Source organism: Schistocerca cancellata, chromosome 4 (genome assembly GCF_023864275.1).
Source record: "Schistocerca cancellata isolate TAMUIC-IGC-003103 chromosome 4, iqSchCanc2.1, whole genome shotgun sequence".
Lineage (NCBI taxonomy): Eukaryota > Metazoa > Arthropoda > Insecta > Orthoptera > Acrididae > Schistocerca > Schistocerca cancellata.
The window spans coordinates 377,607,194-377,751,372 of record NC_064629.1 but is presented as its reverse complement, the minus strand read 5'-3'; the positions used below and the strand labels follow the sequence as shown (position 1 = coordinate 377,751,372).

General features: G+C 40.7%; 1 protein-coding gene across 5 annotated transcripts; it reads left to right on the top strand.

Moving 5' to 3' along the window:
• Nucleotides 1-22,903: 22,903 nt before the first annotated feature.
• LOC126184872 (uncharacterized) lies at nt 22,904-123,560 on the top strand. 5 transcript variants are annotated; one of them, XM_049927490.1, is made up of 18 exons: nt 22,904-22,971; nt 44,916-44,968; nt 45,127-45,177; nt 45,347-45,397; nt 46,094-46,144; nt 52,091-52,141; nt 52,291-52,341; nt 52,465-52,515; nt 52,642-52,674; nt 52,800-52,853; nt 52,979-53,032; nt 53,165-53,215; nt 53,352-53,405; nt 53,545-53,580; nt 71,198-71,248; nt 71,388-71,441; nt 71,564-71,617; nt 122,701-123,560. In XM_049927490.1, exons 2-18 carry the CDS (start codon nt 44,944-44,946, stop codon nt 122,727-122,729), a joined length of 801 nt encoding a protein of 266 aa, XP_049783447.1. In that variant the 5' UTR covers nt 22,904-22,971; nt 44,916-44,943; the 3' UTR covers nt 122,730-123,560. The 5 variants fall into 5 exon arrangements, with proteins under 5 accessions (XP_049783447.1, XP_049783449.1, XP_049783451.1 ...); XM_049927492.1 differs by having other exon boundaries at nt 45,139-45,177; nt 122,701-123,558; XM_049927493.1 differs by lacking the exon at nt 22,904-22,971 and adding an exon at nt 24,610-24,631 and having other exon boundaries at nt 45,139-45,177; nt 122,701-123,559.
• Nucleotides 123,561-144,179: the final 20,619 nt, after the last annotated feature.

The following is a 144,179-nucleotide window of genomic DNA, read 5'->3' as shown; positions in this document are numbered from 1 at the left end:
AAAAAGAACACATTGACACCGGTGTGTCAGACCCACCATACTTGCTCCGGACACTGCGAGAGGGCTGTACAAGCAATGATCACACGCACGGCACAGCGGACACACCAGGAACCGCGGTGTTGGCCGTCGAATGGCGCTAGCTGCGCAGCATTTGTGCACCGCCGCCGTCAGTGTCAGCCAGTTTGCCGTGGCTCTGAGCACTATGGGACTCAACTGCTGTGGTCATAAGTCCCCTAGAACTTAGAACTACTTAAACCTAACTAACCTAAGGACAGCACACAACACCCAGCCATCACGAGGCAGAGAAAATCCCTGACCCCGCCGGGAATCGAACCCGGGAACCCGGGCGTGGGAAGCGAGAACGCTACCGCACGACCACGAGATGCGGGCTTTGCCGTGGCATACGGAGCTCCATCGCAGTCTTTAACACTGGTAGCATGCTGCGACAGCGTGGACGTGAACCGTATGTGCAGTTGACGGACTTTGAGCGAGGGCGTATAGTGGGCATGCGGGAGGCCGGGTGGACGTACCGCCGAATTGCTCAACACGTGGGGCGTGAGGTCTCCACAGTACATCGATGTTGTCGCCAGTGGTCGGCGGAAGGTGCACGTGCCCGTCGACCTGGGACCGGACCGCAGCGACGCACGGATGCACGCCAAGACCGTAGGATCCTACGCAGTGCCGTAGGGGACCGCACCGCCACTTCCCAGCAAATTAGGGACACTGTTGCTCCTGGGGTATCGGCGAGGACCATTCGCAACCGTCTCCATGAAGCTGGGCTATGGTCCCGCACACCGTTAGGCCGTCTTCCGCTCACGCCCCAACATCGTGCAGCCCGCCTCCAGTGGTGTCGCGACAGGCGTGAATGGAGGGACGAATGGAGACGTGTCGTCTTCAGTGATGAGAGTCGCTTCTGCCTTGGTGCCAATGATGGTCTTATGCGTGTTTGGCGCCGTGCAGGTGAGCGCCACAATCAGGACTGCATACGACCGAGGCACACAGGGCCAACACCCGGCATCATGGTGTGGGGAGCGATCTCCTACACTGGCCGTACACCACTGGTGATCGTCGAGGGGACACTGAATAGTGCACGGTACATCCAAACCGTCATCGAACCCATCGTTCTACCATTCCTAGACCGGCAAGGGAACTTGCTGTTCCAACAGGACAATGCACGTCATCATGTATCCCGTGCCACCCAACGTGCTCTAGAAGGTGTAAGTCAACTACCCTGGCCAGCAAGATCTCCGGATCTGTCCCCCATTGAGCATGTTTGGGACTGGATGAAGCGTCGTCTCACGCGGTCTGCACGTCCAGCACGAACGCTGGTCCAACTGAGGCGCCAGGTGGAAATGGCATGGCAAGCCGTTCCACAGGACTACATCCAGCATCTCTACGATCGTCTCCATGGGAGAATAGCAGCCTGCATTGCTGCGAAAGGTGGATATACACTGTACTAGTGCCGACATTGTGCATGCTCTGTTGCCTGTGTATATGTGCCTGTGGTTCTGTCAGTGTGATCATGTGATGTATCTGACCCCAGGAATGTGTCAATAAAGTTTCGCCTTCCTGGGACAATGAATTCACGGTGTTCTTATTTCAATTTCCAGGAGTGTATAAAAATTGTCATTATTGTTGGAGTTTTATTTAGAATCTTTATTCACAATGCTACACTGTTGCAGTAGTATACTGTACGTATCTCCACAATACTTTAGAAAGAGATAGAAAACATCTACGAAAAACCGTTCATACCTGGGTTCTTTCAAGGCTCAGGTATAGAACGTTGAGGGGAGAATATCGCCATTAGTCACAGTGTGTAATGCGCATGACAGTGTGCACGGCAACACTAAAATCGTTATTATTCAGAATGAGCAACTTTAGAGCAGCTAATTCTTGAAAATTTCACTAATAGATAGTTCAACAAACATGTCCCTGTCAATGCCAGCGTTAAAACGTCTCAATTTTTTTTTATATCGAAACAAATGTGTTTCTAAAGAAGCGAAACAATTTGATAATCACGACTACCTTCGGCATAACGTTTCATAAATAACAACAAACATTTTCAAAAATTGAAGTACATAAATTGTTTCTATATACCTTTATCAACATTTTCCATTTTGGAAAATAGGAATCGGACGTGTCGGTGTAAAATTCTGTATGATTTTCTGAAGCACTGTATAACGGCACTGAAGCATCGCGCGTTGTGTTTCTACGAGTGGCAACTTACGACTGTCGCAGGGAAGCAGGTATACAATATATATTGAGAGCTCTGCTTGTACGATCTGAATGCCCCATACCCCCTTCCACAAGAATCCATCGATCGTTCAACCTTCATTTCTCGTCTTTTGGCCAGGGAATCGGCCGTTCTGAACCACTGTGCGTCGGTGTAACTAACTTAAGAGACCTGGAACACGTCCAGAATCGAGAGGGGGTCATCCGCATACAGAGAAGGGGAAACCGACGGCCACCAACAATAAAGAGACACTCAAGACGGAGCCCTGCAGAATGAAAGGGGGTGGGGGGGGTGGGGGGGGGGTGGGGGGGGGGGGAACTATGGGAGCCACCAACTTGTACACGGAAAGTACGGAGTGACAGGAAATTTTGGATAAAAATCTGGAGTGGGCCCCGGAGATCCCACTCATACAATGTGGCAAGGATATGATATTGCCAGGTCATGTCGTATGCTTTACGTAAATAAAAAAATATGGCAACCAGGTGATGGCGTCTGGAAAAGGGTGTTCAGCTGGTAGACCCAAGGGACACAAGATTATCAGTGGTAGAGCGTCCCTGGCGGAAGCCGCCCTGACATGGAGTCAGTAGGCCACGTGACTCCAGGACCCAACCCAAGCGCCGACACATCATAGCCGGCCTGTGTGACCGAGTGGTTCTAGGCACTACAGTCTGGAACCGTGCGACCGCTACGGTCGCAGGTTCGAATCCTGCCTCGGGCATGGATGTGTGTGATGTCCTTAGGTTAGTTCGGTTTAAGTAGTTCTAAGTTCTAGGGGACTGATGACCTCAGAAGTTAAGTCACATAGTGCTCAGAGCCATTTTTGACACACCATACATTACAGCAGCTTACAGAGAACGTTGGTGAGGCTGATGGGCCGATAGCTATCCACGTCAGGCGGATTTTTACCAGGCTTTAGCACAGGAATGATGGTGCTCTCCCACCATTGCGATGGAAAGATGCCATCACACCGCATTTATTTGAAGATTGTAGTCAGACGAGAGTGGCTCAAGCATAGTGCTATGCAAAGTGCTCAGCAATCGCGTTTGCATCGGTAGAGAGCACGCCATTGATGTTAACGCCAGGGACACATGTATATAAAAGACGTCTGATCTTCGTCCAGACTTGGGAAGGTGACGTATGGCACCCATTGGTCGGCATGTACCTCTCCCAACACTCTTATTTCCCTCGTTTTATAAGCAGGCGAACGCAGGCACGGAGCCGCTTAAAGACTATTAGGTTCTCTAGGGAAGGGTGCTGCTTATGTCGCTGTAGAGCTCGCCGAAGCTCTTTAATTGCCTCAGTGACTTCTGGCGACCGCCAAGGGACTGTCTTTCACTGGGGGCACCCTATAAAACGAGGGATCCCGTTTTCCGCCGCAAAAATTATCGTTATAGTGACCTGCTCAATCACAACATCGATGCCACCACGTGGGAGTGATTCAGCGGTGACAGCATAGGTGAAGGCTTCCCCGTCTGCCTTATTTAAAGCGCATCTGGATAGGTATCTGTGGGCATGATGCCAGAGGAGTGACAGGAGGATGGGGAAGTGGTCACGACCACACAGGTCGTCATGTTCTCTCCAGTGGATAGATGGGAGAAATCCTGGACTGCAAATTGATAAATCAATAGTCGAGTAACTAGTATGAGCCACATTGAAATGTGTGCCAGTATTTAAGAGGCAGAGGTCGAGTTGGGACAGTAAATTTTCGACATCTCTACTGCGGCCAGTAAGCATGGTGCAACCCCATGAGGGGTTATGGGCGTTAAAATCTCCCAAAAGTAGGAAAGGCTTAGGGAGTTGATCACTCAGCGCAGCAAATACATTCAGGGGTACCGCACCATCTGGAGGGAGATATATGATGCAGACAGTTTTTTCCTGCATCGTCCATATCCTGACAGACACAGTTTCAAGGGGAGTTTGAAGGGGCACAGGTTCACTACATACCGAGTTCAGAACATAGATGCAAACTCCACCTGACACTCGATTGAATTCGCTAAGGTTCTTGTAATATCGGCTGTAGACATGGAGGGCAGGGGTCCGCATTGCTGGGACCCAGTTTCCTGGAGGGTAATGCAGTAAGCAGGTGTAAAGCTCAACACTTGTCATAGCTCAGCCAGGTGGTGGAAAAAACCGCCGCAGGTCCCTGGAAGATGACGTGATGGTGAGACTGAGAAGGTATGAAACACTCAATGAGGCAGTCTACGCTTCAGGGTCACCTGCTGACAGGCTATATCCATTGTGTCTGAGGGTCTGGCTAGATCTAGGTCCTCAGTGGACGCCAGAATCTTCACCTCATCCTCAGACGCAGAGCTTGTAGGCAGCGGTGGCGTGGGTGCCACCACAATTTCCTTGGTCTTTCGGTCTTCTTTCTGGATTTCTATCGCTGATCCTTGGGTTTCTCTGGCTGGGAGGGCTTTACTGATTCAGTCTCCAGGGATGAGGACGATCGTGATGACCTACAACCAGCTGCTTTTAGGCACTTCAGTCACTGGAAGCTGTCATCTTTCCCACTAGCAGAAACCTGGGAAGGGAGTGACCCAAGGGACCGTTCCTAGCAAGAGGAGCCAAAGAAGACTTACGCTTCTCTGGCTGAGAAATGGGTACTGGTGTCTCCGAGGGTTAGCAGCACAGTGCTTCCAAGGTAGGTGGTGTGGGAGCATCAGAGAGGAGGCATAGGAGGAGGTCATAGCCACAGGATGTAGGCAGTGTCTTAGCCTCAGTGTAGGTCAGTTGGGTCAGGGTCTTGTATTCCATAATTTTCCTTTCTCACTGTGAAATCCTGCAGTCTGGTGAGCAAGGGGAATAATGCTCTCCACAGTTGTCACAGATGGGAAGGGCGGCACATTGAATATTGGGATGGGATGGACGTCCACAATCTCAACGAGTGATGCTGGATGTACAGTGGGAAGACATATGGCCGAACTTGCAGCATCGAAGCACTGCATTGGGGGAGGGGATATATGGCTTGACATCTCAGCGGTAGACCATTACCTTGACCTTCTCGGGTAATGTCACCCTCAAAGGCCAAGATGAAGGCAACCTGATTATCCCTCAGACCCTGATGGGTGCGCCGGATTAAATGAACTCCTTGTCACTCTAAGTTGGCGTGCAGCTCGTCGTCAGACTTCAAAACAAGGTCCCTGTGAAATATAATACCCTGCACAATATTTAAGCTCTTATGAGGCGTGATGGTGATGCAAACATCCCCCAGCTTGTCACAAACAAGAAATGTCTGTGACTTGGCAGAGGATGCCGTTTTTATCAAGACTGACACTGAACGCGTTTTGGACAAGCCCTCCACCTCCCCAAACTTGTCCTCTAAATGCTCCACAAAAAACTGAGGCTTTATTAACATGAAAGATTCTCCATCAATTCCCGTACATACGAGGTACCGGGGCAAATAAGCTTTGCTGCCATCCTTAGTCTGGTGTTCGTCCCATGGTGTGGCTAGGGAGGGGAATGATTTAGGATCTTACTTCCTTGCATTGTACTGAGACTCCGAACATTTAGAGACTGCTGGTGTTTGATCACCAGCAAGTGATGATGTGATACATTTCATCGTGCATTATACGTCCTGATGCCACCCACTCCGACCAGGGGCCCTCCCCATGGACGCCACCCAGGGGCAGCAAAGACCACCTGGCACGATGGCTATTTCCGGGAGTCCTGATGCCCCAGGGTGACGGGCATCTACTCTTGGCATACATGGGGAATTAACGGGGTACATGGCGGTCCCACCACAATGAACTGGATACCATGCTGGATATGAGGTGCAAAGAATTCCATGGTCATCGTCGGCACAGAAAACGACAGTGCGTAGTGGGTTGAGGAAGACGCACCCAGGAAGGTGTCCTCGCCCAAAAGATGGAGGATGAGTGGGACTTCAATGCCACAATGAGAAAGTGGGCTAAAGATCTCAATGTATGATGGACACATTGCAGTGTAAGGCGCTCTTCCCCAATTGGCTCGCTCTTTGGGAAAATTTTGAAAAATGGTGGTCAATCCCTACAAGGGACCATCACATAAAGGTGAAAAGGTGTGAGACTCCAATTAGTCACTTCTAACGACAGGCAGGAATACCTCAGTTCTATTCTAACCCCTGGGCCTGCAGGGGGCGGATCTTAAATGGTGTGATAGCTTCTATGCAACTACTTGTATGGCCATCGTAAGAGAGACAGAAGGAAAGTGTCGTCTGTCATCAACAAAAACCCCCACTCTGCCCTGTCCCAAGTAAAATCGTCCTCCCTTAACTCAGGTGGGTCAGTGACTGAAATGAGATTCTTGCAAGTGGATGTAGAATGGTCTCTCCTGAGAGAGTGCTGTAATTCTTCCAAATGAGAGTAGTACCCATTTAAGTTCAACTTCAATACAGAAGTCCCTGTGGAAGCCATCGATTAACAAGGGTTGCAATTTACCCAAGAGGTCCGGGAAATATAACATGGTGCCAAGCTCTCCGGTCCCTCCATGTGGATATCAGTATCATAGACAGAGCCCCACAACCCTGAGCAGGTGTGATACAACCTGGAGGCAGCAGGTTTCCTGGAGGTTGTCCACTATGTATTCACGCCATCAGTGTGGAGCACCCGTTGAGGTTGAGGGTTTTTTATAGAGGTGAACTGTCCCCACACTCCAGGTGTTGAAGCCAAGGCCCCCGTTATCTAAAAACACACAGTATTCCACCACTACACTTACGGTCCCTGAACTATTCCCAGAATTTACGGGAGAAGAGGTTTGGCGGCACCCGTTCCAAGCCTGGGAAACCCTGGTTCACTGTGCCCATATCCAACCACTACAGGCAGAGCTCCCTAGGAAGAACACAGCCCTCCCTTCGCTAAGTTATGAGACATTCTTTGTTAGGCCCATCTGCTGACACCTGTCGAACTTGGGTCAAACTGCCAGTAGCTATGCTAACACTGGAATAGCGCTCAGTGTCAGAGAGGCACTCAAATCCTCATGGCCAGCAATGAAGGTGCCTATGATAAGCTGGCGTCCCCTAGGAGTGTCATTAGGCAAAGCACCATCAACAGAGATGAACATCCCTACAAATTTACCCATCTGAGCCCAACCATTTCCATTATGTAGCCTACACAACAAGCTGTCAATCTCAACTTTACCTGGGACATAGTGAGTTGCGGGGCACTGTCAATGCGTACAGCTCATTCAGATATTGGCCAAGTCATCATAGGGTCAATAGCTTTGAAGCACCAGGAAAACAGACGCCACTGGGAAGGTGGGAAAAACTGTGCAAAACTGAACAGACTAGCTTTCTAAATTATCAACTATCTTTTGAGAATTGTCAGGGTCTGATATGCTATGAGGAGAGCATTCTTGAACTTCTGAAAAAAAAACTCTTAGTACTTGTAAAATAATGGATATATAAAAACAGTGTGTAATACAGTTGTGAACACAGTACAACAATTTTTTCATTACCGTACAGTACTTTATACATTCCATCATTTCCTTTTTCTGTTTCATTCATGGACCTGCGCCATTTTGAGCTCTTTTCTGAAACTTTATCTCAAATTTTAGAGCTTGATTTTATTACATTTTGGTCTGCAATTGGAATATTGTCTAGGAATGTCTCAACCATCCCTTCACTTGCCCTGTTTTTTATATTGTTGTTCATTTAATGTTGCTGTGTCATTTTCCACACACTAAGCCTTTCACTATACAATTTTATAGGTTTCTTTCATGTGATCATTGGTCCAGCACTTTACCACACTGGAAACAAATAAAACTTGCTGTGACATAAAAACATCATAAAAACTCATTTTCAGAACATGGTCTGATCCATTGCACAAATCTGCATATGCATGCCCAGTTAATGAAGATGGCTCATCTGTTCTGAGAACTGCTATGGACGGACTCACGGTCATGTCCCGAGTAACACAAAGGCAGGACTGCATGTTTTCCAAAATCTGCCCAACACTTCAGCATCCCGTCACTAAAATCCACTCTTGTGCACTCAGCTAACACAGACAGTTCAGCACAAGACACTAAAGCAACCAGTGTAAGCAACTTGCAACTGTTTTTGTTTTCCAGATAACTGTTTTGTGTTACAGTTCATAATAATAATAATAATAATAATAATAATAATACTGCTACTAGTAGGTCTACTACTACTTTGGAAATACAAATCAAACAGCGAAGGTCCTCCCAGTTTTTAAGGATTAGAAAATGTGTGGAAGAGAAACAAGAAGCTGCCATGAAACTGGAAGAGGAAACCTACTCTAGTCTGAAGAAATCCAGATACAGCATGGTATGGCAAAATTTTACACAGGATGCAAATAATCTTATCAATACCTAGCTCATGACGTTGCTAAAAATAGGAGCACAGTACCCCACTGCAAGTGCAAGAGATATTCTTCATCACCCATACACAATCTCTTGCAATGTAACAAAAATAGCACATGAATACCATGTGATTATGGTGCCCCAAGTGCTGCAGGATATGGAAGATGATGGATGCACCTGCTCAGCTGACATGTGGATAGATACTTATGCTAAAAAAAAACATTATTTGACTCTTTCTAGGCATTCAATCTTGCGAGAATTGTAGTGGGAAAAAAATCAGGGACTGCTTGTTGCAGAGGTCCCATCTCATTTGAAGAAAAGTGCTACAAATATATGGAAGGAGATCCGTAAAATTATGATGTTAGGAATATTTATAAGTCACCTACTGAGGGGTTATGTTCATTGCCGATAAGGTGGCGAATTTGAAAAAAAGCACTTTGTCAACTTCCGTGCAATAACAAATGCCTTAACACTGTTCTACACCACCTGCTTAAGGAAAATGATTGCTGAAATACTGATAAAATACCCTCAAGCTTCCATGTGTGTAAAATGGTTTAAAATCCGCACACTCTTTTTGGTTGCTGATACCTTCTTTGTATAGTCTTCTGAGATGTCACTGGTGCTCGCTCCAGCACCACACAGTGTAATAGATTTGTTATGTGCATGACACGTCCACTTCAACCTTCCGGTGGCTGGGTCCCGAGCTATACTGCAGCACATCTTTACTGAAAGTGTTGTCACGGATTTTTATCTTGATCACTTCTTTCATGATGATACCCTAGAAATTATTAGATCAAGTAATAAGAGATGTCTTGTCAAATGTAATATGATGTCCATTTTCTAGAGCATGTTCTGCTACTGTTGATTTATCAGAGAACTGAGGGCAAAAGCACCTCTGTTTCCACACAGCACTGTTAAATTGTACACACCATCTGTCCAGTTAAAAACTGTCTACTCCAACGCAGTATTTTATATACTCTTGGCGTTCTGAGGCCTACATAGTCTTTCACAGGCCTCATGACTTGTCGAATTTTTGATGGAGCCCTGAAGACTGAATAGATTTGATATCTCCTTAGAAGCCCACTATTCTTTCCTGTTACTCGCCACAGAACGTCAAAAATGCAAGGTTCTCCATGTCCTTGAGGTACTCCTGTTTACGTATTTTCGGAAAGATGGCTTGTGAAATCTGGGGGTTGTACCCGTTTTCTTTAATACTATCCAGAAACAGCTAAGCTGCTTCAGCAGCTTTCCATCATCTGAGACAGCTTCCGCTTGATGCACCAAGGTCCTCAGAACAGAATGTTACTTCGACAAATTGTGATAGTCGTTAGTCTGTTTTTGAGCGGGTCTCCGATAAACAGTGTGGCTGCGACACTGATATGCTTTACAGAAGAAAAGAACGTCAAGGAACAGCAAGGCACCATCTGGCGCAGCTCCATCGTGAACTTAATTTTGTCTTGGGGTTAGTGGATTAGGTCCAAAAATTCTCCCAGCTTTTCAAATCTATGAGACCAGACAACTAATGTCTCGCCGACGTAATGATAAAAGTGACTAGGCTTTGCAGGAACTATGTCCAGGGTGATGCCCGCAAAGTACTTCATAAACAGGTTGGCTATAAATGGAGCTACTGGGCTTCCCATCATGATACCGTCGGCCTGGTTAAAATATTCTCCAGCATGCAAAAAATATAAAATCAGAGTATGCTTAAATAAATCTAAAACAATGTCACCAAATAACTGGAAGAGCAGATCTGTAGAACTATCAGTGGGAACAAGCGTGAATAATACCACCACCATAGTGTCTCCTCCTCCATGACACTGGCAATTAATTCGACTGAAGGATCTGTCATCTGTTGATGTGGAACACATAGTGAGCAACGTGCAGAGTTAGGAGGCTGGCCAAATGTTTCGTGAGTGTGTAAGTCGGCAGGCAAATGGTGTTCACGATGGGACATAAAAATGTGTTCTTCTTGTGAACCTCTGGAAGGCCATAATATGTAGGTGGTCGAGGTGCGTGAGAGAAGAGAATTTTAATGCCATTGTTTTCCAATGAAGACCTTTTTCAAAGCTCTAAAGTGTTCCTTATTATTCTAAATGTTGCCCTTTATAATTTTTGATAAGTCTACTTCTCCTCCTTCAACAGAATCTTCACTTCATAACTGTCATGTTCCATAATAATGGTTGCTTTGCACTTGTCAGTTGGCAGGACTAAGAGGAGAGGATCGTTGCAGGGTTTATTAAGACCGTTACACTCAGCTCTTGTCATGTTCAAAGCTGGTGGCTTGGATTTTGAAAGAATGAAGCTCGTTACATGACGAATTTTTTTCTGCAGTTTCACTGGGCATCTTGCGAACTGGTTGTTCCACACCACTTACTACGTCTGTGAAAAGGATACTCTGCAGCAAAGGTGCAAAATTAAGTACCTTCTTAAGTACTGACATAGCACCCATGTTGGTTGATGCTGGAACAGGGGATATATCACAGATTATCAAGAGACCCAACATCCAGAATAATGAGGAAGATGTTAGAGCATCTCAAGAGGTCATCATTCAAAGAGAATGTCACTAAAAATCTCCTAGCTTGGGCACCTCTACCAAATATATTGGGTGGCCTTCCAAAAGTTTACAAGAAGTGCACGCTTCTACCTCCCATCATGAGCAACACTAGCTTGCCGACTTACAGACTTGCTAGCCTCCTTACTCGCACACTGGGCATTGTGCACTACATCAAGAATACCGTTTCAGAAGAATCTGTGTAGCGCACCCACCGTCGTGTAGCGGTTATGACACTGAACTGTTGCATCGAGTGTCGTGAGATCAAAACTTACCTGAACTGTAAAATTTTAATTTCTATATTCAGTTCAAGTGCATTCTAGAAGTACCCACAAACGTCAAGAATCATAGTACGGGAATGTTCTGTAACTGTATATACAGGGTGGTCCATTGATCGTGACCGGGCCAAATATCTCACGAAATAAGCGTCAAACGAAAAACTGTAAAGAACATAACTTGTCTAGCATGAAGGGGGAAACCAGATGGCGCTACGGTTGGCCCGCTAGATGGCGTTGCCATAGGTCAAACGGTTATTAACTGGGTATTTTTAAATAGGAACCACAATTTTTATTACATATTCGTGTAGTACGTAAAGAAATATGAATGTTTTAGTTGGACCACTTTTTTCGCTTTGTGATAGATGGCGCTGTAATAGTCACAAACATATGGCTCACAATTTTAGACGAACAGTTGGTAACAGGTAGGTTTTGAAATTAAAATACAGCACGTAGGTATGTTTGAACATTTTATTTTTGGTTGTTCCAGTGTGATACATGTACCTTTGTGAACTTATCATTTCTGAGAACGCATGCTGTTACAGTGTGATTACCTGTAAATACCACATTAATGCAATAAATGCTCAAAATGATGTCCGTCAACCTCAACGGATTTGGCAATACATGTAACGACATTCCTCTCAACAGCGAGTAGTTTGCGTTTCATAATGTTCGCACATGCATTGACAATGCGCTGACGCATGTTGTCAGGCGTTGTCGGTGGATCACGATAGCAAATATCCTTCAACTTTCCCCACAGAAAGAAATCCGGGGATGTTAGATCCGGTGAACGTGCGGGCCATGGTATGGTGCTCCGACGACAAATCCACCTGTCATCAAATATGCTATTCAATACCGCTTCAACCGCACGCGAGCTATGTGCCGGACATCCATAATGTTGTAAGTACATCACCATTCTGTCATGCAGTGAAGCATCTTGTAGTAACATCGGTAGAACATTACGTAGGAAATCAGGATACATTGCACCATTTAGATTGCCATCTATAAAATGGGGGCCAATTATCCTTCCTCCCATAATGCCGCACCATACATTAACCCGCCAAGGTCGCTAGCCATCGTGGATTTTCCGTTGCCCAATAGTGCATATTGTGCCGGTTTACGTTACCACTGTTGGAGAATGACGCTTCGTCGCTAAATAGAATGCGTGCAAAAAATCTGTCATCGTCCCGTAATTTCTCTCGTGCCCAGTGGCAGAACTGTACACGACGTTCAAAGCCGTCGCCATGCAATTCCTGGTGCATAGAAATATGGTACGGGTGCAATTGATGTTGATGTAGCATTCTCAACACCGACGTATTTGAGATCCCCGATTCTCGCGCAATTTCTCTGCTACTGATGTGCAGATTAGCCACGTTAGCAGCTAAAACACCTACTTGGGCATCATCATTTGTTGCAGGTCGTGGTTGACGTTTCACATGTGGCTGAACACTTCCTGTTTCCTTAAATAACGTAACTATCCTGCGAACGGTCCGGACACTTGGATGATGTCGTATAGGATACCGAGCAGCATACATAGCACACGCCCGTTGGGCATTTTGATCGCAATAGCCATACATTAACACGATATCGGCCTTTTCCGCAATTGGTAAACGGTCCATATTAACACGGGTAATGTATGACGAAGCAAATACAGTCCGCACTGGCGGAATGTTACGTGATACCATTTACTTATACCTTTGTGACTATTACAGCGCCATCTATCACAAAGCGAAAAATGTGGTCCAACTAAAACATTCATATTTCTTTACATACTACACGAATATGTAATAAAAATGGGGGTTCCTATTTTAAAAATCGTAGTTGATATTCGTTTGACGTAAGGCAGCTCCATCTAGCGGGCCAACCATAGCGGCATCTGGTTTCCCCCTTCAAGCTAGACGAGTTTCGTTCTTTGTAGTATTTTCGTTTGATGCTTATTTCGTGAGATATTTGGCCCGGTGACTATCAATGGACCACCCTGTATACCGTATGTGTGCTGGCCGGAGGCAGTTCGCTCCGCGCTCTTGTATGTGCAAGTACTAAATAAACCTTCGTTAAGTGAAGTTAGTGTTCGTACTTCATCTAATTACACCTCCTTCTACGTGACATTATTCTGGTGGAGACGCTAGGTATTGGAACTTGTGATAGCGCACATTATCGACGACACAGTGGCTCCCATCAGGCTACGACAGAGCCGCAGTTTATGTGGCGAGAAACCCGACTTAGAGCCATAGTCAACAGAACATAGTCTATTGCAGACTGAAGAGGAAGAGGACGTTACGATGACAGCAAATCTGTGCCACCACATGAGACATCCTTCTGGGTTCTCTGGTGACGATGGCCAAGATCCAAACAAATGGCTGAAGGTAGACGAGTGTATGGCCAAATTTAACAAATCGGATGACACCGTGTGTTTGGCTAACGTATTTTTCTACTTGGAGGGCACTGCCAAGAAATGGTATGAGAACAACGAGGAGAAGTCCACAAGCTGGGAAGTATTCCAGGCAAAACTGCGCAAGTATTTCGGCGACACACGACAGAAGTGTAAGTCCGAAGATAAATTAAAGTGCAGGGCACAGCGTCCAGGAGAAACTACAGCATCCTACATCAAGACGTCTTGGAGTTGTGTAAAATAGTGGATCCTAGAATGAAGGAGGACGATAAGGTTGCACATCTCATGAAGAGCGTTGCTGAGGACATGTATCAAGCCCTAGTCCTGAAGGAGGTTACGACAGCAGACGACGTCATAAAATGGTGCCAGTATATCGAGACAAAGTATCAAAAAAGAATTACACGCAAGAAGTTTGAATGGCTTGCAAACGTCATATCGATGTCTGTGATGGAGGAAGGAACTGATTTCACAAGTGTTCTTCGTCAGATAGTGAGAGAGGAAGTTCATAAGGCACTTGGATTGCATGGCGAGCAAAAAACCGAGACGCTTCCAGAGGTCATAAGGGAGGAAGTGGAACAGACATTGAACCCAATCTCTCGTCCTTCAGTTCCCTTTAAAACGGTGAAAAAGTCGAGATGCAGGCGAAGTCACGTTCCTACAATGCCACGTGAGGAACCTGTTTGAACACCAAGGAAGACTGATGTCTGGAGGACCCAGGATAACCAACCAGTATGTTTCCACTACAGACGACCGGGACATGTGGTGAGCTATTGTCGAGGAAGGCTATGGATATTTGAAGATGCCCGCACCAGAAGACAGCGGACCGATCTTAGCCAACGCCAACTCTGGGACAACGAAGATGAGCAAGAAGATGTGGGTACAGGACGATGTAGGACATCATCGCCGCAAGCTAGCCACTGTAGAGGATGCTCCCTCACACGCCGATCAAAGTCTCCATACACCGTTGGAAGCTCCAGTCGATGGCCTAGCCACCGCAACCTGGGAAACTGAAGGAGCTACCTTCCTTGGAGGTGAGGCCGCCGAAGAGAAAAATCATACGCCGTCGATCAAAACAAAAATGATAGGAAACTCCGTCGATATACTCATGGATGACCGACCAGCCCAAGCTCTTGTGGACTCTGGAGCATCATATTCAGTCATTTCGGAGAAGTACCATCGCTAGTTGCAGAAAACCGTATTTGTCGATAGCAAAAAATCTCTGCTGAAGGTGGCTACTGGGAAATATGTAAAACCTACAGGAAGATGTGTCATTTGTGTGGGTATAAGTGGCTATACACAGCCCTTAGAATTCATTGTCTTACAAGAGTGTAGTCATGACGTCATTTTCGGATAGGACTTTTTGAAAGCTTCTCAGGCAATAATAGATTGTGGTCGCTCGAAGATTGCGCTAGACAAGATGAGATACTGTGGTCAGGAAGATGGGCATCTGAGTGTGTGGAGACTATGTGTGCTGGATGAAGTGATCATTCCTGCAGTCAGCACTAGAAAGGTAACTTTCATGTGTCATGCAATGCATCAACCCATGGATCTTGTAGTGGAATGTAAGAGAAGCATACCACTGAAGAATAACTTGGTCATCCCAGCCTCTGTCGTCTCGGTTAAGAACGGATTCGTTGAATTGTGGATAGTTAACTGTGGCCGAGAACTGGAGATCCTTCCAAGATGGGTCTGTGTAGCAAACACTGAGCTGTTAATTGCCAAACAGCTGAGCATCATAGAAACCTCCCATGCCCCGAGTCTGTGGGCGAAATTGGCGCTATCACTACGAGACAAGATCTTCTAGCTCGACTATCACCATATCTCACTACGGAACAATAGAAGAAGCTACTTGCCATTCTTCATGAGTTCTCTGAATGCTTCAATCCACAGGTGAAGAGCAAATTAGACAAATCTACAGTGAAGCATCGGATTAGCACTGGAGACCATCAACCAATAAGTCAGAGAACATACCGTGTGTCAGCAATGAAATGTCGAATAATTCACGACGAGGTAGAGAAAATGATGAAGAATGATGTCATTCAGCCTACGCAGAGCCCATGGTCGTCACCAGTGGTTCTCTTCAGGAAGAAGGATGGCAGTTGGCACTTTTGTGTTGATTACAGGAAGCTTAATAGGAAAACTAAAAAGGACTTTTACCCCCTTCCACGAATTGATGATACACTAGATTGTCTGAAGGGGGCTAAATTTTTCTCAACCATGGACATTTATTCGAGATACTGGCAAATTGAAGTAGATAAGACTGATCGTGAGAAAACTGAATTCATAACCCCTGAGGGCCCGCATGACTTTAAGGTAATGCCGTTTGGTTTATGTAATGCACCAGCAACTTTTGAATGGATGATGGATAATCTTCTAAGGCACCTGAAGTGGATGATGTGTCTTTGTTATGTAGATGTCATTATAGTGTTCTCAGAGACATTTTATGAAACATGTAAAAAGACTGAGGGCTGTTCTTAAGTGCCTCCAACAAGGCCGACTGAAATTTATTCCAAGAAAGTGTCTGTTTGGAGTAAAAGAAATCAAAATACTTGGACATCTTGTGTCAAACAAAGGTGTGTGGCCAGACCCAGAAAAGGTGAGATCTATAACGGAATTTCCTATTCCTAAAAGTATTAGAGATGTGAGAGGCTTCCTTGGATTATGTTCTTTTTACCGTCGTTTTATCAAAGACTTTTGTATCGAAGCCAGGCCACTCCAAGAGTTGTTAAAAGCTGATGCTAAATTTATCTGGGGTGGTGCTAAACGAGATTCTTTCGATGTGCTGCGAAAAGCTCTGATGACTGACCCTGTACTTGGTCTGTATGGTGAGAGAGCACCTACAGGACTACACATAGATGCCAGCGGCTATGGGATCAGTGCTGTTCTGGTGCAAATTTCGGATGGAAAAGAGAAGGTTATAGCCTATGCTCCTTGGACAGTTGCAAAAGCCGAGAGAAAGTACTCAACTACAGAAAGATAATGCCTTGCTGTGATCTATGCCATGTGCAGATTACGACAGTAACTTTATGGAAGGCCATTCACAGTTGTTGCAGAGCATCATTCACTTTGTTGGTTGACAGGTCTTAAGGATCCAACTGGACGACTCGCCAGGTGGGCACTACATCTTCAAGAGTATGACATTACCACAGTATACAAAAGTGGAAGAAAACACCAAGATGTCGACTGTCTCTCAAGAAACCCTGTGCAAGACTATCAAGACTTTGATGAAGATAGCGACTGTCTCGCTGCACTCCAGGATCTCTCTGCTGAGCAGAAGAAGGACGCCAAGATATCTCAAATTATGCTTGCTTTAAATCGGTCAGAGGATATGAAAGGACAATTTAAGGTAGTTAATAGATTACTTTGTGAGAAAAACTTTGTTCCGTTAGGAAAGAGGTGGCTAGCAGTGATTCCTAAACACATGCACTTAGATGTTCTACAGAAAGTCCACGACACACCTGAGGTCGGACATTTACGATTTATTAAGACATACGATAAGATCCGCAAGTGATTTTTCCTCCTTGGACGATTTCCAATGTCTGTTAGCGGCAATAGATAGACTATTGTTTGCACTGATTATCTGACACGCTATGCCATTACAAAAGCCGTGAAAACAGCCAAAGCATTCGAGGTAGCCAAATTCATAGTGGAAGACATTGTATTAAAACACAGTGCCCCAAGGTCGTTAATTACGCATGGAGGGAAAGTTTTTCAACCGAATCTTGTGACAAACTGTCGGTGCAACATTACTCATCACATGACGACAGCCTACCATACACAAACTAACGGATTTACTGAATGCCTTAATAAGACCTTGGCCGACATGCTGTCAATGTTTGTCAACGTTGAGCAGAGCAACTGGGATGAGGTGCTACCTTTCGTGATGTGTGCCTACAACACTGCCAAACAAGACACCACAGGATTTACGCCATTTTTCCTGGTGCATAGGCGTGAGGCGACTACGACGATGGACACTGTGTTTCCGTTACATCCTGATGATGTGGACGACGACTACATCGGCCAGGTGTTAACCAGAGCTGAGGAAGCTCGGCAGTTAGCACGACTTCGCATGTCGCAGGCTCAAGAAAACGATTGCCGAAGGTATGACGTGAGCCACCGCCCTGTTGTCTACCAGCCTGGTGACCTTATCTGGATCTTCACTCGTGTTTGGAAGGTTGGTCTGTCTGAGAAGCTCATCAGGCCCTAGTTTGGACCTTACGAGGTTGTAAATCAGTTGTCTGATGTTACTTACGAAATTGAAGATTTAGACCCGGACACAAGGCGACGAAAGATCAGAGATACGGTCCATATCCTTCGAATGAAGACCTATAAGGATTCTGCAACCCAGGGTAAATTCGAAGCTCCAGCGACAGGCAACAAGCAGAAAGGTGATGAAGAGTGTAGCGGCAAAAGAAGTTCTAAGAAGATCACCGCCAGGGCGAACATCAGTCATCGGGAGTCGGAGTATGCAGGGCCGATGACTCATTCCTGGACTAGGACCACGTAACACCAAGACGCTGTTCTCTTAACGAGGGAGCAATATCACAGAAGAAGCTGAGAAGCATAGTCACCGTGGTGTAGTGGTTGCGATACTGGACTGTTACATGGAAGGTCATACTTTCAAAACTCGCTTGAAGTGTAAAATTTTAATTTCTGTATTCGTTTAAAGTACATTCTAGAAGCAACCACAAATGTTAAGAGTCATTGTACTGGAGTGTTCTGTAACTGTATATATACCGTATGTGTTTTCGCTGGAGGCAGTTCGCTCTGCTCTTGTACATGTAAGTGCTGATTAAACCTTCATTTAGTGAAGTTAGTGTTCGTCATTCATCTAATTACACCATCTTCTACGTGACAGTATAACTGACTTCATCAGTCAAACTGAATGCCTGCGTCTTGGAGGAGGAAATATTATGGTCAGCTTTGATGCTGTGAATATTTACGCAGGTTCCCAGCAAAGGTTCTATAAATCTGCTTGCCTACATATTTGACAACATTGTTGTGGATTTAGTTAAGCACACTCTGACGTCACTGTATTTTTTGTATGATGGAGAAAATTTTAACCAGAGGTATGTCATTTTGATGGAGAGCCCATCAGCTCCAGTTAAAGGTTACCTGTTTATGTAGTGCTTTGAGGACATCACCCTGGACACAGCTCCTGCAAAGCGTAGTTGCTTTTATCATTACGTTGACGACATGTTCATTGTCTGGTACCATGGTTGTGAAAAGCTGAGAGAATTTTTGGACCACTTCAACAATATCCATGACATCAAGTTCACACTCGAAGTAGATGGTGCCTTGCTGTTCTTTGACGTCCTCGTCCGTCATAAAGCAAATGCATGTATCGGCCACAGCGGTTACCAGATACCCATCCACAAGGACTGGTATTGGCATGCTAAGAGCTAACACAATCTGTCGCAGAAATGTTCTGTTCTGACGACCCTGGTGCATTGAGCGGTTACCATCTCAGATAATGAAATCTTGCTGAAGGAACTGACCCACTTGTGAAAAGTATTAAAGGCAACCGGCTACAACTACTACCAGATTTCGCGAGCCATCTTTCTGAAAATAGATAAGCAGGAGGACCCCGACGAGTACATGAGGTAGCTTGCACATTTGCCATTCTGTGGCACAGTAACAGGAAAGATTAGCCAGCTCCTAAAGAAGCACAAAATCTGTTCAGTCTTCAGGCTTCCAGCAAAAATTTGACAAGTCATTAGGCTCTGAATAATGATGTAGGCCTCAGAATGCCAGGAGTACATAAAATGCTGCGTGAGTGTGGGCAGTTTGTATCGGGCAGACTGAGCATACTAATAGAAGAGCGCCATATCGAATATGAGAGATGTTTTCCTCTTCGGTACACTGAGAAATCAGTGGTGGCAGGGCATGCTCTAGAGAATGGACATAATGATTCCATTTATCATCATTAAAAATGCTTGGGTTAGGGTGCTATTCAGTTGAATAAAAGTCTGTAGATGTAATGACATGGATCTGTTGTCAGTAAAATTAGAGGGGAAAGCACACCCAGACAAAGAGAAAAAGTTGTATATGAAAGAAACCTTAAGCGCTCGTCGTCAGATGCCAGCAAAAAATACAGGAGGAAAATATTACCATCAAAGGTACGACTCATGCACGCACACGCTCACACACACACGCACACAGAGAGAGAGAGAGACACAGAGAAACACGAGCAAACTAAATAACAATAACATCCACCACTTAATTTTCTGCAGAAGTTGAAATGTTAACTCTCATTTCAAAGGAAACAAAAAATCAAACAGCAATTTCCCAAAAGAATGTGCAGAAGAAACAAACTACTTTTATCAATAAGACACCAGAACTACTGTAATTTAAACTAATTTTGTCATGTACAAGGGGAGGTAGCTTTCTTTTGGGTTCACTCATTTCCAAGACACTTTACAACATATGCATGACCTGTGAAAAAAAAATTAAATTAAAATGTTGTGATTCAAAATTAGAGCTACATCAGTGTCTGCCAACACTGATGTAATATCAGATTTTTTTTTTTTTAAATCACTGGGACCCCTAGTTCAGAATCAGAAGTTGAACAACTTACAGCCTCTAGTGTTTTGTGTTCACCCACTATCAAACCTAAAACCCTAGCAATAACAATACTGTATGTAGCACCGAAGTGACACGTAGGTAGTGAATGTCATGTCATGCTGTCAATTTTTGCAAATGAGTGACAAACTTTTTTTGGGTCCATCAGTGGTGACTGCTTGGAGGATGGGGCTGAGTAGGATTAGAGTAAGTATTGAAATGTGTATCCCGTCTTTCGTAGATGATCAGTACAAAGCACATGTATTGTACCAGCACTGCATAAGGAAAGCTGTGCTTTATTGTATATTCGTATATTAATAGTGAACCCAGAAATGCTTCGCAATCGCTAAATAGGTATGGGAACTGTACATTCTACATTATCTCCGTCGCCTCCTCCCCCCCCCCCCCCAAATCTTTCCCCATCTCCTCTTCACTCCTCTCTCTATCCAACTTTTCCTCTTCCTCTCTCTTCCACTCTTCCCAAAACAGATGGTGAAGGAGAAAACAAAACAGCACACTGCTGTGTACACAATTTTTGTTTAAAATTATAGAGAAGGAGAAAGAATATATGTGGAACACACAAGTTACGGATGGTGTGATGATATTCAGCAGATCTGAAATGCATGATACATCAGTTCTTCGATAGTTATGCAAATCATCAACTTACAGCTACTTAAGTAAAGGAACGGGAATTATTTCCTTCCTTGTAGTTGCCACTTCTTTCCCCACGGCTTTCTCTCAGCTTCTTGTGGCTTGTTACCTCTAAAACGGCAAAGGTAAACCCTCGTTTTTGTTTCTGTGTAAAACCAACGGGAATCTGGAAGAACATAAACTCAATGAATCGAAAATAAACAAATCACAACTTCTGGGGAACCTAAGGTAAAGAAATCACAACAATAGAGCGGCTCTGTAATCAACGACTGCAGTCGGTCGTGACGTGCGTAGGCTGCCACGGAATCGGTCGGTCGGTCAGCAGACAAATTGGTGCGTATATAGCGGCCTTAGTGGTACCTGTTTTTACTCGCAAATTCAAAAAATCAGACTTTTACTGTGCACTCGTTATTTCAGTTACTTTTCGTTCCATACGATGAAGTGTTTCCACTGTCTCTCTCTTCTTGTTGTCACAGTCACTATCTGTAATTTCGCCACACGTTTCGTTACAGGCTAGTTCACACTGACCGTAACGTCACGACCGCAGCGCATTTCGAAAGGCAGCATGCACACTGGCAACTTCAGGGATTATGAAATAAAGGTTTGATGGTTGACGTCATAGTCGGTTGTTGGTCACGTGACCCCCCACCCTCATTTAGTCCCGATAGCCGATACACAGCCTTGGGCTCATCTTCCATACTTCGTTTCGTCATTTTTTTCCTGGTTGATATCAGTTGTTATTCGTCATCTTTGTTATTTATTGTAAACTGTTTGGTTTCGTTATTTCTTAAGTTACGATTTGTAATTTTATAATGAATGACGAAAGGTTACTTGAAACAGTGAGGTAGCAGTGTGAATTGTATTGCATGACCGATTGGAGGTACATCATCTCACATTTGTGTTGTAATCACCGTATGCCGGACATGGATTTACATTTATCGTGTGCCAGACATGGATTTTCAATAGTAATTGTAAATTACATGCCCTGTACAATATTTATAAAGTGGATTTTTATACATATTTATATTTAACATTTTACAGTGAAATGGATTACAATGGGACTGCATATTAATATGTGGGTAAAGTCACATTGATTAGCAAGTCGAACTTATTTGTGTGTTTCCAGCCATTTGTAATGTTTGATAAAGAAATGGACTGAAAACTTAGACATTGTACCAGTGGCAAAATGCTTTTTTTTTGTGAAGTGTGCATAAAGTAACATATTAGGGTTGTTTGTTTGACTGTGTATTTGTTGCAGGCTTTTTTTATTGCTAAGCATCTCTGTGGATTGTGCGTGAAAAAGTTTTGTAAGCATCAGTTGTCTGTATTTATGTGATCTGACGAGCTAACCACAATATAAATAAGGCACCTGCACTATTGAAGGCCAAAAACAAACTGTAAAGAAAACCTGTAACTCTTAAAGGGAAAGGTATTGAGGGAGATACGATTATCACACTGGACTGGCACCTAAACTTAACCTTAAACAAACCAATGTTTAACAGGGTGTGATGGCATCTCGCAACACATATCCTTTTAGTAATTGTGGGTGCAATTTGACGTAATAAATGAATTCCAAAATATCAATAGAATGCAGATTACATTTTCTCGTGCTCCTTGTAATGTGTGTGTGAAATCCCACTTTCTGTATTGGCTCTAAGCACTATGGGATTAACCCACTTTCTGTACTATGTGATGACATTTTTTAGACCAACATTTTTTTGTGTTGTTTCGCACTTCTCTTTTTGTCCTGCAGTATACAAGATATCCTTGCAACCTGCAAACTATGAGTTCGATAAATGTCTTTTTCGTACAAATGTGGACTCCACCATCCACGCACACAAGCTATCGCACTTCGTATATGGACTTCCCGCGTAAAAACAATTGAGAATCTTTTGCGAATACCGCAGTTCCGCGAGAAAACAATCGAGAACAGCTATGCGAATTGAGATCACGTGATCTGAAGCGACCGGCTGTGACAGCGGGTTAACGGGCGTGACGTCTAAATAGTGCTCAGGTGCGATAATTCTCCCCCGAAAACCTCAACAAATGTATCATAATCGTATTTACTTGTGCTAATATGCCTCCAGTAGCTGCGCCTCCGCCGAATCTAGCTGAAAAGTGATTGTCGGAAATAGGCTATATCAAATGTTGATGTTTGCACTAGGTTTGGTATTCTCTTTCATTAACAGTGGGTCGTATGAATAAAACGGTGTTTATTCTCGGAAAGAAAATTCTCAGGTTCGCATGAACAAAGCGAGTCAGAGAATATTCCACAAGCGAAAATGTTTGCAGCTTGTGTAAAAGGGCCCGGGACGTTGCTCAGTGACAACATCATTCGCTGGTTTCGTATGAATTAAGCAAGAGAAGTTGCTTACAAGCAGAGAACATTCTCAGTTTTTTTTTTTTTTTTTTTTCTGAAGCGATCTCTGTAGCAGACTTAAGAGAGTCGAGTGAGCTGTGTTGAGGTTAAGTTTTATCCATTTTTTTTTTCTTAAGTAAAAATAGCAGAATTCATTTTGCTCGGAAGGCAAAACAAGATATACGTAGCCCGAAAAAAGAGGGGGAGAAACTGTGGAAGTTCATGTACGTTGAGCAACTAAAACATTATTCAGCTCGCAAACTTTCTTCCCAGAAATCATGAGAAGCTAGCGCGAGCTTTCGAACGAAGCGAAACGAAAACATTTTTGTGTTATTTAACAGACTCAGGTTTTCAGACTGATGTACTGGAGACAACTTAGGTACACACGAGACAATAGTGCCATTGATATTTTCAGATGTTCATCATCATGTTTGCTCACAGCACGAAACTTATATTTTGTTATGTTAGAAATAAGTAGATGGATCAGAAAAGTAAACAACTGGTTTTTTACAAACCTAGCGCTGTTTCTTGTACCGAAACCGGTCGGGCGACCGCTCAAGTACTTGCGGAGAGAAGTTATGCGTCATATTCAACCAAAATTATATCGCGTTAGAAAATTCTGGAGAGACTTCCGGTTTGGAGTAGATGAAAATGTGATGTGTTCGTAAGATATCGTTCGCATAATGTATTAACCAAATTTCAATAGCAAAAAAGTTTACCGCATGTCGAAAACTCGGTATCATCGACAGTATATGCATTTTCGCGAACTGCCCGTAATCGTCTTAATAATATGTTGCGTAACATAAAAGTAATATCAAATGTAATACAATTCTTTCAGAAGACACTGACGACAGTACCATATTTTTACAATGAAGAGTTTGTGTGTTTGAGCGAGTTAAGTGAAATGTAATATTACGCGTGGGTTCGGACTCGACACACACACACACACACACACACACACACACACACCATAAACCTTCTCAAGAAATTGAGGGGGGGGGGGGGGTAGACAGAAAGAACACCCTCGGCATACAATATGCGTCGAATTTTATATTCATATGAAGCTGAGAACTTTGTCAGAGAATGTTCTTTTGCTCTGAAAATCTTCTCCCGAGAATGTACTTTTTTATTCATACGACACAATGTTTTTTTGACTAGGAATGCTAATTACTCTGAAACTAAATGAGGGCAGAGATTGCTAACGTATTTTCAACATCGTACCATGATTGTTAGTGTACCATTTGATACTCAACACGATGAACTCGTATTCAGTTTGTCCTAACTTCGAGATCGACCGACATTGTATTTTAACAAGGTAAAAAAAAGATTGCATGCTTCTCATGCTGTCGTAACCTACGTCACTACAGATAGCATTTGCTGTTACCTTCGCTAGCACTCTCCCACTGAAAAAGTGTGGTCATGGCTTACAATGCGACTGGCACACCACCACTAGTCAGCCACTACAATTGATCAGCTCTGGTACAGAATTAAAAGACGGAATGTTAATCCACATGCCAATTGAGCTCAATTGAATGGCTTATTTCAATAGTGGTACAAGTCCATTTTTGTTCATTCTGAGATACAGAGTCCTAAAGTTAAATTAGCGCTGAAAAATCTGCAGTTGAGATACCAGAAATATTCAAGTATATATACTTGAATATTTCTGGTATCTCAACTGCAGATTTTTCAGCGCTCATTTAACTTTAGGACTCTGTATCTCGGAATGAACAAAAAAGGACTTGTACCACTACTGAAATAAGCCCTTCAATTCACCTTGATGCCCAACTGGGTTAGAGCCATTTTTTCTGCCAGAGATGGCAGTTCTATGTACTAAGTTTTACATCCTGTACACTCTCAAATCACAAATTCAGTTACTTATTCTTCATTCTGTACTGTGTACACAACATAAGGAAAATTACATCCAATAAGTAAAATTTTATTTGCTGTCCTTCCTGGTGTTGAAGTTACAATGGCCATTAGTGAAAATAACTGGATTCTTTATGAAAATCTTTATCCACAGTAAAATATAATAAATATAAATATAATAAATGTAACCCAACCAGATAAAGATAGTATTTTTCAGGAATTAAACTGTGGAATAGGAATTGTCACACAGAAATACTTCCAATTTGTTTTTAAAACTTTCATAGCTGCCAGTACACTTAATTCCAAAAGCAGTGGGTCAAATTTTTTTATGGTTGGATACTTTGCTGCTTTCTGTGCAAGAGAAAGCTTAAGTTGTGAACAGTTGAGGCCATTTCTGTTCATAGGGTTATGTTCACGAATTTAGGTGGTATTTTCAAATTATGGCTGAATGTTCATAATAAACGTCATAACAGAGTAAATGCATTTTCGGTATTTTGTTAGTAAGCGTAATGTCTTAAACAGATGCCTGCACAAAGTTCAAAGATGGGCAAGATATTATTCTTACAGCATGTTTCTGTGTAATGAATGCTTTGTGTCCATGTATGGAATTGTACCAGAAAATTATTCCATATGATACCAGTGAATGGAAGTGTGCAAAATAAGCTAATTTTCTAACACTTCCATCACCAATATTGACAATTACTTGGGGAGGAAATTTTGCTGAACTCAAACATTTGAGATCATCTACAATGGGCAGTTCTCAATTCATGTTATGATCAGTATACATACCCAGGGATTTTGAGCACTCAGTTTTCTGTGTTTCCTGCACCCAATGCTACATTACTTCTGATGTTATTTCTTGCCTTTTGCAGAACTGAAAGAACTGTGTTTTCTGCAAGTTAAGTGCTACATCAATTACCCAAAATTAATCAGTACCACTAGAAGGTATTTCATTTATTGCTCTTTCTGTTAGTTTGGGTCTGTTAGGCTTGATATAGATGCTTGAATCATAACTGAAGAGTAAGTTAAGTGCTAGATCATTTACCCAAAACTAATCAGTGAATGATGGAAGTTCATTTATATGTAGCAAGAACTGGAGTGGTCCCAGAATTGAATGTTGTGACACACAAGTAGAAATTTCTCCCCACTCAGTAGGAGATTAATCATGATAGCTAAATGTGCTGTGTAACATGGTCGTTTGCTTCCTGTCAGTTAAATGTGAAGTGAATCACTTACTCACTGTACCTAGAAAGCCATAAAATTTCAACTTTCTACTAGAGAATGTTGTGGTTTTCAGTCAGATTCCCTAGGCAGACCATAAAAACTCCCAGTAAGTGCAGTACTGTCATTCAGCTGTTTTAATAGATGGTCAGTGAAATAGAACAAGGCATTTCCAGTGGAGAGGCCCTTCTAGAATCCCTCTTGTGATTATTTCACAATATTAAATTTGAAAATATGCTTGGCCATTCTTAAACTCATTTTCAAAACTTTTGAGAAGAAGTTAATAGTGACACAGGTCAGTAGTTACTAACACCTGCCCTACTACTTTTCTAAAAAAAGGGGAATTTAACAATGGAAAACACACCTAGTGAATGTGATGCATTAAATCTAAGGCGGAGTACAGTAGCTATATCAGAAGACTATGACTTTAATGTTTTGCTTGAAATATTATCAACCCAGTGACAGTTTTTGGTTTGAGAAGTTATTTATTTTCTTGAGTTCCTTGGCAGAAGTTGTTGGGATCTCAAATTGATTGAATGCTTGTGGTACTGATTTCCTTTTACTGATTGTGAACCAAGTTTATCATTTATATTTAGATACTAATTGTTAAATACTAAATAGTAAAATACTGAATAAATAATAAAAATACCAAACACATAATTAATATATTTTTGGTAGTTGAACCATTTGGTCATTATCTTTAATTACTAGATCCATCATGTTTCTTTGTAGACTTTACCATTTTGCATCTATGTTTCATATTGTTTTAATTTTATTTTCAGAATTAATAAACTCTTGAAATGACATGCAAGCTTTTTGATTTTTTTTGTTATTCTTCTCTCTAAGTATTACCATATCATAACCAAAATAAAGTCCAAATCCAAAGGTAGGACCGTCAGTGAAATACAATACATATTACTGGAAGTATGTTCATTATGAACACCAGCGTACAGCCAGAAGAGAAAGGACCTCCTAGACAAAGAGTACAGCTATTTATACAAACACTGAATGTTACAAAATCCTGGTATTTATAGAAACTGTGAATATTGCAGGATATACAGACATAAGATATGTAAAGAATCTTTCAGAGATGATAAATACTAAACAACAAATAACTGCTAGTGATCAGAGTTGAACTGGTGACCCACAGCACACCAAGCAGCAACGCTAACCATTAGACTACACTGCGTGCACCGCAGCATTGCTCCTTCTCGTGGACAAACACTGACCCACTATTTCAGAATTTATCACTGGAACCAACTACATTGCCCCGGATCTAGGTCTTCTCAATACTCCTGTCTATGGTGGTGCTTGTGGATCCTTCTGGTGTTACATCCTCTTAACTATGAGTAGTTTCAAAGGTAGGCCACTCAGTTGAAGGTTCATGATTATAGAGTGGGTCTTCAATTTCCTTGAACCTCCCATTGGCAATCTGCCCCTCTGGACTGCAGTGGGGCTTCAGACAGAAGACATAGCTGAAGTCACTGCACTTTTGACTTGTTTATGAAGCATTTCTGCTATTTCAATGAATGGTGAGAGTTCATGTATATGTAGCAAGAACAGGAGTGGTCCCCAAACTGAATGCTGTGACACATGAGTATTATTTTCAGAATGAATAAACTCTTGATATGACATGCAAGCTTTTTGATTTTTTTTCTAATTCTTCTCTAATTCTTTGCCTCCAAGCGTGATGTCCGACAGAGGATACAGTATGGCCCAGGGTAGTGCTTTAGTAACCCTTTTGATAGTCCATCTTGTAGCATGGTTATAAAAATCCAAACCAAGTCTACTGGGCTGTATTTTACTGATGTTACTGTTGCTCTTTATGTTTCTCCTTGATGTCCAGAGTCCATATTCAAGGCAGTTGCATTGCTTCTTCAATCCTGGTGATGAGATGATTCACGTAATCATCCTGAGTATCGTTCAGTTGACATGGGAACAATATATCCATTGTTGTCTCATTTTCATGGCCATGCAGCAGAAAGAGTGACATGAAGCATATTAGATTTGACTTGATTGGATTCAGTTTTCGTTCCGTGGACCCAAAAATGAGATGATTCTCGTGGGTGTGGAACATGTCAGAAAGTATTAAAAAGAAAAACATAAAACTTTTGTATGTAATACTTACTACCCTGATCATTTATGAGAAGATTGTGAAAATAGGTGAATACATTAGGGTATACTGGAACTGCTAATATTTACTGAATTGTGGTGTCTTGCTTTGGCTTACATGTCATCATCCCAAATTCTGTTTCACAGCATATGTTGAGAACATAACTTCCAATGTCTTATTAAAGCATTCTGTGATCCATCAATGTATGGTAGCTAGTTGTTGTCTGTGGGTGAAATCGCTATGTGAAATTACCTCTATAATAGCATAGACAAAACTTTTCCAGGATCAGAGATCACCACATGGGGTGCACCATGTTTCAGACTATTGTCTTCTACAAGGAACTTCACAATTTCTGAAGCTTCAGCAGTTAACACAGCTTTATTGAACAGCATGGCAGGTGAGGTAGTCAGTGCAAACCATTGTTCATCAATTCCCATTTGTCGACAGCAGGAACCTCCCCGAGAAGTAGATTCCATTTAATTGGAGTGGAGCTGCTGCAGATGGCATTGGTACTAGATCATCCAGAGGTCATTTTGCCATGTACTTCCATCATTGGCATTCTTTACAGTGGCTCACAGAGTGTCTTAACGGATCAGTAGAGGCGTGGCCAGTGATAGCTGCATGTGATTCTGTCCAGATTAATGAATCCAAGGTGACAGATAAGCTGGTATGATGAGCAACCATTTCTGCCCCATCACATCTTATACAATGCTGCATTAAATAATTTGAATTCTCCTTTGGTCAGTTCCTCCTCCTTCAAGGCTTGTATGCTTTAAATAGTGCTGTTCAGCAGCTATATCATGTAATGCAGTGATAACTGCAATGCTGCAGTGCTATCTGCCAAAGGATTCCTTGGAAGGCAGTCTGTCTCCATGTGTTTATGTCATTTTTTGTATACCATTGTGACTTATTCCTGAAGCCTCAGTGGTCATTTTGCCAGATGACCCAACAGATCTGTCAGGCTCATCAGCAAGGATAGGGAATGGTGGTCCATCAAAAGAGTGAGTGGTTTGCCAAATGAATATGGCCAAGTTTGTTGATGACACAGACAGCTTCAAAGCTTTCTTTCTCAGTTGTAGAGTTGTTATCTGCCTTGGAGAGTATTCTGAAAGCATAAGCTATTACCTTTTCAATGCCTTCCATAATTTTCAGTAGAACTGCACCTATCCCATTAATGCTAGTGTCATTGTAAAATTCTGTCTCAGGATTCTTGTCACACAATTTTAGGACTGGAGAGGATGTTAACACTTCATTAAGGACAAAGAAAGACTTATATTTCTTTAGGATTCAGGTGGAGACCTAGACTCTGAATACAATTATATAGGGTTGTGTGATGGCCTTGGTTTTCTTCAACCGTCTTTGAAAAGATTACAGTGTCATCCACATTGCAAAGACACAGTATGCATTTGAGGTGTAGAAGTAAGTTGTCCAACTTATGCTCAGATGTGGCTGGAGGGTTTCATAATCCAAACTGTGTAACTTTGAACATTGATTTGCCAGTAGCCTCTCTGTGTGTCCATAGTTGAGAAATACTTCACACCTTTCAAGCAATCGATAGTGCCATCAATGTACGGCAATGGATGGAAATCTTTCTTCACGATTTTGTCCAGTCATTGGCAGTCGATGCGGAAATGGTATGTACTGTCCGTCATAAGGACCTCCAGAGAAGACGAAGGACTCCCAGAAGGTTCAGTGGTGTCACCTTGCAGCATTTTCTCCACTTCCTGCTGGTGACACACTGGATGATCCCCAGTGTTGATGTATTTTATGACAGGCTGCTTGGTCCAACTTTTCTTCACACCAGATTTGAAAGTATCCAAAAATTGGCACAGAATAGCTATCACATGCTGACTATCCTCTGTCAGGCCAGATTGTATTGGCAGTTTGATAGTAGCTTGCTTCCTTGCACTATCCGTAGTGGTAGCGGAGCACAGTTCTTCTCTGTGACATTGATACCTTTCATGGAGTGGTTTGGCTGTCCCCCTATGTACACACCTTCAGAGATAATGTGCTCTTGATAATTAGTTGCCCAAAGTTCTCCTTGACTACCTACAATCCTTATGATATCTCTGACTTGTAGATTTCTTTTGTGAGCCTGAGCAGATTTTTGCAAGTGACAAAAGCTTCACAATTTAACTGAGCATCTCAACTGACACTACAAACTAATCTTATCGATGATGGTGGGATTGCAAAATCTTAAATTGTGAACAACTGCCCAGAGCAATCTTTATGGGTGTCTATTTGAACAGCTTTGTCAATCTGGAGCACTGACCCTCCACTCTTCATGACTGCTTTTGATGCCTACAAAAAGTCCTATCCAAGACTGACATCACAACGATATTCTGTTAAAACAACAAATGCAAAGGACTGTGTTTTGTCATTGATAGTTATTTTTGCAATGTTACTGTTGTCTGGGTGTATTTCATATATGCAACCTTGAGCACAGTCGCATTAATATCATGGAGAATAGTCTTGTTTACCTGACAATGATAAGCATCTGACAATACAGGAAAGGAAGCCCTTGAGTCTACTTGGACTTGGACTTGATCATTGATGAATTGATGATCATGTAGAAGAGATTTCCTGTTCTCCATGAAGTATTTTCATCTGTGGCAGCCTCACATTCGTAGATGGTCACCTCGTTCAGCTTTTCGAAATTCAGCAGGCAGGTGAGCAGCTGGTACCACTATATGGCAAAGGAGAATGGCTACAGTGTGTTGGGAAGTGACCTCACTGAGGGCATGGTAATGATTTTTGGCACACACATCGACTATAGTTACCTGCAGTTGACTGATGTGAATAGGATTGTTCTGAAATTTGACATCTTGTGGAGTAATAATCGTCAAAAACTCACTTTCTTCCACAAAACTAGTGCACAATGTGCCCAGCTCATTCCATGAACCTAGTCTAGTGTGTAGTTTTTCATCCTTCAAATGTCTGTTCTGTGGCAGGGTGTTGTACTTATTGGGCGAGTTGGTTGTACCTGTATTGGTCAGACCCTGGTTTGCGATTTGATGGTGGCAACATAAGTCTGAGTTGCCACAATCTCTTTTCCAAGGTGCATTCGACTGACAATGGATATGGGTGCCAAAGATTGAGACACTTCCTCTTCAACATTCTCTTCCATCCTGACGTATGGGATTGACATGCGTGGCTGATCTCTCTCTTTCTGTATTCAGTCTGACTGTTATAGCTGTCATAAAATGCTGTATGTCTTCTTACAACCTGGTGAATGAGAAAAGCAAGGTCACAGTCTTCTTCCACAACTTCTATAGGGGCAGAATTTGGGAGACAATCATATGTCTCACATCAGACTTTGCAGAAGGCCAGAACATTCTGTATGTGTGACAGTCATTTTGCCATTACAATGGGTCCTGCTGTTCTGCTAAGTGGACTTGCTATTGATTGTCACCAGCTGTTTTCTTTAGTTCAGCTTGAATTTGTCCCAACTGTTAAGCTTCTCTTCATTGTTTTCGAATCCTGGGCTGTGCCATCTGAGTAAAAGTATGCACTTGCCAGCCACATCACATAATCCCACCTTTTATATTTGGTGACTTGGTCTAGTCCTTTCAGCCATTTTATCTGGTCCTGACCAGTGTCCACAGAAAACACCGAAGGATGCCTCATGTGCAGCTAACTTAATGCGGTACTGCTTGTATTTGGTTCCTGTTCATGTAAGCAGTGGCTTTCATGTTACTGAGTGGAGCCACTGTGATGTAGATGTCTGCAGTGTCCAGCATCTCCACCAAACAATGTCATATCAAAACCATGATAAGTCCAAATCTGAAGACAGGGTCATCAATTAAATACAACAAATTGTACTGGAAGCATGTTTATTATGAATGCAAACATGCAATCAGAAAAGAATTGACCTCCTGGATGTAGAGTGCAGCTGTTTATGCAAACACCAAATATTCTGGAATATACTAACATAAGATATTTAAAGAACATCCCATTACTGCTAAATAGCAAATAACAAATAATTGCTGTTGGTTGGATTTCAGATGGTGAACAGCAACATGCCAGGTAGTGAAAAAACCACTACAATACACGCACAATACATGCACTACAGATCATTGAGAATTATACCACACACAAGACTTGTAGTGCGTATTGATGGCAACTAGTGAAAATCATGTGCTTGAGAAATTTCCGTAAATGTCTCAGCAAATAAAGTGGAACATTGTAAATTTGTCTGATATTAGATTCAGTCAGCAAGATCCATCATTTGAAGAATCTAGAAATATTTCAAGGCATTCAGGTGTCAACTAGCAACTGTTCATTCTAAAATTTATTTTTCTTTTTTTGGGGGTTGAAAGTTTTGTATGTATGTTAGGGATATAATCTTTTAAATGTGTCGACATAAGTGTGGTACATGTGCACTAGATAAGTTTTCTTTGTTGTAGCCTTAAGTATTTACTTCCTCGCCTACTTTTGCTCACTCTTTGCATACACTAAATGTAAAAGTTGTTTGGATACCAACATATTTCAGCCTTTAAACTTGATTAGGAAACAAATCCTTGTGTTAACAAGGATGTTCCTTCCAGATTGTAGATGCTTTCACATATATTTTACAAATGAATAGGAAGCTGTGCATCAAATAAAATAAAATTTTAAGAAGTCATCTGTTTTACAAGCACAATAAATATTTAGACACATAGGATTTTCTTTCTCTGGTTGAAAAACCTCATGCTAACATCAGTTGAATATTTCAGGAAACTTAAAAGAAGTGTTCTGCCACAGAAGGCAAGTTGATGTTGACGGTTGTGTGGGAATGAATTACTGTGACAGTATCAATACACACGAGACTCAAAATTGAAGTTTTGATTTTTATTTACAAAAAGGGACAAACATTTTTTTAAAAAGGCATACGTTGTGCCTTACTAAGTGCAGTCGTAAAGAGAAGTCTTCGATTCTATCAGTATCAGTGTCTCTGCTGCTGATATTTTGCCCATCTTTGTGGAAATGGATCAATTGTTTTGCTTTTATTCACCATGTGATTGCTTGTAGTGGACTATTCTAATGTGTTACATGAATTCTTAGTGTTTGTAAAGCAGAAGACTGAAATGTCTTCAGCTTTTTCGGAGTGTTGTGCAGAAACCACCTTTTAGAATGCAGCACTATTCTCATTATCACTGGCCTGTAGGCAGATAAAATTCTTTTCATCTACATGTATACCCAGCAAGCCATCGAATGGCAGAGCAGGGAGGAGGGTACTTCCACTACTTTCCAATCCAAACCGAGTTCTATTCACATATCATGTATCTTTGCCTTCTGTACAGTAATGTGTGATGTTGCCCTTTATTCCTCAAATGAAATATAAGTTTTTCATGCTCTGCATCTCCAAACAAGCACTGAGCTAATATTTTTGGACTGCACCTAAAAAGGTGCTAGATGCAAAATTAGCGAACCATTAATATGTGAACATTATGATATTAATATTTGAATAAACTGTGTTCATATATTTTATCCTGATGACTGAGCTTTATTCAGTTGAAAGCAAAATTCATTTATTTCTGAATTCCATCTAAACTGGTTTTAGTTCTACTGCATTTAATCTTCAAAATAAACTGTTATTTCTGTGTTAACTTAGAACAGATATTCAAAGCAACCGAAAATGCAGCTGTTGAAAGCCATGTTTTGATAAGTGCAGCTGTTAATTTTGCGCGCATAACATCCTTGTTTGTAACCACAACAGTTGTGGCTAGTCATTTCAGAGGTAAGCTCAGTAACCACACTTGTAGATAAAAGTTCTGACATAATATTGCATTGATATGCATCCAAGTCAAGAGAGGGCAGCAGAGATTAATATTTCTCAATGTATTTTACAAGATTCTCCATATTTTGGAGGTTTTTCTCAAGTCTTTGGAATGAGATAAATTCTCATCCCTAAAAGTAGAAGCTAGGCAGGTAACTTGTATGTTCCCAGAGATTCATGTACAAAATGGGAGTTCATGCTGGCCTTCTGTAATGGGATGACCAGCGCAAGGTATGACAGTGGAAGAGTTCGACCTTTTGTGGAGACCTCCTACCAGGTAATTCATCACCACAGTGGTAGAGCTATTATTTGCTGGAAAGATGAACAGGTTAGCATATGCTTGAAGACTACAAGTTTTTTCTCTCTCTTCCATTGAGAGGTTGGCACTACTGTGAAAGGAGCCTATCAGAATGACTTGATGCAAATTTGAAATCTCTTAAGTTAATCTGAAGGTAGTTGAGAGTGAGTAGGAGAACATAATGGATGGATAGGCCCATAAACTACAAGGGGCAAGGTTCAGTGTTTCCTTTTGGTTAGTTTTGGCACAGAGGGTTGGTAGTGAAAATAGTTTTTGACTGTAGAGAGCAGATGGACAGTAAACCTTTGACGAGGGTATGATGACTGGATTTTTTAATAGTTAAGTTGTTTATTTCATATACTTTTATTCCAATTTTTCATGTCCTAATATTAGTGTCCATATATATCTGTATAAATTTGTAGGCAGTCAAATTAAAGCCCTTTTGTTCTGTATAGTTGTAGATTACTAATAATTTTTATTTTTTTGATTCATACAAGGGTTGAATGAAAAGTAATGCCTCCACCTTCATTAACTGGGTTTGAATGGGAATATTTTAATAAATCAAATGCAGAAATAATCCTTAGAAAATGATCTTTAATTACCAATATTCACTTTTTCACATAATCACCAGCCCAGTGGATACATTTCTGCCAACGATGAACAAGTTTTGTAAAGCTGTCATGGAAGAAGTCAACACTCTGTTTTGGCAACCACAGTATCACAGTTCTCTCATTGTTTTCATCAGAAGCACAGTGATGTCCCCGCAGATCACCTTTCATTATCGGGAACAGATGGAAGTCAGACAGTGCTAAATCTGGACTGTATGGAGGATGCCGTGCGCTTTCATTTCAGGAGTTAGCATCCGGGGTATCCATTGTACGGAGATCTTCTGATAGCCAAGCAAAGGATCTTTGGTGTGACATCACGTGTGCTGCACTGCTGTTGAAATAGCTCGCTAATATTTTATAAATTTTAGACTTCATTTACTTATTTTAAAGTTTATTTGTGTTAATATTGTGCCATAAAAGTAACTTATTAGTGGATTTTCATTAATCTCGGTCTTTCTTCCTGTGTTATTGACTCGAGTGGTCTATTATTTGTGAGTGTGCTTTAGTCGTTCGTCTAAGCCTTGCACCTCAGTAGTGTGTTTACATTTTACGGCGTGATAAGTACTGACAAACTTATTTGTGCTCTGTGGTACAGTTATTAAATTTAATAGATTTCAGCGGTGTTGCGTGCCGTTTATGGCGAAATAATGACTTAATAAACTTTTGTAATCGTTCACTCGCTGTGTTTTTTAGAGTTTTCAGTGTGTTGAAGTCATTTAGTAAATTTCGTGCTTTAGTTTTCAACTGACGATATTATTCTTCCTAGTGAAATATTTCAGTAAAATTTTCATTCAGTGTTTTAACTTCGCTTAGTGTTACAGTGGTCATTTTAACTTTTTGGTTTTAGCTAATAATTTTGTGAAGTTTTGCTGGTATTGGTATTGGCTGTGTCGTAGTAGTATTAATACAAGTAGCTGCTTTCTTAGTAGGTAGAGAATTTTGAGACCATTATTGTTAGTTCTTAAATAGTTCTACTGGTGTAACTGAACCTTGGTAACGTAGACGTATAGTTTTTTTATCAGTAACTGTAAAATTTTACCATGAGTGAAAAGTGTGGGCTCTGTTGTAGGTTTGTGAGTTGTGGATTACAGTGTGGGATTTGTTCAAAGTATTTTCATTGGGGGGGGGGGGGGGGATGCAGTGGGGAAGCCAGTGGTCATTTTAGGGAATCCTCTCCTGGGAATGTAGAATCTATAGTAGAAACAAGTTAATAGAGGAGAAGGAGCGTAAGATTTGTGCCCTTCAGGTGCAGTTACAATGTGCAAAGGAGGAACTAGATAGGTTGAGGAGGGTGAAGGGTGGGGGGAATGGGAACTGGCAGTTGGCAAGAAGGTAGCTAGGAAGAGGAGGTATTAAGACAGTTTTACTTTTCATACATGCAATAGATACGACCAACTGTCAGAGTTCAGTGGAGAGGAGCCTCGTGTAGCTGTAGATGTAGGGAATTTGCAGCAGTCCTCAGCAATTAGGAGGCCTAGGTTAGTTGCAAAGTCTAGCAGAAAGAAGGTTCTGCTGCTAGGTAGTTGCCACAGTAGAGGTGTGGGCCAGCAGTTGCAGGAAGTGTTGAGGAGTGAGTACCAGGTCACCAGCATTTATGAAGCCTAGTGCAGGGTTGGCTCAGGTGACTGAAAGTGTAGGGGAGTTATGTAAGAATTTTACAAAGGAGGATCAGGTAGTGATAGTGGGTGGAGCAGGGAACAGTCTTGATAGGGACAGGGAATATGATGTCAGTGGTGACTTGGTTAAGATAGCTACTCAAACTGGTGGCACTAATGTGCATTTCGTGCAACTGTTTCAGCATCGTGTTTGGCCTCACCTTAATGCGGCTGTTAGGCGCGTTAATGTGGGGATGAGGAGGGCACTGATGATGGAGGGCATGGATCACATCTCAGTGGTGCCAGTTGGGTCTATCGGTAGATGTGGTTTCACTAGGCATGGCCTGCACCTCAATAGGTATGAGAAGGGGAGGCTGGCTAAGCTTATAGGTGATAGTGTAGTGGGTGGTGGTGGTAGTGGTGTCACTCATGGAAAAATTCCTGTAGTAGTTGGTGTTAGAGCTGCACCTTTTTTTAGATTGAAGTCAGCTGATAGTTATACCTGCTTAAAGGAAGTCCCTCTAACTAAGGGCTCACCTTCAGAGGATGTGATGTTTCCAAGTAGAGAAGGAATTAGCATATTTCATCAAAATATAAGAGGTATTAGAGATAAAGTTAGTGAACTGCTAATAGATGTTAACTCTGAAATTATTGGTATATCAGAGCAACACTTAAATGATTAGATAATTCAGAGGCTTCCTTTACCAGGCTACAGATTAGCTGGCTGTTTCTCAAGGAGTTCCATGCGGGGTGGGGGAGTGGCTCTGCACGTAAAAAATAGTATTTCAGTTGAGTCCATAGACGTATCACGAGACTGCACTGAGCAGATATTTGAAAGTTGTGCAGCATTAGTTGAATTTAGTGAAACTAAACTTCTAATTGTTGTTGTTTATAGGCCCCCTAACTCCAACTTCAGAGCATTTTTGCTTAAGCTAGAGAGGGTTCTTGATTCACTTTGTAGGAAGTACCAGAAAGTAATTATATGTGGTGACTTCAATATTAATTTTGTATATGATTGTGCAAGAAAAAGGATGTTGGTAGATCTCCTAAATTCAGATGATCTGATGAAAACTGTGTTTTTTCCAACTAGGGTGCAGGGCAACAGTAGCACAGTCATAGACAATATTTTTATTCATTCTTCATTACTAGATGGGCATTATGTTAGTAAAAGGGTGAATGGTCTTTCAGACCATGATGCACAAATTTTAACACTAAAAGGCTTTTGTACTCAAACCAATGTCATATTTAATTACAAACTATGTAGGAAAGTTAATCCAACAGCAATAGAGAGTTTTTTAAAACTTGTCAAGGAACAAGAGTGGCAAGATGTTTATAGTGCCGATAATATAGATGTTAAATACAATGTGTTCCATAACACATTTCTCATGCTCTTTGAGAGTTGCTTTCCATTAGAACATTCTAAACGGGGTACTAGCAGTAATGGACAGCCCGGTGGGCTGACTAGTGGGATAAGGATATCATGTAGAACAAAGCGGGAATTATATCAAAATGTTAGTAGTCATAATCAAGCTACAGTAGCCCATTACATACAGTATTGTAAGGTGCTTAAAAATGTTATTAGCAAGGCAAAGAGTATGTGGTATGCAAATAGAATAGCCAATTCACAGGATAAAATGAAAGCCATATGGTCAGTTGTGAAGGAAGTGTCTGATCAGCAGCATAAGGTCGATGATATAAAGTCAGTTCGCAGTAATAATATTTATGTTACTGATAAATCAGATATATGTACAGTATTTAACAATCATTTTCTGAGCATTGCTGGTGAATTAAATAAAAATTTAGTTTCTACAGGAAATCATATAAATTTCTTAGCAACTGTCTTTCCGAGATTGATGTCTGAAATACTCCTCTGTGATACAGACAAGAGGGAGATTGAGTCAATAGTTAAATCACTGGAGACTAAAGACTCTCATGGTTATGATGGAGTGTCTAGCAGAATATTAAAGTACTGTGCTGCACATGTTAGCCCTGTATTTAGCCATATTTGTAATTTTTCCTTTAGGAATGGTCAGTAGTAAAGCCACTTTATAAAAAGGGAGAAAGGGATAATGTAGATAATTTTAGACATATTTCTATGCCATCAGTGTTTGCAAAAGTTATCGAAAAGGCTGTGTATGTAAGGTTAATTGATTATTTTATATCGCACGATTTGCTATCAAATGTACAGTTTGGCTTTAGAAGTCGTTTAACAACTGAAAATGCTATATTCTCTTTTCTCTGTGAGGTACTGGATGGGTTAAACAAAAAGTTTCGAATGCTTGGTGTATTTTTTGATTTAACTAGGACATTTTATTGTGTTGATCTCACAATATTGCTCCAGAAGTTGGACCATTACGGAATAAGGGGAGTAGCTCACAATTGGTTCACCTTTTACTTTAGCAACAGACAGCAAAAGGTCATTATTCACAATGTTGATAATGGCTGTGATGTGGGATCTGAGTGGGGTACTGTTGAGTGGAGGGTGCCCCAGGGATCAGTATTGGGGCCGCTCCTGTTCCTTATTTATATAAATGATATGCCCTCTAGTATTATGGGTAATTCTAAAATATTTCTGTTTGCTGATGACGCTAGCTTGGTAGTAAAGGATGTTGTGTGCAACATCGACTTGGTTTCAAATAGTGCAGTACATGACCTCAGTGCATGGCTTGTAGAAAATAAACTAACATTAAATCACAGTAAGACTCAGTTTTTACAGTTTCTAACACACAATTCAACAAAACCTGACATTTTAATCTCACAGAATGGGCATATGATTAGTGAAACTGAACAGTTCAAATTTCTAGGTGTTTAGATAGCTAGTAAGCTGTCATGGAAAACCCACGTTCAGGATCTTGTTCAAAGACTTAATACTGCCATTTTTACTATTCGAACGGTATCAAAAGTGAGTGAAACTTCGACAAGTAAATTAGTCTACGTTGCTTATTTTCATTCACTTATGTCATATGGTATTATGTTTTGGGGTAAATCTTCCCATTTTAGGAGGATATTTTTGGCTCAGAAACGGGCAGTTTGGGCAATAAGTGGTGTGAGTTCATGAACCTCTTTGTCGACCTCTGTTCACGAGTCTGGGTATTTTGACATTGGCCTCTCAATATGTATATTCCTTATTGTTGTTTCTTGTTACCAATATTAGTTTATTCCCAAGAATAAGCAGCTTTCACTCGGTTAATACTCGGCAGAAATCAAACCTCCATTTGGGTTGGACTTCCTTAACTCTTGTGCAAAAAGTTGTGCTGTATACTGCTGCATCCATTTTCAGTAAGCTGTCACCCGAATTAAAAAATCTTAGCAGTAATCCACGCGCTTTCAAATCAAAACTGAAGAGTTTCCTCATGGGTCACTCCTCCTATTCTGTCGAGGAGTTCCTTGAAAAATTAAGCTGATTCTTATTGTATTGCTGATAGTGTTCACTTAAACTCATGGACAGCCTTTTTTTTTCAGGTTCATGAACATTTATTTTTATGTGTTATTACTTTTATGTTGTAAGTTCATGTTCTGACACGTTCCATGGCCTTGGAGATTTGCTCCTCAATTTGGTCCTATGGAACTTGACGAGTAAATAAAAAATAAAAAAAATAATTCAACCTTGTGAAATGCCAATTGTGCTTGCAATTTCTCTCTGGGTGATACGATGATCATTTTGAATCAGTCTGTCAACATTTTGCCTGTGAAACTCTGTGATTGCTGTCACAGGACATCCAACTCTTTGTCTGTCACACAGGTCGGATGTTCCTGCCTCACCATCTTTAAATTTACTCCCCTATTGACACACAGTACTCACATCAACACAATCACCATAAACTGCTTTCATTCCCTGATGAATCTCCTTTGTGGTGACACCTTCTGCTGTCAATTCATTGAGTGAACGATGCTTAAGTAGCATTGACCGGCCATCTGCCCAGGGTTCCCTACTTTACACATTAACAACACAACTGTTCAATGCTACAGCTTCCCACGTACTGGAGCTGTGGTGAAGAGGCTATGGAACAGGCCAGTATTTGCTGCATACCAATGCTGCCAACTGTTGAAGAGTTATGAAGGTGGAGGCATTACTTTTCAGTCAACCCTCGTAACTGGCTATGTTGCGAACTGAAACAGAAGCCTCTATTTTGGCATGACTGAAACAGATTGTTGATTCTTTCATATTGCATAATATATTCTCTGGCATGTTGCTCTCCAAGAAATAGTGGGTTTGGGGTTGTGGGCTCCATTAATCCAAAGATGGATGTCTCAGGTTGCCTGTGTACAGGCTGTGTATTATTGGCTCCCCAGTAGTTTTGGAATTGGAATTGCTTGGTTAGCAACAACATTCTTTATTCAGTAAGATGCTTATAGAGGGTCGATGGTGACTGACTGGTGCACAAAGGCCCAGGCAGCAGCTGTTACCTTAGCATAGCATTTAGTGGTATGCTTGGCCATGGCTGGATGAGGATCTATCATCTCTTACTGCATCTATCTGCTTCTGTAAGTCCATGTTAACTGCTTACATTTGTGTCATCTACTCCAACAAACCCAGAACTGCCTTTTTAGTCATTACCCATATTGTCCTGGTTTGCTCAATGTAAAATATATGTATACACAGTAAGAGAAAAGTAGGAAAAGTGCCACAGGAAAGGTCTTAATACTAATACTGCCATCACACACTACTAAAACTACTCCTAGTTCTTATGCCAGAGTGCTCACCATGCATGTTCCTTACATTCTTTTGCATAATTCCCTGGCCTACTACAAGTGAAATAGGTTAACGTTTGAGACTGAGACATGGAGCTCTGTGCCCCAACAAATTACACTGCCCATACCTAACTGGGTGCAAAGCACTAGCAGTTTCTCTAGTGTTCCCCCTAAAGTCAATCATTTTGCAGACTGAATCTATTTTCACTAGCTGCACTTCAGCCAACCCTCCAATCCAGAGGGTTAATCATTGTTAAGACAATAGCATGGGAAAAAAAATACATTCCTACTCACAATGTTAAGATGAAGACTCTGAATGCTGTCCCACATCATTGCTCATTGTCATTGGCTTTCTCTTGACACCGAGTGTAATGAGTGTGTGGGGTGCAGACACCATTAATGCCAAAATGGTCATTTCAGGATGATGCATGCAGGTAATGGTTTGCAATTACCAGCTCCCCAGTGGCTGTGGAATCAGAAAAGCTCAATTATTAATAACATTCTTTATTCAGCAAGACATTTGTACAGAGGGTGATGGTGGTGATTTGGTGGTCTCTAGCCAGCAGCTGCTACCTTAGCGCAGCGTACAGTGGAATACATGACTGCGGTAGCCTAAGGACTCTGGCCAGGAGAGCTACCTCAATGAAGTGGCAGCAACTGGTGACCTTGCAGATGTGAGACTGACATCAGTATTAGGTTTGCAGTGTGCAGGTGTGCTAGCCAGCTGGTTGCTTTGATGGTTGGGCAGGTGTTTGGCTTGCTGGCACTTGGGCATCAAACCCATGACCTGTTGGAGATGCCCAGTGACTAGACAAAGAAGATGGTCCCCTCCTGGTGGCACTGGCTTGAGCCCCAGAATCATTATGTCTAACAGTGGCCCATAGACCAGCAGGTAGCAGGTAATGCAGCAAGGCATAGATTAAGCCAATTGGCCCACATGGGAGTGACACCTGGTGTGGAGTACATCAAAGACAATACACTGTTAGGGTCTGTGCTTCTGTTAATTGTATTGGCTCGTGATATGAATAAATTTGCGACTTGAATTGATCTTTGCCATTAGTGTGAGCACAATATTGAATGTGATGTGGTCTGGGCCAGTGTGTGCAGTAATATAAAGTTAAATTTATGATTTTTTTAAAAATCATAAACTCTTCAGTTTCCTCTAAAAAAGATATGTCCCTCAATAAATGTAAATTAACAAACTTCTCTCTGCATTTATTTTCACTATGCAATATTTCATCGGCACCATTTGTATGTATCTTGATGTAATTGTCTATATTTTTACTGCCATAAGATTACGTGAATGCAACAGTGTGTTGAAAATGAATCTGTTGCTCAGTAGCAAAGTGTGAGTTACTTGCTTTTGATAGCGTAATCTTGAACTAGTCTGGGACTGCATATGTAACCCTCATTTTATGGCCAACAAACTTTCATTGAACACAAAATTAGCATTATGTTACAAGAGATTACATTAATCATTAGTCCACAAAACCAGACAATAATAGTTCGTAATTGAAGTTAATATAAGTCTAAGCATGATTGCTTCATTGTGCATGTGTATTGTAATTATAATATTGACCCCATTTCCACGCAAATCCTATGCTAGTGGGAACCACATACTCACAAAATAAGAACTCTCTACAGAAATGTTACAGCTGCTCATGGAGTGCATATAATAGGTACATCACTCTAACCACTCAGTAATCAGAAAGCACAGCAATTACTATCCAAACGCAAGTCCAGTTCAGTCCTTTGGTGATGGTCATAGTTTACTTTATAGAGGTGGAGTTGGAGTTGGATAGTAGAAGTTAGTGAAGGAAAAACAGAGTAAACTAGCTACTGGGTGGCCTTATGTTGGTCCCCTATAGATTTTCACGTGACTCGCCTGTGATATTAGTGCCATCTCTGCCGGTGGAAACCTAATCGAACATGGTCAGTGTTTCTCATATCGGCACATCTTTATGTTCCTTCTGCATGTCTTGGGGGATTACTAAATCTGCAGCATGACATTTCCTTTTATTGGCAAGCAAACTACAGTAATGACCCTTCTTTTGAAAATGATAAGCTTATAGTGGTGTAGGGCTTTTAACAAGCTACCCCCCTCATCCCCTATTTTTATTTTGAAAGTGTAGTTGACAGTCTTGCAGTGACACCTTATATGTAACTATAGATGTTCATACTGCAGTTCATTTATATCAATACTTTTTGTATTTGTAAATTGTAAATTTACAATAATGACAACACGAAACATACTTATGTAGCTGAAATAGATTTAATACCAGAGATTAGTGTCATGACAACACACTAATTACCCTTGTCATGAATGCTGTAACATTGGCTGAACATTTTCCTGCCAAATAATTTAATGTAAAATTACCTAAGAACAAACTGTAGCATCTTCTGCTCTAAAACTTCTCTGATGTTGTGATTGCAATTAAAAGTGCCCTTAACTTGTAAAAGTTCAGACTGTGTATCATATCCAGTTGTGTGCATCATCATTTCACTCAGCATTTGCTCTCTGCTGATATCACTGATGGAATTACTGAAATAATACTTTTATGAACACAAATTTTGCACACTTAATGACAGTAAATAGAAATCTCATGGCCACTGTAGACTGGGGTGTTGTGGTTTCTTGACATTGGAAAGCTAAATAATAGTATGAATTAAAAGCAGAAATGCTATGCAGATCAAACCATTCACACAGAAAGGGCTTCACCTGTTGCATTTCTCCAGCATCAAATCAAAAATGCCGTAGGAGCTGTATGTTCAGCTGCAGCCGTGCTATCTAGATGAGTCGTATCACAATAGGGTAATATTGTATGGCATGGCATGGCATTAATTTTATAGCTTCATAAGACACTCTCATCCTCTGGTTTCACACCACTATTGTAGCAGCATGAGCTGTGCGATAAGAAATACCCCTGTATTAAAAGAAATCAACTATCCAGAAATTTTTCATTGTACCCTATTTGAACTTTCTCACATGCTGATATTATTCCACTCAGTGGCGAGAGTCATATTGTACGTTACTTTCAAATAACCATATTATTTGTCAATACAATAAATATTGATCTTGGTGGAACAGTGATCAACATAGAGTGGTGCTGGGATGTTGTGTGCAACACCTGCATTCAATCTTAATTTTTAGGCACTCCAGTTTACACTTTCAACTTGTTGTAATAATCAGTCATCATTATTTTCTGATACTTTACAAAATGCTTACATTTATACATTAAAAGTTTAAAGATTTTACTGTAATTCAAAATGTGACAATTACTAGCGCCACTGACCTTTCAAGAGTGTCCATTTTGCTATTGTAAACAGAAGTTAGTATTTTCTTGAATATAATGAAATTAAGACTGCAATTTTTTTACACATTGAAGATGTTATTTCTCACATTGTGTTGCTCACATCTAACTAATGCAAGATCTTATCTTTAATGCAGATCAAACAGGTGAACCAGCAGAGGGTAGATGGATACCACAACAGGACAAGGAGGTGAGGACTGAATAAATTCGTTACCCTAGCAATTTATAAACTTGTATTTAATGAAAAATAATAAATTTAAAACTGCACTATTTTTATATATTGATAGTGTTATTTATCACGCTGTGTTGTTCACATTCAACTAATGGAAGCTCATATCTTTCTTGCTGAACATATTGAAGAATCTGCAGTGGCTGGTGTGGATGCAATAGCAGTACAACGTGAGGGCTGGATAGTTTTTTGTTACTTCACTATATTAGTGCTTTAGAAACTTGTATTTTGTGAAAAATAATGAATTTAAAACTCCAGTATTTTTATACATTGATAGATGTTATTTCTCACGATGTGTTGCTTACATACAGTTAATGGATGCTGTTATCTTTCTTGTAGAACATCGTCAAGAAACAGCAGTGGCCAGTGCGGATGCACCAACATTACAAGGTGAGAGATAGATAGATTTGTGTCACTGAACTAGCTTAGGCACCTAGAAATTTGTATTTTGTAGAGTATAATGAATTTAAGACCAGTATTTTTACATAGTGATAGATATTATTTTGTATGCTCTACAGCACACATGCAACTAATGGAAGTCCATATCTCTCTTATAAAACAGAGTAAAAACCTCCAAAGGCTTTCTTCAAGATGTTGTAATGATCATGCATTACTATTGTTTGATACTCTGCAAAATGCCTATATTTACACATTATATGTTTAAAGATTTCACTGTAATTCAAAATGTGACAATTACTAGTCCTACTGACCTTTCAAGTTTGTTCAGTCTGCTATTGTAAACCAAAGTTAGTATTTTTCCGAATATAATGAATTTAAGACTGCAGTATTTTTATGCGTTGATAGATGTCATTTCTCTCACTGTGTAACTCACATTCAACTAATGGATGCTCTAATCTTTCTTGTAGAACAACATCAGAAAACAGCAGTGTCTAGTGTGAGTGCACCCACAGTACTAGGGGAGGGCTGGATAGATTTTGTTACTTAACTATATTAGCAATTTTAGAAACTTGTATTTTGTGAAAGGCAATGAATTAAAAAGTGCAACTTTTTTACTCATTGATAGATGTTATTTCTCACACTGATTTGCTCACATTCAACTAATGGAAGCTGTGATCTTTCTTGCAGAACAAAGTGAAGGACGTGCAGAAGGCAGTGCGGATGCCCCAACAGGACAAGGTGAGGGCTGGAGGGATTTGTGTTTCTTAAGTGTCTTACTTATATGTAAACTTGTATTTTGTGAAAAAGAATGAATTTAAAAATACAATATTTTTTAACTTTGATAGACGTTATTTCTCACCCAGTGTTGCTCACATTTAGCTAATGGATGCTCGTGTCTTTCTTGTAGAACATCAACGTAGTCATCTGTCATTTGCTTATTTCTTCCAAATAGTCTTTCTACGTTACTGACAGTACAGTTAGCCTTCTGCCGTCGAGCATTGTGTCAGCAGTGCGCAAGTATCAGCATTACTGCATTTACTAGGCAGTCTTGTATTTTAATAACCATTTAAATTTTGTGTCAAATTGTTTGTGCTCTCTGTAGATTAGTTCAGACGTTCTTTGAACAACGCTATTAGGCATGGATAGGGACTGCGACTGCTGTGTGGGCTGAGTTGGCATCCTTTCGCTCCCAGCTTCAGGCAGTGTTGGCTTCGGTCACACAGCCTGAGGCTGTTGCCAATGGGCATCACTGTTGGGGATGGCCAGCTCATCCCACACATTCCCCGATCATACTACGGCTGTCGCTGCCCGGGCTACTGTCCACATTGAGGCTGACCCCTCACCCCTGGTAGAGTGGGAGGTCGTCTCGAGGTGTGGCTGGGGGCGAAAGACATTCCGAAGGGCTGAACAGAAGGCCTCTCCAGTTTGTCTGACGAACCGGTTTCAGGCTGTCTCTCCGGCTTATACTGATCTTCGGCTGGACATGGCTGCTTGTCCTGTTTCAGAGGTTGCCCCTCAGTCTGCAAGATCTGGGAGGTCACAGAGGATGGGCTTACTGGTAGTTGGGAGCTCCAACCTCAGGCACGTAATGGGGCCCCTTAGGGATATGGCTGCAAGGGAGGGGAAGAAAACCAATGTGCACTCTGTGTGCATACCGGGGGGGGGGGGGGGGGGGTGTCATTCCAGATGTGGAAAGGGTCTTTCCGGATGCCATGAATGGTACAGGGCGCATCCATCTGCAGGTGGTCACTCATGTCGGCACCAATGATGTGTGTCACTGTGGAGCGGAGGAAATCCTCTCTGGCTTCTGGCGGCTACCTGATTTGGTGAAGACTGCCAGTCACGCTAGCGGGATGAAAGCAGAGCTCACCATCTGCAGCATCATTGACAGGACTGACTGCGGACCTTTGGTACAGAGCCGAGTGGAGGGTCCGAATCAGAGGCTGAGACGGATCTGCGACCATGTGGGCTGTAGATTCCTCGACTTGTACCTTAGGGTGGTGGGGTTACGGGTTCCACTGGATAAGTCAGGAGTCCACTACACGCAGCAGGCGGCTCCATGGTTAGCAGGGGTCGTGTGGTGTGGACTGGGCGGTTTTTTAGGTTAGATGGCCTCGGGCAAGTACAGAAAGGGCAACAGCCTCAAAGGGTGCGGGGCAAAGTCAGGACATGCGGAGACCAAGCAGCAATTGGTATTGTAATTGTAAACTGTCAAAGCTGCGTTGGTAAAGTACCGGAACTTCAAGCAGTGATAGAAAGCACCGAAGCTGAAATCATTATAGGTACGGAAAGCTGGCTGGAGCCAGAGATAAATTCTGCCGAAATTTTTACAAAGGCACAGACGGTGTTTAGAAAGGATAGATTGCATGCAACCGGTGGTGGCATGTTTGTCACTGTTAGTAGTAGTTTATCCTGTAGTGAAATAGAAGTGGATAGTTCCTGTGAATTATTATGGGTGGAGGCTATACTCAACAACTGAGCTAGGTTAAAAATTGGCTCCTTTTACCGACCTCCTGTCTCACCAGCATTAGTGGCAGAACAACTGAGAGAAAATCTGGAGTACATTTCACATAAATTTCGTCAGCATGTTATAGTCTTAGGTGGAGATTTCAATTTACCAGATATAGACTCGGACACTCAGATGTTTAGGACGGGTGGTAGGGACAGAGCATTGAGTGACATTATACCGAGTGCACTATCCCAAAATTACCTCGAGCAATCAAACAGAGAACTGACGCATGGAGATAACATCTTTGACCTGCTGATAACAAACAGACCCGAACTTTTTGACTCTGTAAGTGCAGAACAGGGAATCAGTGATCATAAGGCCATTGCAGCATCCCTGAAGATGGAAGTAAATAGGAGTATAAAAAAGGGAGGAAGGTTTATCTGTTTAGCAAGAGTAATAGGAGGCAGTTTTCTGACTACCTAACAGATCAAAACGAAAATTTCTGTTCCGACACTGACAATGTTGAGTGTTTATGGAAAAAGTTCAAGGCAATCATAAAATGCATTTTAGACAGGTACGTGGCGAGAAAACTGTGAGGGACAAGAAAAATCCACCGTGGTTCAACAACAAAGTTGGGAAACTACTGCGAAAGCAAAGAGAACTTCACTGCAAATTTAAACACAGCCAAAACCTCTCAGAGCAACAGAAGCTAAATGATGTCAAAGTTAGCGTAAGGAGGGCTATGCATGAAGCATTCCGTGAATTCGAAAGTAAAATTCTATGTACCGACTTGACAGAAAATCCTAGGAAGTTCTCGTCTTACGTTAAATCAGTAAGTGGCTCGAAACAGCATATCCAGACACTCCAGGATGATGATGGCATTGAAACAGAGAATGACATGCGTAACACTGAAATACTAAACACCTTTTTCCAAAGCTGTTTCATAGAGGAAGACCACACTGCAGTTCCTTCTCTAAATCCTTCTGCAAACGAAAGAATGGCTGACATCGAAATAAGTGTCCAAGGGATAGAAAAGCAACTGAAATCACTCAATAGAGGAAAGTCCACTGGAACTGACGGGATACCAATTCGATTCTACACAGAGTACACGAAAGAACTTGCCCCCCTTCTAACAGCCGTGTACCGCAAGTCTCTAGAGGAATGGAAGGTTCCAAATGATTGGAAAGGAGCACAGGTAGTTCCAGTTTTCATGAAGGGTCGTCGAGTAGATGCGCAAAACTATAGGCCTATATCTCTAATATTGATCTGTTGTAGAATTTTAGAACATGTTTTTGCTCACGTATCCTGTTATTTCTGGAAACCCAGAATCTACTCTGTGGGAATCAACATGGATTCTGGAAACAGCAATCATGTGAGACCCAACTTGCTTTTTTTGTTCATGAGACCAAGAAAATATTAGATACAGGCTCCCATGTAGATGCCATTTTCCTTGACTTCCGGAAGGCGTTCGATACAGTTCCGCACTGTCGCCTGATAAAGTAAGAGCCTACAGAATATCAGACCAGCTGTGTGGCTGGACTGAAAAGTTTTTAGCAAACAGAACACAGCATGTTGTTCTCAATGGAGAGACATCTACAGACGTTAAAGTAACCTCTGGCATGCCACAGGGAGTGTTAAGGGACCATTGCTTTTCACAATATATATAAATGACCTAGTAGATAGTGTCGGAAGATCCATGTGGCTTTTCATGGATGATGCTGTAGTATACAGAGAAGTTGCAGCTTTAGAAAATTGTAGTGAAATGCAGGAAGATCTGCAGCAGATAGGCACTTGGTGCAGGGGGTGGCAACTGACCGTTAACATAGACAAATGTAATGACATAGAAAGAAGGATCCTTTATTGTATGATTATATGATAGCAGAACAAACACTGGTAGTAGTTACTTCTGTAAAATATCTGGTAGTATATGTACGGAACAATTTCAAGTGGAATGATTATATAAAATTAATTGTTGATAAGGCGGGTGCCAAGTTGAGATTCATTGGGAGAGTCTTTAGAAAATGTAGTCCATCAACAAAGGAGGTGGCTTACAAAACACTCGTTCAACCTATACTTGAGTATTGCTCATCAGTGTGGGATCCGTACCAGGTCGGGTTGACAGAGGAGATAGAGAAGATCCAAAGAAGAGCAGCACGTTTCGTCAAGGGGTTATTTGGTAAGCGTGATAGCGTTACAGAGATGTTTAGCAAACTCAAGTGGCAGACTTTGCAAGAGAGGCGCTCTGTATCGCAGTGTAGCTTGCTGTCCAGGTTTCGAGAGGGTGCATTTTTGGATGAGGTATCGAATATATTGCTTCTCCCTACTTATACCTCCCCGGGAGGTCACAAATGTAAAATTAGAGAGATTCGAGCATGCATGGAGGCTTTCTAGCAGTCGTTCTTCCCGCGAACCATACGTGACTGGAACAGGAAAGGGAGGTAGCGACAGTGGCATGTAAAGTGCCCTCTGCCACACGCCGTTGGGTGGCTTGCGAAGTATAAATGTAGATGTAGATGTAGATGTAGATCAAGAAACAGCAGTGGCCAGTGTGAATGTACCAACTGTACAAGGTGAGGACTGGATAGATTTGTGTTACTAAACTTTATTAGCAAGTGAGAAACTTGTATTTTGCAAAATGTAATGAATTATAAATTACACTACTGGATTATTCTAAGTGATGTACCCATTTTCATATTTATTGAAGTACAATCCAAAATAACAAGCTTTGTACTAATGAAAAGAGGTAGTTTCAAAGTTTTTTTCATAAAGTTTGATATCAATTTAATAATTTGTAATTAATTACTTTGTAATAATTATTTAATAATTAGAAATGTGGTAAATATTATACATGTTCAGTGTGGCCACCATTGGCTTCATGACAAACATTGACGTAGTAGCCAAATTCGTCCCACACTCAGAAAGCATATCTACTGTTACTTAGTGCATGGCTTCATAGATACGGTTCTGCACATCATTCAGAGTGGTTGGTAGAGGCAGAATGTAGACAGCTTCCTTCACACAACCCCATAAGAAACAGTTCCAGGGTGTGAGATCAGGAGATCTCGGTGGCCAGAAGTGCAGAGCCAGGTCCTCAAGTCCCCTGCGACTGATCCAACGCTGAGGAAGGAAGTCATTTAAAAAGCCTTATACATCATGGTGCCAATGGGATGGAGCTCCATCCTGTTGGAAAATGGAGTCCTGGGAAACTTCCATAACTTGAGGGAACAGCCATTGATCCAACATGTCCAGGTATGTGATTCCCGTTACAGTTCTTCCTGCAAAGAGAAATGGTTCATAAACCTTTGTACGGATATGGCACAGAACACGTAGATTTTCAATGAGTCTCTTTTTTGTTGCAATGGTGAATGTAGATTTTCCAAACCCCATATGTGAACATTGTGTCTGTTGACTTTTCCACTAAGTTGGAACGTTGCTTCATCTCTAAAAATTACATGCTGTAGAAATGCGTCATCCTCCATCCTTCCTAGCATATAACCACAAAATGCGAGACACTTCCCTTTGTCATTCGGGTTGAGAGCCTGCAAAAGTTGTAACAGGTATGGCTTGTACAGTAAACACCATCTCAGAACTTTTCATACAGTTGGTTGGGGTATTCCAAGTTCTTGATTGGCTCTATTGGTAGACTTATTGGGACTGCACACTAAACTTTCCTGAATCAGTTGGACATCATGCTCTGACACATGTAGTTGGCCTGTGTCTTTTCACTTGCACACAGTCCCAGTCTGTTTAAATTGCTTAAACCAAATGCTAATACTTTTGCGAGTTGGTGACTGAATACCAAATTTGGTACGAAATGCCTGCTGCACAGTAGTTTGCGACTCATTTCTTGCGAACTCATGAATGCAGAAAACCTTGTGCTCCACAGTCACCATCTCACTCACAACTGACAGTGAAATGGAATGACGGCCCAGTTGCCAAGCGAACTCTATTGACCATTTCTGAAACCATCACCCCCCCCCCCCCCCCGCACCCCCTCTCCCGCCCCCCGCTCCCCCCCCCCCCTCCCATCTGCTGCCGCCCATCAGAAACTTTGAAACTTCCTCTTTTCTTTGGTATAAAGCTTGTTCATTTTGGATTTGTAATTGAATACGTACGAATTTTTGAAAATGGGTCCATCATTTAGAATAACCCTGTATTTTTACTTAATGATCGATGTTATTTCTCACAATGTGTTGCTCAAATCTGACTAATGGAATCTCTTATCTTTCTTGCAGAACATATTGAAGAGCCTGCTGAGGCTAGTGCGGATGCAACAACAGAACAAGGTGAGGGCAGGGTAGATTTATGTTACAAACTTGTATTTTGTGAAAAATAATGAATTTAACACTGCAGTATTTTTACACATTGACAGATATTATTTCTCACACTGTGTTACTCACATTCAGTTAATGGGTGCTCTTCATCTTTCTTGTAGAAAAACATCAAGAAACAGCAGTGCCTACTGTGGATGCACCAACTGGACAATGTGAGGGTTGGATAGATTTGTATACTTAACAAGCTTAGGAACCTAGAAATAAGCGTTTTCTGTTTGAAATCTTTTACTTTCCCTTACCTGTGCCAGCACTAAAAGACAATTGCATTTTTTTAGATGCCCAGCGAGTAGAAACTTTTATTAACGAAGTGGCTGCTTTGGACCAAGGTACAGTGTCTCAATTTCATTTAAAGGAGAAAGTTTCATGTTGTAGAAATATTAAAATTTCACATTTTTGATCTTTTTGTTTGGCTTTTCTGTATTAGTTCAAAAAGATTATTTTTCTAATTCTAGCACTTTCCGATCTTCGAGCTTCACAACAGAAAGGTATGGCATTCATTTAGGTTTGTTATATAAGAATTCCTATATTCTAGAAATATCAAAATTCCCCTTGTGCAATCTTGGTTTCAAATGTAATATGTATTAATTCCAAATGATGTTTTTTATTCTAGTTAAAAGGTTGCTAGCAATTTCACAAGCTGGCATTACTGGGCTATTACTACCAGGTAAGATACATTTGGCATTTTGTTTTGAATATAGTTTTGAAATTCAAAAAATATCACACTTCTTTATTTCAATTCTGTGTTTCACCTTACCTGTTGTTTTTCCAAAAATAATTTTCTCATTCCAGTGGCTAACCCACGAGGAGTTGTAGGACGCCACATTGCTGCACTACCACATCGAAGTAAGTTGTGGAGAGAGTTATGATCTCCAACAAGTTGTAGGTTTTGGAAATAGCAGAATTCTCTGGATGGAGTCTTGTTTTTTAATGTTATCTGCACTAATTCCAAATGATGGTTTTTCTGATTGATTGTAGGGTCCCAGCAGTATCGAGTTGTAAAAGCCAAGTTCGATGCACTTAAAGAAGGTATGTACTACTTGCAGCTTTTTCCCCCTCCTTGTATAACTAGTTGCGGATTCTGGAAAGAACACTTTTCTCTGTGTACAAACTTATGTTCTACCTTCAGTGTGATAATTCCTAAAGCTGATTTCTCTGTTTCCAGCATATTACCAACTAAGAGCTGCAGAAGTGAATGGGGTTGCTCTAGCAGAAAAAGGTAGTTTCTTGAGTCATTTATTGAATAGAAAGTTTTGATTTCTACAAATAACACATCTGCTAGTGTGCTATATTATGTTTTATCTTATGCTTGCTAGTTAAAAATGATTTTCTGATTCCAATGTTAAAACAATTTGCAGTTACAGAAGATGGAAGGGCTGTCTATGGAGCATGGGGTATGTTCCACACTTAGTATTATATAAATAGTTTAGAATTTGGAAATAACTCAATATTAATGCGTGAAAAGTTGTGTATCACCATGTCTGTGCTAGTTCAAACAGAGTTTGTATTCAGTCAACTGCCCAAAATGGTCTAATGCTATTTTGTTACTATTCTGGTTGTTTGCTGTTCCAGTCTTTCATATAATACCATGTTAGTTAGTTTTCCTTAAATGTCTTTTGTTGCTTTGTAAAACTTAATATCTTGGCAGCATATCATTGGTATTTACAAGGAGCTGAAAAATGCCAGATGAATTTTTGGAGCAGCAAACTGCTTGAAGAAAGATTCTTCTAAATAATGGAGAAATGTGCACTTTCATTCACAGAAAGATTTTTAACCTACCTCAAATCAAATATGAATCATCAGTTCTTTTTTACATGCTATTTAACATGCGAAAAATTGAAAGAATACTGTCCTAATAAGAATGTCTGTCATTGAATGAAAGATGTTGGTCTATTTTATGTTGTTAATGTCACAGTAGTGCTGTCATGGCTAAAAATATGTTTATATATTAATAGATTAGGGATTAATTCTGCATTATGATGAAGGAATAATACCCCCCTGTGGGTCTGGGAGTTAAAATAGGCCCGAGGTATTCCTGCCTGTTGTAAGAGGCGACTAAAAGGAGTCTGACACATTTCGGCCTTTATGTGATGGTCCCCTGTAGGGTTTGACCTCCATTTTTCAAAATTTTCCTGAAGGCCGAGCCAATTGGTGAAGGGCGCATTAAATTATGCATAGTGTCCATCATGGGCTGAGACCTCTCGCATCCTCCATCAACGTGGAGCTGCACTTCCAGTCATTCTCCAGCCATTGTGCGAGGTCACCCTCCTGGGTGCGTTTTCCTCCATCCTCTGTGCAGTATCGCTTCCTGCACTGTCGACAATAATGGACTTCTTAGCTCATTTGTGTCTGATATCCAGCTCAGTAGCCAGTCTGTTGTGGTGAGGCCGCCATGTACCCTGTTGGTTGTAGCCCCCTGTCCATATAGGGATTGCTCTGCTGGTGCCTGCACCGTTAACTCCCCACATATGCCAATGAGTAGATGCCCATCACTCTGGGGCATCGGGACTCCCGGAAATGGCCATCCTGCCAGGTGGCCTTTGCTGCACCTGGGTAGAGCCCTTGGAGAGGGCCCCTTGTCGGAGTGGGTGACATCAGGGCAGATGACACGCCATGAAGCATAGTACGTCATCTCTTGCTGGTGGTCAAACACCAGCAGTCTCTAAGCTATCAAGGTCTAACTTAAATGCTAAGAAATACAACCCCAAATCATTCCCACCCCCTGGCTACACCATCGGAGGAACACCAGGCTAAGGATGGCAGCAAAGCTTATTCACCTCGGTACCTTGTATGTACGAGAGTTGATGGGGATTCTTTCTTATCAATGAAACCTCACTTTTTTGTGGAGCATTTAGAGGACAAGTTTATGGAGGTGGAGGGCTTGCCCAAAATGCGGTCAGGGTCGGTCTTGATCAGAACACCATCCTCTGCCCAGTCATGGGCACTACTGCCTGTGACAAGCGGGGGGATGTTTCTGTTTCCATCACACCCGATAAGAGCTTAAATATGTTCCAGGGTATCATATTTCACTGGGACCTTTTTTTGCAGTCTGACGATGAGCTGCACGCCAATTTAGAGCAGCAGGTTGTCCATTTCGTTCAGCACATCCACTGTGCTGGTTGCCACTGGTGCTTTCATCTTGACATTTGAGGGTGACACATTACCCGAGAAGAGCAAGGTGATGGTCTACCACTGTGATGTAAAGCCATATATCCCTCCCCAGATGTGGTGCTTTAAGTGCTGGAAGTTCAGCCATATGTCTTCCTGCTGTACTTCCAGCATCACCTCTCAGGATTGTGGACATCCTTCACATCTCAATACTCCCTGTCCCCGTCACCCATCTGTGTCAACTGCAGAGAGCACCATTCGCCTTGCTCGCCAGACTGCAGGATTCTCCAGAAAGAAAGAAAAATAATGGAATACAAGACCCTGGACTGACTGACCTACACTGAGCAAAGAGAAAATATGAGAGGCCACATACTGTGATTATGACGTCAACCTATGCCGCCACAACCTACTTTAGGAGCAGCATTCCCCCAACCATTGGGGACGTCAGACCCCACTTCCCAGCCAGAGAAGTGTAAGTCTTCTTCAGCTCCTCTCGCCAGGAAGGGATCCCTTGGGTCACTCCCTTCCCAGGTTCCTACCAGTGACAAAGCTAACACCCGCCAGTGGCTGAAGCAAATATAGGTAGCTGGTCATGGAGCTTCATCATCCTCCTCAGTCCCTGAGGCTGAATCAATGAAGCCCTCCCAGCCGGACAAACCTAACGAGCAGAAAGAGAAACCTAAAAAGAAAAAGACTCCAAACAAGTAGGGCACTGCGGTGACACCCACACCACCACTGCCTACAAGCTCTGTGTCATAGGATGAGGTGGAGATTCTGGTGTCCACTGAGGACTTAGATCTCGCTGGGCCTTGAGGCACAATGGATGTTGATCGCACAGGTACTCATCTGGTGGCAGCAGGTGACCCTGAGTCGTAGACTGCCTCATTGAGTGTTTCATACCTTCGCAGTCTCATGATCACGTAATCTTCCAGTGGAATTGAGTTGGCTTTCTCCACCACCTGGGTGAGCTACGGCAACTGTAAAGCTTTACACCTACTTTCTGCATTGCCCTGCAGGAAACCTGGTTTCCGGAAATGCAGACCCCTGCCCTCCCCAGCTGTAAGCGATATTACAGGAACCGTAGCGACTGTAATAGAGTGTCAGGTAGATTTTGCGTCTATGTCTTGAACTCAGTATGTAGTGAACCTGTGCCTCTTCAAACCCCTCTTGAAGCTGTGGCTGTCAAGATAAGGACAACACAGGAAATAACTGTCTGCAATGTATATCTTCCTCCAGATGGTGCAGTACCCCTGAATGTATTGGCTGCACTGAGTGGTCAACTCCCTAAACCTTTCCTACTTTTGGGTGATTTTAATGCGCATAACCCCTTGTGGGGTGGCACTATGCTTACTGGCCAAGGTAGGGAGGTCAAATATACTGTCACAACTCGACCTCTGCCTCTTAAATACAGGTGTCCCCACACATTTCAGTGTAGCACATGGCACGTATTCAGCCATCAATCCCTTGGTTTGCAGTCCTGGCCTTCTCCCATCTATCCACTGGAGAGCACATGATGACCTGTGTGGTAGTGACCACTTCCCCATCTTCCTGTCACTCCCCTGGCATCACGCCCATGAGTGCTTACCCAGATGGGCTTTAAACAAGGCAGACTGGGAAGTCTTCACCTCTGCTGTCACCGCTGAATCTCCCCCACATGGTGCCATCAGTGTTGAGCAGGTCACTACAATGATTGTTTGTATGGTGGAAAACTCAATCCCTCGTTCTTTAGGGTGCCTCCAGCAAAAGAAAGTCCCTTGGTGGTCGTCGGAAGTCACTGAGGCAATTAAAGAGCATCAGTGAGCCCTACAGTGACATAAGCAGCACCCTTCCCTCCAGTACTTAATAGCCTTTAAGCAGCTCCGTGCCTGCATTCGCCAGCTTATAAAATGACAGAAATAGGAGTGTTGGGAGAGGTACGTGTTGACCTTTGTGTGCCATACGTCACTTTCTCAAGTCTGGATGAAGATCATACATCATTTTGGGTATGAGACCGTAACAGGTGTCCCTAGCATTAACATAAATGGCGTGTTATCTACTGATGTAGACGCAATTGCCGAGCACTTTTCTGAGCACTATGCTCAAGCCTCTGTGTCGGGGAACTACCCCCCAGCCTTTTGCACCCTCAAATGGTGGATGGAAAGGAAAGTCCTCTCATTCACTGCATGCCACAGTGAACCCTATAACACCCCATTTACAGAGTGGGATCTCCTCAGTGCCCTTGCAAATTGCCCCAATGCAGCTCCTGGGCCACATGAGATCCACAGTCAGATGATTATACAGCTCTTGTCTGATTACAAGCGACATCTCATCGTCATCAATTGGATCTGATGTGATGGCATCTTTCCATCACAGTGGCAAGAGAGCACCATCATTCAGGTACTCAAACCCAGTAAAAACCTTCTTCATGTGGATAGCTACTGGCCCACCAGCCTCACCAACATTCTTTGTAAGCTCCTGGAATGTATGATGTGTCGACAGTTGGTTGGGTCCTGGAGTCACATGGCCTACTGGCTCCATGTCAGGGTGGCTTCCACCAGGGTCGCTCTACCACTGATAACCTTGTGTCCCTCAAGTCTGCCATCCGAACAGCCTTTTCCAGATGCCAACATAGAGTTGCCATCTTTTTTGACTTACGTAAAGCATACGATACGACCTGGCCTCATCATATCCTTGTCATATTGGATGAGTGTGGTCTCCATGCCCTGCATCTGATATTTATCCAAAACTTCCTGTCACTCTGTACTTTCCGTGTCCAAGTCAGTGCCTCCCATAGTTTCTCCCATATTCAGGACAATGGCATTTCACAGGGCTCTGTATTGAGTGTCTCTCTATAAATAAAATAATTCCACCGATGACCTAGCTGTTGGGTCCCCCCCCCCTCCACCCCTCGCCCCCCCCCTCTTTTTAAACCATCCAAAGAACAATAGCACAATCTGATGCACTCCTTTTGCTTGTAACTTCTAAGAAGTATAACTCTTACATTCTACAGAAATGTGCTAAGGAAGCAAGTAGTGTGAAGAAAGCCCCTAATTTAATTTTGTTATAAAAAATATAGTCTGTTATCCAATTCTTGGCTCAGTAAAACTAAACAATATCTCTCTCTCTCTCTCTCTCTCTCTCTCTCTCTCTCTCTCTCTAAAATGGTTCAAATGGCTCTGAGCACTATGGGACTTAACTTCTGAGGTCATCAGTCCCCTAGAACTTGGAACTACTTAAACCTAACTAACCTAAGGACATCACACACATCCATGCCCGAGGCAGGATTCGAACCTGCGACCGTAGCGGTCGCGCGGTTCCAGACTGTAGCGCCTAGAACCGCTCGGCCACCCCGGCCGGCTCTCTCTCTCTCTCTCTCCCTCTCTCTCTCTCTCTCTCTCTCTCTCTCTGTGTGTGTGTGTGTGTGTGTGTGTGTGTGTGTGTGTGTGTGTGTGTGTGTGTGTGTGTTTTCTGTCAAATAAGGCAAGCTGAAAGTATTGAGTTTTCCTGCACTCAGAAAGATAAGAGTTAAAGATAAATGAATTGCATACACTGTTGAAGCATACTAGGTTGCATGAGAATGTTACCACACTAAAAAGTGAATATAATGAAGTCTTGGTCTTCTCTGTTTACATGCTGTGAATTCTCAAAGGAAGTTGACATATTATGTTTGTCTAAGTACAATAGCAGGAATGCAAATGTTAAACATAGAGGACTATAAATTAGTGGACAATTCCTGTAGGTAAAATATTGAGAGCAGAGAAGTTGTTATGTATCACATTTAAACAAAGAAAAACCACTATTTTCTGCTGAGGTCAACTATTGAAAGTGTGTGCTTATGAATTGTTGCAGCTGGTAAACTTACTTATGATTATCACAGTACATAGAACCCCATGGGGAAATTTTCAAATATTCTAGAAGAATGGAGTGTTAATTAGGTCCTCTAGCACAAAAAAGGCAAATGATAATCAGTGAATTTTTTAATATTTCGTGAAAAATTCAAGTAAAAAATGGAAATTTGACTTAATATTTGTAAGTTTTTTGTTGTTTTTCTCACCAAAACTGCACAGACGTACTGAACTCTAATTGACAACATATTTGTAAATGAACACTTAATTGTTATTTAGTCATGAATGGCCTCTCTGATCATGATGCACAACTAGCCATGCTTAGTAGCTTACCTGGCCACAGTAAAATTTATTTTTACTGTATAGCTTTGTTTTATACAAAGACATAATTATATTTACAAAAAAAACATCATAACCATTCACCCACAGCTCCATTATTTATGTACACCATGAATCATTCTTCATTTGTCACAAATATTTACACATAGTGTAGTAGTGTATGGTATATTGTGAAGTGCATATGATAACCCAGTGGTAATGCATGTCAACTCAACTCGTTCTTTGGTTGTAATTGATAAAACAGTTTGGTCTTAGATGCTTTATCTACATCCATTTGAAAGAATTACAGTTCTTGGCTCAGGAGAGACCATTTTGCATCTGCTTACAAGAAATTCATTTAGAAGTCACTGATGAACCTGAATTAAAGGAGTATAATCTTACTTGAGATGAGGGCTAGGGGTGGGCTGCCTGTCTTTGTTGATGATAGATGCCACTCGACTCCTGCCCATCTTACAGTGGCCATACAAGTTGCTGCAGTAGAGGTTACCACATTGGTTAAAATCACAATATGGTTTTTACATCTTCCACCTCATGATTCATTGGATGCAGATCCGCTGACAGAGCTCTTCTGGCCACTCCCACATGCATTCCTCCTCATGGTTAACTTCAGTGCACACAGTGTGGTGCGGGGCTTGGCTACCACTTGCTCCAGGGATCAAATTATCGAGTACTTTATTCATTTTGGGGTTATGTGCCTTTTGAACTTCGGTTATTTGACACACTGTACTACAGCTACAGGGTCATCTACAGCTGCTGACCTTTGTTTTTGCATCCCAGAAATTGCAGACTCATTTTAGAGGGAAGTGGCCACAGATTTGCATTGCAGTGATCACCTTCCAGTGAGGATTCATCTACATCAGTAGTTCTCCATTCCCCAATTTCACAATTTGAGCACAATACTTTCACTTGTTGGAAATTTCCCAGTCATGCCACCATTTTCTCGCTTCTTTCCAGTATATGTCTTTAGATTATAATAGTACATAATCTCTGTAGAATGTACTTTATTTATCTTCATCTGGCTCTCTTTGATGCACACACACACACCTCTGAATTGTATAGCAGTGGTGAACTTCCCTCAGTTTATTGTGTGCGTTTTTGGCAAGTTAGTAGGAAAGTGCAAATATCTAGAGATCGCCTTGAATCTGCTCAGCAACATTGTTTTAGCAAAGATTGGAGTCTCAATAATTTTTCTTCTTGACCAGGTGTCATTTTTAAATGATTTTGGTGTTAGCAAAATGAGGATGCAGAGAGCAAAATGTGCCTCAAATTCATCAGCTGTTACAGGAAACCAACATTCTTTGTTGCTACTTGAATTGGTAGCCGCTGTTTTCAGTACATAAGAGTTTGTTCCTCTTCCAACAAAATTATGACTGTTGTTAGAAATTCCTTTGTTAACAATCCATTAGTGACTTGAATTTCTGTAGAATTTTGTCCTAGATGCCATAGAACCGTTGCTCCCATTTTGGGTGTCACCGAGCAAACACTAATTTTAGATGACTAACTACATTGTCCCAGCCCCAGTGAATTGCTTTTGAAAAGTCCATAGCATGTTTTGTTATCATATTGGCACCCGTTTCTTTTGTCACCCCACTGGTTTCCCAGTTGTCCAAAACGCTACCATTTTTCTCACTGTATGATGTATAGTTTGCAGTGGCGTAATCTGTATCACTGCTTGAATCACTTAAATCACTTCCTTCCAAAAAGCACCAAATTCTCACAGTTTCTGCTTTGTTGGGGTCCAGGATGCTGACATTCAGGTGGCACACAGATCGCAGACTAAATACATGTAGGCTCGAATTAATGCCTCAATTTCAAAAACATACCTCTAGTGACATCTAGCATTGTGGGTGCAGAACTATTACAGAAAACAGCAAGGTACAGATGAGTCAGATGTTGCATCTACAGCATGGTGTAGCTGTCATTGTATTGCAGTACGTGGAACTGCTATGATGCCTGTACCCATCGTAATATGTGAATGAGTTAATGAACAACAGACACCATGTGTCATGCATGTAATGATTTTTTAGGTCAAACATCCCTTCATCCAGTCCAGAGAATAATAGCTAGGAGACTATGAAGTATTAATGTAAGGTTCAAATAAATTTCCCCACAAGTGAAACTATTAAATTACCAATGATCAACTGCTGAAGAATTCACTACAAAGTGCCAAGAGCTTATAACACTTCTAAAAGTAGTGGAGCTCACATAATCATAGGTACATAAAGTTGGCTAAAACCTGAAATTGGTTCTTTTAGTGTAAATGTAAGTGTGTATTGAAGGTTGCACTAAAGGGAAATGGAGGTGGTGTATTTGTTGTAGTAGATAAGAAACTTGAATCCAATTAAAGCTACATGTCAGAGTGTTTGGCCAAAGCTAGTATCAAGCAAGGGCATCAGTGTATACTTGGACCCTTCTATTGACCACCATACTCAACTCTAGGGATAACTTAAAACCTTAGAGAAAAACTCAACTTGCAAGTACATATTTCCCAATTGTACTGTCATTGTGGGAGAGTTCAATCGTGACAGTTGTTTTGTATAATTGCAGTTTTTGGAGTAGGCAGCTCACAGGTCTATGCCATACATCTGTATACCCAACACCCCAGTACAGACGGACCTACTCTCATTACTGAGGACAGCTGAGCACCATTCCACTCTCCACATGACAACATTCTCAGCAGTAATACTACATTCTTTCTCCAGAACTACATACACTACAGGAAAAAAATAAATGCACCCCCTCAATGAAAAGGTCATTTTACTAACAATTGAGGAGATAGGTAGTTCATCATTGTAGAAGTATATGTTAAGAAATTCAGCACATATGAGACACACTTCACAGTAAAGAATGCCCAAACAGTAACATCAATACAGTGTATACCTCTCTGGCAGCAATGCAGGAGTGTAATCTCCCATGCAAACGATCATCCTGCGATAGATTATCCCAAACATCTTGTACTTTTTCTTGCAATTTGGCAATGATTGTTGCAGGCCCTGGAGAATGAGTAAGTTCCCTCTTCATCGTATCCCATACATGTTAAATCAGTGAGAGATCTGGTGATCTTGCTGGCCAGGGTAGTCATATGTGTATGTGCTTTGTCCTGCTGGAAAAGCACATCACCATCCTTTTGAAGAAGTGGCAGTAGCATGGTGATAACAGGCTGCACTTTGTAGTAGGCACTGATTACTTTACCCTTCTGAAACAAAAAATGCGACTGCAACTTGGAACTGATGGTTCCCCACACCATGAAGTCTGTGATGGTACCTGTGTGTCATGGGCAAATGCACTCTGGAATAGGTAACTCACAGGTCTATACCATACATGTGTATGTCTAACACTTCCATACACACAAACCTACTCTCATCACTGAAGCACCATTCCAATTTCCGTTTTAACTCTTTCACCAGAGTAGCCTTGCTTGCCTGGCCAGAGGCACTCGTGATCTTAATCCTGCTGCAAGTGGATGATTTCTAACAGTCCCTGATGATGCAGCATGGGCAACATGTTTTTGGATTTCATCCCTGGATGATGTTCGATTGGCCACCACCGCTTGTGCACTGCATCGATCTTGACGTGTGTCTACACAATGTGGACATTCAGAACCTGATCTGCAGATGTGGGAATTCTCGGCAGACCACTTCTGAAAGCAGAAACACACCACCAATATGCTGTGCCCAACATTTGCAGCCATCTGTTGATACATCTGTCCAGCTTCCCATAGACCCATAATGCAATACTGTTCAGATGGAAAGCTGTTCAGTGAGAATATGTACTTGTTGGTGGGGCATGATTGTACCCTAAATGAATGCTGTAAACTTGGTTCACCCCTAAACTCAGCACAATTTCTGCCTGCAGAGTCATCACAGAGGGTACACAAATTGATCTTCTAATTGCTGATGACTGTGATATGAATCACGAACACTACAACCCGTCAGTATCCACTATTATTCCCTGGTGCCACTGAACACAGTCCTTGAGTGTGTAGCCTATTTTTTCCCTGCAGTGTAGAATTAATTTTTCAGATGTCCACTCATGACAGAAATAGAGTAAATCTAATTGCAGAAAATAGAACTGACTTCTCTGAGGATGTCAGTATGGAAACTGGTATCAGTGACTGTTAGGCAGTTGTAGGAACAGTGAGTGCCAAAATGCAAAGAGCAATGAAAACAAGTAGAAAAATCTACATGTTCTGTAAATTAACAAAGAGGTAGTAGTGTCGTACATAGAGGAGGGACTTGAAACCATTAGTACTGGGTGGGAGCATGTGGAGAAACCATGGCTGCACTTTAGAACAACAGTTGACCAATCACCAGATACTTATGTCCCCAATAGAATAGTAAGTGATAGGATATACCCTCCATGCTGTCAGTCTCTGTAAGGAAATTTCAAGAGAATCTGTTACTATTGCATAACATGTGGAAAATAAAGTGCAGACTTATGGATTGTAGATTGCAAAATTCAACCCATTAGGCTGTCAAAAGGGCAACATCCAAAGGATGGATCAAGGTAGTCAGATAGAAAATAATTTCTTGACTTCTCAAAAGTATTTGACCTACACCACATTAATGCTTATTTAAAAAAGTGTGATCACATGGATTACACTGGGCAACAAGAAAAGATTTTTTTAAAAAAGCCTAGGGTTTTCCCGCTGAATTAGACTAATTTTGATGCCCTGAGTCCGAAAATGACCTTGGTTTTGTTCTATCAGGTCAGGATTTTTTGCTACAGAAATTTTTAAAAATCGATTTTTCATAAAAAAACACATTTCTTTGAATCATCTGCTGAGAAACCCCGGAAGATTTTTTCCGTTTTCCTCAAGAAATAAAAGTCAACGTATGCAAATTCATTAAGTTTTTATTTACTCCATCAAATTAAATAAGCATATTTATCATAATATTAGTATAACAATGAGCGTTACGTGACACAAAAGTTCAGAGTTCACGGCATGAATCGGCGTTTCTTCGATTCCCGTTTGTGAGCAGCTGCTGGGTTGTCTCTCTTCAGCATCCAGCAGTAGTCCGCCATCATGACTGCGTCCCACCTCCCCTGGTACCTATCCTCCATTTGGCGCATGTCCTGATGGAACCTTTCTCCCTGCTCATCGCCCCAAGGTTTTCAGGAAACTTCTCCATGTGTGAGTACAGGAAGTGCATCTTTATACTCATCAAACACCCGAGCTTTTGAAAGGCCTCTATCATGCTGCTGATGAGTCTGGCGTGGTTTGCTGCCTTCGTGTTCCCCAGGAAGTTGTTCACCACCTGCACAAATGATTTCCACGCGGCGCACTCTAACGTGTTCATGGAGTTTTCGAACTCTGTGTCCTTTATGAGCTGCCGTATCTGTGGCCCATCGAAAATGCCGGCCTTCAGCTTCTCAATGGTCAGTCGCGGAAAGGCTCGGCACAGGTAGTGGAAGCACCTCCCATCCTTGTCCAGAGCACGCGTGAACTGTTTCATTAACCCAAGCTTCATGTGTAGCGGTGGGATCAATATCTTCTCCCGGTCAACAAGAGGTTCGTTTATGATGTTTCTCGCACCAGGTACTAACTGCTCTCTTGGCGGCCACACTTTCTTTACATAGTGCTGGGCTCTGTCTCGACTGTCCCACATACATATAAAGCATGGGTATTTCGTGAACCCGGACTGCTGACCAAGTAGAAAGGTCACCATCTTGAAGTCGACGCAGATGATCCATTGGTGCTGCTCATATTGGATTTTGTCGAGCACGTACTTCACTGCTTCATATTTCTCTACGAGAGTTGTGGAGTGAGCAAGAGGGATTGAGGCGAACTCGTTCCCGTTGTGGAGGAGCACACACTTCAAAGAGCGCTTGCAGCTGTCAATAAAGAGTCGCCAATCTCTCGGATCGTATGTAGGAGCCCCGAGTTTAACAAGAAGACCGGCGACATCTCGGCAGTACACTAGGTCTTCCTCCTGGCAGAAGTAGCCCATGTAGTCCTCATGCCTTCTACGAAAGAAAGTGATACGCGCGTCCTCGCCAAGTAGATTTTTCTCTTGGAGTCTGGAGGCCAACAGCTCGGATGAAGTCTTCGACAAGCTGAGATCCCGAACAAGATCATTAAGCTCACATTGTGAAAAGAGCTGCCGACCATCTTGTGCTTCATACTACTCGTCTGCTATATATCCTTACTCGTCTGCAGTGGTGGCCTCGTCGTCGATGTTAGGAAGCTCTGTGAACGCTGGTACAGGAATTTCTTCGCAGTGAGCAACTGGACGGCGGGCAGATGGAAGGTCGGGGTACTGGAGGCTGTGCCGATTCTTCCGGTTGATGCCAGTAGTATTGATGGCGCAGAAGTAACAATCCGATGCATGGTCAAAGGGCTCCCTCCAAACCATCGGAATCCCAAACTTCAGTGAAGTTTTTGTGCCCTTCGTTCACCGCCGGAGGTATTCCACGCACTTCTTGCAGACCGTGTGCGGTGCCCAGGGCTTATCTTGGTCACCCAGCTTGACTTGAAAGTAAGTCTGGTAGGCGTTCTTCACAAATCCTGTGATGTTCTTCCTGTCCACTGAAAGCGGGTATTCTCCACAGATGTAGCAGAAAACGTCTGGATTATTCATGCATGAACGTCGCGCAGAAGCCATATCAATCTGAAATAGTAATAGAAATATCCAGTTGACTGTCAGACAATAAAAATTAGAATAAATTTTATACTATAGTAAGAAAAAAAGGCATCTATTGGAATGATTAACTGTTACAATCTTAAAGGCTTCTTTTGTTTTCATATGTCCTGAATAATCCCCTTAAAACCCCTAATATTAGCATATTGAAGCCTATAAAAAGGCTTACATTTCAGGGAAAAATGGTCATGTAGGCCTATGGCTGTATCTCAAAAAGTTGACCTGATAGAGCAAAATCAATGTGATATTCGGACTCAGAACACCAAAATTAGTCTAAATCAGCTGAGAAACCCATGACGTTTTTTTGGTTGTTGCCCAGTGTTATCAAACAAAATTTGTGAGTGGATTGAGGATTTCTTGGTAGGTAGAATTCAGCATGTTATCTTGGCTGTAGGGTCAACAGATGTAAAGTAACTTTAGGCAAGCATCAAGGAAGTGGTGCTGTTAACCCTTTGACTGCTGTGGTTGAGTTAACTCGTTATGTTTTGCTACTCACTAGATGGTGAGGACATGTTTAAAAGGTGGCCTCCAGGTTTTCCTTAAGCATGATCTATGTATTTATGCATCCTGTTTTGCCAACTTCTAACTGCTGTGGGTGGATTAATTCCATATCTTGGTGGACACAGAAGTTTAGTGTATTTATCATACGACATATGGTCCTGTTTGCAAGTTATAATTTCCAAAAATCCTCGTTTTGATCATTTGAAGCATTTGCGAAATATGGTGATTGTTACGATGGCATGATTTCCGATGTGGAGGGACGGAAATGAGCTTCTCATGCTCAACAGTTCACCAATTAAAATTGCCAATTGCTCGAGAACAAAATTAGATTTTGTTCTGCTCTCAGTTTTAAGTAAAATTTCGAAATCTTACGTACATTTCAAGTACAACGAAGTTCATACAGTGTGTTTTTACCTCCGCAAACTCTTTAAAATTTGAGCAATGTTTTATTGGATTTGATGCGCCCCAATAACTGTGACAAACAATAAAAAGAAATTGAACCCTATATTGAGGGAAGATATCAGACAGTAAGATGTGCAAAAATCAGATTTTTTCACCAAATAGTTTTCTCAAAATTGGATGATAAGTATTTCATGATGGCTGGAACACTGATTCTCAGCACAGGTAGCAGCATTTGACAAGCATATAGCAGCAAAAAAGCACACTCAGCACAGAATGCAGAAGAACACCTATAGCAACAAAAGGGTTAATGTTTTATATTAGTGACCTGGCAGATCTTACATAGTTTGTTGTGAGCAGTCAATTGCAATTTGAAAACAATAACATTCAAAAATATAATACTAGAGGGGCACAATTGGTCTCACATTTTAGGAAAGCTTAGTTTCATTAATCTATTTCTGGTTTCAAATAAGATTTATTGATGGTTGTCATTTGACATTGGCTGTTCCATGCAAGCATGTGTTTGATTTCCTTGCTAATGCAAAAAATTATGATTTTTGGTAAGTGAGCTCATATTGAAAATATGGCATGCACCACCCATATGATGTATCTCCATTTTATGTAAACCTTCAGAAAATTGTCAAGCAGCCATTGTAAAGGAAGAAAATCTTTTCAACGCCTTTGTCTATTAGCTCTTATTACTGTACAACCTGAATTGTATATACAGTTTGACCCTTTATAGGTTTCTGGTCGATTTTTTGACCACATCACATAGGGCACATTTTCTCATTGATTTACGTTGTGATGTAGTCGTTATGGCTCCAGCACATCAGTGAGAACGTTTTGTCGTTGGAAAAGTGGCCACAGTATAGTTAACTAAATTCTCAACAGATGGGAGGGGGACATTGTCATTGTGGTTGAAAAATCAAGCACAGAATGTTGCCAACTGCATCAAAGGCATTTATTACCTTTGTTACTTTGCAGGCAAGTGTATTGTTGTTGTTACATAAATTTTACCCATTTTCTCCTTCTCTGAAGTTTTATCTTTGGAAAAGTGTCAATAGTGTCTTGATATCGAAAGTTAGTAGTCTTGAAATAAATGTTTTGCAATTACACTGTTCAGCAAGCTCTTCATTTCTGCTATTCTGCCAAAATACAGGGCTGTCTGGTTTTGTAAACTGTGACCCAGGAAGGTGTGGTCATCATTCTCATACATGCTTTTTGGTAAGAGAAATGTTGAAAGAACATCACAGAACTTGACATGCAGCCAGTAACTTTGCTGCCGAGATGTTATTTTCAAGTTGTATGCACATTTGGCGCGCTGCAGTACAGAGTGGGACATCCTACATTTTCTTGTGCTTGGTGTTAAGATGATTTGCTTTGAAGTAATTCTTATTTATGAAATATCTATCATAGCTGCTTGTACTATGTACTATATGAGCGTTCAATGTTTTTTATGGTTATTAGTTTCTTTTGTGGTCAATAATGGATACATTAGTGTAATTTCTTTTGTAGTGAAATGGCTAGACAAAGACTGAACGAAGCAGAGATACTGGAAATTCTTGAATATTCATGTTCTGACATTTCTTTGGATGATTCTGAGTATTGGGGTGATACAGATGCAGAATATTCATGGATTCACCCTGAACCCAGGGCCAGCCAGTGCCTCCATGATACAGTTCATCCCATGTAGGGTGGCAGTTCGACAGAGGAATTAGACTTCAGTGACAGTACCTGTGATAAACGTGAAGATCCTGCAGTTATTACTCAGCCTCCACATTATTTGGCAAATTCCAATACTCATTCAGATAGTGACTCAGAGACTTACGGCACAGCAATAACACGGTGGCAACACCATTTCAAAAAAATGTGGAGTTGCACCAAGAAAATTCAATGGAAGAGCAGCTCTCAATCTGAACTTAGAGGAGCTGAAAGCTATTAATGGTATACCAATTATAATGGGATTCCATTCTCTTCTGAGCATTCACCAGTATTGGTCAACTGACCCCAACTTTCAGGTACCAAGAATTGTAAATATAATGTCATTCAAATGATTTCTCAAAATTGTTTGTTATTTGCATCTGAATGACAATGAAAAGATGCCCAGTAAAGGTCCTCCAGGCTATGACAAACTTTATAAAGTAAGACCACTTTTGAATCATGTGAATGAAGTTTTCAGAGCATCATTCAGTCCAAGTAGATTTCTTTCAGTAGATGAAAGTATGATAGCATTCAAAGGCAGGACACCTCTCAAGCAGTACATGCCACTCAAAGCAATAAAGTGTGGCTACAAAGTTTCTGCTATTGCTGCTCTGTAAAAGGATACATGTTGAACCTTCAGATTTATGAAGGAAAGACTGATAAATGTAATATACTCTGGGAGAGAAAGTTGTATTGTCACTTTCATCATCGTTCCAACATTATCGACACTGTTTGTTTTACGATCGTGTTTTCTCCAGCTTCCCTCTCCTATCTAAATTGTTGCAGAAAGGTATTTTTGGATGTGGGATGATTTTATCTTTGAGGAGGTATTTCCCAAAGGGAATTCTTTCAACCAATAAAGAACTCAGTATGGTGGAATCTGACTTCGCTATGTCAGGAGATGTGTCTATAACAAAATGGAAAGACAGGGGTACTAAGTCAGTCATTGTTGCAAGCAGTATGCACAATCCTACAGAGAAAGCATTTGTTACATGTCGTGACAAGAAGGGGAGGAAGAAAATGATCCCTTGCCCTCAAGCCATTGCTAATTACAACTGCTATGTGGGTGGTGTAGATAGATTTGACCAGCATCATACATCCTACAATGTAGCATGGAAGTCTAGGTGTGGCTGGATGAAAATTTTTATTACTTTACAGATGCAGCAATAGTGAATGCCTATGCTCCGTACAAAGAAACTAGCAGTCGCATTTAACCTTCTGGAGCATACTGACAAATGATCTAATTGGTAGTTTTTGTTCCAAATCTAAGACTGCAACTATACCTCACCCAAAAGTCATTATTAGTGAGAATAAATCACACATCATTTCCAAGGTAAGCTTGTCTCCTACTACTGCAGTACACAAGCCTGTGAAAGATACTTCAAGGAGGTGCGCAATGTGCAGTAAATGAGCAAAACCGAAAAGAAGTTCTCTTAATTGTTGTTCCTGCAAGGTAGCACTATGGAAGCAATGCTTTGCACCATTTTCGGTATGGAATGATTGAGTGTTATTGGATGCACTTTGCTTGGTTATCAAAATAATTTTGAAAGATGGATATACTTACACAATTTAGTTAGAAGGTAAAATTTTTATTTTCAACAGAAAAATTGTTTTGAAAATGTGAATTTTGTTCAAAGTTTAAATGTCAAACCCAGGAATAAAATTGTTTACCTCCTTCAAGAGATGACTTTTTATTAATATATGAGTTAAATATATGAGTCTAAAGATTGCGGTTGAAAAATCAACCACAAAATATTGTGGTCAATTTTTTGCCAAGCAAAAAAATTCGTAAAAATTCCATTTTTGTTTGTCAGTGTAAAAAGCCATATTTTCCTGTGTCCATGAGTAAATATAAACTTAGTAATGTTTGTGTCTGCTGCTTGGAAGGAAAAAATTCTCTGTCAAATGTACAATGTGCAGGGCCGGGCTTTGTTAAGGTATTTTTGTGATTATGAGCATGTAAACTGTAGTTACTCTGTATGTGGAGAGAGGGTAGTCTGCAAGTAGAATGACCATGAAAGTGAAAACAAAGTAAGTCTGATGTATCAAGTTCTGACTTATAAATGAAACATGACAACTCATCTAAGTGCAAGTGCAGTAATGTACTATATAGAGAGATTTTCAATGCTGCAGCATTAAGATATAATTGAAATGTTGAAGGTAGTATTTGATGGTTGCAAAATTGTGGATATATGGATGTTAATATATAGGTAGTTGGCATAAAATATGAGTGGCAGGGGGCCATATGCAAATGGTGTAGGTATGGTAGGGAGATAAAGAAAGAAATTGTTGGCGGCTTGATATATTATAAAGTTAGACTATGGGCAGTAGGTTGAAAACTTTGGTAATGTAGAGCAGAATGGATAAAATTAGGCAAGACTGATCTATAATTTTACTCCTGTAAATAGTTTGAGTCTAGAAATAACACATTTCCTTGTGTGCAATTTTTTGTTCCACACTACCTCTGCTAGTTTCAGAAGATGGGTTTCTGATTGTAGGATCCCAGGAAGTAACAGCTGAAGGAGACAGCATGACTTTAGTAAAGAATGGTAAGCAGTACTTAGTTTTTTTTATAACTGGCGTAGTTTCTAGTACTATCATGCATGCAGTCACATATTTTACATTATGTTTACTAGTTTACAAACATAATTTTTCTGTTTTTTTTTTTTTTTTTTTGTCTGTCTGTAGCAATTGAAGGACTATTAGCAGTACTGGCCAATTCAAACGCTCTCGTTCAAGCAGGTATGATCTCAAGAGATTTCTTTCAGAAGTAGTTTGAAGTCTTGAAATAACACATTATCTGAATCAAATTTTAGATGTAACCTTATGCTTCCTAGTTCCAAAATATGATTTTCTGATTCCAGTGGAGCAGTTTGCTGTGCCAGCAGGAGCTTTCCTGTCTAGACTTCGAAGGCAGAGTAAGTTCTGAACAAAATGTTATATGACAAGTTTTTAGATGTTGAGACAATATGCTTTATTGTCTAAAATATTGAGCTAGTTCCAAAATCTCATTTGTCCAAAATGATCTGCAGTTCTTGTGTTGCTCTTCTAACTGTGTACACTCTCATATAAAACTATGCAAAAATTAGTTTTCTTTAAATGTACTTTGGTGCCTTAAAAAGCTTAATGAGTTGGCAATCTCTTATTGACATGACATTGCACTGCCTTTGTTGTTCAGAAGCAAGATACAGTGTTCCTTCGGATATGCATTAATGCTTTCTACTGGGAAGTTTTGAAAAGACTGTGTAGCAGTGTGCTTCAGAAGTGGCCTGACTTGTAGCAGTTGGGTGGCTGGTTTTTCCATCATGACAGTGCCCCTGCTCACACAGCCATGTCTGTATGACAGCTCTTGACCAAAAATGGTATGACGCCTGATCCTAACCCCCCAATACTTATGTGACCTCGCCCCACATGACCTTTTTTTTCCTTCCTAGAATCAAAAGAGACATGAAAGGAAAGCATTTTACTGATGTTGATGTTGCTGAGGTGAGGAAAAAAAATGACGGAGGTGCTGTCAAGCACCACAAAAGATGAATTTAAACAATGTTTTATAGATAGAATAAGAGATTAGCCAAGTATACTAGTCCAACCATGCTTAGGAATGAGGTTGGTGTCATATCAAGTTGCAAATTTAAGGGTGTGTAATTGTAGGCAGTCATTTATCATTAGTACAGATATTGATGTTTTTTATGTCAGAATTAGTCAACAATGGGAACTGGTCAGTTTTTATAATACAATGCTGAATGTAACAGATGATTACCATGAAAAACTGTATAATTGTTAATGCACTGGACTCAAATTATGGAGACAGAGGATACAGATTCCTATCTGGCATCCAGATAAAATTTTTTATACAGTTTATGTAATTCAGTTAAGGTAAATGGCAAAATAGTTCCTTTCAAAGTTTCGTTAGTAATCCCTTGCTTCAACCTTGTCCAGTCTGGATTTGTGGTCTTTCTTTAATAACTTAGTTGTTATAAGGTATTAAACTCTTATTTACTTCTTCATTGTTGGAGTAGAGGAGTATGTCTATAAGATTGTGTTCTTTGAGAGAGATGTCAGGAGTTTCACATGTGTCAGTCCACTTTTAGTGTAGTTGTTATGTTTGTCAGGAAACCGCAAAAAAACAATCACTTAGGTGGCAGTTCTATTAAACAGACAAACAAATTTCATTAAAACCCTAATGAAAACTGCAAATACCAGCTATCAGTTGTTCTCTTAAACTATTGCAAAGGATTTCCATTTTAAACCAAGTACTACCTTGTAAAGCAAACTGAACACCTGGCAAGTATGGCAGCACCAGTTTACATCCAAGAAGCAGGGGGAGGGGGGGAGAGATTAGCACACAATCCTGCATTCTTAAAAATGGACTGCTGTCACTCACTACATGTCTGTACAATCCACAGAATGAGTGCCTATTTAGAACAATATCAAAAACAGGACATACAGGGTGTTTCAAAAATGACCGGTATATTTGAAATGGCAATAAAAACTAAACGAGCAGCGATAGAAATACACCGTTTGTTGCAATATGCTTGGGACAACAGTACATTTTCAGGCAGACAAACTTTCAAAATTACAGTAGTTACAATTTTCAACAACAGATGGCGCTGTGGTCTGGGAAACTCTATAGTATGATATTTTCCACATATCCACCATGCGTAGCAATAATATGGCGTAGTCTCTGAATGAAATTACCCGAAACCTTTGACAACGTGTCTGGCGGAATGGCTTCACATGCAGATGAGATGTACTGCTTCAGCTGTTCAATTGTTTCTGGATTCTGGCGGTACACCTGGTCTTTCAAGTGTCCCCACAGAAAGAAGTCACAGGGGTTCATGTCTGGCAAATAGGGAGGCCAATCCACGCCGCCTCCTGTATGTTTCGGATAGCCCAAAGCAATCACATGATCATTGAAATATTCATTCAGGAAATTAAAGACGTCGGCCGTGCGATGTGGCCGGGCACCATCTTGCATAAACCACGAGGTGTTCGCAGTGTCGTCTAAGGCAGTTTGTACCGCCACAAATTCACGAAGAATGTCCAGATAGCGTGATGCAGTAATCGTTTCGGATCTGAAAAATGGGCCAATGATTCCTTCGCAAGAAATGGCGGCCCAGACCAGTACTTTTTGAGGATTCAGGGACGATGGGACTGCAACATGGGGCTTTTCGGTTCCCCATATGCGCCAGTTCTGTTTATTGACGAAGCTGTCCAGGTAAAAATAAGCTTCGTCAGTAAACCAAATGCTGCCCACATGCATATCGCCGTCATCAATCCTGTGCACTATATCGTTAGCGAATGTCTCTCGTGCAGCAATGGTAGCGGCGCTGAGGGGTTGCCGCGTTTGAATTTTGTATGGATAGAGGTGTAAACTCTGGCGCATGAGACGATATGTGGACGTTGGCGTCATTTGGACCGCAGCTGCAACATGGTGAACGGAAACCCGAGGCCGCTGTTGGATCACCTGCTGCACTAGCTGCGCGTTGCCCTCTGTGGTTGCCGTACGCGGTCGCCCTACCTTTCCAGCACGTTCATCCGTCACACCAGTCCATTGAAATTTTTCAAACAGATCCTTTATTGTATCGCTTTTCATTCTGTTCTAGGCGGTGGAATTCCAACACCAGAAAAATCCTCTGTTCTAAGGAATAAACCATGTTGTCTACAGCACACTTGCACGTTGTGAACAGCACACGCTTACAGCAGAAAGACGACGTACAGAATGGTGCACCCACAGACTGCGTTGTCTTCTATATCTTTCACATCACTTGCAGCGCCATCTGTTGTTGAAAATTGTAACTACTGTAATTTCGAAAGTTTGTCCGCCTGAAAATGTACTGTTGTCCCAAGCATATTGCAACAAACGGTGTATTTCTATCGCTGCTCGTTTAGTTTTTATTGCCGTTTCAAATATACCGGTCATTTTTGAAACACCCTGTACATTGTATCTCACCTTAGGTGCCCAAGATATATACTGGCATTATCCATAAAACTACCATACCTGGCAATGTTGCTATCCTTCTCAGCCGTATCTATTGGTTCACAGCCTGCTTTTGTCATGGACAATAACGCCAACTGTTTGTTCAAATCTTAGCTGATCGATTTTATTATATTTTCAGTTTCCCATATGTCAAAGTCTCTCTTCTCCAGTAATCATCACTCACTTATTTGATGTGATACATGGTCTTTATAGTCTTTTAATGTCACAGTATGAGAAACTAGTGTCACAGCAGCCTAATCAAACTGACCACTTAGTCTAATGATTAGTGTTTTTTGTTTGCAATTAGGAGCTTCGGGTTTATTACTAATGACATAAAATTTTTATCTGATTGAAAGATCTGAGAGGAGTTCCACTCAGTCTTGTGAGGCCAAATGAAAAGCTACTTGAATATAAAAACTAGAAAAATTGGTATGCAGGTCACCAAAGTGGTGTTATATTGAAAAACTTGCACTAGGTTGGATAACAGCAACAGCATCAGCTGTTATTTTTTATTCTTTCTTCCAGGAGTGTTAGTTGCAGGTAACACAGGAAAACTTCTGTGTAGTTTGGAGGTAGGAGATGAGGTACTGGTGGAAGTAGAGCTGTGAGTGTGAGGATGGGTTGTTGGTGGCACACAGTTGTAATCTGCCAATCTGCAGTGAAGTTTCATTTTTTTCTGGTGTGTGTGTGTGTGTGTGTGTGTGTGTGTGTGTGTGTGAGAGAGAGAGAGAGAGAGAGAGAGAGAGAGAGAGAGAGAGAGAGAGACATTACAAGTACAAATCTTATTCTGTGCAAGATCCCAGACTGGTTCTATGAGATTTAGCTCTAGGTGGTAACAGTGTCTGGAGGGGAACAATAACAATTTTCTTCCAGAATATTGATAATGGATTAAACAGGATAAAATTGGTGCTCCTTAATTAAAGCCAAAAGTTTTTCTTGCCTTGTCTGTGTGTATCAGGTGCATCAAAAAGGACTTCACAGCTTTGAAAATTCATGCTGATTTTTTCATTTAACTTACATATGGTTTTTGGTATCATTTTATAACGATATACATTGATTTGTTTTGTAACTAAAGCGATTCAGTGTGCTTCCATTCGTTATGCAGCAATCAGAAGTCAATTTCTTGGCAAACTCGCTGCAGGACATCAGAGACAACTTGTTCAGTTGCGAGATAGATTCTAGCTCGGAGCTCTGGTGGAGAAGCCGGTAAGGGTGGAACAAACATGGTATCCTTGATGAATCCCCAAAAGTTGTCGGTTAGGCCATAAGTGAGAGTGCATCGCGAGTTCTTGCTGCTAATAAGGCGAGTACACTGTTCTTTTATTACATATTTTTACAAGCTTCAAACAGGAGTGACTTCAGTAATGGATAGGAACTGTGATTGCTGTGTACAGATGTGAGTTGAGTTGTTTACCCTTCGCTCACAGCTCCAGGCTGTGTTGCCTTCCGTCACACAGCTTGAGGCTGCTGCCAAGGGGCATCACTGTGGGGGGTCGTCCCACGTGTCCCACGATTGGTCCAGTGCTATGGCCGCCCCGGGTACTGCTGGCACTGAGGTGGATCCCTCACCTGTGGTCAAGTTGGAGATCAGTCCAGAGTCTGGCAGGCAGCAAAAGACTTTCCGAGGGACCGATCGTAGGGCCTTCCCAGTTCATTTGATGAACAGGTTTCTGGCGTTATCTGTGGCTTATGAAGTCTCTGAGCTGGATGCAGTCATCCACCCTGTTCCAGAGGAAGCTTCTTGGTCTGCAGGATCTGAGTATTCACCAAGGGTGGGTTTGCTGCTAGTTGGGAGCTCCAACATTAGACACATAATGGGGCTCCTTAGGAACATGGCTGCCAAGGAGGGGAAGGAAGCCAGTGTGCACTCCATGTGCATACCAGGGGGAATCATTCCGGAGGTGGAAAGGGTGCTTCCAGATGCCATGAAGAGTACAGGCTGCAGCCAACTGTAGGTGGTGGCCCATGTTGGTACCAATGATGTGTGTTGCTTTGGATCAGAGAAGATTCTCTCTGGTTTTGGGCAGTTATTGGAAATGGTAAAGACTGCCAGTCTAGCTTGCAAGATTAAGGCAGAGCTCACCATCTGCAGCATCGTCGACAGAACCAACTGTGGTCATGGGGGCTGTGTGGAATGGACTGGGCGGTTTTTTAGGTTAGAGGGCCTCAGGAAACCACAGAAAGGGTGTCTGTCTAAAAGGGGGCTGGTAAAACACAGTAAGGTAGTTGTAGAAATGATCGGTATTGTAGTTGTAAATTGTCGTTGCTGTGTCGGGAAAGAACCAGAGCTCCAAGCCCTACTAGAAAACACTGAAACTCAAATAGTTATAACTGAGCGAGGTGGCGCAGTGGTTAGCACACTGGACTCGCATTCGGGAGGACGACAGTTCAATCCCATCTCCGGCCATCCTGATTTAGGTTTTCCGTGATTTCCCTAAATCGCTTCAGGCAAATGCCGGGATGGATCCTTTGAAAGGGCACGGCCGATTTCCTTCCCCATCCTTCCCTAACCCGAGCTTGCGCTCCGTCTCTAATGACCTCGTTGTCGAAGGGACGTTAAACACTCAATCTCCTCCTCCTCAAATAGTTATAAGTACAGAAAGCTGGCTAAAACTGGAAATAAGTTCAAATGAAATTTTTTCAAACAACTTAACAGTGTTTAGAAAGGATAGATTAATTGCAGTTGGTGGTGGAGTATTTATTGCTGTTTACTTTGTAGTGAAGCTGAAGTAGATAGTTCCTGTGAAATAGTATGGGTAGAGGTTATACTTGACAAGTGGACTTAACTATTAATTGGATTGTTTTACCAATCCCCTGACTCAGAAGATATAGTTGCTGAACTGTTCAAAGAAAACTTGAGTCTCATTTCACTCATACAATTATAGTCGGTGGTGACTTTAATCTACCATTGATATGCTGGAAAAATTATATGTTTAAAGCTGACGGCAGGCATAAAACATCATCTGAAATTGTACTGGATGATTTCTCAGAAAATTACTTTGAACAATTAGTTTATGAACCCACTCGAAGTGTAAATGGTTGCGAAAGCATACTTGACCTCTTAGCAATAAATAATCCGGGACAAATACGGAATACAATGATGAATACAGGGATCAGTGACCACAAGGCAGTAGCTGCTAGGCTGAATACCGTAACACCTACAATCCTCAAAAAGAAACCCAAAGTACATCAATTTAAAAAAGCTGATAAAGATGCTCTTAATGCCTTTTTAAGAGACAGTCTCCACTCCTTCCGATCTGCTCACGTAAGCATACAAAAGATGTGGAATGATTTCAAAGAGATAGTATTGATGGCAATTGAGAGATATATGCCACATAAATTAATAAATGATGGTACTGATCCCCCCATGGTACACAAAATGGGTCAAATCACTGTTGCATAAGCAGCGAAAGAAGCATGCCAAATTTAAAAGAACGCAAAATCCCCAAGATTGGCAAAATTCTGCAGAAGTTTAAAATATAGTGCATACTTCAATGTGAGATGCTTTTAATTATTTCCACAAGAAAACTCTGTCTCAGAATCTGGCAGAAAACCCAAAGAGATTCTGGTCATACATAAAGCACACCAGTGGCAAGACACAATCAATACCTTCACTGTGCAATAACAATGATGAAGTCAGTGATGACAGTGCCACTAAAGCAGAGTTATGAAACTCGGTTTTCTGAAACTCCTTTGCCAAAGAAGACGAAGTAAATATTCCTGAATTCCAATCAAGAACAACTGTCAAGGATTGTATAACAGTCAGGTTCCTTTCAGAGGCAATTTAGCAATTATATACAACCGCTCACTCACAGAAAGTTCCATATCTAAAGAATGGAAAGTTGCTCAAGTCACACCAAAATCCAAAAGGGAAGTAGGAGTAATCCATGGAATTACAGGCCCATATCACTGATGTCGATTTCCAGTAGGGTTTTCGAACATATACTGTATTCGAACATTATGGAACATATACTGTATTCGAACTTTATGAAGTGCCTCGAAGAAAATGATTTATTGACTCGTAGTCATCACGGATTAAAAAAATATCATTCTTGCAAAACACAACTAGCTCTTTATACTCATGAAGTAATGAGTGTTATCAACAGGGGATGTCAAATTGATTCCATATTTTAGATTTCCAGAAGGCTTTCGACACCATTCCTTACAAGCGTCTTCTAACCAAACTGCATGCCTGTGGAATATTGCCTCAGTTGTGCAACTGGTTTCATGATTCCCTGTCAGAAAGGTCACAGTTTGTAGTAATACATGGAAAGTCATTGAGTGTAACAGAAGTAATGTCTGGCATTCCCCAAGGATGTGTTATAGGACTTCTATTGTTCCTGATCTATATTAACAACATAGGAGACAATCTGAGTAGCCTTATTAGATTGTTTGCAGATGGTGCTGACATTTACTGTCTTGTAAAGTTGTCAGGTGACCAAAACGAATTGCAAAATGATTTAGATAAGATATCTGTATGGTACGAAAAGTGGCAATTGACTTTGAATAAAGAAAAGTGTGAAGTTATTCACATGAGTACTAAAAGAAATCAGCTAAATTTCGGTTATGCGATAAGTCACACAAATCTTAAGGCTGTAAATTCAATTAAATACTTAGCGATTACAATTACAAATAACCTAAATTGGAATGATCACATATATAATGTTGTGGGTAGAGTGAACCAAAGACTGCAATTAATTGGCAGAACACTTAGAAGGTGCGACAGGTCTACTGAAGAGACTGCCATTTATCAAAGTCAGAAACATGATGGTACGCATTTCTCCTCTGTACACGTGGCATCACAACAACGTTTCACCAGGCAACGCCGGTCAACTGCTATTTGTGTATGAGAAATTGGTTGGAAACTTTCCTCATGTCAGCACGTTGTAGGTGTCGCCAACCTTGTGTGAATGCTCTGAAAAGCTAATCATTTGCATATCACAGCATCATCTTCCTGTCGGTTAAATTTCGCATCTGTAACACGTCATCTTTGTGGTGTAGCAATTTTAATGGCCAGTAGTGTATTAATGTGTACTGCATGCAATGGGTTTGGATAATAAAGTGGTGGCTATGACACACATCCATACAAAGGCAAAATTCCTTAAATTGATGTGCAGTAAATGTGGTAGCATTATCAGTCACTACAGACCACAAAGAGCCAAACTTGCTGAAAATTCCCTGTAAATGTTGGATCACTGCTTGATTTGTCACAACCCTGGTGGGTAACAACCAGACAAGTTGAGTAAAGGCACCCACATAAATTAGAATAAATCTGTTCTCTGCCTTCGAACTAGCCACTGGGCCCATAAAATCGGTGTACATTTGCTGAAAGGACCTTTCTACTACTTGGACACCAAATATCTGCTCTTGCTTATTGTCCTGGTCCTGGTTTACTAACAGCTCACACCTCAAAACTTGCTATTTGCTTATGAACCTTGTTATTGATTCATGGCTGAATAAATTGCTGTCTGATTTTCTCATGCATCTTTCACTCTCCTAAATGCCCCCCCCCCCCCCCACAGGAGATTCATGCCTGTATCTAACTAAGGGAACCAATTCCATAGGCACAACTATATTGAACTCTACTTCTGCATGCCTTACAGAAACCACTTTGTCTCTCAGATTGTAGGGTTTTATGCATTTTCATTTCTGTAGCCTCTCCTAAGTTTTAAAAAAGGCATTTTTTTCCTGATCCAGAAACTCACTAATGTCACAAAATCAATAAGTGAGGAATCTGAGTAAGGGTTGAAGTCACCAGGGGCCTCAAACAACCATCTACCAGCAGCTGATTATCTCACTGATTCTTCTCACTCCCCTCAAACATTTGACTCAGCCCATCTGCCACAATATTCAATATATTACTGACTTCAAACTTAAAAGTTAAAATCCTGGTAGCCCACCTGGCAGTGCAATCAGTTTTTCTTGGTCTGGCAAACACCCATCTGAGGGCTTGATTGTTTCCAAGATGAACTAATGGTGTCCACTAGACTATGAAAGCTTCTCTGAGCCAAGCAAACTGCTAGGGCCTCCAGTTCATAGAAAGAATATATTTTCTCCAACTCATTGAACACTCTTTAGGCGTAGGTGACTACCTTCTTATCCCATTCCTGTTGCCACAGCAGAACTGTTCCTACCCCCAGACCCAATGCATTAGTTGGCAAAATGAATTCAATGTTGAAATCCGGTAGAGCCAATACCAGTGCTGGCTTTAATGCTTCTCATAAGACCACAAAGACAGATTCATGGGACGGCCCTACCCCAGAAATTTACTTGCTTTTTTAAGAAGTTTGTTAAGGGGCCTGCTTTCTCTGCAAAGCCACTAATAAATGTCCTAAAAAATTGACAATACCTACAAATTGATTGATGGCTTTCACTCTCCTCGTATCAATACAAATTCCTTCCCCTGAAACTAAATGTCGTAGGAAGTACGTAGAAGAACATACAAAAACAATGTTCTGAGGATTGACTCTTAGTCCTGCCTTCCTTACTCACTCAAACACCTCCCGCAAGTGCTGTATATGTTCATGAATCTTGCTACTATAGATCATCCAAGTATTGGTAAACATGATTAATTTTTATGTCTGAAAACACAACATCCTTGAGCTGGGAAAGAACTGTTGCTAGCCTCAAAGGTACACAACCAAACTCAAGTAATTTCCAATTCTTCATGAACACAGTAATTGGTTTTGAAGCCGCCTCTAAAGGTATTTGATTATAAGCCTGGTTGATATCTAACGTGGTAAATAACCACACTCCCTTAAACCATCTGAAACACAAGTGTAAATTCGGTAGCGGCACTAATCTCTATATCACCATTTTGTTTAATTCATAATAGTCCACTACTGGACGGTACTTGGCATTGGATTTAGGCATCAAGAAGATGCGAGCAGCATATAGGGACTTAAATGGTCAAATTATACCCTGTTCTAGCATCCTTTCCATGTGTTTCCTTAATTCCTCCACCTTTGGTGCTGACAATCTGTAGGGTATTTTCTTCACTGGAATCTGATCTATTAATTCAATCTGATACTGTGACAATCCAGTAACCCCAGTTCATTGGTTAACAAATCTATAAATTCTACAGAATGGCCTTCTACATCTACATCTACACCTACATGACTGCTCTGCAAATCACAGTTAAGGGCCGGGCAGAGGGTTCATCGAACCAACTTCACACTAATTCTCTGTTATTCCACTGTTGACCAGTGCACAAAAAAATGAACACCTATATCTTTCCATGCAAGCTCTGATTTCCCTTATTTTGTTATGATGATTGTTTCTCCCTATGCAGGTCAGCGTCAACAAAATATTTTCACATTCGGAGGAGAAAGTTAGTGATTGAAATTTCATGAGAAGATCCCACTGCAGCAAGAAACACCTTTGTTTTAATTATTTCCAACCCAAATCCTGTAGTGTTTCCATGACACATTCTCATCCATTTCTTGATAGTACAAAACGTGCTGCTCTTCTTTGAACTTTCTTGATGTGCTCCATTAATCCTATCTGGCAAGGACTACACACCATGCAGCAGTACTCCAAAAGAGGATGGACAAGTGTACCATAGGCAGTTTCTTTAGCAGATCTATTGCATCTTCTGTGTGTTCTGCCAATAAATTGTAGTCTTTGGTTCACCTTCCTCACAGCATTTTCTGCATGTTATTTCCTATTTAAGTTGTTTGTAACTGTAATTTCTAGGTATTTCATTGAATTTACAGCCTTTGGATTTGATGGATTTATTGTGTAAATGAAGTTGAATGGGATCCTTTTAGCACCCACGTGATGATCTTTCACTTTTCATTATTTGGGGTCAATTGCCAATTTTCCCACCATACAGATATCTTATTTAAATAATTTTGCAGTTGGTTGTTATCTTCAGATGTCTTTAATAGGTAATAAAGACAACATCATCTGCAAACAGCATAAGACAGCTGTTCAGATTGTCTACTGAATCATTTATATAGGTAAGGAACAGCAGAGGGCCTGTAACACTGCCTTGAGGAACACCGAAAATCATTTCTGTTTTACTTGAAGACTTTTCATTTATTACTGTAAGCTGCGACTTCTCTGACAGGAAATCATGAATCCAGTCATTAACTGAGACAATATTCCATAAGCACGCAATTTGATTACAAGTTTCTTGTGAGGTATGGTGTCAAAAGCCTTCTGGGAATCTAGAAATATGGAATCACTTTGAAATCCCTTTCCAATAGTACTCAGCACTTCACGTGAGTAAAGGACTAGTTGTGTTTCACAAGACTGATGTTTCCTAAATCTGTTTTCACTGTGTGTCAATAGACTGTTCTCTTCAAGGTTATTCATAATGTTCAAACACAACATATGTCACAAAATCCTTCTGCATATCAACATTAAGGACATGGGCCTGTAATTTAGTGAATTGTTCCTATTTCCTTTCTTGAATGTTGGTGTGATATGTGCAATTTTGGTACAGATCTTTCATCAAGCGAGCGGTTGTCTATGATTGTTAAGTAAGTAGCTTTTGCATCAGCATACTCTGAAAGGAACCTAACTGGTATACAACCTGGACTGGGAAATTTGCTTTCATCAAGTGATTTAAGTTGCTTCGATACTCCAAGGATATCTACTTCCAAGTTACTCATGTTGGCAGCTGTTCCTAAATTCTGGAATATTTATTTCATCTTCTATGGTCGAAGAATTTCAGTACATTCTACATCTACATCCATACTCGGCAAGCCACCTGACGGTGTGTGGTGGAGGGTACCTTGAGTACCTCTATCGGTTCTCCCTTCTATTCCAGTCTCGTATTGTTCGTGGAAAGAAGGATTGTTGGTATGCCTCTGTGTGGGCTCTAATCTCTCTGATTTTATTCTCATGGTCTCTTCGCGAGATATACGTAGGAGGGAGTAATATACTGCTTGACTCTTCGGTGAAGGTATGTTCTCGAAACTTTGACAAAAGCCCGTACCGAGCTACTGAGCGTCTCTCCTGCAGAGTCTTCCACTGGAGTTTATCTATCATCCCCGTAACACTTTCGCGATTACTAAATGATCCTGTAACGAAGCGCGCTGCTCTCCGTTGGATCTTCTCTATATCTTCTATCAACCCTATCTGGTACGGATCCCACACTGCTGAGCAGTATTCAAGCAGTGAGCGAACAAGCATACTGTAACCTACTTCCTTTGTTTTCGGATTGCATTTCCTTAGGATTCTTCCAATGAATCTCAGTCTGGCATCTGCTTTACCGACGATCAACATTATATGATCATTCCATTTTAAATCACTCCTAATGTGTACTCCCAGATAATTTATGGTATTAACTGCTTCCAGTTGCTGACCTGCTATTTTGTAGCTAAATGATAAAGGATCTATCTTTCTGTGTATTCGCAGCACATTACACTTGTCTACATTGAGATTCAATTGCCATTCCCTGCACCATGCGTCAATTCGCTGCAGATCCTCCTGCATTTCAGTACAATTTTCCATTGTTACAACCTCTCGATACACCACAGCATCATCTGCAAAAAGCCTCAGTGAACTTCCGATGTCATCCACCAGGTCATTTATGTATATTGTGAATAGCAATGGTTCTATGACACTCCCCTGCGGCACATCTGAAATCACTCTTACTTCGGAGGACTTCTCTCCATTGAGAATGACATGCTGCGTCCTGCTATCTAGGAACTCCTCAATCCAATCACACAATTGGTCTGATAGTCCATATGCTCTTACTTTGTTCATTAAACGACTGTGGGGAACTGTATCGAACGCCTTGCGGAAGTCAAGAAACACGGCATCTACCTGGGAACACGTGTCTATGGCCCTCTTAGTCTCATGGACGAATAGTGCAAGCTGGGTTTCACATGACCGTCTTTTTCGAAACCCATGCTGATTCCTACAGAGTAGATTTCTAGTCTCCAGAAAAGTCATTATACTCGAACACAGTACGTGTTCCAAAATTCTACAACTGATCGACGTTAGAGATATAGGTCTATAGTTCTGCACATCTGTTCGACGTCCCTTCTTGAAAATGGGGATGACCTGCGCCCTTTTCCAATCCTTTGGAATGCTACGCTCTTCTAGAGACCTACGGTACACCGCTGCAAGAAGGGGGGCAAGTTCCTTCACGTACTCTGTGTAAAATTGAACTGGTATCTCATCAGGTCCAGAGGCCTTTCCTCTTTTGAGCGATTTTAATTGTTTCTCTATCCCTCTGTCGTCTATTTCGATATCTACCATTTTGTCATCTGTGCAACAATCTAGAGAAGGAACTACAGTGCAATCTTCCTCTGTGAAACAACTTTGGAAAAAGACATTTAGTATTTCGGCCTTTAGTCCGTCATCCTCTGTTTCAGTACCATTTTGGTCACAGAGTGTCTGGACATTTTGTTTTGATCCACCTACCGCTTTGACATAAGACCAAAATTTCTTAGGATTTTCTGCCAAGTCAGTACATAGAACTTTACTTTCGAATTCATTGAACGCCTCTCGCATAGCTCGGGCGCTGATAACCACGCAGTTGAGCGCCCCACAAACCAAACATCATCATCATCTCGCATAGCCCTCCTCACACTACATTTCGCTTCGCGTAATTTTTGTTTGTCTGCAAGGCTTTGGCTATATTTATGTTTGCTGTGAAGTTCCCTTTGCTTCCGCAGCAGTTTTCTAACTCTATTGTTGTACCACGGTGGCTCTTTTCCATCTCTTACGATCTTGCTTGGCACATACTCATCTAAGGCATTATGTACGACGGTTTTGAACTTTGTCCACTGGTCCTCAACACTATCTATACTTGAGACAAAACTTTTGTGTTGAGCCAACAGGGACTCTGAAATCTGCTTTTTGTCACTTTTTCTAAACAGAAAAATCTTCCTACCCTTTTTAATATTCCTATTTACGGCTGAAATCATCGATGCCGTAACCGCTTTATGATCGCTGATTCCCTGTTCTGCGTTAACTGTTTCAAATAGTTCAGGTCTGTTTGTCACCAGGAGGTCTAATATGTTATCGCCACGAGTCGGTTCTCTGTTTAATGGCTCAAGGTAGTTTTCAGATAAAGCACTTAAAAAAATTTCACTGGATTCTTTGTCCCTGCCACCCGTTATGAACGTCTGAATCTCCCAGTCTATATCCGGCAAATTAAAATCTCCACCCAGAACTATAACATGGTGGGGAAATCTACTCGAAATATTTTCCAAATTATCCTTCAGGTGCTCAGCCACAACAGCTGCTGAGCCAGGAGGCCTATAGAGACATCCAATTACCATGTCTGAGCCTGCTTTAACCGTGACCTTCACCCAAATCATTTCACATTTCGGATCTCCGTCAATTTCCTTCGATACTATTGCACTTCTTATCGCTATAAACACGCCTCCCCCTTCACTGTCCAGCCTGTCTCTGCGGTATACATTCCAATCTGAGTTTAGGATTTCATTACTGTTTACGTCTGGTTTCAGCCAACTTTCTGTCCCTAGTACTATATGGGCGTTGTGACTGTTTATTAATGAGAGCAGTTCTGGGACCTTTCTGTAGACGCTCCTGCAGTTTACTACTAGCACATTAATATTGTTATTCCCTGTTGCATTTTGCCTACTCCTACCTTGCCGCGTCTCAGGAGGCATCTTGTCGGGCCTAGGGAGGGGATTCTCTGACCTAAAAAACCCCCATGTGCACTCCACACGTACTCCGCTACCCTTGTAGCCGCTTCCGGCATGTAGTGCACGCCTGACCTATTCAGGGGGACCCTACATTTCTCCACCCGATAGCGGAGGTCAAGAAATTTGCACCCCAGATCTCCGCAGAATCGTCTGAGCCTCTGGTTTAAGCCTTCCACTCGGCTCCAAACCAGAGGACCGCAATCGGTTCTGGGAACGATACTACAAATAGTTAGCTCTGATTTCACCCCGCGAGCGAGGCTTTCCGCCTTCATCAATTCCGCCAACCACCTGTACGAACTGAGGATGACCTCTGAACCCAGACGGCAGGAGTCATTGGTGCCGACATGAGCAACAATTTGCAGTCGGGTGCACCCAGTGCACATTGTGTTTAGTGACCCTGCTTTAGTAGCACTGTCATTGATAGTATTACCATCGCTATTGCGCAGTGAAGGCATTGATTGTACCTTGCCTGTAGCATACCTTACATACTGCCAGAACCTGTTTTTTGTATAGGTTTCGAGACAGTTTCATTGTGGAAACTGGTATAACCATCTCACATCGAGGTTTGCACTACATTTCAAGCTTCTGTAAAAGGTAGCTAATTGTGGGGATTTTGCATTCATTTAAATTTGGTGTGCTTCTTTTGGTGTTTCTGCAACAGCGTTCTGACCCCTTTTGAATACTACAGGGAATCAGTTCTGTGTTTTGTTAATTTATTTGGTATAAATCTCTCAGTTGCTGTTGATATTATTTTTTTGAATTCAAACCATATCTGGTCTAGACTTACATTGTTAATTTGGAAGGAGTGGAGGTTGTCTCCCAGGAAGGTGTTAAGCGGATGTTTAGCTGCTTTTTTGAATAGATATATTTTTCATTTATTTTTGATGGATTTAGGATATTCAGTCTTGCTATGACAACAGTGTGTTCACTATTCCCTTTGTCCATTTTGATGCTCGTTACTAGCTCAGAATTATTTGTTGCTAAGAGGACAGGTTTGTTTTCACAACCATTTATTATTTGAGTATGTGCATGAACTAATTGCTGGAAATAATTTTCAGGGAATACATTTAGCACAATTTCTGGTTATGTTTTATGTGTACATCCAGGTTTAAATGTGTATTTTTGCCAGCATATTGAGGGTAAATTGAAGTAATCACCAACTGTAATGTATAAGTTGGGTACATGTTTGAAAGTAACTTACGTTTTCTTTGAACCTTTCATAAACTCATCTGAATGCTGGACCTCTAACGAATCTGACTACTCCACACAACTTACCTTGTCACTAAGTACATCAGCTGCCACCATCATCGTCCCTCCTTGCCCATGCCAGCAAAACTAGAAGAACCTTTATGATGTAAACTTGAAATTAAAGTGCAGTCCTGCTGGCCAGTCAGTAAACAGATCCACCTCCACTTTAAAATCAGCCCCCCCCCCCCCCCCAATACAGGCAGTGACTAAATTTTCAGTTACCTTAAACTTCTCAGCAGTCAGATATTGTCCACACTCTGCTACAAACTTTCTCACTTCCACATTCCCTGATGCTGCAAAAACCATTTATAATGGGCTGCTGAGACAATACTGCCTAATTCCAACAGAATGCAGACTGGTTCCTTATTCTATGCTGCACATACTAGTGGCAAGTGTGGAATCCCTTTAATCAGTTTGCTTCCCCCGTGGCATAATTGTCACAATTCTTGTCCTTGGCTTACCTTACCCATGCATTCACTTATATGTCACTGTTTGCCACACTTCCAATGAATTATCTTATGTGAGCCCCTATCTACTGGCCTTTATAAATCATTGCTTCCTTGCTGTGCCTTTCTATTGAAGCCTTGCTCCTTCAGCCTCCCCTCTAACTCAGCACTCTCCCAAGTTCTCCCTTTTACACAGTGGCTGTCTTTAAGGGAATCCACAAATTCTGTGGCCTCCATTTGTCACACTACTTCATGTAATTGAACCAATGTAATGGGGATTTGACAAAATATCGCATGCTGCCTACTCTCAGGTTTCAACCCCCCTAAAATATGACTTTTTACCTGCTCTTTGGTATTTTAGTTCCGAGGTTACCATACTTATTTTAACTCACTCCATATGATTTAGTACTGACTCATGAGTCATCTGTTCATGTCCATAGTGACAATAAATTAAATCTTGCACAGCTCTGGCTGCAATTAACCTGAAAATTCTACTCCTAAACTGTTTCCATGTATTGTTTTCTTCTATGCAAAAAATCATTACGCAAATTATCCTTTGCTTGAACAGCAATGTATCTCAAAGGACCCAAGTCACTCATGTCCATGGTCTGTGCTCTATTCTGAAGCTCCACTGTAAAGTGAATAAAAAATACACAACGTGATCAACTGAATTCAATGAAAAATGGGAACATTCATTTAAAATTTCCTGTAACAAGTTCTGCATTTTCACAAACAGAGTATCGGGGATCATTCACCCTGCCTCACTATTGTGATCCCTCAAATTAACTTCACCATCTATGACCCTTAATCTTCTATTACTGGTCTGGAACCATTCTTGATTAATGTTACTATATGGTACTAAAGTATGTGCCTGTTCCTTGTCCACACCCACCAAATCATTCATTCTATATAGGTAGTGATTAAAACTGGCCTGCATCCTCTGTATTTGATTAGGCACCCAAGTATCTTCACTCAGTAGGACCTTTGTCATTTCCTCAAATCCAGCATTAATTGCAGCAACAGTTGAACATACCTCATGGGGCACTTTAATTTGTCGCACCTCCAGCAAGTGACTATTTGACTTATTTGTTGAAGCAGCTCACAGACAGTGCTGTTAACCTTTAACTTCCATTGTTGTAATTCATAAATTAACTCTTCTCATCTCAGATAAACAGAATCTCTTGCATTACCAGGAATTCTGAAAAATGACAACAATATGAGTAATCAGAAAATACCTTTATGCTACAAATAGTATCCACCCTCATTGAATCAATCAAGCATTCTCTGCTACCAAAATGTAATGTATGGGGTTCAATGGACAGGATAAAATGGTAGAACTGATTGAGTGAGTTAAGGTTGACATTTGGGCACTTATTAATTTATTAATAACTTGAGTCAAGATCAATACAAAAGTGCAGTTTTACTTTAACAGTATGCCTCTTCTAATAACTGAAATCAAACTGAGGACAGCAAAATGTTTTGAACACACTAGCTGAACAAAATTCTACAGCATTTAGTATCGCAATAAATTAAGCATAAACACAATGACCAGTGGAACAAGTACTTCCAATTTTTAGTCACTTTTTAACATCAGTATTAACAACTAATTTACTTTAAAATACAGTAAAATTTCAGTTTAACTGCATTTCAGGGAAAAAGTGCTCATTTTAACAATTTGCAAACAGATTGGTACCAAATCTGAATTTACATAGAACCATGAGCCGACTATACCTTCAGGGGGCTCACCACTCTTTGGTGAGTTCATGCTTGGCTATGATGTCCATGGAGCCCCAGCCTTTGCAGCACCTTTTCTCTTCCATGCTGCATGTCTATGCTCCTGCTATTCTTTTTTCCTCTCCCTTGGGGAACATGTCTGGGATATTTTTTAGAATGTGTTCTGAATTTTCAGTAGCCTGACATCAGAACAGTCCCTCCATTGTTTTCTTATCTTTTTCTTTGTTTTCCTTCTCCTATCCTTCCTCCACTTCAGTGTTTGAGGTTCCTCTTTGCTTCTTCTTCCTCCCTGTGCACTCCTGAAGGCCAGCCCATTTGTACTGCACATAAGAGGTGACTGGGTAACGTGTAGTTCCCAGGCCTACATTGACAGGTAGAGTTTGCATGTACCGCCTGGTACAGGTCAGGCTCAGGGAGGGGTGATTGCCTGAGTTGTTGCCTTCCCAAACTGCCAATTGTTCCCTCTGTCAGGAGTTCAGGAGGTATGACCTGAGGTATGAACAATCACTTTAAGGCAGATGAGGCCCCCCCTTCTCCCTGAGGGGGGCCACCAATTGGAAGGAGCGCGCCATCAGAGGCACTAGCAGTCATGGGGGATTTTCTCGCAATTCTGTAAAGTAGGTCAAATTTATTTTCACTGCAGTGAAAGCTTTTTGGAATGCACCTATTAATAGTGTTCTATAGTTACATTGTGTAGTAACTGTGAATGATTGTCTCAAGTAATATCACACCATTTTGGAGTATGCTTGTCCCAAGTGGGCCTGTACTGCTTCAGGCAAGATACAGAAACTGCAAGGGCTACAGAACACATCATTACAATGGGTATTGCACACGCAGCACTTCAGTAAAGTTGCCGAGTTGCACATGAAGTAGGCATCCCACCCATCCTCTAGTGATAAAAGACATTAACAACCACTTTTTACTTTTTGTATGGTACATCTTTTGGTCAGGCGAATACAGGGTTATAAATACAAAGTCAAATAGGGGTAATGCAGGAGTAGGTTTAATAATGAATAAAAAAAATAGGAATGCGAGTAGGCTACTACAAACAGCATAGTGAACGCATTATTGTGCCCAAGATAGACACGAAGCCCACGCCTACTACAGTAGTATAAGTTTATATGCCAACTAGCTCTGCAGATGACGAAGAAATTGAAGAAATGTATGACGAAATAAAATAAATTATCCAGAAAGTGAAGGGAGATGAAAATTTAATAGTCATGGGTGACTGGAATTCGGTAGTAGGAAAAGGGAGAGAAGGAAACATAGTAGGCGAATATGGATTGGGGGTAAGAAATGAAAGAGGAAACTGCCTGGTAGAATTTTGCACAGAGCACAACTTAATCATAGCTAACACTTGGTTCAAGAATCATAAAAGAAGGTTGTATACATGGAAGAAGCCTGGAGATACTGACAGATTTCAGATAGATTATATAATGATAAGAGAGAGATTTAGGAACCAGGTTTTAAATTGTAAGACATTTCCAGGGGCAGATGTGGACTCTGACCACAATCTATTGGTTATGAACTGTAGATTAAAACTGAAGAAACTGCAAAAAGGTGGGAATTTAAGGAGATGGGATCTGGATAAACTGACTAAACCAGAGGCTGTACAGAGTTTCAGGGAGAGCATAAGGGAACAAATGGTAGGAATGGGGGAAAGAAATACATTAGAAGAAGAATGGGTAGCTTTGAGGGATGAAGTAGTGAAGGCAGCAGAGGATCAAGTAGGTAAAAAGAAGAGGGCTAGTAGAAATCCTTGGGTAACACAAGAAATATTGAATTTAATTGATGAAAGGAGAAAATATAAAAATGCAGTAAATGAAGCAGGCAAAAAGGAATACAAACATCTCAAAAATGAGATCGAGAGGAAGTGCAAAATGGCTAAGCAAGGATGGCTAGAGGATAAATGTAAGGATGTAGAGGCTTATCTCACTAGTGGTAAGGTAAATACTGCCTACAAGAAAATTAAAGAGACCTTTGGAGAAAAGAGAACCACTTGTATGAATATTAAGAACTCAGATGGAAACCCAGTTCTAAGCAAAGAAGGGAAAGCAGAAAGGTGGAAGGAGTATATAGAGGGTCTATACAACGGCGATATACTTGAGGACAATGTTATGGAAATGGAAGAGGATGTAGATGAAGATGAAATGGGAGATATGATACTGCGTGAAGAGTTTGACAGAGCACTGAAAGACCTGAGTTGAAACAAGGCCCCGGGAGTAGACAACATTCCATTAGAACTATGGACGGCCTTGGGAGAGCCAGTCCTGACAAAACTCTACCATCTGGTGAGCAAGATGTATGAGACGGGCGAAATACCCTCAGACTTCAAGGAGAATATAATTCCAATCCCAAAGAAAGCAGGTGTTGACAGATGTGAAAATTACCGAACTATCAGTTTAATAAGTCACAGCTGCAAAATACTAATGTGAATTCTTTACAGATGAATGGAAAAACTAGTAGAAGCCGACCTAGGGGATGATCAGTTTGGATTCCGTAGAAATATTGGAACACGTGAGGCAATACTGACCCTACGACTTATCTTAGAAGCTAGATTAAGGAAAGGCAAACCTACGTTTCTAGCATTTGTAAACTTAGAGAGAGCTTTTGACAATGTTGACTGGAATACTCTCTTTCAAATTCTGAAGGTGGCAGGGGTAAAATATAGGGAGCAAAAGGCTATTTACAATTTGTATAGAAACCAAATGGCAGTTATAAGAGTTGAGGGGCATGAAAGGGAAGCAGTGGTTGGGAAGGGAGTGAGACAGGGTTGTAGCCTCTCCCTGATGTTATTTAATCTGTATATTGAGCAAGCAGTGAAGGAAACAAAAGAAAAATTTGGAGTAGGTATTAAAATCCATGGAGAAGAAATAAAAACTTTGAGGTTTGCCGATGACATTGTAATTCTGTCAGAGACAGCAAAGGACTTGGAGGAGCAGTTGAATGGAATGGATAGTGTCTTGAAAGGAGGATATAAGATGAACATCAACAAAAGCAAAACGAGGATAATGGAATGTAGTCGAATTAAGTCGGGTGATGCTAAGGGAATTAGATTAGGAAATGAGACACTTAAAGAAGTAAAGGAGTTTTGCTATTTGGGGAGCAAAATAACTGATGATGGTCGAAGTAGAGAGGATATAAAATGTAGATGGGCAATGGGAAGGAAAGCGTTTCTGAAGAAGAGAAATTTGTTAACATCGAGTATAGATTTGTGTCAGAAAGTCATTTCTGAAAGTATTTGTATGGAGTGTAGCCATGTATGGAAGTGAAACATGGACGATAAATAGCTTAGACAAGAAGAGAATAGAAGCTTTCGAAATGTGGTGCTACAGAAGAATGCTGAAGATTAGATGGGTAGATCACATAACTAATGAGGAGGTGTTGAAGAGGATTGGGGAGAAGAGAAGTTTGTGGCAAAACTTGACTAGAAGAAGGGATCGGTTGGTAGGACATGTTCTGACGCATCAAGGGATCACCAATTTAGTATTGGAGGGCAGCATGGAGGGTAAAAATCGTAGAGGGAGACCAAGAGATGAATACACCAAGCAGATTCAGAAGGATGTAGGTTGCAGTAGGTACAGGGAGATGAAGAAGCTTGCACAGGATAGAGTAGCATGGAGAGCTGCATCAAACCAATCTCAGGACTGAAGACCACAACAACAACATGGTACATCTTGAAACCAGCACATCTGGAACCTTCGAACATATTGAAGCCTGGAAGCACAGGTGGCCCTTGTGGCTTTTAAGGGATTGAAACCACTCCTTTCCAGATCATTATCATTTCAACATATCATCCAAGCCATCATTATCTTGATCAGCAGTCACTAGTCAATTGCCATCATGCCATATTGATCAATGCCTGGATATTTAACACCATTCCTTGGTGTGCAATATTGAAATAAATACCAATTGGCAATAGTAATTTGAGATTAATAGAAATGTGCGTACCTAGTGACATGAAAACTGGGAGGCTGACTTTTGTTCCCTTGGAACGAAACAATTTCAAGATGGAACTCTCAGTGTAGATATCCTTTCTAATGGGAGCACATACACGTGTAGTAGTTTTGTCACTCAGTTGACCAGCAGCTTCATTTCATTTCTCTACAGTTTATGAGTAATGCTTTGAGTTTGTTGACACGTAAGACTTCCTTCTTTATGAACTACACATTGCTCACAAGTAACAAAATCCTGAATATTCTGGCTACAGGAACGTAAATCTAGTTTTGCATCTTTCACCACATAGATTAGATGGATAGATCATGTAACTAATGAGGAGGTACTGAATAGAATTGGAGAGAAAAGAAATTTATGTCCCAACTTGATTAAGAGAAGTGATTTGTTGATAGGGCACATTCTCAGACATGAAGGGATCACAAGTTTAGTACATGTGGGAAGTCTGGTGGTAAAAATTATAGAGAGAGACCAAGAAAAGAATACAGAAAGCAAGTTCAGAAGGATGCAGGTTGCTGTGGTTATACAGAGATGAAGAGGCTTGCACAGGATAGAGTAGCATAGAGAGCTGTGTCAAACAAGTCTTCGGACTGAATACCACAATAGTAACAGCTACATACTGTATTTAATTTGGCAAGGATGATGTAATTTCTAATATTCTGTGTAATCTTTTACATTTTTTTGTTTATTTTCATTTATGACACAATAATTCATTTTGTTAATGTTGGCAAGATTGCATGATGTATGTGCCTGTAGGAAAAATGCAGCGATTTGCTCAAGAACAGATTCGTATGTTGAAAACACACTGGTGTGCAAAACTTAAGCATGAAAATAGTTTTGGGATGATGTGTCACTGGTAAGTAATATAGCTCAATGAAATTTGGATTGTAGGAAGCACTGCTAGAGGATAATATAGAAGTTAATAAACTTCCTAGCAGATTAAAACTGTGTGCCAGACTGAGACTCGAACTCGGGACCTTTGCCTTTTGTGGGCAAGTGCTCTACCAACTGAGCTACCCAAGCACGACTCACGCCCCGTCCTCACAGCTTTGCTTCTGCCAGTACCTCATCTCCCTTGCTGGCCACAAGGTTTGTAATGAGCTTTTGTGGTGGAGTACTCCATCCCTCCACTAGCACAGTTGACAACTGCTGGATGGTCATTCATGCATGTTGAAGGGCTGTAGTATGTCTCCCCCATGTGTGCCACATGTGCTTTGTGGGGTTTAACTCAAGGGAACAAGCAGGCCAATCCATTTGCCAAATATGCTTTCAAGAGCTCCTCCAATAACAGTGTTCAGTGTGGTCACCCATTGTCATCCATAAAAATGAAGTCAAGGGCAAATGCACCCTTGAAAAGATGCACGTGGGGAAATAGTACAATGTCACAATAACATTGATTGGCGAGTGCAATGTGTTCAAAGATTTGGATGTAAGTACATGCTTGCAACACATTATGCCTCCGCACATGACAACACCTGGACCCCAAAATTGGTCATGATACAGTGCTGGACATACCATCATATGGCAAGAGGTATCAACATTTATACACCCAGAAACATTGTTGACCATGATTGTTTGGCGCTTCAGGTGTTATGGTGTGGAGAAGTGTAATGTTGCATGGGCATACCAACCTCCAAATCTCTGAACATAGTATACTCACCAGTTGGTGTTATTGTGACATTGTAGTACTTCCACATGTACTTCTGCTGAAGAGTGCTTTCAGTCCTGACATAATTTTTATGGATGACAATGCCTGACCAAATCAAACAGTGCAGGCGGAAGAGCTCTTGAAGCAATAGCATATTCGGCAAATGGACTGGCCTGCCTGTTACCTCGACTTAAATCCCATAGAGTACCTGTGGGACGTGTTTTGGTAATGTATTGCAGCATGTCAATATGCACCAATGACCATCCAGCAATTGTTGGCCACACTGGTCGAGATCATAAAAATGTTTGTGTTTTGATGACGTCTACAATTCTCCAGAGTAAATGGAGATATTTTCGTAATATTTTATGATAAGTGCTTAAGCCAACTGATCTAAGTGATATTTTAAATGTAAAAAAAAAATAATAAAGGTGTAGAAAATGGTATCACAGTTTGTTATTAAATGTCAAAACAAAATAGTAGATGTTCCAAAATGAATATTGGGGTTTTAAGGTTTTGTAGCATTTATTACATTCAACTTAGAATTATAAATGATACATCAAATGAAAGAACAATGCAAACAGTTTTTCTTACGAATGTTCAATGTGAGGACCATTCATCACATGGCCAATATTGAGTCAAAAGGACAGTTTTTCCCAACTCTTGATTAGTAAGTCCTACACCCACCTCCACTCATTAGCATCCCCTTGCCTGTCCTGCCATAGAGTTCTTAATTGGCAGTGCTTCATTGTGGCTGCCTCAGCTTGCCCCTTGCACCACTCCTTGCAATAACTGCTTCAGTCCCATTTCTTAAGTCAGATAGTTCAGCTGGTAGCAGAGGCACATACAAATAATTGTTTATGAACCCCAAAGATAAAACTCGCATGATATCAGATCAGCTGAACATGGAGGCTGTGCAAAAGAAGTTCTATTATCTAGCCCCTTGCTGCCAATCCAGTGATTAGGGACATCATTGTTTAACCAATTGCATGCTGCGTACTGACAAGGAACCCATTGAGTGTGAAGTTGCAAAAGGCCAATGATGTTTGAGGTATTTGACACCGCACATATTGTGTACCATGCAACCACAATATTGGCTGCTATTGGCAATAAGAGATGGGACTGGAGGTATCAAATGGTGAGCACAGCATGACATTGCAGAGCGTAGTTGAACTGCTTAGTCAACAAGTAACTGTCAACAGTGCTACAGTGTGGTGTTGATTCAAAGCAGTGCAATGGCAATGATGAACAAAGCAAACATTACATTGTATCTACATCATCAGTTGCCAAAGTTGACATTTCATCAGAAAGGGACCCAAGGAGAAAGAGGTGGCAGATGGAATATTAGCATTTCTGCAAGATGAGTCAGTGGAATGTGTGGTATTGTATATGCTCGACTGTGTGGCCAATGTGCATAAGTATAATGATGATGATACATGCTTAACAAGTGAAAGTGATATTGAAACATGTGTCTAGCCATCTAGTTCATCATCCTTGTTGGACAGGGAGCCACAGACCCTGCCTCCAGTGAAACATATTAAAGAACAATTGTTGTTCAAGGAGCAGGTACTACACATAATTACAGACATGGAAGATCATCTGCAGTCTAGTAATTAAAAAAATTATCAACAGATTTTGAATAAGTACACGGGAATATGACTGTATAGTGCATAAGAGAAACTGCAGATATTCAAGTGAGGGCAAGGCACACATGTTATAAAAAACTAGTGTCTATGTCCACTGGGCAAGTTCAGCCTTTGCCACTCCCTTTGAAGTTCTATCTCCTAAATCTTGTCCTCGTTCTTGAGGATAGTGCAAATAGTGGATGTAGACCGATTGTATATGTGTGCTAAACTAGCAACACTCACACCATGTTTGTGTTTTTGCAATTTACATTTCATTTATAAGGTCATTTTCTTTCTCTTATGGTCGTCTTCTTGCAGCTTTATTTTAGGGACATCTGTACAGAGGTTATTAAAATTTGCATACACAAAAACACTGTGTGAGTACAAGTTCAGAAAATTGTATGATCACAAGCTGCACTAAAATGGTAGCAGAAAGAGTGCTAAGCCCACACTGCAGTATGAACTAAAGACATTGTTCAATGCCACGACCAACAATGAAAGGTGTCCATATTGTTGAATGTTTTGCCCACCACATGCAAACTAAATTGGCTGGTGAAGTCCACTAAATCGGCTGGTGATGTCACACTAAATCGTCGTCACTCGTTATGCAAAACATTGCTCATCAAGCGAATAATTTTTTTACAGTTTGTTTTGCTCATGCAAATTGTACATTATGGGAAGTGCTTGTTAAGTGGGGTTCCACTGTAGTATCGTTAGCAGTCTAGTGCGAATGTTACACCAACTCTTTCATCATGTACCTTTAGGCTCAAGGTGAGCCAATGGCTGGTCAAACTACTTACAGTAATATGAAATCCTCATATGCTTGTGTATAATATGTACAAAATAAAATAACTTTTTTTAAAAACATGATGTTTAGACCTTCCAACCAAGAATTTGTCAGCATTACACCAGTTTGCATGTACCATCCATTAGTGAAAAATTGTGTACTTAGTTTAACAGTGCACTGTGTGTGTGCATTGTGGAACATTTCGTGGTAATTATGCACACTACAATTATAATTGTAAATTTATTTTTATTTTATTTTTGTAAAATTATTATAACAGGTGAGTCTTGTGTAATTAGAAACACTCTAAAGCACCAGCACTTCATCACAGTCTAATACTACAAACTGAAAATAGGTGCATAATGCATTCCACATATTAACATTATTGAGCAACATGTTGTTTATAAAGGATTTTTGTTTATTCCATATTTAGCCACATACAACACCAAAAACTCCTGTTACAACCAGGTCTAGCACGTGCAGTTTTGTATAGGTTACCATTTTTAGATTCTCTTGTGAGCATGACTTACTTTATACATCAACAAACAGTTTTCACTGATTTCTTGCCCACACAAACTAAGCATTGTTCAGTTATTTAAATATTAGTAAAATAACTATAAAATGGTACTATACATCATTACACCAGTAATATTTGTAACTATGGTTTATACTTTACAACATCAGTTAAATGTACTGTATTTTTGGCTGTGATCTTTTTTACATACGTCTAATAATGGGCCTTTAATCACTCTCATGAGTTGCTTATATTTGTTAATAGGAGGCATGTGATTGACACTGTAACATCTGTGTTACTGTTTGTACACATTACCCCCCCCCCCCCCCCTCCCCCCGTAAAACATGTTATTGCGCTATTTGCAGCTACAACTTAAGGAATAACCATTTACAAAATAAGCTCTATGACAATACTTTCTTGCATTTGTTTGCATACCATCATGTTCCATTAGTTCTCCTCACCCTGTTACACCAATGTGTTTCTATATGCATTCATTAAGAATGGATACCTAGCCGAACCTCCTGCATGGTGTGTAACTCACAAGGAGTTCGCCTTCAATGTTGATGGTGCAAACCTTTGTGGTCACTGTGATGTGCCATTTTTCATTCAGTGTTCATAATGTAAGTTAATTGTTTGTTCTGAACATTTCCTGAATGTTGATAATATCAATTTTGTGAATTGTAATACATATATCCTGTAGAAGGTTGAAATCTGCACCTCCCAGACACTCATCTTCTGTTGCCCTCCTGACGCACATGATGAGTCATTAGCAGCTAATATTTTTCCTGTCGTAACTGTTAACACATCACTTTGAAATAAGCCTTAGCAAAGATTCAACTTGTGATCTTGGACTCAAGGGGTTCCTTGTGAATTGTGCCAGTGAGGGGGTACACCATCTTGCTACCAAATAAAGTCATGTGGTTGTTTTCCTTCAGTGAAGAAACAGCCATAGCTCCAGCACATCAAGATAAGAAACACAAGTTACAGTTGCTTTACTGAAAAAGAAAGGCCCATAAACTTTCCACCAGGATATGGCACAAAAAACATTCAATTTAGGGGCCTTTTTTCAACTGTTACATCCTGTGGGGATTTGCTGGCCCCCAGATGTGCACACTGTGAAAAGTTAATAAATAACTAAAGATGACATGATCCAGAAAAACTTTCATGGAACAACTTTTCATTTGCAAAGCTGGCACATAAACTGTAGTCTGTACCCTTTAGAGCTTGCACAAAGGTATAAATACAAAACTCTTTGAGTTACTCTTTCATTTGATGTGTTATTTATAATTGAAAGTTGAATGTAATAAATACAACAAAGGCTTAAAACCATGATATTGATTTTGAAACACCAGGTAAATTGACATTAAACTAAACAAGTTATCAAAGACAGTCTAAAAGAGCTGTTGCATGAATTTTGTCTTATAATTTGCTAACATATTGAACACTTTATCTCTCTCTCTCTCTCTCTCTCTCTCTCTCTCTGTGTGTGTGTGTGTGTGTGTGTGTGTGTGTGTGTGTGTGTACGTACGTACACATTAAGAAGTATATTCATAAGTGCCAGAGTGGTAAGTCTGTTTTCCCTGTTTTATTCCTCAAATACATCTTCAGTCTTCGTAATGCACTTTATCTCCACTCTGGTGTTGTTATCACAGAGATCACTGCAACTATTCTAAGCAGCTCTTGTATGTTGGGAAATATCTCTTTTTCACATCTGTTTAACATTCAGTAATCATTGATTTAGTTACTGGAAATTGCCTCCTTTGTCTTTTCCATAGCAAATATTCACCATGTGCTTCTTCAAAGCTGATGAAGGCACAATTGTCAAGATCATCATCCTCATAAAATTTTACAATGTTTCAAAATCATGTTTCCTGAGACTCATCAAACAGTAAAATTAAGGCAGACTATTTTTCTGGGCTAAAAACCTACTCCTTATTTCTGAAATCATGCCATCCAAAAATTGAAGAAAGAAAGAAATACCATGATACACTTTGGGATCAGCAATATCTGAGTTGCACCAATCGACTTGCCATTTATTTGGCCTTGGAATAATGACTGGCATCTTGTGTTTTTTACACTTTGCTCTTGCTTTATAAAAACGTTCCTCAAAATGATGTACATTTTTTCTAATGTCCAACAACTGCTCTTGAAGCACTTGAGAATGGTTCACTGTGACAGCCAAATTCAAATCATCTTTCTGTAAGTATGTACTTAAATGCTGTTGCTAAAAATGAATTCACTTACAAAAAGGGAAACAAAAAATTTCAGTGTGTGAACAGGGTTGACTAATTCGATGGCACCATTCAACAAGTCATGGTAAGTCCAATGGCTAAAGTCATCCAAACATTTGTGTACGGCCTCCAGAAATTTGACAAAAATCATTATAGAGACATGCCTCTCTACCCATGTTGTTGCACATAGTTTCTTTAAATGCAGTTTTTTTGATTCACTGAAAAAGTCATCAGTTTTCTTTGATGAAATGTCTTCCTCTTTGCTATGTTAAGAAACAAGTGTGTTCTGTCAGTGATTCTGAAACAGTTTCTGATGGCTTGGACTTGGCAAGATTCTGATATTGCAAGATTTAAACAGTGCCACATACAGTGTACAAAATAGCTTGAGGTTGTAATTGAGCAATACATGCTGGTATACACTTCCATTCATATTGTGATTGCCATTATAATCTTACCCTCTAAGCTATTTGAAATCCAGACTCATATTTTTCAAAGTTTTCAAAATTACCTGAGGAGTTTTTGGTGCAGTTGAAGTAATAAGAACAAAATACAAAGAAAAATGTTCAGACATCTTCATATGCTCATCCTTAAAATAGCTAAAATAGAAAGACATTAGACATTTGCTCAATAGACGTGACACCAGTTGTCTCATCAATTAGGACTGAGAGATATTTACCGTATTTACTCGAATCTAAGCCGCACTCAAATCTAAGCCACACCTGAAATATGAAACTCGAAATACGGAGAAAAAAAATTCCTAAATCTAAGCCGCACCTGAAATTTGAGACTCGAAATTCAAGGGGAGAGAAAAGTTTTAGGCCGCACCTCCAAATCGAAACAAAGTTGGTCCATTGTAATATGAGACACAATTTAGGTCGAATGAATGACGATACAGCTACAGTAGTTTGGTTCGAGTCGAAAGCTTAGCAGTTAAGCTTTACCATGTAGCCATTGCTATGCGTCAGGTGCTCCGTCCGTATTTATACGGATACCCTTCCTTTTTCACTTGCTTCGTCTGATTTGAATTGATTGCTTATTTTGCTTTGATCTGATAAGTGCCGTTTTCTATGTTATAGTTGTTTACGTCAGTCACTCTAAGCTGAAAATGCATTACTATACTGTGTCATGCATTGTTTGTCGCATTCTGACAGTGCGTGTTTACGGCCTGTCGCTGCTCGTGGCATGGCTTGCTTTTGTGTGCGCTACCGCCGCCTACAATTAAAAAAAGAGAAGAATCGTCGCATTAGCGAAACAATGGCAAGAGACTGCTATTTGTTGTTACTTACACTGCTGCTTTCTTTGATAATGATCAACAAGAACCAGATAATAGACTGCGTATGATAGAACATGTTCTGAACGAGAGTTTGGCGAAAATTTTTCTCCGTTTGAAAATCTTTGCGGCCACTTCTTTAGTACATCAAATTCTGCACAGAAATTAGTCATCTTAGATTTAAAAATCTAGTCAGTTGCCGTGCTTTATTTCTGACTGTATCACTATTAGGCATAAGAGTAATACGAATATAAACATGACACGATACGTATATTCTTCCACGTTTGCTGTTGTCTCACTCTAGTTTCGTAGTTTATTTGGCAGACAGGATTTAAATGAGATAGAAGCAAACACGAAAGAATACATGGCAAAATTTTTATATTCGTATTATTCTTGTGGTGAAGAGAATACTGCATGTGATTCACATTTCATCAGGTTCCTATTAGCAACCATCTCTTCTCACAGGTAGGAAAAAATTCAGAACGTAGAGTTGGCCATATTGACAAAAATCCCAGTATTACCAGTCGGATTTTCGTAGTACATTGAAATTCGAAGATGAACAATACCCAATTTGTATTTACTTCGTTGGATAATGTATGAAAATGCAGTGGTCGAAACTCGGGCGGAGAAAAATGCTCGTCTTCCAATTTTTTTAAAAAAATTTTATCTACTGACGCAGAGGTTTTGGCGCCAGTATTTATCTTTGTGCCTACAAAGGATGCCTGTGTAGCGCTACATATATTCGACGGCAGAAGTTAGTTGTGGCGGCACGTATCAACATTTTTCAGAACTTCCTCTTGCTTTGCACTCGATTCTAACCCGCAGGCGGTTTTTTGGATTACAAAAACCAGAAAAAAGTGCGGCTTAGATTCGAGTAAATACGGTAGCTTTTTTTTTAATAGTTCTAAAATGTTTGTTCGTAGGAAAAAACCACAGGTTTCAAATATTTCTTTTTGTATCACAGGACTTGTATTGATTGCATTTTTCTCTGGAGTTCATAAAGAGCTTTGAAACTTCCTTCTTTCTTTGAGAGTAAGTTATCCAAACCAATTTGCCCTTGATCCCTATGCCCACATAATGCCAAACGAGGTGCTATCCAAAATTTTTGGAACTGGTGCTGCCATCTCTTAAAAACCTTACCTTTGGACCAATGGTCACCACCACTCTTGAAGTAGTTCCCATCTGCACGTACACACTGGTTCCAGCACTTCTGCCACTGGCCAAACGTTTTCTGGAAGTCCTGTTTTTTGAGGGTGTTTATCACTGCCAGTGATGCTTCTTGAATCCTCTCTAGAGTGTTGAACTGACGGCCTTTCAACTTGAGTTTCAGTTTTGGGAATAGCACGAAGTCGCAAGGTGCCAAATCTGGTGAGTACAGTGGGTGGGGTACAACCACCATGTTGTTTTTTGCCAAAAAGGTCCTGGTGAGCAAGGACATGATGACAAGGTGTGTTGACATGATGCAACAGCCAGTTCTCTTGATGCCAAAATTTGGGCCATCGTCGCCGCACGTTTTCATGGAGCCGTCACAAAATGTCACAGTAGTACGCAGAATTCACTGTTTGGTAGGGTGGGATGAATTCTGTGTGCACAATTCCCTTGGTACCAAAGAAAATGATGATCATGCTGTTCACTTTGCTCTTCACCTGTGTCACTTTTTTGGGTCTTGGAGCGCCCAGGCTCTTCCACTGATGATTGTACGGCTCATGCTCTGTCCACCAAACAGTTGTTCAATCATTGCAAGTCCCGAGATTTGCACAGAATTTGATACACACGCACTGTTCTGTTTGCAGATCCCTCGTAAAATCACCACACACCAAACACAGAGTATTACAGAAATCACTGTGGACACACAACATGTCCTCCCAGCTGAATGCCACTCCGCACACTGATTCATCAGATATGCAGCTCTCGCCACCTAGCGGTGCAAAGATCTACTACTCCTACTTTCGAGATAACAGCACCAGTCCCAAAAATTTCGCATCCACCTCGTATTATTGTTTGTGTTATGGGTTTCAGTTTCTCTTCATTCTCTTTAGGCTTTTTAATTTTATTTTGTTCCAATAAAGTATCCACAGAGTTTTGTTTCTTGTATATTTTAGTGTATGTAAAATGGATTTTTATGATGCTCTAGCACATCATGGTTATTAAAATACTGTAAGGCACAGTTCCATTTGCTGAATCCTTGTTGCACCAAGTAGTCCACAGGCTGTGAAGATGGATGGCCAACGCAATGCATAGCAAACAATACACAGAATTTGAAGTATACTGCATTTTCTACTCTAGAGTATGCCAGCCAGGGAGACTTTCTGAACCATGCACATTGAACATTTCTGGAGAACTTTTCACTTAACACACTACTTGATGGGAAATCGGCTTAGATATAAATTTCAGCAACTCAGAGTAATTTGAACTTGTTGCAAAGATTTTTTTTCAGTAGCACAGTGGCATTTTCACTTATAATTAAATTTTGAGGACACAATGCAGTCCTCACTTTTCTCACTATCATTAGCCACAGGAACTTGAACTAGGTTCATACACTATTACTCATCACAGTAACACAGCTATCTGCTACCAAAAAGGAAGTACTGTGATCACCTCCACAACCACCACCACTATTCTTGAGTGATTCAGTCTCCACCATATTACTATCTTACCTTTTGCCTTGCAAAAAATTAAGCAAAGAAGGTTGCTCTCTTTTTTCCATTTTTTGTTTTTGGAATCTGCAATACTGAAAATGCCGATGTAATTACTCATGTAAACAGTAAATATAAACAGAAAATGAAAAATGTAATGACTGAGGGCACTGCCAACAGTGCCTGCTTTGGATTTTATAATTTTTATAAGATAAATTATGGTTCTACATGTTGAAATAAAAGAATGTTTATTAATAGTAGACTCACAGGTAAGTCAAACAGATTCAATGCTCTTTGACAGTGTTTCCCAAATTGACACAGGAACAGTTACTGTGCACACACAAGTATTTAAAAAGAAATAGAAAAAATACATTTTTTCTAAACTCAAATGAACCTACATTGGTAACGTTCATACACAAGCAAATGAAATACCAAGAAGCATTCAGAACAAAAATAGTCATATATTAACAGTGAAAACATGTGGTGGCGTGCTAAATTCTGGAATATAGCACTACTAAACCCACAAAAAATTGATGATGAAAACAGTAAATACCCCTTGGTGGAATAATGCTGCCTGCAACAAAACAGGTGCCATTTAATGCCACTGACTGTGGTTGCAGACAAGTTGCTTAAAATATACCGGAAATACTGATGTAGAATATTTGTGTACCCAAATTTCATACACTGAGAATGTATTTGAAATAAAAGGGAAACACGGCTAGTCCAAATCTGTATGTGTTCTACTTGCAGACTGCGCTAGTAATAGAATCCTGTAGATGAGACACAAAATATTTGACATATTGGCTGCCACTCACATAGTGAGGGATGTTTCACCACCAGGCTAGACCAGGCCACAGTGTCAGCATGAGGCTCTGCTGTGACTGTTGGCAGGCACATGGCATCAGGATTAAGGCTCTGCTATGACCAGTGCTGACCTCATGGCAGCCAACATGTTAAGCAACAGCCACAAAAGAAAGAATGACCAATTAACTAAATGTTTTAAATACTACAGACTATTTGCCTCACAGTAAGAATCAGAAAGGGACTCTACAGTACGTTAAGTGCTTTAATAAAAGCACAGTGAAGTAAGTCTGTCACCGTTGAGCCGATTTGTAGAGTAGGTAGCTTAGAAACAAGAGAATAGCTGCTGCACTTGACCTGAGATGAGGTGGAGTAATATTTTTACTCATGTGCATTGCTGCCAACTCATGTGCCATGTACTGATTAGGTGCTGTGGTAGAAAACGCACACAAGAATAACAAATTTTTGTGAAAACTCATTATAGATATTGTTATAACCTTTAATTCACTAATAATTTGCATGGATATACAAACGTAGAAACAATAGTGAGTTTCATGCTACCAACTCCGTATCTGTCACTCAACTGCCGTGCCGTGACATGCGGCCGGCGCCGTGCATAGCTAGGTGGCGCTCCAGTGCTCAGCCGAGCTGTGGAGCGCCTCTATCATCGTGTTCACGTACTGACGTAGCGGCACTTTTAAATCTCGTGGCACTGTCACAACACTTTTCCCCCCTTGGGGGGGGGGGGGGGGGGGGGGGGGGGAAACACTCACTGCCTTGGAGACACGGGCAGTGCGGAGACATCCATGGCCTTCATGCAATAGTTTGAGAACATCCTTGCGAAGAGAAGCTGGCACCACGACCCGTGGAGATGCGCCATCCGTGGCCAGAAGAACAACACCCTCACGAACAGACAGACGAAGGCACAAGGCATGGTAGTTGCAAAGGGGATCCGATGCCCGGCCCTTGGTCCTGTCCGGCCAACCCCGTTGAACAAAACCGATCACCTGACACAGGACCGGGTCCTGCGCAGTAGCCGACGCAACCTGCGAACCTGTAAGCGGAAAACCCTCGACCGCACGACGTTCTTCCTCATCAATGTGGAAACAGTAGTTCATCTTGATCGAAAACCGGGTCGGGGCCCATCGGCAAACGCGACAATGCGTCAGCGTTGGTGTGCTGGGCTGTGGGGCGATAGTGAATCTCATAGTGAAAACGAGACAAGTATAAGGCCCAACGTTGCAGGCGGTGAGCTGCCTTATTGAGAAGCGGCGCCGAGGGGCTGAACAGAGAGACCAGCGGCTTGTGGTCGGTGATGAGGTGAAACTTAGAACCATACAAAAAAATGATGAACTTTTTTAGAGCATAAATGATAGCGAGCGCCTCCTTTTTGATTTGAGAGTAACGCTGTTGGGCATCGTTGAGGGTCTTGGAAGCATAGGCGATGGGTCGTTCTGACCCATCCTCATACCGATGGGCGAGAACAGCCCCTAGGCCATACTGTGACGCGTCAGTTGCCAGAACCAAGTGCTGACCCGGACGGAATGTGGCAAGACAAGGCACCGACTGCAAATGAGCCTTCAGGCGGACAAAAACCTGCTCACACTCGTCGGACCAACAGAAAGGAACGTTTTTGCGTAACAGCTGATGCAGAGGATGAGCCACCGCCGCCGCGGATGGAATGAATTTGTGATAATAAGCAATCTTGCCTAGAAACGCTTGAAGTTCCTTGACCGTAGACGGCTGGGGTAGAGCGGTAATGGCTGCAACGTGCTGACGTAGAGGACGTATACCCTCACGGGACAAGTGGAAACCAAGATACACAATGGAGGGTTGGAAGAACTGTGACTTGTCCAGATTGCACTTCAACCCAGCTGAATGCAGAACCCGAAATAATGAACGCAAATTGCGAAGGTGCTCCTCAGTGGAGGCCCCCGTGACAACAATGTCATCCAGGTAGTTGATGCAGCCAGGAACGGAAGCCGTGAGCTGTTCCAAAAACCACTGAAAAATGGCCGGCACGCTAGCGACACCAAATGGTAACCGCTGGTACTGATACAACCCACAAGGAGTGTTGATGATGAGAAATTCCTTGGAAGATGCATCCAACGGCAACTGATGGTACGCCTCCGATAAGTCAAGTTTGGAAAAGAACTGGCCCCCAGCGAGCTTGGTAAATAACTCCTCAGGACGGGGAAGAGGATAAGTGTCAATGAGGCTCTGAGCGTTGACAGTGGCTTTAAAATCGCCACACAATCGCAGACTCCTGTTTGGTTTAGAAACCATTTAACAGACCTCTTCCTATGATTTCCACAGTCTATAAGTAATCCTACTCCTGTGTCCAGATGGTGACTTCAGGCACTACAGGAGATTCAAATTTATAGTCCGAGGTCGTTAACAAGTACGAACAGTTTGGTACTTAACTCATATCGATGGCTGCGTTGTTGTCTTCATGAAGTCTAGAGGTGATTCCACTGCGATGTTCCCACGGTTTTCTTTGTGTTTGGATGAGACTAACTGGTTTGTAGGGCGATGTGGTAGAGAGCAAACATTACATTAGTTTTGCACATCACTATTTAATTTGTTTATTCACATTTGTACAAATGTCTGCTTGTGTCTGTGTATATGCGGATGGATATGTGTGTGTGTGTGCGCGAGTGTATACAAATGTCTGCTTGTGTCTGTGTATATGCGGATGGATATGTGTGTGTGTGCGCGAGTGTATACCTGTCCTTTTTTCCCCCTAAGGTAAGTCTTTCCGCTCCCGGGATTGGAATGACTCCTTACCCTCTCCCTTAAAACCCAAATCCTTTCGTCTTTCCCTCTCCTTCCCTCTTTCCTGATGAGGCAACCATTGGTTGCGAAAGCTTGAATTTTGTGTGTATGTTTGTGTTTGTTTGTGTGTCTATCGACCTGCCAGCGCTTTTGTTTGGTAAGTCTCATCATCTTTCTTTTTAGATATATTTTTCCCACGTGGGATGTTTCCCTCTCTCTCTCTCTCTCTCTCTCTCTCTCTCTCTCTCTCTCTCTCTATATATATATATATATATATATATATATATATATATATATATATAAACAATAAAATATGGCACCTTATATTTAATTGATCATGGTAGCTGCAGAGCCGTGTTAAGATGGGTACATAATTATATACTATATGTATAAACTCAAGTTTACTTCAATACTGACTTAATGCATCTTAGTTAAACTCACTTTTCTGATAGCAGGAAACATTGTCAGTGGTTTCTTTAGAATATATTAAGTGAACTGTGGAACGCAGGCATCTCTCACAATCTTTTAATATAAGTGCTTCAATAAAATATCTTATGGCATGGCTTGTGCCCAAAACAACTATTAAATCTAAAGAAATCATTATTCTAAAATAAACAGGTTCTTTTAACCACACACATAAAATAGACATAGTTCAAAATATTGTAATACTTATATACAATGTTAAATGGTTGTCTCTTAGGGAAAATTCATGTATACGTGATGAATGTAATCACATGGTGAATCCAGTGCAAATTCAATTATGTGTGATCAGCACTGTATTTTCAGAGTCAGATTGGATTACATATTTATGATTGAATGTTTCTTTTATAATGAGGTAGCTGAGACGTTCCATGTATGATTGTGACTATTATTGCAGTATCATCACATTGTACATCTATGTCAGCTTTATAGGTCAAATTATGACAAACTCTACACTTAAATTGTGTAAGATTGTTAGTATTTATACCTTAACTTTACATCATTATTAAGCAGTGTTTCATTTTTGTTTACTCTCCTGTGCTCAAATAGCATATTACCATGAATAGAAATTATTCCAAATTGTGTAACAGGGTATGGGATGAATTCCTATCAGCTCTTCATTCACTTTAACATTGAATTATCTAAACTATTACAAAATATTCTCCCACAACATAAACTTCAAAATTAGTATCACATAACTTTCGATCCATCACAAGGGTTTCAAAAGTAACACACCAACATCTGTTTCCATAATGCTCTAAACCTCAATACATTCTTAATTTGCATAATTAAATTTCATGACTACTCACTATATTTTTAACACACTATAACATACCTGGTCTTTCAAAGCACACTCTCATAATCTGACAAGTACCTCCAGTTTGCTTTATCCATTAAATAATGTTCCATCTGACATAGCTTGAAAATGACAAGGTCTTGTCTTCTTACACACAATCACTATTCATATCTTATTACTTTAAAAGTGCCCACATCATTAACTTTGGTTTCTGTTAAGAGACATTACTATGACACTGTAGAATGGTTCGTAGTCCGACACACTGATCTCATACCAAATTTAAAGAATGGGTATATTAGAGAACAAAGAGAAATTAGTACAGACATAATTCACATTAACACAAAATCTACTTCATACTTTTAGCTGACATAGTCCCACACTTTGACATGAAGGTTTCCTTGAATGATAAAACAATAAAGTGGTATAGTTGGGCCAGTCAACTAGTTCTTTCCGAGCAGCATTTTACTTATTAATGACTATTTTATGGGTCATGTTTGTAGAGTTTTAACTCCGTAACATTGCACAGTCCAAATAACTTCTTGGATTTTGGGTAGATTAGCCTATAGGCATTAGGGTGAGGGTTTTCCTTGATTTCAAAGGGGCCTATATAGATGTCAAAAAATTTCTTTATTTCAGAACTCATCAATTTAGATTTTTCCTGTGTTTTTACTAAAATCAGATCTCCTGTCCTGAACTGTACTCCTTTACTTCTTGCATCATGTCTCTGTTTTCTTACCTCTCCTTGTCTTTTCATAGTGTTCCTAACAGCTGTCTCTCTTTCCTGGGGTGTCATAGTTTGACAAGGTGGGAAATCAACATTCTCAGAAATCAAATTTGCAGGTCGTCTATTAAACATTACTTCATAAGGTGAAAACCCAGTGGATGAATGCTGTAGGCTGTTCATTATATCCTCGAAGTCAGTAATATTTTCAATCCAATTAACATGATTTTTACTACAGTGTGTTCTGCAGAGCCTTCCAGTTTCCCTCATGTACCTTTCTGCTGGGTTACTTGATGGGTGACAAACCGAAATCAAAATATGTTTTATTCCTGTATCTTCAATAAAATTTTTCCATAATTTAGATGTAAACTGTGACCCATTATCAGACATGATGGCCTGGGGTATACCAACATTTGTGAAATAATGCTTCGTCAGCTTGATGATAATTTGTTTACTGGTTGCTCTCTTTAATGTATACAATTTTATAAATTTAGAGAAAACGTCAACTATAACGAAGATGTAACTATACCCTCCCCTCGATCTTGGTAGTGGTCCATATAGATCAATAGCTGTCAATTCAAGGTTTTTATTTGGTAAAATGTTTTGCATCAATCCTTTAGAAGTCTGGTTACTCACTTTTACCCTCTGACAACGATCACAGGTTTCAAGTTTTTTCTTCACTCTCCTGCTGATATTATAGAAGTATACATTTTCCTGTATCTTCTGTATACATTTTGTTGCTCCGCAGTGTCCGAAGCTTTCATGTATGTAACTGATTAACGTGTCAATACATTGCTCAGGCCAGCATAGTTTCCAATTATCTAAGTCAGGTCTAGGTCTCCTAAACAAAATCCCTTTTTGTACTTTATAATACTGATCTACCTTTTCTCCTCCCTTTTTCCCTATATAACTTTTAACCAACTTCCAATTTTCATCATGATTTTGGTTTCTACAAATATCATTACAGATTTTCAGTATTTCAGCTTCATCTTTTACACCCTTTAAGTACATAAGTTTGAACTCTTTCTCCTCTTTACCATAAGTATTTTCAACATCTGCACCTACTGGTAGCCTGGAAAGGGCACCTGCAATGACATTATGTTTACCCTGAATAAATTTGATCTCATAGTCAAACTGTTGAAGGAATAAAACCCACCTTGTTATACGGTCATGATAGAGTCTGCACTCCTGAATGTATGATAGAGCTTTATGGTCAGAGAAAACAATTACCTTGTGCCCTAACAGATAACTTTTAAACTTAATAAATGCCCAGTGGATGGCAAGTAGTTCCTTCTCTGTGACTGTATACGATTTTTCATACTTTTGTAAAACCCGGCTAGCAAAAGCAATAGAATGGTGTTCTGATTTTCCTTCTACTTCTATGTTTTGAAACAAGTGTGCCTCTAAACCTGTCTCACTACTATCTGTCATTATACAGAATGGTAACGACATAACAGGTCTATACAACATCTGACTTTGGGACAGTTGTTGTTTTATTTCCATGAATGCATCCTGACATTCTTGTGTCCAATCCCAAACAGTATGCAGTTTGCATTTAAAGCTTGGGTACTAAGAAATTTTCTATAGAATCCAGTGAGACCAAAAAAGGACTTGAGTTGTTTTTTGTTCTTGGGAGTAGGGAAGTTTACAATGGCCTCAAGTTTATCCTTATCAGGTAAGACTCCCTTTTCTGAAATATTATGCCCCAAAAATTTCAGTTCATTAACTCCAAAACAACATTTTTCCAATTTTACAGTCATTCCCCCTTTCCTCAATTTTGAACAGACTTGTCTCAGAAGGTTTAGATGATCTTCCCAGGTTTTTCCAGTTAGAAGAATATCATCTACATATACTATTAATTTTGAAGACAATTCATCACCTAATACAAAATCCAGTGCTCTGATAAATTCAGCCACAGATACATTCAATCCAAAAGGGACAACACAATATTGGTAACTTTTGCCACCATACAAAAAGGCAGTATACTTCCTAGAATCAAGTTCAAGTGGTATTTGGTGAAAACCAGATGTCAAGTCTAGGCTACTCATATATTTTACATTATCAAATTTGTGCAGGAGTTCATCCATATTGTCAGGATGGTCATTTTCTCTAATCAAAAACTTATTAAGGTGCCTAGAGTCAAGTACAAGTCTAACCCCACCATTTCTCTTAGACACAACTACTAATGGGTTGTAAGCACTTCTACTTCTTTCTATAATCCCCCAAGTTTCCATTTTTTGGATTTCCCTTTCTACATCTTTTTTCCTGGAGAATGGAATGCCATATGGTTTTAGGAAGAAAGGATGATGATCTCTGAGTTGAAGTCTGCTCTGATAGTCTTTTACCTTCCCTGGTCTCTCACTGAATGTATCCTGAAATTCCCATAACACTTCTCCTAACTGATTTTTCTGACTTTCACTTAGATTTACAGCTTCCTTCAATTTGACTTCAACTAATTCTTCAAAATTTTGTTCATTTATAAGGTCAAAGGATGTGTTATCACTTATGGCTTGATTATCTACCTCGCTTACAACAGCTTTGATATGGTTGCAAGAATTACTACAGTTAAGGATGAACATTTCTGTTTTCAGAATACTATTTTTCTCAGGTTCAGTAATCATAACACACTTATCTTCCCAAGAGAAGCTTACACCCACTTTTAAGACCCAATCCATGCCAAAAATGATATTTTCTTCTAACCTTGGGACCACAAGGCAACCCTGCTCAAATTCCACATTTTCAATTTCAAACGTTAACAATACTTGACTCTTAACTACCTTACTTTGCCTACCAGTGGCACCTCTGATTTTTACCCCTACAACTGGCATTTCTACAAAGTTCTTACCATCTCTAATTTTATCTCTAAATTTTTCTGATATTGCACATATGGGGCTTCCTGTATCAATAAGGCAGTGCCCTTCCCATTGATTTACTCTTATTTTAATGTATGGACAGCCTAATTCCTTTTCATCTGCCTTCCCCTCGGGGACTTCACATAATAAATCTTTTTCAATTTCTTTATAATTTCCATCTACTTCCTCCCTTTCAGTCTTCATCAGGTTTACCTGATTTTCAGATTCTAAGTTACTAGTGTCAAGTTTACACTTTGGCTGCACACAAAATATCTCCCTACTGTTTATGTACCTTTGACTCAGACTCTTTCTTTTACTCTCCCACCAGCGTGGGCATAAAACTCTACTAATTATACTCAGATGATACCAAAACACTTTGCTACTACAACTCTCATTATACTGGTTCCACAGGATTTCTAAAAATTGGCTTCCATTACTTTCAATAATACCACGCAAATCTAATTCTTTCACAATATTTTCACTTTTGTTATCACCACTTTGATTAACCATGAAATCATCAGGGCAGACATGTAGCAATTGATTTTCAGTTGTCACTTCATTATTCTTATCATATTCCTTTGCTTCGTCACCACAACTATCATCAAGTTCCAACACCTCATTATTTATTTCAATAAAAACATTGTACTCAGTTTCTGGTTTGCTTACCATACTTTCCACATCATAAATACTAACATCATCACTACTATGGTATACTTTACTGCCAGTTTCATCTATTTCTCTCTGTTTCTCACTTTCTATGGTTGATTCTTTTTCCTGTTGCTTGGGTTTATCATCAGCTGATTCACTATTACCTTCTTGTGTGAACAACCCCCCCAATTCTGAACTAAAACATTTATTACTCTCTTCATTATTAGCTTGCTCTCCCCTTTTTGCCCAGCTGTAAAAATCATTTAACATCTCCTCATCCAGAATTGAGTCAAAACTTTGATCTCTCCTATGTTTATTTTGTGGTGGTCTACTGTGCCACATAGCATCCCAAAATTTTTTATCAAAATTTATATAATTCACTTGGTATTCCTGGTTTTTAACCTGTTTGTTAATTGTACAGTTATTTACACTATTGGGTTTTGTGTGAAAGTTAGTGGTCCTATTATGTTTAAATCTGTTCGCCCCAAAGCTGTCGACCCTCATTGAGGCGGTCCGGAGTTTTCCGGATGTCTACCTCTATTGTCACTCCTCCAATTGGTATTCATTCTGTTGTTACCTTCCCATCTGTTGTTCCTAGTTACACCATTGTTTTCCCAGTTACTCCCTCTCCCATTAGCATTGTACTCTCTTATTCTATCATATTGGCATTCATTCCAAAAATCTCTATTGTCCCTTCTAGGGTTCTCCCCACGGTAATCAGAATTCCACCTCCCACTGTAATGGTTTCCGTTACTAAACTGTTACACATTTCTCTCCATTGCCCTGTCTAATTTGTCTATATATTTTAGAAACTGGTCTAAACAGTCGTCAGGTCCATGCACTAATTCCCACTGTATTCTTTCAGGTAACCTTCTTTTAAGGGCATCAATTTGCGTCATTTCGTCGAAGGGTTTATCTAGATGCAACAATTTCCTAAGTTGATCCCTGCAAAAGTCTTTCATTGAGTGGTTTCTGCCCCTAAAACTAGGCCCATTTAAAAATTCACTTTTTATTCTACCCTGTTCAGTCTCAGACCAAAACTTATTTAAGAAACTTTTCTTAAAATCATCAAATGTTTTCCACTCATCAAAATGTTGGTTTGCTCAAGACAAAGCTTCTCCCTCAAGAAACTTTTTGACAAATTTAATCTTTAGATTATCAGACATGCCAGGAACAAGGTTGTCAGAGCAGTGTTGTAAAAAGTCTACAGGGTGTAAATTATCACAAGGAAAACTTTTTACAGGTGAATTGCTCCACACACTTCCACCATTCATACATAAATTCCTAGACACAAAATTATCTTGCATTTCAGTGAATCTCTTGTCTATTACACTTAAATTACATGTTACAGACTCTTGTATCTTATTTAATTCAGCATCTAAGGAGTTAACTTTTGATTCTGTATCTAGACTTAATTTGTCTACCCTCTCCTCCACAGTTCTTTGAGCTGCAGTTAACCTTTCAATCTCTTTCCCTTGACTTGAGCTAACTGTGGCCAACTTATTTTCTAAGGTCACAAACTTATTTTCTATAGCTTCAATTTTGGAGTTCACGCCCTTCAAACTTTCTCCTAATTGAAGTTTTAAATTTGAGATCTCTTCTTTCAGTACATCACCGTTGCTTTTCATTTTTGCTTCCAGCGATTCACTAGTTAAGTTTAATTTCACTTCTAGTGACTCACTGGATGCATTTATTTTCGATTCTAGGAATTCACTATTTGAATTCATTGCCATTGTTAATTCGGACTGCATTTTTCCCATTCTGGCAAAGAGTAAACTTACCCAGTCCTGTTGTTCCGGTTTTCTTTCGGTTTGTGAGTCATCTGGATCGTCACTTACACCACACACGTTCGAGTCTAACATTTCTCCCACTTCCTTTTTAATTTCTTCTGATAGCGTCATGATGACACCACGTGTTTGGACACAGTTTTGACGAAAAGTTTAAAACAAAGCAGAATTGTACTTATCTTTTCACACCTCGACGTAGATCACAAGTCCACCTCTCCGATAAGCCAACACTTTGTTGGTCCTCACACTACTTTTTCTGGTCCAGGAAACGTGTACAATGTTATTCATGTTTTACAAATTATAAAGTTTATAATGTTCCGCAAATGAAGCACAATTAGTCTCATCGCATTTAACTGTAATGTCCCGGACGAGCCCCAAAGTTTAACAGACCTCTTCCTATGATTTCCACAGTCTATAAGTAGTCCTACTGCTGTGTCCACATGGTGACTTCAGGCACTACAGGAGATTCAAATTTATAGTCCAAGGTTGTTAACAAGTATGAACAGTTTGGTACTTAACTCATATCGATGGCTGCGTTGTTGTCTTCATGAAGTCTAGAGGTGATTCCACTGCGATGTTCCCACGGTTTTCTTTGTGTTTGGATGAGACTAACTGGTTTGTAGGGCGATGTGGTAGAGAGCAAACATTACATTAGTTTTGCACATCACTATTTAATTCGTTTATTCACATTTAACACTTCTACAATAATATGAAATAAGACATTGTTTTACACCACATCTGTATTACCACCTTCTCCAACCCACGCCTCCCATCCAAAGACCCTCAACCACCTCTTCCAAAGATCGACCTCCTTCCCGCATGACCAAAGATAACCGTCTCTTAGTTGTTAAACTCACAGTCAAAGGCTATATTTACATAAAACATTACATGTAAAGAAATTACTGACATACATGATTTTACGTTCTGTTATAACCACCACGATTGGCGATGCCCATTCGCTGGAGGTAACAGGAAGGAGAATCCCTGAAGCTGTTAACCTGTCTATCTCAGCCTTGACAGGTGCACACAACGCCATCGGAATAGGGCGTGCCCGGAGAAACTTAGGGCAAGCTGTAGGTTTAAGAGTAATGTGGGCTTCAAAATCCTTGGCACGACCCAGACCAGCAGAGAACGCGGACGAGTATTCAGAACACAATCCATCCAGCTGTTGATATGGAATATACTCAGATATGAGGTGCACATCATCATCAATGGAGAACCCAAACAACTGGAAAGCATCATAACCGAACAGATTTTCAGTGCCCGCATGATCCACCAAATAAAACATGAGGGGCCGAACAACAGACTTGTAGGCAGTGGAAGCATCAAACTGGCCAACGATAGGAATTTTCTGTTTATTATAAGTTCTCAGATTTCGCGAAACTGGAGACAAGGGAGGGGAGCCCAACTCCAAATACGTGCGAGAATTAATGAGAGTTACTGCAGAGCCAGTGTCCACTTGCATGCGAATGTCTTTATCTAGAACACGAACAGTAACAAACAACTTATTTGGTTGAGAAAGCACACAGTTAACATCCATGTCCGATGCCTCGTCCTCGTCGACAGGAACTTTAGGGGACTGACACACAGAAGCAATGTGGCCTTTTTTCCTACATGAATTACACGTGGCCCAACGTTTTGGACACGGGGCCCTGTCATGCTGTATGAAACAACGTGGACAAGAAGGAAGTGCGGAATGAACCTGCTTCTGTGGCTGCTGTTTTCGCTGCGAGCGTGGCGGCCCAATGTGACGTTGTTGACATGAGTGAACCGCCGCCACATCGTCGGTCCCCTGGGAAACAGGCAAATTGTCCGTGTCGAAAGTGGTCTGTATAGCGCCTACATCACACCACGCGTCTATTTGCGCACCAGCCGCGTGAGACACTTCAAAAGATTGAGCGATGCTTAGAACTTCTGACAACGACGGGTTTGGCAATTGTAAGGCACGTTGCCGAACTTCTTTATCAGGAGCAAGCCGTAGAATAGCATCCCTAACCATGGAATCAGCATAAGACTCATGATGAGTGTCCGTGACAAACTGACATTTCCTACTCAGACCGTGTAGTTCCGCCGCCCAAGCCCGGTAAGATTGATGGGGCTGTTTACGACACCGGTAGAATGCCACGCGGGCGGCAACAATGTGGGTGTTTTTTCGGTAATAGTTAGACAATAAGTCACACATTTCTTGGAAGGACAGAGAGGCAGGTTTCCGCAGAGGGGCTAACTGAGATAGTAGCTGATAGATCCGTGGGGAAATCCAAGATAGAAATAATGACTTACACACAGGAGCATCGACAATGCCAAAAGCCAAGAAGTGTTGCCGCAAACGCTTCTCATAATCCTCCCAGTCTTCAGCGGCTTCGTCGTAAGGAGGGAACGGAGGCGGAGAAGAGGAAGACAGACGATGAGTAAGCGACGTCGACAACGCCTGAATAGCAGCCGTCAGCTGTGTTTGTTGTTCAATGAGTGCTTGCAGAAGCTGTTCCATGTCTGCCCAGACACGAACGCACAATTCCCCAATGCAGGAAAAAAATATCCGACCTCGTCGCCAAAAAGTCTTATAACCTTTAATTCACTAATAATTTGCGTGGATATACAAACGTAGAAACAATAGTGAGTTTCATGCTACCAACTCCGTATCTGTCACTCAGCTGCCGTGCCGTGACATGCGGCCGGCGCCGTTCATAGCTAGGTGGCGCTCCCGCGCTCAGCCGAGCTGCGGAGCGCCTCTATCATCGTGTTTGCGTACTGACATAGCGGCACTTTTAAATCTTGTGGCACTGTCACAACAGATATATTCATTTGCATTTTCATACTATAAATGAAATTAAATTAACATGATGAGCCCAAACCTCTAGGGCACTCACCCATAGCCATAGGTGTCATATCATGAACTATTTATTGTACAATGCTGTAATGTTACAGGTTCATTCAGGAGCATATGTGAATGCTGTGCAAAATTTGCTGCAAATAGAGGTGGTAGTAAAGAATTAATAAATTAAAATGTCTGCCTGCGAGACTTGAGCTCAGACTCAGAAAAGTTAAGCCAGTTGTAGAAAAAAGATATCATGAAGACTAACAACTTTTGCCAGTATATGTTGAGGAGAACTATGGAGCTTAGCAGCAGCTCAATGGGAGCAGACTGTATACTCTGTTTATCCTTAGTTTAATATTTATGTAAACAAATTCATATTCAACGATTGGCCAATGATCCCAGCACATGTCCACCAGGTGTTGTTGCATTACTCAAAATTGGTCCTACTCACCTATTAGGTATTTTTTTTGTGAAGTTACTGTGAATGAAACTTTGAGAAACTAAAGCATTAAAAGTCTTCAAGTTTTTTTGCTAATCAGTTATTAACTTTTATCCATGTAATTTTTATTTCAAATATCACTGTGCAGAGGGGTTCATTGTAAAGTTAGTACAGCCTGCAAAGAGCTTGTAACACTACCGGCCCTTACCCAGTTGGTAATCACTACCCAACTGGCAATTGCTGATAATGTTAACTTTCTGTGAAGGGTTTTAGCCTGACCGTGACTGTACCTAGTGACAAGAAAGTGGACTGTAACTCCATAATTGCGAAGTTTTTGAAACAATGACAACAGCAAAGCAAATGTGTTTTGAACTGAAATCCTACCAATATGAAAGTAAACTGTAATATAAATGCAGCAATACAAACTGTCTCACAATAACACTTGCTATTGGCAAAAAATACTGTGCAGTATAATGAACAAATACAGGAGGACATAAGAACTTACTAACAAAGTACCGAGCGAGGTGGCGCAGTGGTTAGACACTGGACTCGCATTCGGGAGGACGGCGGTTAAATCCCGCGTCCGGCCATCCTGATTTAGGTTTTCTGTGATTTCCCTAAATCGCTCCAGGCAAATGCCGGGATGGTTCCTTTCAAAGGGCACGGCCGACTTCCTTCCCTGTCCTTCCCTAATCCGACATGACTCATGACCTCGCTGTCTGGTCTCCTTCCCCAAAACAACCAACCAACCAACTAACAAAGTCTGCCTGGCAACAGGAAGAACTACTATTATTTTAATTAACTATCACAAAAAATCATGATTTTGCAACAGTACTGATTACTATGGACTTCTGAAATTTGTGCAAGAAGTTACTCTATACAAATGGCCAGTTCAACTATTATTTATGGGAAAAGTTTTGGTGCAGAGTAAATGATTGTACTAGTTGCTGCACTTGCTCAGAAAGAGCCTTTACTTTCATTTATCACATAAGTAGCTTATGGCATCCCTTAAACTGGTATGGTTTGAAGAACCATCATCAGTTGTAAATGATAAAACACAAAATTAAGAAAATGATAGCTACCTTTAGTAACAGCTTTAGAAATAACGAATAATGCGAAATTAGTTCAACAGTTAACAAGTCTCTCATTGGACTCCAAGTGAAACTGGCTTTGTAATTGACTACCCAACTTGAAAACAATTACAAGTTTCAAACATGTTCAAAGTGAAATAATACTGCTGTCTTTTTATCACACTTACTTACAAACAGCTGTAAGCACTTTGTATTTTTGTTATTGATTATTTTAATGCTAGCTTCTTAATTAATGAAAATCTTTCTTTGTGAACACAATTTGGAAAACTTTAATATGGAAAATTATGTGGAGTAATGTTGTGACTCGCCGATTATTCAAAGTGTCGCCGCGCAATTACGCACGTCCTCTACGTGCGGCGCTGTCTGCCAGCCATGCAGCAGCTGTGCCACCTAAGCGGCCGCTAGACTGAGACTCAGTGTTTAATCAAATGCCGACTTGTACACAGGTCAACTTACTCAGTGACTTATGTGTGTTGTTGTGTTGTCCGAAATATATGTGTTAAATTTGAAGATTTAACAAGTAAATCATTTGCTACTGCACAGAAAACTAACCAAACTTCATACTCCACAGAGTTAATGAAACTGCAAAATATTTCATTGCCAAAATAATCAGTTTAATAAAAGCAGGATACTCAGAATTAATTCACTTGGAAAGGACCCTGTGTAGGAATGTGACTGGCACAATCACAGATGTGCACACATCATTTAGAGTTTCCACAAAAAGTTATTATTCAATACATAATACATTGTCCATTGGATGTACATATTTAGATAACAATTCTGCTAAAGGCGGTAGCACTTGTGGGAAATTACAGTGGCTATAAAATTGATAACAAAGCAACCATGGTTCTTGATAGTAGCCATGCCCTGATATAGCTCTTCTTGGCATTGTAAATTTAACCAAACAGAACCAATAATGATACCATGGTTGCAAGGCCACTTTACATTTAATCTGAGGCTAATTTACATGTTTTAAAGCTCTTCTTGCCTCAATTTATGTCAGAATAGCTGACCAAGGCTGCCACTGACCACTCAGTGACACAGTCAAAACTCAAACTATCCACTTGCTACAAAGGAATCAAGAGCCTTGTGCATGAAGTCCATCTTTCCCTGTCCCATCACAATACTTCCATAGTGGCGGGGCCTTACTGCAGATTTTTACATTTAGCTTCCCTACTTGTGGACCAGTAAAATATGCAGAGTTTTCACAAATTATTATGTTCATGGAGGACTCCATATAAGACCAGAGATACAGTTACAACATAATTTCTTAAAATGCCAAAATGATTAACATAATTATTACATCTTTATACAACCAAAGACCTTGACTATGCAGATACACTAGTGTACAATGTCAGCAGGGAACTTATATGAATTATACATTAACCTATTGATTATTGGTGTTACGAGCCCTGGTACACTAGTTTTGATCAGTACATGTCAGTAAAATGTCTGGTCAAGTACCACTTCTGACAACATCAGCAATTGAATGAATAATTATCACCATAGGCTTAATTTAACTTCATTAGCAAATAAACACCACATTTGAACATGAAAGTGGAGGTTTTGAGTGTGTAATATTTACATTTGTATTAAACTTACAATGAACAGGGTTTAGTCAAAAGTATGTCAAGTATGACTAGACTGACTACAAAACTGAGAAAATTCTTGAGACTGTTAAGCCTGAAAGCTATGTTGCAAAGAATCTTTCTTTTTCTTTGAGGAGATTAAGAAGAAACAGCTGTACTTTGGGGTTGTGGGGTGGGAGAGAGATTGCAGCCCCATAACCTCCACTACCTGCACCAACCCCAAAATTCGCCACTGGATTACTTAAGGGTTCAATACTTGACAAGTAACACCACCTCTGCTATATGAGTAGTTTTTATTATTGAATAATTATAACAGTTTCCATTTGGAAATATGCTACAAATGGAAGTTTATATAGTCATCTTAGCTCAGTTCATGCATTGATGAAGAATTTGTTAATGTCTAGGACAGTAAGTTTGGTATCTTTAATTTCTGTCAGTGTCTAGGGAATAAACCTGTATTGCTTCACTTGTTAATGTCTTGGGGATTGTATTCTTGGGGATTGTATTCTTGGGCTACTGTATTTTCTATATAAATATGGCAATAGGAAGTCCTTGGTGGAATATAAATAATGGAAGGAATAAAAGTAACAACTCAACATATAGATGAGGCACTTGAGTGGTCAATAGGCATACAAATGAGACGGAACATTTTTCCTGAGCTTTCAGGAGCTCTAGAATATATAAAACACTCCTGCACCTGCCTGGTTAATTTTCACAACTGACTACATTGTACCAGCTATGAAGTTATGCTGCAAGTGTGGGATTGTATTAGGTAGAGTGGGTGAAGGGAGAAAAGTGGTGGGGAGGAAAAAGGAGGGTTAGAGAGAAGGGAAGTTGAAATCTGAGACAGAGATTCAGCAAGAGCATGGTATAGAAATGTGGCTCTGGTGGGTGAGATGGTGAGCTGTCACTGGATTCCCCCCTTCCTCCAAAACCAGCTTCTCTGAACTATGGAGATGGAAATTGCCCATATAACACATCGATTAGAACTGCAATCCTCCTGGTCTCAATCTTCACTAGCCCCTGTTTCACTGTTACCTCGACCCTTAAGTCTCCCAATTCCTCTGTTCTGTCTCTTCCCACCTGCGCCAGAGGGAGCTCACTCCCACCTCCTTTTTCCTCACATCCTTTCTGCCCTTGTACATTCCAATCAATACAATCTCATATGCCAGGTGAGTTGCAGTCGGCTGGACACTATAGCTATGTAAGTGTATGTGTATTATGTATGAGAAGGATATTATCTGAAAGCTCAGGAAATATCAGAACTATATGTGGCTGGTTGCATCATTCAACAACTATCATTAATGACTGTGGTGTTCACAAGATCCAACATGGATAATATAACATTTTCAATTTTATGTGCCTATCAGCCACTCAGCACCTCAAGTATACAGTGTTTTGTTTACTTTACATCTTCATCAGTTGTATTTTCAATGTCTATATTATCCATTTAACTTTTTTAGACATACAGTTCAGTGCTCTATAACAATTTCAGCATTTGTTTCAGGTGCTGCTTTCCGCTCACATTCTGGTTAATATGGAACCCTTTCCTCGTAGTGCTTAGTATTTTGATCCTTGAAGTGTGTAATACATTGTCTGTACTATTATTTTAATTTAATCTCATTATCTTCATGTAAAAAAGTCAACAGGTGGTCTTATGGAACAGTCAAACTTTAGCATGACTGGATATTCTTTTGTGTTGGTCACCTGAGCACAGGTTATGCTAGTTTTCAAAGCATCTGAGTTGTCTGTTTGTATCACAGCAATCATAGGAGATACAGAAAAAGATGAACTTTTTCATTACAAATGTGTGTCATTTCCATGTAAACTATAACACGAGGATGAATAAAATCATAAGACAAAAATTGTGAAATTACAACCATTTAAGCAATCAATAATGCAGTAACAAGGTGTCAGATAAAAGACCGTACTGAGGTGCATCAGCTGATGTATCAAATTTTGTTAGCATATCATATTTTAGTGATAAAATAAATTTTATCAAAGTCTGTTTAATTAATCAGACAAGGTATCTACACATAATAGCAATGTAGCATTTTTTAGGATGCAGTTTCCCATACTACACAGTAGTTTAATTAATCAGACAAGGTAGCTACACATAATAGAAATGCAGCATGTTTTAGGATGCAGTCCCCCATCCTACACAGTAGTTTAAGATGTATGTCTTACATGAGTAATTAAGTTACTTCTAGACAATTAATGCTTTTGTAGTTAGTAACCCATAATTTAAACTCTATTACAGTTATGTGAAAACTGATTGTACTAACAGAATGGGGAGGTAATTTCCCTTAAGAATGATGTACCACTTTTTGTTAGTAATAAATTTCAAACATTATTAATAAATTCAATAAAATTGTGCATCTTGCTTATCATAAATTTTATAATTATTTGGCAACCATCCATCACATCATCACAAATTAATCATCACAAAAGCCTGCAGCTTCATATGTAAGCAGATTTTAGCTAGCATTAAGAATATAGAAATTATAATTTTGTACTGGGGCATATTCCAAGTCCAATGACAGGTAGTTATGGAAAACCCAGACCGACAGTATATAACGTTTGGTCTAATGCTGGAGTGGGTATCTCAGATGTGGACCACAGTAGATGTCGGACCTGTGTTAGTGTGTGCTGTGAATTGGCTGCCTGTTTTGTTTTGAAATTAAAATTTGTGTGTATGGTCTTATATAGTACTTGTAAAAACTTCACTGCTGAGTCATGGTGGAAGTTGAAAAAAATCATCCACTTAGTCGCAACACAGGTAAGACATAGTGGATGGCTATTGAAGAGGCTTGTGATGGAAAAATAAAAGGATGACAAGTGCAAAAGTCATTGCAGAACTGTCAGCACAACAATATATGAAGGGAACTCAATAACTAGGGTCTTTCAAGGCGAGCTGGAACTCCAAAACAACTCATTTGTGACACAAATACCAGTTATAGGAAAACATTGTGCTGAAGCCATAAAACCTGGACTATGGAAGAAAGTTGTTTGATCAAATGAGTCTTGTTTCAAACTGTTTCCAACTTTTGGCCGAGTTTATGTCCCGGGAGTGAAACATGGGAGGGTATTGGTGATGATTTTGGCAGCCATATCATGGTATTCCTTGGACCCTATGGTTACTATGCAAGGTCACATTACTGCCAAGGATTACGTGACCATTTTGACTGATCAGTCCATTCCATGGTACAGTGTTTGTTCTCCAGTGGTGATGCTGTGTTCCAAGACAACAGGACCCCATTCACAATTTGGATTCCAAAAGGGTTGCCCGAGTGAGAACACCATTTAAGCATTTACACACCTGACATTACAACCCTTAAATAATAAAAATCACCAGTTGGTATTTTGTTACCTTTACAAGGTCCTTGATTGATAGAAATGCTTCATTTTCAAACATCTGGTTTGAATCATACTTAACAAACTGAATGCTAAAATTTGTCCCAAATAATGTTGGAAGGAGATAAAATTTTAGTCACTGAGTAGAAATCACAGGAGTCCCACAGGGTCAATTTTGGGCCCACTCCTGTTATGTATGTGAATGACCTTCCACTTAACATTCATCAAACACAATTGGTACTTTTTGCAGATGATACAAGTGTTATAATAAAGCCAATTAGAGAGAAAGCAACAGAAGAGATTGTTACTAATGTTATTCAAAGAATCATAAAATGCTTCCTGAAAATACTCTACCTACATTTTGACAAAACATGCCATGTGCAGTTCTGTACAACAGTCATACCAACAGTTGATGGAGAACATGGACAAGAGTCACTAAACTGGGTAGAATGTTTCAAATTTTTGGTTGTTTGTATTGATGAAAACTTGAGCTGGAAGAACTATATTACTAAGCTGCTCAAACAATTAGCTTAACTACTTTTGCTCTTCATGTAACAGCTATTCTTGGAAACAAACAAGTCAACATTCTGACATATTTAGTATATTTCCACTTAGTGTGTTGTGGAATAATTTGTTGGGTAACTCATCACTTAGAAAGAAAGTTCTGATTGCTCAGAAATGAGGAGTAAGAATAATATGTGGTGTTCAGCCATGGTCATCTTGTAGCTACGTCTTCAAGTAGTTAGGCATTTTAACTGCATCATCACAATATGTAGGCCTATATTTGCCTATGAATTGGTCATAAATCATCCATCACAATTTGAGAAGAATAGTGATGTCCATACATACAACACTACAGGAAAAAGTAACTTTTATTACCCATTATTAAAGGTGTCATTGGCTCTGAAAGGAGTCTGATATGTAACAAAAAAGGTTTTGATCAATTGCCTAATAATATAAAACATCTGGTAAGTAACAAACCAAGTATTAAATTGTACCAAGAATTGTTTCTGCTCGACAGTTCCAATTCTGTGGACAAATTTTTCTTTTAAAATGGATAGACTACCAAAAACCATAGTTTTTAAGTGTAGTTGCATTAATAGGACTGAAAAAAAATACATTATTTAATGTTAAAACTAATCATGTATACATATCCCATAAAACAGGGATGTTTCTCATGTGAAAGGATCAGCCATCATTTCTTGATGCCCAGGGCACACCCGATTGATTTTCTCAATCACAATCTGGCCGGAACACAGTGGGGCAGCCAAGCTGAAACCATCTGAACTTCTGCAATGGCTACTCCACTGCAGAGACTGCCTGTCCTGTTTGGTATAAGTCAACACATGCCAAACAGGTGAATATTGCGCTAAAAACGCATGCAGAGTTATAACAGGCTGCTTGAAGTCAACTCCAGTGAAATGACTCTATCACCTTGCAGGAATTGCAGCAGTTCCTGTTCGAAAAGAAATAACAGTAAACAGGGAAAAAACGAAACTGGAGCAGGAAAAAACACACCCCACATATGGGAAACAACCTTGTCCACGATGACTAAGGCCAATGAAAAGTTTTTTCAGAACATTGGAGAAACTAGCCATCACTGATAAAGAAGCCAGGCTGCAACTAAGGAGGGCTGAGACATCCCACCCTCATGGTTGGAAAAGATTTTCAGAATCTTTACCACCTGGTCGTGATGGTAATTGGCCAGCCTGGAAGTCCTTGAGTAGACTAAGGTCAGGAGTGGGCAGATCATGGGCTTACCTGGCAAATTTGAAGAAAAGAAAACCCAGTTTGACTATGAGAAGAGCAGACTGTTCAACATATGCTTCAGTGTCAACTGTGTCCAGCCACCGGCACGGAAGATGACCTTCACCATGCAGTGGAAAATGCACTGGAAATGGCCAAATTTTGGTCAAAAATTATATAAACAGTGTTGATCTGTCGGTAATTGTATAAACTGTGTTTTATGTGTATTTCTGACACGAGAATAATAATAATCCCATAAAATGTATTGCTCCACATAATTTCCATAAAGGAATTGTTCAAATTATGCATAGAACATGTAAATAGTTAATAGTTACAAGTGGACCAGAATGTCATCATCTGGTGGTTGCTTTGCTCAAAGTGCCACATAGGTAGACTGGAGGTTGTAGGTAGACTGAAGAATCTGGCCTCAGGTGCAGACTTTTTTTTCTGGTGTTTTTCTCTGCAGGTAGTGTAGACAATGACATCGCATATGTAACTGTGTTAGAAGCTATCGTGATTGAACACTATTTCTTGAACAACAACAGAATCACCAGTTTCAGGCACATCGTGTTTCAGCTCTAGCTGACCTGGGAATAATCACTAACATGTGTTTTGGCAACTCAGAAACTAGTAAAATAAAATTTGATGACTGTTGTTGTTGTTGTTGTTGTTGTTGTTCTATTCCTGACACTGAACTTGCAGTGATATGCTCATTGTGTGAGAACAGTTGACCACTGGTTTTCAAATTTAAGCTCTACAATTTTGGTTTTTTGTAATGGTGTTGAATTTTTCTGTGGTCAGTCTCCCATCCTTCCTCTTCCAGGACCTTGAACATAAAAAAGAGAAAAGAATAAATAAAAAAGTTATTTAGAGTCATAACCCCTTCGTGACTTGTGGTACATCCTGTGCGCCCTAAAACTTAAATTTGTATTAGATGTTAAGCTGTTCTGACCCAGTGGTTTCAGCCTGAAACCATATTTTTACTTTTCTTCCATATGCAGCCCACTGGTTTCATCTTGAAGCCAGCACTACATGCTAATTGCTGCTGACACATAACTTCAGTGGTGACAAGTACTTGCTGCAGGAAAGTGATCGTTGAAGGTTGCCTGCCTCTATACTATAGTGTCGCACTGAGTGCTTGGGCATGCAACCCAAATTTAGGTACATACTCAGTTGTAAAATGTTACCAGCAGACTTTTAAATACTTCATGTAATGATTTTTGGAGGATGTTTTATCAATAAATTATAATAAGTAGTTTTGTTTCTTTCAAAAGTACTGGTGGTTTCATACTGAAACCACTGAGACATAACAACCTTCATATATTGAATATATATGCAGATTTTTTTCTTCTTTATAGAGTGCCAGTATGGATAGTAAACCATCGCCAAGATGAAACCAGTGATATAGAGCTTGTGACCTGAGCAGATACACTGTAAAGCCAAAGAAATTGATACACTTATCTAATATCTTGTAGGGCCCCCACAAGCACGCATAAGTGCCACAACATGATTTGACATGGATTCAACAAATGTCTGAAGTAGTGCTGTAGGGAACTGACACCATGAATCCTGCAGGGCTGTCCATAAACCCATATCAGTACGAGGGGGTAGAGATCTCCTCTTAGCGGTATGTTACAAGGCATTCCGGATATGGCCAATAATGTTCACGTCTGAGGAGTTTGGTGACCTGTGGAAATGTTTAAACCTAAAAGAGTGTTCCTGGAGGCTTTCTGTAGCAATTCTGGATGTGTGGGGTGTTTCATAGTCCTGCTGGAATTGCCCAAATGCATCGAAATGCGCAATGGTTATAAATGAATGCAGGTGATCAGACAAGATGCTTACATATGTGTCACCTGTCAGAGACACATCTAGACATATCAGGGGTCCCATATCACTCCAACTGCATATGCCCCACACAATTAAAGAGCCTCCACCAGCTTTAACAGTCCCCTGCTGGCATGCAGGGTCCGTGGATTCATGAGGTTGTCTCCATACCCGTACACATCCATCTGCTCAATACGCTTTGGAATGAGACTCATCCAACTAGGCAACATGTTTCCAGTCACCAACAGTCCAATGTTGGTGTTGATGGGCCCAGACGAGGTGTAAAGCTTTGTGTCACGTAGTTATCAAGGGTACACAAGAGGGCCTTCAGCTGCGAAAGCCCATATAGATGATGTTTTGTTGAATGGTTCACGCACTGACACTTGTTGAGGGCCCAGTATTGAAATCTGCAGCAATTTGTGGAAGGGTTACACTTCTGTCACGTGTAACAATTCCCTTCAGTCATCATTTGTCACGTTCTTGCAGGATCTTTTGTGACCACAATGATGTCAGAGAGTTGATGTTTTACTAGATTCCTGATATTCACGGTACAGTTGTGAAATGGTCGTACAGGAAAATTCCCACTTCATCGCTACCTCGGAGATGCTGTGTTCCATTGCTTGTGTGCCAACTATAACACCACATTCAAACTCACTTAAATCTTGATAACCTGCCATTCTAGCTGCAGCAACCAATCTGACAAATGTGCCGGACACTTGTTGTCTTATACAGGCGTTGCCAACTTCAGTGCCGTATTGTGACTGTTCACATGTCTCTGTATTTGAATACGCATACCGGTTCCAATTTCTTTGGTTCTTCAGTGTATATGCTAAGGGACATGCTGAAATTCCAGGTGACTCTGAGTCAGCTGCTTCTGATATTGAAAGTGAATCAGACATAATTTATAAACAACCACAACTTATTCCACCTGAAGGGACCATAGTTGAGCTTGGAGGGGATGTGTGTGAAAATGTGTGTTTTGAAAGTGACAATGATGTGTGTAATATCAAATGGGTGCAAGAGATACTTGCTAAAGAAACTACTCAATTCTCACATAATTATGATTCAAATATCCTTTGTGTCAAAGCAAACCCTATTGACATATTTGGCTGCTTATTTGATAATGATTTACTACATCATCTAGTACTAGAAAACCAATCTGTATGCAACTCAAGAGCTTGGAAGTTACACAGCTTTCAAACCAACTGATATTGACAAAACGAAGAAATTTATTTCCATAAATTTATTAATGGGTATCAAGAAATATCCTTCATATGGGGATTATTGGTTTTCTGTCTAAGCTGTCTTGTGATTCTTATACTTCAGTTCTCATGCCTCAGAATAGATTTTTGTGGTTACTACAGCATATACATGTGAATGGTAGCGATCAATAGCCAAAAAAGAGGGCGAAAGGCTAGGATAAACTGTTCAAAATATGCCCACTGCTGGATTACCTTAGCAAGAGCTACTCCGAAAGCTGCAAACCAACAGAACATCTCGTTGTGGATGAATCAATGATTCATTTCAAAGGTAGGTCAAGCCTCAAGCAGCATATGCCACAGAGACCCATAAAACATGGATATAAAGTTTTGGTACTGGCAAATGAAACTGGCTATGTTTCCAAATTTCAGCTCTATATTGGGAAAATTGGACAGAAAATGGAAAAGTGCTTAGATTTCCAAGTTGTAAAACACCTTAGTTCAGAACTTGTAGGAAAATATCACAAACTGTATTTTGATAATTATTTTACCTCTGTACCACACATGCTCGATGTGAGGAAACGGGGAATATATGCTTATGGGACGGTGAAAGGGAGAGCTGGGTTCCCAAAAGACTTCTACATATACATCTACAACTACATGGATACTTTGCAAATCACATTTAAGTGCCTGGCAGAGGGTTCATCGAACTAGCTTCACAATTATCTATTGTTCCAATCTCGTACAGCGCGTGGAAAGAACGAACACCTATATCTTTCCATACGATCTCTCATTTCCCTTACTTTATCATGGTGATCATTTCTCCCTATGTAGGTCAGTGTCAACAAAATACACACATAAAAAAAAAGTTTAGCATCACCCCGGTACCCAGAACTCCTGAAGATAGACGTTGACTGTGAATATTGTATCGCAGACAGTGTCCCTTTGACTGTTTAGAGATGTCACTAAACCCGCCCAGAGATGTAAACAACCATGCATGCGGAGCGCCTATTACATTGAGATGATCTGACAGGTGATCAGTTCCAGTCATTCCACCAGGAAGGAGGTAGATGGCTCATGTTGTCTGTAGTGTGTTGGAGTGAGCGAAAGCGATGTTGTTCGGACATGGAGGAGACACAGAGAGACAGAAACTGTCAATGACATACCTCGCTCAGGCTGCCCAAGGGCCACTATTGCAGTGGATGACAGCTACCTACAGATTATGGCTCGGAGGAACCCTGACAGCAACGCCACCATATTGAATAATGCTTTTCGTGCAGCCACAGGATGTCGTGTTATGACTCAAACTGTGCACAATAGGCTGCATAATGCACAACATCACTCCCAACATCTATGGCGAGGTCCATCTTTGCAACCATGACACCATGCAATGCGATACAGATGGGCCAAACAACATGCCAAATGGACCGCTCAGGATTGGCATCACGTTCTCTTCACCAATGATTGTTGCATATGCCTTCAACCAGACAATCGTCAGATACGTGTTTGGAGGCAACGCGGTCAGACTGAACGCCTTGGACACATTTTCCAGTGAGTGCAGCACTGTGGAGGTTCCCTGCTGTTTTGGGGTGGCATTATGTGGGGCCAACATCCACCACTGGTGATCATAGAAGGCGCTGTAACGGCTGTACGGCACGTGAATGCCATCCTCTGACCAGTAGTGCAACCATATTGGCAGCATATTGGCGAGGCATTCATCTTCATGGACGACAATTTGGGCCCGCATCATGCACATCTTCTTAATGACTTCCTTCAGGATAACAACATCGCCCGACTAGAGTGGCCAGCATGTTCTCCAGACATGAACCCTATTGAACTTTTCTGGGATAGACTGAAAAGGGCTGTTTATAGACGACGTGACCCACCAACCAGTCTGACATCATTTCTAGCACGTAGTGTAACACTAGAGATCTGAAAAGCTTGTGTACATTTTCTTACGACCTCAATCAGCACATCATCTACTACTACTGTTTGTGTTCCTTCTTAATCAGTCATCGCTTATAACTCAGTGGATATATCGCAGAACCTCTGATATGGTATTGAGTCAGAATACATTACAAGTACTATAGAAATATCTAGCTGGGGCATTGTGAGGGAGTCGTAAATACCGCTTACATATCATGTCCCTTAGCTGAGTCACTTTCAAAATTCTGGGATTCTATAACGAGGTTGCATCGTGAGTTACATGTAACTGGAGTGCTGGTCTGATAATATACACTCCAGCAATCACTGTCTCGGTATTTGTCCCGATAGAAAAACCACCTCATTCAGAGGTAATGTTGTACCTTGATTTATAAAGCCAGTATAGCTTTTAACATGGATGCTTGTGTGTACCTGTAGAACCATTACGTATTGACACTAACTTATAATAGTTGTTGGGTTTGAGTTTCTTTAACATCTGGCTGATTATGTGTGTGTTTCTAGGACTCAGTGGTAGCACTTGCAAGAAAAACTTATGAGACATGTCCACCCATGGTTGATTTTCTCTCAGTATTATTTCGTGTTGCCAGCGATCAGTTATTGATGAAGTATTATACTTAGTATTAAGGGGTGCATGATATGTTCGCATTTGAGCATCAGGCTTATAAAGTATGTGTTTGTGTTTTGACGTGTAAAGGAAGTGACTATATCCAGCCGTAAGGAAGGTATGGATTTGATGTGGAGTACTGTGATAGCATGGGAAGAGTATGTCAAATCATAAGAATGCTACTGATATTTCTATTTCCAGAGCCACAGCCATCAACAGAGTGTATTTCCGATACTTCGCTCATTGTCGAATGTTGTTCAACTGAGACAGCGACCGTTACATTTAGTTGTTAGTACAGGGATAAAATATATATGTGACCAATTTCTTGGGATAAACATTCTACCTGTACGTGCTCTGCCTGCAGCGCTGGTGACCTGTGCAGGGTGATTCACGTTTCCTGTTAACGGTAGAAGCTGTCAGACCAGAGATGCCTGTTGGAGTGTAGGAATGTAGATGAATTAACCATGTTGTCCTCTAGACAACCATATAGCGAACTAATACTTAGTATGTGTTGGATAGCTTTCTTGATTGCGTGGAAATTTGAGAAGAGTGAATATGGGGGTGTGTTTGCACTGGATCGTTATTCCCGCCCATGAAATTTGTTCGTTTGACTTCTTCTGTGCATTTCGCGCCTTTATTTAGTGGAGAGAAGATCGATTGTGGTGTGTGCATCAAGCATGTGGAAGACATGTTTGCTGGTTCTCTAGACATGAGAAACACTTTAGTTGACCTTGCAAATTATGGAAATGATTTGGAATCTACTACATCACCAACATCAGTATTCTAGAGTGGAAATGTCAGTTTCCTCCATTTGTTTTGAGTTGCTGAGGAAATGTCTTCGCAGATGTGACATGTTGCTAGTTAGTCAGTGGCTTACAGCACACCCCACCTAGCTGAAGTTTCGAGTTTGTAGAGAACTAATTTCCAGTCTATATCTTAGAAATTATGTCGTGCTAGCGATCGGTAGGATGCTGCATAGTGCTTGATATGAGAAGTACTGCAAAAATGGTATAATATTATGGTAAACACGCGAAAAAATACACCTGTTCTTGTAATCCCCGAGTTTGGAGATGTGTGTAGAAAAGCGAGCAAGGGAGGAAGCAGGTTAGGAGCAGAAACAGTAACGTGTTTGAGCCGAGGAGAAACGATCTCGAATTTGTAGAACAATTCTGAGAGCGATTTTGGTCCGTTGTGAGTGCTCTGGTCATGCGTTGGCGGTGGATGACTTGTGATCATTGGCTGCAGGAAAACATCTAGTGCTGAGAGGAGTATATATACGCTACGGCCCATCTTCACAGTATATGTACGAATGATGTAAAAGGGACGATTTTGTTTGGCGCAGGATACAAACTGTATATTTACTACATCGACACGGTATGCAGTCATATATTGCTGGGTTGGAGATGGGTTTCGCGCACTAATATTCAAGCTCCTGTCCTCGGTGGGAGAGCAGTGTAATGGAGTAGGAATCTTTCCGTATTTGATGTTATGTGGGGCACGCGGAGATATATTGATGGGTCGTAGGTCAGTTTCACATTCTAATATTCAAGCTCCTGTCCTCGGGTGGAGAGAAGTGTAAATGAGTAAGAGTCTTTCCATATTTGGCGATATGTATGGTAGTTTGTAAGATTTAATTGCCAGTGCAATATGGCGATCTGTGTAAAATAACCACTGAAATTCTCATCTGCAGAAGAAAAGAAAGGGTGGCTGGTGCTTCAATACCAGCGGCATCAGTAATTACGCATGTAAATTCGATAAGGGCCAATCATAGTGCTCGATTCACTCACATTCTTTGTGCTGGGATATAGGAGCCTCTACACAGCAGAGGGAACATTTGTGTGAGTTGAAAGCAGGAAGGGTAACACGTGATGGATGGGGTACCAAGTTAGGGCTGCGAGGAAGACTGCATTCGACGTTATTCTATACTATTTTCGTAAACAGGTTTTGTTAGGGCAAGAAATTCCGTGCATACAAGCTGAGACATCAAGAAAGCGAGCGTTAACTATTTCTGGGACACTATACAATTTCTGTGAGGTTGACTCGATTCTTATTTTTATGTAGTCATGTGTAATCAGTACAAGATTTAGAACCTTGTTAGATGCAGTTGCGAGGGTTTGTAGCTACGCACTCGCACTTCGTGACATTGCGTCAGTCATGTTGTGCTGTTATGCACGGTTACACATGACTCTCATGTTGCGCGAGGAACAGTGCACCCTGTGCTATTCTGGGAAGCATTGGAACATCTCTGTTGGTGCTGGGCCTTACCACAGCTATGCGTCACCACATATGGGACCAGCGTGAGCATGACTTGGAGATCTGTGACGTCAGTGTAACACTCGAAGAATTTTAACTGTATACACGAAAATAGACCCAACTTTCACCTGCGGCAGTGTGATAGCAATGGCTCACGATGGCTCTCGTTTGGCGGTGGCTCGCGGCGTCGGCTGCTGTGGGAGCGGCGTCGGTGTTGTGTGGCTGGTTTGTATTTTATTAGAAATCTTTTGTTTAAGCTATATTCCATCGATTTCACCTACCAATAGGATGCTGAGTGCATACATGTAAAGAATACCGATTTAATTAATTTGCATAAATTTTTTTATATCAATGTGGTGTTAGCGGTACAGTAGTTAATGTGAAGGAGAGGGTGACATGGAGCAGAACAGCAGGGTAAGTGAAGAACACTAGGTTAATTTGCATAATTTTTATGTAAAATGCAGTACAAAAGTTTAAGGGGAGAGTGGCAAAGAAGAATGAGCCAGAAATGGCGTTCAAAAGCATGTGAAATTCGAAAAGTGTACCAGAAAATGCTGGGAGGACATAACTAGTTACTTATTTGGTATCAATGGCGGTAGAATATTTTAAGGAAATGGGGGTGACAAGGAAAAACACTTAACAGAACAATAGGTTAAGTACCTGTCAATCAGAGGAGAACAATAGGTTTGCCCTTGAGTGCATACCTGCCCCTAATGTAGGCAACCCACACTAACAAAATGCACCAGTGTCCTTGTAGCTCTACTACTAGTGTGTACGGCAATCTGGACCATCACTTCTGAAGGTCTCACTGTTTGCTATTCGCGTGGGTTCATGAACTAACTGCTCGAAATAATTTTCAGAGAATACATTTAGCACAATTTCGGATGATGTTTTATGCGAACCTCTGGAATGAAACATGTATTTTCGCCAACATATTGAGGGTAAATTAAAGTCACCACCAACTATGATTTTATAAGTTGGGTACACATTTGATATCAAACTCAAACTTTCTTTGGTCGGCAAAAGGATCCAATTATTATTTTATTCCGGTTGCCAAGAGTGACCTCAACCCATACTAACTCACTGGAACTCTCTACTTCAATTTTGCGACTACGTCTAACTGCAACAATCACGCCATTGCCAACCGTGTTTAGCCTGTCCTTTCGAAACTCTGTTAGGTTCTTCGAAAAAATTTCGGCTGAGCTTATCTTCGGCTCTAGCCAGCTTTCAGTGCCTATAACGATTTGAGCATCACTGCTTTCTATTAGCGCTTGGAGCTCTGGCACTTTCCCAACACAGCTACGACAGATTACAACTGTTATAATGATGGTTCCTGTATCTACGATCTTCCTGTGTTCGGCCTGCACCCTTTGTGACTGAAGCCCTTCTTGTGTTTTCCCGAGACCCTCTAACCTAAAAAACCCTGATACCCGTATAACTGCCTCCTACATATAGTGGACATCTGACCTATTCAGCAGAACCCAAAACCCAACCACACTTTGGTGCAAGTTAAGGAATGTGCAGCCTACACAGCCGCAGAACCGTCTGAGCCTCTGGTTCAGACCCTCCACTCGGCTCTGTACCACAGGTCTGCAATCGGTCCTGTCAACTATGCTGCAAAGGATCATCGCTGCTTTCATCTTGCAAGCGAGTCTGGCAGCCTTTACCACTTCTGTTAGCCACTTGGAAACAGAGAGAATCTCTTCTGATCTGAATAGACACACATCATTGGTACCAACGTGAGCCACCATCTGCAGTTGTCTACACCCTGTGCTTTTCATAGCAGGGACCCGTTCCATGTCTGTAATGAATCCACCCAATATGTACACGGAGCGCACATTGGTTTTCTTTCCCTTCTTGGCACCCATGTCCCTAAGGGCCGCATAACACGCTTAACGTTTGAGCTCCCAACTATCAATAATCCCACCCTCTGTGATTGTCCGGATCTTGCAGGCTGCGAGGTTTCCTCTGAAACAGTACAGGCGACAGCATCTGGCTTGGAGACAGTGTCAGCCACAGACAGCACCTGGAATCTGCTTCTCACACAAACTGGGGAGGCCTTACACATGGCTGTCTGGGAAGCCTTTCGCTGCCTGTTATGCCCCGGGCGACCTCACACTCGACAACACGTGAGAGGTCAACCTCAAAGCGAGCAGTAGCTGCGCTGGCCAGCGGTGAGGACTGATAATAGGATTCGGATGTGCTGGATGTCTGTTGGATCCCCACGGTTGGCCCACAACAGTGGTGCCCATCGACTGTAGCCTCAAGCTGTGTAATCGAAGCAATCCCAGCCTGGAGCTGAGAGCGAAGTGTCACCAACTCGGCTCACATCCGCACACAACAATTACAGTCCCTGTCCATTCTAAAAACCATGGAAAACTAAACTATCCAGGTAAATGGACATCGAAAATGAAGAGAACATGTCTCAGGGAGAATTCCCATTTCATTGTAGCAGCCACGGTATTAACAGCCATCGTTTGTAAAGCTCGCAAACCAATACAGTTTTTCTCAAATTTACACAATATTGAAAATGTAAGCACAACGTCTTGAAAATGTAAAGATGGTTCCCATATAGAAATTTCATGCCCAGATTTTGTAAAAGTTTACAATGCCTATATGTGGCTCGTGGACAAATCCGACATATTAAAATCAGTCTATGAGATTGATAGAAGATGGGAAAACTGGTGGCAAAGAATTTTCTGGCACTTTCTTGATGTCACTGTTGCAAATGTCTTCATCGTTTATGAGAAACATTCAAATCATGAGCATATATCCTCAAAGCAGTTCAGATTCTCTGTAATTGCTGGTATTGTTGGGGCATCTTCATCGTATCCTAACTGCAAGAGGTCTCAGACCCAGCAGAGTAGACTGAAGTAGTGTTACTTAAACATCGACAAACTATCGATTAAACGATAGCGTCTGCACTATCGTCACTATCGGTAGTCTGGTTTAACTGTCGATAGTCATATAGTTTATAATGTAATTCTTTTTTAATTATCTCCTCAAAAATTGTAGGTCCTATTATGTCCATGGCGTGTGGAGTGCAGATGGAAAGTAGATCACATGGAGGTATTTAATGACTATCAAATGTGGTAGTGCCTTAGCCAGTCTATGCTGTTTATAAATGCTTGTTGTTAATAGATTGGCTGCTGTGGGGGAGGGGACATTAGAGAGTGAATTTTCTTGTTTCACTTCCAGTGACGACAACTAACAATTGTGTGCATCTCGTATTGACCGGATACATCTGGTAAAAAATACACGTGTAAATAACACGGATACATGAATGCTCATTATAGACACTGCCATTTTCAAATGTGTGAGCATACTTAAATATAGCATGGCATACAAACGTAAATAAAACTGTTGTAATACAACACAGTTAATAGAGGAAAAAATTACATTTTAAAGATTTGTTAAGTGTTTGTGATTCTCCTGCATAACGCGTTTTAAAATAAAAAGCACTCCATCTTCAGGCCACAAGTGGGCCATATGGATCATCCGACCGCTGTGTCATCCTCAGCTGAGGATGTCGATAGGAGGGGCGTGTGGGCAGCACACCGCTCTCCCAGTCATTATGATGGTTTTCGGTGACCGGAGCCGCTACTATTCAGTCGAGTAGCTCCTCAATTGGCATCATGAGGCTGAGTGCACCCCGAAAAATGACAACAGCTCATGGCGGCCCGGACGGTCACCCATCCAAGTGCTGGCCACGCCAGACAGCGCTTAACTTCGGTGATCTGACAGGACTCGGTGTATCCACTGCAGCAAGGCCGTTGCCATTTTAAAATAAATACTATTATTATTATTCTTTCCATTCTCAGACGTTATGTCTGGTTAAAAATGGAAAGTGATGTGGACCTTGATCAAGCGTGACTTCCTTGTAACTCTACGGTATATGTTACATTGCATTTAGGAACTTTCGGGTAATTGAACATGTATCAATAATTACAGATTTCTGTAGTTGTATATATACGTTTGGATGTAGCTGTATTGCGTTGATGTACTGGTGGATATTGTGTGGTATGACTCCTGTAGTTGATAGTATAATTGGTATAATGTCAACTTTATCCTGATGCCACATGTCCTTGACTTCCACAGCCAGTTGGGTGTATTTTTCAATTTTTTCTCCTGTTTTCTTCTGTATATTTGTTGTATTTGGAATGGATATTTCGATTAGTTGTGTTAATTTCCTCTTTTTATTGGTGTGTATGATGTCAGGTTTGTTATGTGGTGTTGTTTTATCTGTTATAATGGTTCTGTTCCAGTATAATTTGTATTCATCATTCTCCAGTACACTTTGTGGTGCATACTTTTATGTGGGAACATGTTGTTTTATTAGTTTATGTAGTATGGCAAGTTGTTGATGTATTATTTTTGCTACATTGTCATGACTTCTGGGGTATTCTGTATTTGCTAGTATTGTATATCCGCTTGTGATGTGATCTACAGTTTCTATTTGTTGTTTGCAAAGTCTGCAATTATCTGTTGGTGGTATTGGGATCTTTAATAATATGGTTGCTGTAATATCTGGTGTTTATTGTTTGATCCTGTATTGCAATCATGAATCCTTCCGTCTCACTGTATATATTGCCTTTTGTTAGCCATGTGTTGGATGCGTCTTGATCGATGTGTGGCTGTGTCAGATGATACGGGTGCTTGCCATGTAGTGTTTTCTCTTTTCCAATTTACTTTCTTCCTGTCTGTTGATGTTATGTGATCTAAAGGGTTGTAGAAGTGGTTATGAAATTGCAATGGTGTAGCCAATGTATTTATATGAGTGATTGCTTTGTGTATTTTGCTAGTTTCTGCTCGTTCTATAAAGAATTTTCTCAAATTGTCTGCCTGTCCATAATGTAGGTTTTTTATGTCGATAAATCCCCTTCCTCTGTCCTTTCTGCTTAATGTGAATCTTTCTGTTGCTGAATGTATGTGATGTATTCTATACTTGCGGCATTGTGATCATGTAAGTGTACTGAATGCTTCTAGGTCTGTGTTACTCCATTTCACTACTCCAAATGAGTAGGTCAATATTAGTATAGCATAAGTATTTATAGCTTTTGTCTTGTTTCTTGCTGTCAATTCTGTTTTCAGTATTTTTGTTAGTCTTTGGCTATATTTTTCTTTTAGTTCTTATTTAATATTTGTATTATCTATTCATATTTTTGTCTGTATGCTAGATATTTATAGGCATCCGTTTTTTCCATCGCTTCTATGCAGTCGCTGTGGTTATCCAATATGTAATCTCCTTGTTTAGTGTGTTTTCCCTTGACTATGCTATTTTTCTTGCATTTGTTTGTTCCAAAAGCCATATTTATATCATTGCTGAATACTTCTGTTATCTTTAGTAATTGGTTGAGTTGTTGATTTGTTGCTGCCAGTAGTTTTATATCATCCATGTATAGCAAATGTGTGATTTTGTGTTGGTATGTTCCAGTAATATTATATCTATTAATTGTATTATTTAGCATGTTGGACAGTGGGTTCAGAGCAAGGCAGAAACAGAAAGGACTTAATGAGTCTGCCTGGTATATTCCACGCTTAATCTGTATTGGCTGTGGTGTGATATTATTTGAATTTGTTTGGATATAATGTGTGGTTTTCTAATTTTTCATTACTATGTTTAGGAACTGTATCAATTTAGGATCTACGTTGTATATTTCCAATATTTGTAATAACCATGAGTGGGGTACACTATCAAAAGCTTTTTGGTAATCAATGTATGCATAGTGTAGCGACCTTTGTTTAGTTTTAGCTTGATATGTCACCTCTGCATCTATAATCAGTTGCTCTTTACAACCTCGTGCTCCTTTGCAGCAGCCTTTTTGTTCTTCATTTATAATTTTGTTCTGTGTTGTATGTGTCATTAATTTCTGTGTAATGACTGAAGTTAATATTTTGTATATTGTTGGTAGGCATGTTATGGGGCGATATTTTGCTGGATTTACTGTGTCTGCTTGATCTTTAGGTTTCAGATAAGTTATTCCATCTGTAAGTGTATCAGGGAATGTGTATGGGTCTGCAATGTAACTGTTAAATAATTTAGTTAGATGTGAATGTGTTGAGGTGAAATTCTTTAGCCAGAAATTTGCTATTTTATCTGTAACAGTTGTGTTACTAAATGTGACACTTCTGTCACTCAATGTAACTGGGTTTTCTCTTTTGATGCTGTCAATTGTCAGGATGAACATTCTAAAGCATTCTGTCAGGGTGAAAATATTAAATAAATTAACTTTTCTCTCTTAACAACATGTGGGCAGGGTGGGTTCTTCCTTGGCTCGGGTATGAGGTCGAATGAAACATCATTTTTACATAAGATAACTTTTATTGAAGATTTGTACAACTGTATCTTACGGGATGTTCTGGTTCGGAGAGCGGCAGCTGTGTCGTTTACGTAGCCTTCTGCTGCGGCAGCGGCGGCGGCGGCGGCGGCGTCTGATTACGCGTAGCGGTGTGTATCTCGTGTCGCCGTCTCGCCCAGCTGACCGGAGACGCGCAGCGCGAGGTGGCCCGTTTAATTATTGCGAGCGACGTCGTGCATCGGATGGTAATACCTTGAATGTGGCGTCCCAGTGTTTCTCTTCTCTAAGCGGCCGCGTGTGTTGTGCGTCGGCCAGCAGAGCGGCGCGGCGGGGGAAGGCCAGTGTCCCGGACTCGAACCACGGACTCCCGCTTGCCAGTCTTCGGCTGTCAGGTCTTCATCCCAGCTCACAGGTGACTGCTGAAGTGAGGCCGTCTCCTTCCCGTCCTCACGAGTCACCCGGGTACGTAAAGATCAGACTTCAAATACCTTTTAACTTCTGTCTTCTGGCGCCGAGGCTGCTGCTTGCTATTCCATTACAGCGGCGGACTTGGTGCGTCTGTGCATGATGTAGTCTCTTCTTGCATGACGGTCTTCAGCACCGAAACTAACTTAAAACAACTGCTACGCTTCTTCACTTCTTCGTCTTCTTCGTCGCTCGTCTCCGTCTTCGTCTCCGTCTTCGCCTTCGTCTTCCTCTCGTCTTCATCTGTCGGGCCCACTGCGTCTCGCGTATTTATTCACTTCAGTTTACTGGAGGTGAACGACTTCACGGCCATTGCCTCTTCTGTCACGTTGAAAAGATTCTCGAAGATTCTTCTTAACGTCGGTCATTGGCTCTTGGAATGTAGGCGAGGGCCTTTGCTCACATGCGACAACTGAGAAACACGTGAGCCGGTCATTGCCTCTTCTGTCACGTTGTAAAGCTTCTCGAAGAATCTTCTTAACGTCGGTCATTGGCTCTTGGGATGTAGGCGAGGGCCTTTGCTCACATGCGGCAACTGAGAAACACGTGAGCCGGTCGGGCGATGCCCTGACGGCTGAATCGACAGCGCCCGCTTATGTGGAACTTGCTGACTTCACGGTCATTGTCTCTTCTGTTTTGCTGTTCGGCCCGCTGAATGCCAGTATGTAACTCTCTAAACTAAACCAAGTTTTTCATTTATATTCTAATTTCTACTTCACTTTGATTTCACTAATTTATTTACTTAAGTACCACTCAACATTCCTCCACCCTTCGGAGAAATTCGCCCTCGAATTTACCACTCAACATTCCTCCACTCTTCACACGGCAAAAACACTAACACAAGTAATGAAAACTCTCGACTTAGATCACACACGCTTCACATTAAGTATGCTGAAAATACTTTATCACTTTACCAAAGCACTGTGTGCTCATGAATCACATAGTTCACACATAAATGGTTATAATAAGTGTAACAAATCTTGATGAGAATGAATAAACAGAAATAGATTTTTCACTTAGAAAATTACATAGCAACAGCTGTTTAATCTACCCTATACTAATGCAAGAATATCTATTCTACAGTATTGTTTATTTTAACAAGAGACTGTTTAATGAAGAATGAAGTACAATAAACAAAATTAATACACTAATGCTCAAAAGTAACCATTGAAGTACATCAGTTAAGAGTGTGGTATCCAGTTAACAGGGATTTGATGAAGTGGTATATTATTATTTGGCTTATTTTTTCGTCTTAAATAAAAGAAAACTGTACAAAGCAGAAACACCAACACAAAGGTTCCAGATATACCCGTTCCTAGCATTATAATTTTAGTTTTGTGTTCACCTTTTAATTTTAAGACATGTTGCATTATAACATTGGCATCAATTTTGCCTTGCTGCGAGTTTATGAACATATCTAATGACTTCAGAAGGGAACTGTCAAGGGAGTCATTGAGGTAGGATAGGTTTTGTGTAGGAAATGCTTTGCATGGCGTTTTCTGAAAAAAGCAAACAACATGGTTATGGACCTACCAACCTAGTAAAAACAAAAACAAAAAAAAGAAGAAATACATTGGTAACTACAAGATATACGTGTTTCTACGTTCAACTTTTATTTTAAACAATAAACCATTACCATTCATTTATTAATTATTTACATTTGTATATATCAACAGTCTACTAAGATTCAACTAGGACATTCGCACTCTTGGTCGCAGATTGTACTCGTATGGTGCCATGTCTGTATGTTGTGCTGGCGTGGCCACTCTTTTTCCTCTTCGGGTACTTCCTCCACCCTTCGGAAGAGCAGACACTATTGTTGAAGGAATTACATCTGGAGCGCCCTTAAAAGGTTTTAAACGACTTGCATGGACAATGGTAGTTCGGGTGGGCAGTTGCAATTTAACGTTGACTGGTGACGTGATCTCAATAATTTGATAAGGACCTCTGTAGTTTGTTACAAATTTCTTCGTTTTTCCTTTCGCTATGTAAGGAATTGAAAGCATAACCCACTGACCGATTTTGTAATTTGGATATTTAGCTTGGGTATTACCTAATCTTTCCTGTCGTTCCAAAGCCTTTGTATTAGATTTTTGAACCTTTTTCCATACATCCTTCATCATTCGACTGAAATCTCTTACTGTTTCTCCGACTTTTCTGTTTTTCTGCCTGATTACATCAAAAGGGGACAGCATTTTTCTCCCATAGACCACTTCATAAGGTGACATGCCAGTTGCTTCATGCGTTTTGGCGTTGTATACCGACACGATTATTGGTAAATACGTATCCCAATTAGAATGTTGTTCGTTAATATAATAACTAAGCATCTTGCCAATTGTCCGATGAACTCTTTCTGTGCGTCCGTTGCACTGAGGGTGTAACGGAGTTGTGCGTAATTTGCGTATTTTTAGTAAGTGGCATAGCTGTTTCATTAGTTCAGACATAAAATTAGATCCCTGATCTGTGATAATAGCTTCAGGTACGCCAAATTTAAGTATCCAGTTGTTAACTAAAGCTTGGGCAACTGTATTTGCTTGCTGATCTGGGAGACTCACCATAGCTAGATAGCGTGAAAAGTGATCTATAATCGTAAGAACATATTTATTACCAGCAGGTGTTTTATGAAATGGCCCGTAGAGATCCAGTCCACAGATTTGAAATGGACATGAAGCCTCGGGGAGCCTCTGTAAGGGTATTTTTGAACGAGAAAGTTCAGCTCGTTGTGCGCACGCAATGCAATTGCGAACGTACTGCGCAACATCCTGCTTTCTAGTTTGCCACCAAAATCGCTCTGCTACACGTCTTTCGGTTGTCCGCTGTCCACCGTGTCCTGCAAGGATATGATCGTGGGCCTCTGCCATTATTTCTTGTCTAAGGTGTTGGGGAACAACAATTCGCGGTCCAAGTTTTGTTTTACGGCATAATACACCATCTTCAAAGCAAAATTGTTTTTGAGTTGCGTATTTTTTGCATTCTGTATCCTCATCTTGTGCCTTTCTCCAGTCCTCAGTATCTCGGCCTGTTGCTTCCAAAAGTGCTATTTTCCGACTTAGACAATCTGCATTCGTGTGTTTTTTGCCTGGTTTATGGATAACTTCGAAATCCATTTCGGAAAGACATAGGGCACAACGCGTGAGACGACTAGATGGATCCTTTAATCCAAGCAACCATTTTAAAGCTGCGTGGTCTGTAATAACCTTGAATTTCCTACCATACAAGTAGCATTTAAAGTATTTGATACCATAAATAACACTTAACAATTCTTTCTCTGTTGTGGAATAATTTCTTTCTGCTGTTG

Coding starts and splice junctions, on each gene's coding strand:
- LOC126184872 (XM_049927490.1), top strand. CDS start 44,944: ATGGATACCACAACAGGACAAGGAG. Junction 45,178..45,346: donor GGATGCAATAGCAGTACAAC/GTGAGGGCTGGA, acceptor TCTTTCTTGTAG/AACATCGTCAAGAAACAGCA. Junction 52,675..52,799: donor TCGAGCTTCACAACAGAAAG/GTATGGCATTCA, acceptor TTTTTATTCTAG/TTAAAAGGTTGCTAGCAATT.